The following is a 144,179-nucleotide window of genomic DNA, read 5'->3' as shown; positions in this document are numbered from 1 at the left end:
CAGTGAGTCCAGAGAGTGCACTGGCACCACTGGGGATGCATCGCAGTGAGTCCAGAGAGTGCACTGGCACCACTGGGGATGCAGTGCACTGAGTTCAGAGAGTGCACTGTCACCACTGGGGATGCCGTGCAGTGAGTCCAGAGAGTGCACTGACACCACTGGGGATGCAGTTCACTGAGTGCAGAGAATGCACTGGCACCACTGGGAATGCAGTGCAGTGTGTCCATAGAGTGCACTGGCACCACTGGGGATGCAGTGCAGTGAGTCCAGAGAGTGCACTGGCACCACTGGGGATGCAGTGCAGTGAGTGCAGAGAGTGCACTGGCACCACTGGGGATGCAGTGCAGTGAGTGCAGAGAGTGCACTTGCACCACTGGGGATGCAGTGCAGTGAGTGCAGAGAATGCGCTGGCACCACTGGGGATGCAGTGCAGTGAGTCCAGAGAGTGCGCTGCACCACTGGGGATGCAGTGCAGTGAGTCCAGAGAGTGCGCTGGCACCACTGGGGATGCAGTGCAGTGAGTCCAGAGAGTGCGCTGGCACCACTGGGGGTGCAGTGCAGTGAGTCCAGAGAGTGCACTGGCACCACTGGGGATGCATCGCAGTGAGTCCAGAGAGTGCACTGGCACCACCGGGGATGCCGTGCAGTGAGTCCAGAGAGTGCACTGGCACCAGCGGGATGCCGTGCAGTTACTGCAGAGAGTGCACTGGCACCACTGGGGATGCAGTGCAGTGAGTCCAGAGAGTGCACTGGCACCACTGGGGATGCAGTGCAGTGAGTCCAGAGAGTGCACTGGCACCACCGGGAATGCAGTTCAGTGAGTCCTGAGAGTTAACTGTTACCACCGGGGATGCAGTTCAGTGAGTCCAGAGAGTGCACTGGCACCACCGGGGATGCCGTGCAGTGAGTCCAGAGAGTGCACTGGCACCACCGGGGATGCCGTGTAGTGAGTGCAGAGAGTGCACTGGCACCACTGGGGATGCAGTGCAGTGAGTGTAGAGAGTGAACTGGCACCGCTGGGGATGCAGTGCAGTGAGTGCAGAGAGTGCACTGGCACCACTGGGGATGCAGTGCAGTGAGTCCATAGAGTGCACTGGCACCACTGGGGATGCAGTGCAGTGAGTCCAGAGAGTGCACTGGCACCACTGGGGATGCAGTGCAGTGAGTGCAGAGAGTGCGCTGGCACCACTGGGGATGCAGTGCAGTGAGTCCAGAGAGTGCGCTGGCACCACTGGGGATGCAGTGCAGTGAGTCCAGAGAGTGCGCTGGCACCACTGGGGATGCAGTGCAGTGAGTGTAGAGAGTGCAATGGCACCGCCGGGGATGCAGTGCAGTGAGTCCAGAGAGTTCACTCGCACCACTGGGGATGCAGTGCAGTGAGTCCAGAGAGTGCACTGGCACCAGCGGGGATGCCGTGCAGTTACTGCAGAGAGTGCACTGGCACCAGCGGGGATGCCGTGCAGTTACTGCAGAGAGTGCACTGGCACCACCGGGGATGCAGTGCAGTGAGTGCAGAGAGTGCACTGGCACTACTGGTGATGCAGTGCAGTGAGTCCAGAGAGTGCACTGGCACCACTGGGGATGCAGTGCAGTGAGTCCAGAGAGTGCACTGGCACCACAGGGGATGCAGTGCAGTGAGTCCAGAGAGTGCACTGGCACCACTGGGGATGCAGTGCAGTGAGTTCAGAGAGTGCACTGGCACCACTGGGGATGCAGTGCAGTGAGTCCAGAGAGTGCACTGGCAGCACATAGGATGCAGTGCAGTGAGTGCAGAGAGTGCACTGGCACCACTGGGAATGCAGTGCAGTGAGTCCAGAGAGTGCACTGGCAGCACATAGGATGCAGTGCAGTGAGTCCAGAGAGTGCACTGGCACCACTGGGGATTTACTGCAGTGAGTCCAGAGAGTGCACTGGCACCACTGGGGATACACTGCAGTGAGTCCAGAGAGTGCACTGGCTTCACTGGGGATGCAGTGCAGTGAGTCCAGAGAGTGCACTGGCACCACTGGGGATGCAGTGCAGTGACTCCAGAGAGTGCACTGGCAGCACTGGGGATGCACTGCAGTGAGTGCAGAGAGTGAGCTGGCACCACTGGCGATGCAGTGCAGTGACTCCAGAGAGTGCACTGGCACCACTGGGGATGCAGTGCAGTGAGTCCAGAGAGTGCACTGATACCCCTGGGGATGCAGTGCAGTGAGTTCAGAGAGTGCACTGGCACCACTGGGGATGCAGTGCAGTGAGTCTAGAGAGTGCACTGGCACCACATAGGATGCAGTGCAGTGAGTGCAGAGAGTGCACTGGCACCACTGGGAATGCAGTGCAGTGAGTCCAGAGAGTGCACTGGCACCACTGGGGATGCCGTGCAGTGAGTCCAGAGAGTGCAATAGCACCACCGGGGATGCCGTGCAGTGAGTGCAGAGAGTGCATTGGCACCACCGGGGATGCAGTGCAGTGAGTGCAGAGAGTGCAATGGCACCACTGGGGATGCAGTGCAGTGAGTCCAGAGAGTGCTCTGGCACCAGTGGGGATGCACTGCAGTGAGTCCAGAGAGTGCACTGGCACCACTGGGGATGCAGTGCAGTGACTCCAGAGAGTGCACTGGCACCACTGGGGATGCAGTGCAGTGAGTCCAGATAGTGCACTGGCACCACGGGGGATGCACTGCAGTGAGTCCAGAGAGTGCACTGGCACCACTGGGGTTGCAGTGCAGTGAGTGCAGAGAGTGCACTGGCACCACTGGGGATTAACTGCAGTGAGTCCAGAGAGTGCACTGGCACCACTGGGGATACACTGCAGTGAGTCCAGAGAGTGCACTGGCACCACTGGGGATGCAGTGCAGTGAGTGTAGAGAGTGCACTGGCACCACTGGGGATGCAGTGCAGTGACTCCAGAGCGTGCACTGGCACCACTGGGGATGCACTGCAGTGAGTGCAGAGAGTGCACTGGCACCACTGGGGATGCAGTGCAGTGAGTCCAGATAGTGCACTGGCACCACTGGGGATGCAGCGCAGTTAGTGCAGAGAGTGCACTGGCACCACTGGGGATGCCGTGCAGTGAGTCCAGAGAGTGCACTGGCACCACTGGGGATGCAGTGCAGTGAGTCCAGAGAGTGCACTGGCACCACCTGGAATGCAGTGCAGTGAGTCCAGAGAGTTCACTGTTACCACCGGGGATGCAGTGCAGTGAGTCCAGAGAGTGCACTGGCACCACCGGTAATGACGTGCAGTGAGTCCAGAGAGTGCACTGGCACCACCGGGGATGCCGTGCAGTGAGTGCAGAGAGTGCACTGGCACCACCGGGGATGCAGTGCAGTGAGTGCAGAGAGTGCACTGGCACCACTGGGGATGCAGTGCAGTGAGTCAAGAGAGTGCACTGGCACCACTGGGGATGCCGTGCAGTGGGTGCAGAGAGTGCACTGGCACCACTGGGGATGCAGTGCAGTGAGTCCAGAGAGTGCACTGGCACCACGGGGGATGCCGTGCAGTGAGTCCAGAGAGTGCGCTGGCACCACTGGCGATTCATCGCAGTGGGTGCAGAGAGTGCACTGGCACCACTGGGGATGCAGTGCACTGAGTTCAGAGAGTGCACTGGCACCACCGGGGATGCCGTGCAGTGAGTGCAGAGAGTGCACTGGCACGATTGGGGATTCCGTGCAGTTAGTGCAGAGAGTGCACTGGCACCACCGGGGATGCAGTGCAGTGAGTGCAGAGAGTGCACTGGCACCACTGGGGATGCAGTGCAGTGAGTGCAGAGAGTGCACTGGCACCACTGGGGATGCAGTGCAGTGAGTCCAGAGAGTGCACTGGCACCACTGGGGATGCAGTGCAGTGAGTCCAGAGAGTGCACTGGCACCACTGGGGATTTACTGCAGTGAGTCCAGAGAGTGCACTGCCACCACTGGGGATACACTGCAGTGAGTCCAGAGAGTGCACTGGCTTCACTGGGGATGCAGTGCAGTGAGTCCAGAGAGTGCACTGGCACCACTGGGGATGCAGTGCAGTGAGTGCAGAGAGTGCACTGGCACCACTGGGGATGCAGTGCAGTGACTCCACAGAGTGCACTGGCACCACTGGGGATGCAGTGCAGTGAGTCCAGATAGTGCACTGGCACCACTGGGGATGCAGTGCAGTGAGTGCAGAGAGTGCACTGGCACCACTGGGGATGCCGTGCAGTGAGTCCAGAGAGTGCACTGGAACCACTGGGAATGCAGTGCAGTGAGTCCTGAGAGTGCGCTGGCACCACTGGGGATGCAGTGCAGTGAGTCCAGAGAGTGCACTGGCACCACTGGGGATGCAGTGCAGTGAGTCCAGAGAGTGCGCTGGCACCACTGGGGATGCAGTACAGTGAGTCCGGAGAGTGCATGGCACCACTGGGGATGCAGTGCAGTGAGTCCAGAGAGTGCACTGGCACCACTGGGGATGCAGTACAGTGAGTCCAGAGAGTGCACTGATACCCCTGGGGATGCAGTGCAGTGAGTTCAGAGAGTGCACTGGCACCATTGGGGATGCAGTGCAGTGAGTCCAGAGAGTGCACTGGCAGCACATAGGATGCAGTGCAGTGAGTGCAGAGAGTGCACTGGCACCACTGGGAATGCAGTGCAGTGAGTCCAGAGAGTGCAATAGCACCACCGGGGATGCCGTGCAGTGAGTGCAGAGAGTGCATTGGCACCACCGGGGATGCACTGCAGTGAGTGCAGAGAGTGCAATGGCACCACTGGGGATGCAGTGCAGTGAGTTCAGAGAGTGCTCTGGCACCACTGGGGATGCACTGCAGTGAGTGCAGGGAGTGCGCTGGCACCACTGGGGATGCAGTGCAGTGAGTCCGGAGAGTGCACTGGCACCACTGTAGATGCACACTGGTGAGTCCAGAGAGTGCACTGGCACCACTGGGGATGCATCGCAGTGAGTCCAGAGAGTGCACTGGCACAACTGGGGATGCAGTGCACTGAGTGCAGAGAGTGTGCTGGCACCACTGGGGATGCACCCAGGTGAGTCCAGAGAGGGCACTGGCACCACTGGGGATGCACACCGGTGAGTCCAGAGAGTGCACTGGCACCACTGGGGATGCACTGCAGTGAGTCTAGAGAGTGCACTGGCACCACTGGGGATGCAGTGCAGTGAGTCCAGAGAGTGCACTGGCACCACTGGGGATGCACTGTAGTGATTCCAGAGGGTGCACTGGCACGACTGGGGATGCAGCGCAGTGAGTCCAGAGAGTGCACTGGCACCACTGGGGATGCAGTGCAGTGAGTCCAGAGAGTGCACTGGCACCACTGGCAATACAGCGCAGTGAGTCCAGAGAGTGCACTGGCACCACTGGGGATGCAGTGCAGTGAGTCCAGAGAGTGCACTGGCACCACTGGGTATGCAGTGCAGTGAGTTCAGAGAGTGCAGTGGCACCACTGGGGATGCACTGCAGTGACTCCAGAGAGTGCACTGGCACCACTGGTGATGCCGTGCAGTGAGTCCAGAGAGTGCACTTGCACCACTGGGGATGCAGCGCAGTGAGTCCAGAGAGTGCACTGGCACCACTCGGGATACAGTGCAGTGAATCCAGAGAGTGCACTCATACCACTGGGGATGCAGTGCAGTGAGTCCAGAGAGTGCGCTGGAGCTACTGGGGATGCAGTGCAGTGAGTCCAGAGAGTGCGCTGGCACCACTGGGGATGCAGTGCAGTGAGTCCAGAGAGTGCGCTGGCACCACTGGAGATGCAGTGCAGTGAGTCCAGAGAGTGCGCTGGCACCACTGGGGATGCAGTGCAGTGAGTCCGGAGAGTGCACTGGCACCACCGGGAATGCAGTGCAGTGAGTCCGGAGAGTGCACTGGCACCACCGGGAATGCAGTGCAGTGAGTCCAGAGAGGTCACTGTTACCACCGGAGATGCAGTTCAGTGAGTCCAGAGAGTGCACTGGCACCACTGGGGATGCCGTGCAGTGAGTCCAGAGAGTGCACTGGCACCACCGGGAATGCCGTGCAGTCAGTACAGAGAGTGCAGTGGCACCACCGGGAATGCCGTGCAGTGAGTGCAGAGAGTGCACTGGCACCACCGGGGATGCCGTGCAGTGAGTGCAGAGAGTGCACTGGCACCACCGGGGATGCAGTGCAGTGAGTGCAGAGAGTGCACTGGCACCACTGGGGATGCAGTGCAGTGAGTCCAGAGAGTGCACTTGCACCTCTGGGGATGCAGTGCAGTGGGTGCAGAGAGTGCACTGGCACCACTGGGGATGCAGTGCAGTGAGTGCAGAGAGTGCGCTGGCACCACTGGGGATGCACTGCCGTGAGTCCAGAGAGTGCACTGATACCCCTGGGGATGCAGTGCAGTGAGTTCAGAGAGTGCACTGGCACCACTGGGGATGCAGTGCAGTGAGTCCAGAGAGTGCGCTGGCACCACTGGGGATGCAGTGCAGTGAGTCCAGAGAGTGCGCTGCCACCACTGGGGATGCAGTGCAGTGAGTCCAGAGAGTGCACTGGCACCACTGGGGATGCAGTGCAGTGAGTCCAGAGAGTGCACTGATACCCCTGGGGATGCAGTGCAGTGAGTTCAGAGAGTGCACTGGCACCACTGGGGATGCAGTGCAGTGAGTCCAGAGAGTGCACTGGCAGCACATAGGATGCAGTGCAGTGAGTGCAGAGAGTGCACTGGCACCACTGGGGATGCAGTGCAGTGAGTGCAGAGAGTGCACTGGCACCACTGGGGATGCCGTGCAGTGAGTCCAGAGAGTGCACTGGCACCACTGGGGATTTACTGCAGTGAATCCAGAGAGTGCACTGGCACCACTGGGGATACACTGCAGTGAGTCCAGAGAGTGCACTGGCTTCACTGGGGATGCAGTGCAGTGAGTCCAGAGAGTGCGCTGTCACCACTGGGGATGCAGTGCAGTGACTCCAGAGAGTGCACTGGCACCACTGGGGATGCACTGCAGTGAGTGCAGAGAGTGCGCTGGCACCACTGGGGATGCAGTGCAGTGAGTCCGGAGAGTGCACTGGCACCACCGGGAATGCAGTGCAGTGAGTCCGGAGAGTGCACTGGCACCACCGGGAATGCAGTGCAGTGAGTCCAGAGAGGTCACTGTTACCACCGGAGATGCAGTTCAGTGAGTCCAGAGAGTGCACTGGCACCACTGGGGATGCCGTGCAGTGAGTCCAGAGAGTGCACTGGCACCACCGGGAATGCCGTGCAGTCAGTACAGAGAGTGCAGTGGCACCACCGGGAATGCCGTGCAGTGAGTGCAGAGAGTGCACTGGCACCACCGGGGATGCCGTGCAGTGAGTGCAGAGAGTGCACTGGCACCACCGGGGATGCAGTGCAGTGAGTGCAGAGAGTGCACTGGCACCACTGGGGATGCAGTGCAGTGAGTCCAGAGAGTGCACTTGCACCTCTGGGGATGCAGTGCAGTGGGTGCAGAGAGTGCACTGGCACCACTGGGGATGCAGTGCAGTGACTCCAGAGAGTGCACTTGCACCTCTGGGGATGCAGTGCAGTGGGTGCAGAGAGTGCACTGGCACCACTGGGGATGCAGTGCAGTGAGTGCAGAGAGTGCGCTGGCACCACTGGGGATGCAGTGCAGTGAGTGCAGAGTTTGCGCTGGCACCACTGGGGATGCAGTGCAGTGAGTCCAGAGAGTGCACTGGCACCACTGGGGATGCAGTGCAGTGAGTCCAGAGAGTGCACTGATACCCCTGGGGATGCAGTGCAGTGAGTTCAGAGAGTGCACTGGCACCACTGGGGATGCAGTGCAGTGAGTCCAGAGAGTGCGCTGGCACCACTGGGGATTCAGTGCAGTGAGTCCGGAGAGTGCAGTGGCACCACTGGGGATGCAGTTCAGTGAGTCCAGAGAGTGCACTGGCACCACTGGGGATGCAGTGCAGTGAGTCCAGAGAGTGCACTGATACCCCTGGGGATGCAGTGCAGTGAGTTCAGAGAGTGCACTGGCACCACTGGGGATGCAGTGCAGTGAGTCCAGAGAGTGCACTGGCAGCACATAGGATGCAGTGCAGTGAGTGCAGAGAGTGCACTGGCACCACTGGGGATGCAGTGCAGTGAGTCCAGAGAGTGCACTGGCACCACTGGGGATGCAGTGCAGTGAGTCCAGAGAGTGCACTGGCACCACTGGGGATTTACTGCAGTGAGTCCAGAGAGTGCACTGGCACCACTGGGGATACACTGCAGTGAGTCCAGAGAGTGCACTGGCTTCACTGCGGATGCAGTGCAGTGAGTCCAGAGAGTGCGCTGTTACCACTGGGGATGCAGTCCAGTGACTCCAGAGAGTGCACTGGCACCACTGGGGATGCAGTGCAGTGAGTCCAGATAGTGCACTGGCTCCACTGGGGATGCACTGCAGTGAGTCCAGAGACTTCACAGGCACCACTGGGGATGCCGTGCAGTGAGTCCAGAGAGTGCACTGGAACCACTGGGGATGCAGTGCAGTGAGTCCTGAGAGTGCGCTGGCACCACTGGTGATGCAGTGCAGTGAGTCCAGAGAGTGCGCTGCCACCACTGGGGATGCAGTGCAGTGAGTCCAGAGAGTGCGCTGGCACCACTGGGGATGCAGTGCAGTGAGTCCGGAGAGTGCAGTGGCACCACTGGGGATGCAGTGCAGTGAGTCCAGAGAGTGCACTGGCACCACTGGGGATGCAGTGCAGTGAGTCCAGAGAGTGCACTGGCAGCATATAGGATGCAGTGCAGTGAGTGCAGAGAGTGCACTGGCACCACTGGGAATGCAGTGCAGTGAGTCCAGAGAGTGCAATAGCACCACCGGGGATGCCGTGCAGTGAGTGCAGAGAGAGCATTGGCACCACCGGGGATGCAGTGCAGTGAGTCCAGAGAGTGCAATAGCACCACCGGGGATGCCGTGCAGTGAGTGCAGAGAGTGCATTGGCACCACCGGGGATGCCGTGCAGTGAGTGCAGAGAGTGCACTGGCACCACCGGGGATGCAGTGCAGTGAGTGCAGAGAGTGCACTGGCACCACTGGGGATGCAGTGCAGTGAGTCCAGAGAGTGCACTTGCACCTCTGGGGATGCAGTGCAGTGGGTGCAGAGAGTGCACTGGCACCACTGGGGATGCAGTGCAGTGACTCCAGACAGTGCACTTGCACCTCTGGGGATGCAGTGCAGTGGGTGCAGAGAGTGCACTGGCACCACTGGGGATGCAGTGCAGTGAGTGCAGAGAGTGCGCTGGCACCACTGGGGATGCAGTGCAGTGAGTGCAGAGTTTGCGCTGGCACCACTGGGGATGCAGTGCAGTGAGTCCAGAGAGTGCACTGGCACCACTGGGGATGCAGTGCAGTGAGTCCAGAGAGTGCACTGGCACCACTGGGGATGCACTGCCGTGAGTCCAGAGAGTGCACTGATACCCCTGGGGATGCAGTGCAGTGAGTTCAGAGAGTGCACTGGCACCACTGGGGATGCAGTGCAGTGAGTCCAGAGAGTGCGCTGGCACCACTGGGGATTCAGTGCAGTGAGTCCGGAGAGTGCAGTGGCACCACTGGGGATGCAGTTCAGTGAGTCCAGAGAGTGCACTGGCACCACTGGGGATGCAGTGCAGTGAGTCCAGAGAGTGCACTGATACCCCTGGGGATGCAGTGCAGTGAGTTCAGAGAGTGCACTGGCACCACTGGGGATGCAGTGCAGTGAGTCCAGAGAGTGCACTGGCAGCACATAGGATGCAGTGCAGTGAGTGCAGAGAGTGCACTGGCACCACTGGGGATGCAGTGCAGTGAGTCCAGAGAGTGCACTGGCACCACTGGGGATGCAGTGCAGTGAGTCCAGAGAGTGCACTGGCACCACTGGGGATTTACTGCAGTGAGTCCAGAGAGTGCACTGGCACCACTGGGGATACACTGCAGTGAGTCCAGAGAGTGCACTGGCTTCACTGCGGATGCAGTGCAGTGAGTCCAGAGAGTGCGCTGTTACCACTGGGGATGCAGTGCAGTGAGTCCAGAGAGTGCACTGGCACCACTGGGGATGCACTGCAGTGAGTGCAGAGAGTGCGCTGGCACCACTGGGGATGCAGTGCAGTGAGTCCAGATAGTGCACTGGCTCCACTGGGGATGCACTGCAGTGAGTCCAGAGACTTCACAGGCACCACTGGGGATGCCGTGCAGTGAGTCCAGAGAGTGCACTGGAACCACTGGGGATGCAGTGCAGTGAGTCCTGAGAGTGCGCTGGCACCACTGGTGATGCAGTGCAGTGAGTCCAGAGAGTGCGCTGCCACCACTGGGGATGCAGTGCAGTGAGTCCAGAGAGTGCGCTGGCACCACTGGGGATGCAGTGCAGTGAGTCCGGAGAGTGCAGTGGCACCACTGGGGATGCAGTGCAGTGAGTCCAGAGAGTGCACTGGCACCACTGGGGATGCAGTGCAGTGAGTCCAGAGAGTGCACTGGCAGCATATAGGATGCAGTGCAGTGAGTGCAGAGAGTGCACTGGCACCACTGGGAATGCAGTGCAGTGAGTCCAGAGAGTGCAATAGCACCACCGGGGATGCCGTGCAGTGAGTGCAGAGAGTGCATTGGCACCACCGGGGATGCAGTGCAGTGAGTGCAGAGAGTGCAATGGCACCACTGGAGATGCAGTGCAGTGAGTTCAGAGAGTGCTCTGGCACCACTGGGGATGCACTGCAGTGAGTCCAGAGAGTGCACTGGCACCACTGGGGATGCAGTGCAGTGACTCCAGAGAGTGCACTGGCACAACTGGGGATGCAGTGCAGTGAGTGCAGGGAATGCGCTGGCACCACTGGGGATGCAGTGCAGTGAGTCCAGAGAGTGCACTGGCACCACTGGGGATGCACACTGGTGAGTCCAGAGAGTGCACTGGCACCACTGGGGATGCATCGCAGTGAGTCCAGAGAGTGCACTGGCACAACTGGGGATGCAGTGCACTGAGTGCAGAGAGTGTGCTGGCACCACTGGGGATGCACCCAGGTGAGTCCAGAGAGTGCACTGGCACAACTGGGGATGCAGTGCAGTGAGTCCAGAGAGTGCGCTGGCACCACTGGGGATGCAGTGCAGTGAGTCCGGAGAGTGCAGTGGCACCACTGGGGATGCAGTGCAGTGAGTCCAGAGAGTGCACTGGCACCACTGGGGATGCAGTAGAGTGAGTCCAGAGAGTGCACTGATACCCCTGGGGATGCAGTGCAGTGAGTTCAGAGAGTGCACTGGCACCACTGGGGATGCAGTGCAGTGAGTCCAGAGAGTGCACTGGCAGCACATAGGATGCAGTGCAGTGAGTGCAGAGAGTGCACTGGCACCACTGGGAATGCAGTGCAGTGAGTCCAGAGAGTGCACTGGCACCACTGGGGATGCCGTGCAGTGAGTCCAGAGAGTGCAATAGCACCACCGGGGATGCCGTGCAGTGAGTGCAGAGAGTGCATTGGCACCACCGGGGATGCAGTGCAGTGAGTGCAGAGAGTGCAATGGCACCACTGGGGATGCAGTGCAGTGAGTTCAGAGAGTGCTCTGGCACCACTGGGGATGCACTGCAGTGAGTCCAGAGAGTGCACTGGCACCACTGGGGATGCAGTGCAGTGACTCCAGAGAGTGCACTGGCACAACTGGGGATGCAGTGCAGTGAGTGCAGGGAGTGCGCTGGCACCACTGGGGATGCACCCAGGTGAGTCCAGAGAGGGCACTGGCACCACTGGGGATGCACACCGGTGAGTCCAGAGAGTGCACTGGCACCACTGGGGATGCACTGCAGTGAGTCTAGAGAGTGCACTGGCACCACTGGGGATGCAGTGCAGTGAGTCCAGAGAGTGCACTGGCACCACTGGGGATGCACTGTAGTGATTCCAGAGGGTGCACTGGCACCACTGGGGATGCAGCGCAGTGAGTCCAGAGAGTGCACTGGCACCACTGGGGATGCAGTGCAGTGAGTCCAGATAGTGCACTGGCACCAGTGGGGATGCAGTGCACTGAGTACAGAGAGTGCACTGGCACCACTGGCAATACAGCGCAGTGAGTCCAGAGAGTGCACTGGCACCACTGGGGATGCAGTGCAGTGAGTCCAGAGAGTGCACTGGCACCACTGGGTATGCAGTGCAGTGAGTTCAGAGAGTGCAGTGGCACCACTGGGGATGCACTGCAGTGACTCTAGAGAGTGCACTGGCACCACTGGGGATGCCGTGCAGTGAGTCCAGAGAGTGCACTTGCACCACTGGGGATGCAGCGCAGTGAGTCCAGAGAGTGCACTGGCACCACTCGGGATACAGTGCAGTGAATCCAGAGATTGCAGTGGCACCACTGGGGATACAGTGCAGTGAGTCCAGAGAGTGCACTGGCACCACTGGGGATGCAGTGCAGTGAGTCCAGAGAATGCGCTGGACCTACTGGGGATGCAGTGCAGTGAGTCCAGAGAGTGCACTGGCACCACTGGGGATGCCGTGCAGTGAGTCCAGAGAGTGCACTGGCACCACCGGGAATGCCGTGCAGTCAGTCCAGAGAGTGCACTGGCACCACCGGGAATGCCGTGCAGTGAGTGCAGAGAGTGCACTGGCACCACTGGGGATGCCTGCAGTGAGTGCAGAGAGTGCACTGGCACAACTGGGATGCAGTGCAGTGAGTGCAGAGAGTGCACTGGCACCACTGGGGATGCAGTGCAGTGAGTCCAGAGAGTGCACTTGCACCACTGGGGATGCAGTGCAGTGGGTGCAGAGAGTGCACTGGCACCACTGGGGATGCAGTGCAGTGAGTGCAGAGTTTGCGCTGGCACCACTGGGGATGCAGTGCAGTGAGTCCAGAGAGTGCACTGGCACCACCGGGCATGCAGTGCAGTGAGTCCAGAGAGTGCGCTGGCACCACTGGGGATGCAGTGCAGTGAGTCCAGAGAGTGTGCTGCCACCACTGGGGATGCAGTGCAGTGAGTCCAGAGAGTGCACTGGCACCACTGGGGATGCAGTGCAGTGAGTGCAGAGAGTGCACTGGCACCACTGGGAATGCAGTGCAGTGAGTCCAGAGAGTGCACTGGCACCACTGGGGATGCATCGCAGTTAGTCCAGAGAGTGCACTGGCACAACTGGGGATGCAGTGCAGTGAGTGCAGAGAGTGTGCTGGCACCACTGGGGATGCACCCAGGTGAGTCCAGAGAGGGCACTGGCACCACTGGGGATGCAGTGCAGTGAGTCCAGAGAGTGCACTGGCACCACTGGGGATGCAGTGCACTGAGTCCGGAGAGTGCACTGGCACCACTGGGGATGCAGTGCAGTGAGTCCAGAGAGTGCACTGGCACCACTGGGGATGCAGTGCAGTGAGTCCAGAGAGTGCACTGATACCCCTGGGGATGCAGTGCAGTGAGTTCAGAGAGTGCACTGGCACCACTGGGGATGCAGTGCAGTGAGTCCAGAGAGTGCACTGGCACCACATAGGATGCCGTGCAGTGAGTGCAGAGAGTGCACTGGCACCACTGGGAATGCAGTGCAGTGAGTCCAGAGAGTGCACTGGCAGCACATAGGATGCAGTGCAGTGAGTGCAGAGAGTGCACTGGCACCACTGGGAATGCAGTGCAGTGAGTCCAGAGAGTGCAATAGCACCACCGGGGATGCCGTGCAGTGAGTGCAGAGAGTGCATTGGCACCACCGGGGATGCACTGCAGTGAGTGCAGAGAGTGCAATGGCACCACTGGGGATGCAGTGCAGTGAGTTCAGAGAGTGCTCTGGCACCACTGGGGATGCACTGCAGTGAGTGCAGGGAGTGCGCTGGCACCACTGGGGATGCAGTGCAGTGAGTCCGGAGAGTGCACTGGCACCACTGTAGATGCACACTGGTGAGTCCAGAGAGTGCACTGGCACCACTGGGGATGCATCGCAGTGAGTCCAGAGAGTGCACTGGCACAACTGGGGATGCAGTGCACTGAGTGCAGAGAGTGTGCTGGCACCACTGGGGATGCACCCAGGTGAGTCCAGAGAGGGCACTGGCACCACTGGGGATGCACACCGGTGAGTCCAGAGAGTGCACTGGCACCACTGGGGATGCACTGCAGTGAGTCTAGAGAGTGCACTGGCACCACTGGGGATGCAGTGCAGTGAGTCCAGAGAGTGCACTGGCACCACTGGGGATGCACTGTAGTGATTCCAGAGGGTGCACTGGCACGACTGGGGATGCAGCGCAGTGAGTCCAGAGAGTGCACTGGCACCACTGGGGATGCAGTGCAGTGAGTCCAGAGAGTGCACTGGCACCACTGGCAATACAGCGCAGTGAGTCCAGAGAGTGCACTGGCACCACTGGGGATGCAGTGCAGTGAGTCCAGAGAGTGCACTGGCACCACTGGGTATGCAGTGCAGTGAGTTCAGAGAGTGCAGTGGCACCACTGGGGATGCACTGCAGTGACTCCAGAGAGTGCACTGGCACCACTGGTGATGCCGTGCAGTGAGTCCAGAGAGTGCACTTGCACCACTGGGGATGCAGCGCAGTGAGTCCAGAGAGTGCACTGGCACCACTCGGGATACAGTGCAGTGAGTCCAGAGAGTGCGCTGGAGCTACTGGGGATGCAGTGCAGTGAGTCCAGAGAGTGCGCTGGCACCACTGGGGATGCAGTGCAGTGAGTCCAGAGAGTGCGCTGGCACCACTGGAGATGCAGTGCAGTGAGTCCAGAGAGTGCGCTGGCACCACTGGGGATGCAGTGCAGTGAGTCCGGAGAGTGCACTGGCACCACCGGGAATGCAGTGCAGTGAGTCCGGAGAGTGCACTGGCACCACCGGGAATGCAGTGCAGTGAGTCCAGAGAGGTCACTGTTACCACCGGAGATGCAGTTCAGTGAGTCCAGAGAGTGCACTGGCACCACTGGGGATGCCGTGCAGTGAGTCCAGAGAGTGCACTGGCACCACCGGGAATGCCGTGCAGTCAGTACAGAGAGTGCAGTGGCACCACCGGGAATGCCGTGCAGTGAGTGCAGAGAGTGCACTGGCACCACCGGGGATGCCGTGCAGTGAGTGCAGAGAGTGCACTGGCACCACCGGGGATGCAGTGCAGTGAGTGCAGAGAGTGCACTGGCACCACTGGGGATGCAGTGCAGTGAGTCCAGAGAGTGCACTTGCACCTCTGGGGATGCAGTGCAGTGGGTGCAGAGAGTGCACTGGCACCACTGGGGATGCAGTGCAGTGAGTGCAGAGAGTGCGCTGGCACCACTGGGGATGCACTGCCGTGAGTCCAGAGAGTGCACTGATACCCCTGGGGATGCAGTGCAGTGAGTTCAGAGAGTGCACTGGCACCACTGGGGATGCAGTGCAGTGAGTCCAGAGAGTGCGCTGGCACCACTGGGGATGCAGTGCAGTGAGTCCAGAGAGTGCGCTGCCACCACTGGGGATGCAGTGCAGTGAGTCCAGAGAGTGCACTGGCACCACTGGGGATGCAGTGCAGTGAGTCCAGAGAGTGCACTGATACCCCTGGGGATGCAGTGCAGTGAGTTCAGAGAGTGCACTGGCACCACTGGGGATGCAGTGCAGTGAGTCCAGAGAGTGCACTGGCAGCACATAGGATGCAGTGCAGTGAGTGCAGAGAGTGCACTGGCACCACTGGGGATGCAGTGCAGTGAGTGCAGAGAGTGCACTGGCACCACTGGGGATGCCGTGCAGTGAGTCCAGAGAGTGCACTGGCACCACTGGGGATTTACTGCAGTGAATCCAGAGAGTGCACTGGCACCACTGGGGATACACTGCAGTGAGTCCAGAGAGTGCACTGGCTTCACTGGGGATGCAGTGCAGTGAGTCCAGAGAGTGCGCTGTCACCACTGGGGATGCAGTGCAGTGACTCCAGAGAGTGCACTGGCACCACTGGGGATGCACTGCAGTGAGTGCAGAGAGTGCGCTGGCACCACTGGGGATGCAGTGCAGTGAGTCCGGAGAGTGCACTGGCACCACCGGGAATGCAGTGCAGTGAGTCCGGAGAGTGCACTGGCACCACCGGGAATGCAGTGCAGTGAGTCCAGAGAGGTCACTGTTACCACCGGAGATGCAGTTCAGTGAGTCCAGAGAGTGCACTGGCACCACTGGGGATGCCGTGCAGTGAGTCCAGAGAGTGCACTGGCACCACCGGGAATGCCGTGCAGTCAGTACAGAGAGTGCAGTGGCACCACCGGGAATGCCGTGCAGTGAGTGCAGAGAGTGCACTGGCACCACCGGGGATGCCGTGCAGTGAGTGCAGAGAGTGCACTGGCACCACCGGGGATGCAGTGCAGTGAGTGCAGAGAGTGCACTGGCACCACTGGGGATGCAGTGCAGTGAGTCCAGAGAGTGCACTTGCACCTCTGGGGATGCAGTGCAGTGGGTGCAGAGAGTGCACTGGCACCACTGGGGATGCAGTGCAGTGACTCCAGAGAGTGCACTTGCACCTCTGGGGATGCAGTGCAGTGGGTGCAGAGAGTGCACTGGCACCACTGGGGATGCAGTGCAGTGAGTGCAGAGAGTGCGCTGGCACCACTGGGGATGCAGTGCAGTGAGTGCAGAGTTTGCGCTGGCACCACTGGGGATGCAGTGCAGTGAGTCCAGAGAGTGCACTGGCACCACTGGGGATGCAGTGCAGTGAGTCCAGAGAGTGCACTGATACCCCTGGGGATGCAGTGCAGTGAGTTCAGAGAGTGCACTGGCACCACTGGGGATGCAGTGCAGTGAGTCCAGAGAGTGCGCTGGCACCACTGGGGATTCAGTGCAGTGAGTCCGGAGAGTGCAGTGGCACCACTGGGGATGCAGTTCAGTGAGTCCAGAGAGTGCACTGGCACCACTGGGGATGCAGTGCAGTGAGTCCAGAGAGTGCACTGATACCCCTGGGGATGCAGTGCAGTGAGTTCAGAGAGTGCACTGGCACCACTGGGGATGCAGTGCAGTGAGTCCAGAGAGTGCACTGGCAGCACATAGGATGCAGTGCAGTGAGTGCAGAGAGTGCACTGGCACCACTGGGGATGCAGTGCAGTGAGTCCAGAGAGTGCACTGGCACCACTGGGGATGCAGTGCAGTGAGTCCAGAGAGTGCACTGGCACCACTGGGGATTTACTGCAGTGAGTCCAGAGAGTGCACTGGCACCACTGGGGATACACTGCAGTGAGTCCAGAGAGTGCACTGGCTTCACTGCGGATGCAGTGCAGTGAGTCCAGAGAGTGCGCTGTTACCACTGGGGATGCAGTCCAGTGACTCCAGAGAGTGCACTGGCACCACTGGGGATGCAGTGCAGTGAGTCCAGATAGTGCACTGGCTCCACTGGGGATGCACTGCAGTGAGTCCAGAGACTTCACAGGCACCACTGGGGATGCCGTGCAGTGAGTCCAGAGAGTGCACTGGAACCACTGGGGATGCAGTGCAGTGAGTCCTGAGAGTGCGCTGGCACCACTGGTGATGCAGTGCAGTGAGTCCAGAGAGTGCGCTGCCACCACTGGGGATGCAGTGCAGTGAGTCCAGAGAGTGCGCTGGCACCACTGGGGATGCAGTGCAGTGAGTCCGGAGAGTGCAGTGGCACCACTGGGGATGCAGTGCAGTGAGTCCAGAGAGTGCACTGGCACCACTGGGGATGCAGTGCAGTGAGTCCAGAGAGTGCACTGGCAGCATATAGGATGCAGTGCAGTGAGTGCAGAGAGTGCACTGGCACCACTGGGAATGCAGTGCAGTGAGTCCAGAGAGTGCAATAGCACCACCGGGGATGCCGTGCAGTGAGTGCAGAGAGAGCATTGGCACCACCGGGGATGCAGTGCAGTGAGTCCAGAGAGTGCAATAGCACCACCGGGGATGCCGTGCAGTGAGTGCAGAGAGTGCATTGGCACCACCGGGGATGCCGTGCAGTGAGTGCAGAGAGTGCACTGGCACCACCGGGGATGCAGTGCAGTGAGTGCAGAGAGTGCACTGGCACCACTGGGGATGCAGTGCAGTGAGTCCAGAGAGTGCACTTGCACCTCTGGGGATGCAGTGCAGTGGGTGCAGAGAGTGCACTGGCACCACTGGGGATGCAGTGCAGTGACTCCAGACAGTGCACTTGCACCTCTGGGGATGCAGTGCAGTGGGTGCAGAGAGTGCACTGGCACCACTGGGGATGCAGTGCAGTGAGTGCAGAGAGTGCGCTGGCACCACTGGGGATGCAGTGCAGTGAGTGCAGAGTTTGCGCTGGCACCACTGGGGATGCAGTGCAGTGAGTCCAGAGAGTGCACTGGCACCACTGGGGATGCAGTGCAGTGAGTCCAGAGAGTGCACTGGCACCACTGGGGATGCACTGCCGTGAGTCCAGAGAGTGCACTGATACCCCTGGGGATGCAGTGCAGTGAGTTCAGAGAGTGCACTGGCACCACTGGGGATGCAGTGCAGTGAGTCCAGAGAGTGCGCTGGCACCACTGGGGATTCAGTGCAGTGAGTCCGGAGAGTGCAGTGGCACCACTGGGGATGCAGTTCAGTGAGTCCAGAGAGTGCACTGGCACCACTGGGGATGCAGTGCAGTGAGTCCAGAGAGTGCACTGATACCCCTGGGGATGCAGTGCAGTGAGTTCAGAGAGTGCACTGGCACCACTGGGGATGCAGTGCAGTGAGTCCAGAGAGTGCACTGGCAGCACATAGGATGCAGTGCAGTGAGTGCAGAGAGTGCACTGGCACCACTGGGGATGCAGTGCAGTGAGTCCAGAGAGTGCACTGGCACCACTGGGGATGCAGTGCAGTGAGTCCAGAGAGTGCACTGGCACCACTGGGGATTTACTGCAGTGAGTCCAGAGAGTGCACTGGCACCACTGGGGATACACTGCAGTGAGTCCAGAGAGTGCACTGGCTTCACTGCGGATGCAGTGCAGTGAGTCCAGAGAGTGCGCTGTTACCACTGGGGATGCAGTGCAGTGAGTCCAGAGAGTGCACTGGCACCACTGGGGATGCACTGCAGTGAGTGCAGAGAGTGCGCTGGCACCACTGGGGATGCAGTGCAGTGAGTCCAGATAGTGCACTGGCTCCACTGGGGATGCACTGCAGTGAGTCCAGAGACTTCACAGGCACCACTGGGGATGCCGTGCAGTGAGTCCAGAGAGTGCACTGGAACCACTGGGGATGCAGTGCAGTGAGTCCTGAGAGTGCGCTGGCACCACTGGTGATGCAGTGCAGTGAGTCCAGAGAGTGCGCTGCCACCACTGGGGATGCAGTGCAGTGAGTCCAGAGAGTGCGCTGGCACCACTGGGGATGCAGTGCAGTGAGTCCGGAGAGTGCAGTGGCACCACTGGGGATGCAGTGCAGTGAGTCCAGAGAGTGCACTGGCACCACTGGGGATGCAGTGCAGTGAGTCCAGAGAGTGCACTGGCAGCATATAGGATGCAGTGCAGTGAGTGCAGAGAGTGCACTGGCACCACTGGGAATGCAGTGCAGTGAGTCCAGAGAGTGCAATAGCACCACCGGGGATGCCGTGCAGTGAGTGCAGAGAGTGCATTGGCACCACCGGGGATGCAGTGCAGTGAGTGCAGAGAGTGCAATGGCACCACTGGAGATGCAGTGCAGTGAGTTCAGAGAGTGCTCTGGCACCACTGGGGATGCACTGCAGTGAGTCCAGAGAGTGCACTGGCACCACTGGGGATGCAGTGCAGTGACTCCAGAGAGTGCACTGGCACAACTGGGGATGCAGTGCAGTGAGTGCAGGGAATGCGCTGGCACCACTGGGGATGCAGTGCAGTGAGTCCAGAGAGTGCACTGGCACCACTGGGGATGCACACTGGTGAGTCCAGAGAGTGCACTGGCACCACTGGGGATGCATCGCAGTGAGTCCAGAGAGTGCACTGGCACAACTGGGGATGCAGTGCACTGAGTGCAGAGAGTGTGCTGGCACCACTGGGGATGCACCCAGGTGAGTCCAGAGAGTGCACTGGCACAACTGGGGATGCAGTGCAGTGAGTCCAGAGAGTGCGCTGGCACCACTGGGGATGCAGTGCAGTGAGTCCGGAGAGTGCAGTGGCACCACTGGGGATGCAGTGCAGTGAGTCCAGAGAGTGCACTGGCACCACTGGGGATGCAGTAGAGTGAGTCCAGAGAGTGCACTGATACCCCTGGGGATGCAGTGCAGTGAGTTCAGAGAGTGCACTGGCACCACTGGGGATGCAGTGCAGTGAGTCCAGAGAGTGCACTGGCAGCACATAGGATGCAGTGCAGTGAGTGCAGAGAGTGCACTGGCACCACTGGGAATGCAGTGCAGTGAGTCCAGAGAGTGCACTGGCACCACTGGGGATGCCGTGCAGTGAGTCCAGAGAGTGCAATAGCACCACCGGGGATGCCGTGCAGTGAGTGCAGAGAGTGCATTGGCACCACCGGGGATGCAGTGCAGTGAGTGCAGAGAGTGCAATGGCACCACTGGGGATGCAGTGCAGTGAGTTCAGAGAGTGCTCTGGCACCACTGGGGATGCACTGCAGTGAGTCCAGAGAGTGCACTGGCACCACTGGGGATGCAGTGCAGTGACTCCAGAGAGTGCACTGGCACAACTGGGGATGCAGTGCAGTGAGTGCAGGGAGTGCGCTGGCACCACTGGGGATGCACCCAGGTGAGTCCAGAGAGGGCACTGGCACCACTGGGGATGCACACCGGTGAGTCCAGAGAGTGCACTGGCACCACTGGGGATGCACTGCAGTGAGTCTAGAGAGTGCACTGGCACCACTGGGGATGCAGTGCAGTGAGTCCAGAGAGTGCACTGGCACCACTGGGGATGCACTGTAGTGATTCCAGAGGGTGCACTGGCACCACTGGGGATGCAGCGCAGTGAGTCCAGAGAGTGCACTGGCACCACTGGGGATGCAGTGCAGTGAGTCCAGATAGTGCACTGGCACCAGTGGGGATGCAGTGCACTGAGTACAGAGAGTGCACTGGCACCACTGGCAATACAGCGCAGTGAGTCCAGAGAGTGCACTGGCACCACTGGGGATGCAGTGCAGTGAGTCCAGAGAGTGCACTGGCACCACTGGGTATGCAGTGCAGTGAGTTCAGAGAGTGCAGTGGCACCACTGGGGATGCACTGCAGTGACTCTAGAGAGTGCACTGGCACCACTGGGGATGCCGTGCAGTGAGTCCAGAGAGTGCACTTGCACCACTGGGGATGCAGCGCAGTGAGTCCAGAGAGTGCACTGGCACCACTCGGGATACAGTGCAGTGAATCCAGAGATTGCAGTGGCACCACTGGGGATACAGTGCAGTGAGTCCAGAGAGTGCACTGGCACCACTGGGGATGCAGTGCAGTGAGTCCAGAGAATGCGCTGGACCTACTGGGGATGCAGTGCAGTGAGTCCAGAGAGTGCACTGGCACCACTGGGGATGCCGTGCAGTGAGTCCAGAGAGTGCACTGGCACCACCGGGAATGCCGTGCAGTCAGTCCAGAGAGTGCACTGGCACCACCGGGAATGCCGTGCAGTGAGTGCAGAGAGTGCACTGGCACCACTGGGGATGCCTGCAGTGAGTGCAGAGAGTGCACTGGCACAACTGGGATGCAGTGCAGTGAGTGCAGAGAGTGCACTGGCACCACTGGGGATGCAGTGCAGTGAGTCCAGAGAGTGCACTTGCACCACTGGGGATGCAGTGCAGTGGGTGCAGAGAGTGCACTGGCACCACTGGGGATGCAGTGCAGTGAGTGCAGAGTTTGCGCTGGCACCACTGGGGATGCAGTGCAGTGAGTCCAGAGAGTGCACTGGCACCACCGGGCATGCAGTGCAGTGAGTCCAGAGAGTGCGCTGGCACCACTGGGGATGCAGTGCAGTGAGTCCAGAGAGTGTGCTGCCACCACTGGGGATGCAGTGCAGTGAGTCCAGAGAGTGCACTGGCACCACTGGGGATGCAGTGCAGTGAGTGCAGAGAGTGCACTGGCACCACTGGGAATGCAGTGCAGTGAGTCCAGAGAGTGCACTGGCACCACTGGGGATGCATCGCAGTTAGTCCAGAGAGTGCACTGGCACAACTGGGGATGCAGTGCAGTGAGTGCAGAGAGTGTGCTGGCACCACTGGGGATGCACCCAGGTGAGTCCAGAGAGGGCACTGGCACCACTGGGGATGCAGTGCAGTGAGTCCAGAGAGTGCACTGGCACCACTGGGGATGCAGTGCACTGAGTCCGGAGAGTGCACTGGCACCACTGGGGATGCAGTGCAGTGAGTCCAGAGAGTGCACTGGCACCACTGGGGATGCAGTGCAGTGAGTCCAGAGAGTGCACTGATACCCCTGGGGATGCAGTGCAGTGAGTTCAGAGAGTGCACTGGCACCACTGGGGATGCAGTGCAGTGAGTCCAGAGAGTGCACTGGCACCACATAGGATGCCGTGCAGTGAGTGCAGAGAGTGCACTGGCACCACTGGGAATGCAGTGCAGTCAGTCCAGAGAGTGCACTGGCACCACATAGGATGCAGTGCAGTGAGTGCAGAGAGTGCACTGGCACCACTGGGGATGCACTGCAGTGAGTTCAGAGAGTGCACTGGCACAACTGGGGATGCAGTGCAGTGAGTGCAGGGAGTGCGCTGGCACCACTGGGGATGCAGTGCAGTGAGTCCAGAGAGTGCACTGGCGCCACTGGGGATGCACACTGGTGAGTCCAGAGAGTGCACTGGCACCACTGGGGATGCATCGCAGTTAGTCCAGAGAGTGCACTGGCACAACTGGGGATGCAGTGCAGTGAGTGCAGAGAGTGTGCTGGCACCACTGGGGATGCACCCAGGTGAGTCCAGAGAGGGCACTGGCACCACTGGGGATGCACACCGGTGAGTCCAGAGAGTGCACTGGCACCACTGGGGATGCACTGCAGTGAGTCCAGAGAGTGCACTGGCTCCACTGGGGATGCAGTCCAGTGAGTCCAGAGAGTGCACTGGCACCACTGGGGATGCACTGTAGTGATTCCAGAGAGTGCACTGGCACGACTGGGGATGCAGCGCAGTGAGTCCAGAGAGTGCACTGGCACCACTGGGGATGCAGTGCAGTGAGTCCAGATAGTGCACTGGCACCACTGGGGATGCAGTGCACTGAGTGCCGAGAGTGCACTGGCACCCCTGGGGATGAAGTGCAGTGAGTTCAGAGAGTGCACTGGCACCACTGGGGATGCAGTGCAGTGAGTCCAGAGAGTGCACTGGCACCACTGTGTATGCAGTGCAGTGAGTTCAGAGAGTGCACTGGAACCACTGGGGATGCACTGCAGTGACTCCAGAGAGTGCACTGGCACCACTGGTGATGCCGTGCAGTGAGTCCAGAGAGTGCAGTGGCACCACTGGGGATGCAGCGCAGTGAGTCCAGAGAGTGCACTGGCACCACTGGGGATACAGTGTAGTGAATCCAGAGAGTGCAGTGGCACCACTGGGGATGCAGTGCAGTGAGTCCAGAGAGTGCACTGGCACCACTAGGGATGCACAGCAGTGAGTCCAGAGAGTGCACTGGCACCACTGGGGATGCGGTGCAGTGAGTCCAGAGAGTGCACTGGCCCTACTGCGGATGCAGTGCAGTGAGTGCAGAGAGTGCACTGGCACCTCTGGGGATACTGTGCAGTCAGTCCAGAGAGTGCCCTGGCACCAATGGGGATGCAGTGCAGTGAGTCCAGAGAGTGCACTGGTACCACTGGGGATGCAGTGCAGTGAGTGCAGAGAGTGCACTGGCACCACTGGGGATGCAGTGCAGTGAGTCCAGAGAGTGCAGTGGGACCACTCGGGATGCAGTGCAGTGAGTCCAGAGAGTCCACTGGCACCACCGGGGATGCCGTGCACTAAGTTCAGAGAGTGCACTGGCACCACTGTGGATGCACTGCGGTTAGTCCAGAGAGTGCACTGGTACCACTCGGGATGCACTGCAGTGAGTCCAGAGAGTGTACTGGCACCCCTGGGGATGCAGTGCAGTGAGTTCGGAGAGTGCACTGGCACCACTGGGGATGCAGTGCAGTGAGTCCAGAGAGTGCACTGGCACCACTGGGGATGCAGTGCAGTGAGTCCAGAGAGTGCGCTGGACCTACTGGGGTTGCAGTGCAGTGAGTCCGGAGAGTGCACTGGCACCACTGGGGATGCACACTGGTGAGTCCAGAGAGTGCACTGGCACCACTGGGGATGCATCGCAGTGAGTCCAGAGAGTGCACTGGCACAACTGGGGATGCAGTGCACTGAGTGCAGAGAGTGTGCTGGCACCACTGGGGATGCACCCAGGTGAGTCCAGAGAGGGCACTGGCACCACTGGGGATGCACACCGGTGAGTCCAGAGAGTGCACTGGCACCACTGGGGATGCACTGCAGTGAGTCTAGAGAGTGCACTGGCACCACTGGGGATGCAGTGCAGTGAGTCCAGAGAGTGCACTGGCACCACTGGGGATGCACTGTAGTGATTCCAGAGGGTGCACTGGCACCACTGGGGATGCAGCGCAGTGAGTCCAGAGAGTGCACTGGCACCACTGGGGATGCAGTGCAGTGAGTCCAGATAGTGCACTGGCACCACTGGGGATGCAGTGCACTGAGTACAGAGAGTGCACTGGCACCACTGGCAATACAGCGCAGTGAGTCCAGAGAGTGCACTGGCACCACTGGGGATGCAGTGCAGTGAGTCCAGAGAGTGCACTGGCACCACTGGGTATGCAGTGCAGTGAGTTCAGAGAGTGCAGTGGCACCACTGGGGATGCACTGCAGTGACTCCAGAGAGTGCACTGGCACCACTGGGGATGCTGTGCAGTGAGTCCAGAGAGTGCACTTGCACCACTGGGGATGCAGCGCAGTAAGTCCAGAGAGTGCACTGGCACCACTCGGGATACAGTGCAGTGAATCCAGAGAGTGCAGTGGCACCACTGGGGATACAGTGCAGTGAGTCCAGAGAGTGCACTGGCACCACTGGGGATGCAGTGCAGTGAGTCCAGAGAATGCGCTGGACCTACTGGGGATGCAGTGCAGTGAGTCCAGAGAGTGCGCTGGCACCACTGGGGATGCAGTGCAGTGAGTCCAGAGAGTGCGCTGGCACCACTGGGGATGCAGTGCAGTGAGTCCAGAGAGTGCGCTGGCACCACTGGGGATGCAGTGCAGTGAGTCCGGAGAGTGCACTGGCACACACCGGGAATGCAGTGCAGTGAGTCCAGAGAGTTCACTGTTACCACCGGGGATGCAGTTCAGTGAGTCCAGAGAGTGCACTGGCACCACTGGGGATGCCGTGCAGTGAGTCCAGAGAGTGCACTGGCACCACCGGGAATGCCGTGCAGTCAGTCCAGAGAGTGCACTGGCACCACCGGGAATGCCGTGCAGTGAGTGCAGAGAGTGCACTGGCACCACCGGGGATGCCGTGCAGTGAGTGCAGAGAGTGCACTGGCACCACCGGGGATGCAGTGCAGTGAGTGCAGAGAGTGCACTGGCACCACTGGGGATGCAGTGCAGTGAGTCCAGAGAGTGCACTTGCACCACTGGGGATGCAGTGCAGTGGGTGCAGAGAGTGCACTGGCACCACTGGGGATGCAGTGCAGTGAGTGCAGAGTTTGCGCTGGCACCACTGGGGATGCAGTGCAGTGAGTCCAGAGAGTGCACTGGCACCACCGGGCATGCAGTGCAGTGAGTCCAGAGAGTGCGCTGGCACCACTGGGGATGCAGTGCAGTGAGTCCAGAGAGTGTGCTGCCACCACTGGGAATGCAGTGCAGTGAGTCCAGAGAGTGCACTGGCACCACATAGGATGCAGTGCAGTGAGTGCAGAGAGTGCACTGGCACCACTGGGAATGCAGTGCAGTGAGTCCAGAGAGTGCACTGGCACCACTGGGGATGCCGTGCAGTGAGTCCAGAGAGTGCAATAGCACCACCGGGGATGCCGTGCAGTGAGTGCAGAGAGTGCATTGGCACCACCGGGGATGCAGTGCAGTGAGTGCAGAGAGTGCAATGGCACCACTGGGAATGCAGTGCAGTGAGTTCAGGGAGTGCTCTGGCACCAGTGGGGATGCACTGCAGTGAGTCCAGAGAGTGCGCTGGCACCACTGGGGATGCAGTGCAGTGAGTCCAGAGAGTGCACTGGCACAACTGGGGAATGCAGTGCAGTGAGTGCAGGGAGTGCGCTGGCACCACTGGGGATGCAGTGCAGTGAGTCCAGAGAGTGCACTGGCACCACTGGGGATGCACACTGGTGAGTCCAGAGAGTGCACTGGCACCACTGGGGATGCATCGCAGTTAGTCCAGAGAGTGCACTGGCACAACTGGGGATGCAGTGCAGTGAGTGCAGAGAGTGTGCTGGCACCACTGGGGATGCACCCAGGTGAGTCCAGAGAGGGCACTGGCACCACTGGGGATGCACACCGGTGAGTCCAGAGAGTGCACTGGCACCACTGGGAATGCAGTGCAGTGAGTCCGGAGAGTGCAGTGGCACCACTGGGGATGCAGTGCAGTGAGTCCAGAGAGTGCACTGGCACCACTGGGGATGCAGTGCAGTGAGTCCAGAGAGTGCACTGATACCCCTGGGGATGCAGTGCAGTGAGTTCAGAGAGTGCACTGGCACCACTGGGGATGCAGTGCAGTGAGTCCAGAGAGTGCACTGGCACCACTGGGGATGCAGTGCAGTGAGTGCAGAGAGTGCACTGGCACCACTGGGGATGCACTGCAGTGAGTCCAGAGAGTGCACTGGCACCACTGGGGATGCAGTGCAGTGAGTCCAGAGAGTGCACTGGCACCACTGGGGATGCAGTGCAGTGAGTCCAGAGAGTGCACTGGCACAACTGGGGATGCAGTGCAGTGAGTGCAGGGAGTGCGCTGGCACCACTGGGGATGCAGTGCAGTGAGTCCAGAGAGTGCACTGGCACCACTGGGGATGCACACTGGTGAGTCCAGAGAGTGCACTGGCACCACTGGGGATGCATCGCAGTTAGTCCAGAGAGTGCACTGGCACAACTGGGGATGCAGTGCAGTGAGTGCAGAGAGTGTGCTGGCACCACTGGGGATGCACCCAGGTGAGTCCAGAGAGGGCACTGGCACCACTGGGGATGCACACCGGTGAGTCCAGAGAGTGCACTGGCACCACTGGGGATGCACTGCAGTGAGTCCAGAGAGTGCACTGGCTCCACTGGGGATGCAGTGCAGTGAGTCCAGAGAGTGCACTGGCACCACTGGGGATGCACTGTAGTGATTCCAGAGAGTGCACTGGCACGACTGGGGATGCAGCGCAGTGAGTCCAGAGAGTGCACTGGCACCACTGGGGATGCAGTGCAGTGAGTCCAGATAGTGCACTGGCACCACTGGGGATGCAGTGCAGTGAGTCCAGATAGTGCACTGGCACCACTGGGGATGCAGTGCACTGAGTGCCGAGAGTGCACTGGCACCCCTGGGGATGCAGTGCAGTGAGTTCAGAGAGTGCACTGGCACCACTGGGGATGCAGTGCAGTGAGTCCAGAGAGTGCACTGGCACCACTGTGTATGCAGTGCAGTGAGTTCAGAGAGTGCACTGGCACCACTGGGGATGCACTGCAGTGACTCCAGAGAGTGCACTGGCACCACTGGTGATGCCGTGTAGTGAGTCCAGAGAGTGCACTTACACCACTGGGGATGCAGCGCAGTGAGTCCAGAGAGTGCACTGGCACCACTGGGGATACAGTGCAGTGAATCCAGAGAGTGCACTGGCACCACTAGGGATGCACAGCAGTGAGTCCAGAGAGTGCACTGGCACCACTGGGGATGCGGTGCAGTGAGTCCAGAGAGTGCACTGGCCCTACTGCGGATGCAGTGCAGTGAGTGCAGAGAGTGCACTGGCACCTCTGGGGATACTGTGCAGTCAGTCCAGAGAGTGCCCTGGCACCACTGGGGATGCAGTGCAGTGAGTCCAGAGAGTGCACTGGTACCACTGGGGATGCAGTGCAGTGAGTGCAGAGAGTGCACTGGCACCACTGGGGATGCAGTGCAGTGAGTCCAGAGAGTGCAGTGGGACCACTCGGGATGCAGTGCAGTGAGTCCAGAGAGTCCACTGGCACCACCGGGGATGCCGTGCACTAAGTTCAGAGAGTGCACTGGCACCACTGGGGATGCAGTGCAGTGAGTGCAGGGAGTGCGCTGGCACCACTGGGGATGCAGTGCAGTGAGTCCAGAGAGTGCACTGGCACCACTGGGGATGCACACTGGTGAGTCCAGAGAGTGCACTGGCACCACTGGGGATGCATCGCAGTTAGTCCAGAGAGTGCACTGGCACAACTGGGGATGCAGTGCAGTGAGTGCAGAGAGTGTGCTGGCACCACTGGGGATGCACCCAGGTGAGTCCAGAGAGGGCACTGGCACCACTGGGGATGCACACCGGTGAGTCCAGAGAGTGCACTGGCACCACTGGGGATGCACTGCAGTGAGTCCAGAGAGTGCACTGGCACCACTGGGGATGCCGTGCAGTCAGTCCAGAGAGTGCACTGGCACCATTGGGATTGCCGTGCAGTGAGTGCAGAGAGTGCACTGGCACCACCGGGGATGCCGTGCAGTGAGTGCTGAGAGTGCATTGGCACCACCGGGGATGCAGTGCAGTGAGTGCAGAGAGTGCGCTGGCACCACTGGGGATACAGTGCAGTGAGTCCAGAGAGTGCGCTGACACCAATGGGGATGCAGTGCAGTGAGTCCGGAGAGTGCGCTCGCACCACTGGAGATGCACTGCAGTGAGTCCAGAGAGTGCGCTGGCACCACTGGGGATGCCGTGCAGTGAGTGCAGAGAGTGCACTGGCACCACCGGGGATGCCGTGCAGTGAGTGCAGAGAGTGCACTGGCACCACTGGGGATGCAGTGCAGTGAGTCCAGAGAGTGCACTGGCACCACTGGGCATGCAGTGCAGTGGGTGCAGAGAGTGCACTGGCACCACTGGGGATGCAGTGCAGTGAGTGCAGAGAGTGCACTGGCACCACTGGGGATGCAGTGCAGTGAGTGCAGAGTTTGCGCTGGCACCACTGGGGATGCAGTGCAGTGAGTCCAGAGAGTGCACTGGCACCACCGGGGATGCAGTGCAGTGAGTCCAGAGAGTGCACTGGCACCACTGGGGATGCAGTGCAGTGAGTCCAGAGAGTGCGCTGCCACCACTGGGGATGCAGTGCAGTGAGTCCAGAGAGTGCGCTGGCACCACTGGGGATGCAGTGCAGTGAGTCCGGAGATTGCAGTGGCACCACTGGGGATGCAGTGCAGTGAGTCCAGAGAGTGCACTGGCACCAGTGGGGATGCAGTGCAGTGAGTCCAGAGAGTGCACTGATACCCCTGGGCATGCAGTGCAGTGAGTTCAGAGAGTGCACTGGCAGCACATAGCATGCAGTGCAGTGAGTGCAGAGAGTGCACTGGCACCACTGGGAATGCAGTGCAGTGAGTCCAGAGAGTGCACTGGCACCACTGGGGATGCCGTGCAGTGAGTCCAGAGAGTGCAATAGCACCACTGGGGATGCCGTGCAGTGAGTGCAGAGAGTGCAATGGCACCACTGGGGATGCAGTGCAGTGAGTTCAGAGAGTGCTCTGGCACCACTGGGGATGCACTGCAGTGAGTCCAGAGAGTGCACTGGCACCACTGGGGATGCAGTGCAGTGAGTCCAGAGAGTGCACTGGCACAACTGGGGATGCAGTGCAGTGAGTGCAGGTAGTGCGCTGGCACCACTGGGGATGCAGTGCAGTGAGTCCAGAGAGTGCACTGGCACCACTGGGGATGGACACTGGTGAGTCCAGAGAGTGCACTGGCACCACTGGGGATGCATCGCAGTGAGTCCAGAGAGTGCACTGGCACAACTGGGGATGCAGTGCAGTGAGTGCAGAGAGTGTGCTGGCACCACTGCGGATGCACCCAGGTGAGTCCAGAGAGGGCACTGGCACCACTGGGGATGCACACCGGTGAGTCCAGAGAGTGCACTGGCACCACTGGGGATGCAGTGCAGTGGGTGCAGAGAGTGCACTGGCACCACTGGGGATGCAGTGCAGTGAGTGCAGAGAGTGCGCTGGCACCACTGGGGATGCAGTGCAGTGAGTGCAGAGTTTGCGCTGGCACCACTGGGGATGCAGTGCAGTGAGTCCAGAGAGTGCACTGGCACCACCGGGGATGCAGTGCAGTGAGTCCAGAGAGTGCGCTGGCACCACTGGGGATGCAGTGCAGTGAGTCCAGAGAGTGCGCTGCCACCACTGGGGATGCAGTGCAGTGAGTCCAGAGAGTGCGCTGCCACCACTGGGGATGCAGTGCAGTGAGTCCGGAGAGTGCAGTAGCACCACTGGGAATGCAGTGCAGTGAGTCCAGAGAGTGCACTGGCACCAGTGGGGATGCAGTGCAGTGAGTCCAGAGAGTGCACTGATACCCCTGGGCATGCAGTGCAGTGAGTTCAGAGAGTGCACTGGCACCACTGGGGATGCAGTGCAGTGAGTCCAGAGAGTGCACTGGCACCACATAGGATGCAGTGCAGTGAGTGCAGAGAGTGCACTGGCACCACTGGGAATGCAGTACAGTGAGTCCAGAGAGTGCACTGGCACCACTGGGGATGCCGTGCAGTGAGTCCAGAGAGTGCAATAGCACCACCGGGGATGCCGTGCAGTGAGTGCAGAGAGTGCATTGGCACCACCGGGGATGCAGTGCAGTGAGTGCAGAGAGTGCAATGGCACCACTGGGGATGCAGTGCAGTGAGTCCGGAGAGTGCGCTCGCACCACTGGAGATGCACTGCAGTGAGTCCAGAGAGTGCGCTGGCACCACTGGGGATGCCGTGCAGTGAGTGCAGAGAGTGCACTGGCACCACCGGGGATGCCGTGCAGTGAGTGCAGAGAGTGCACTGGCACCACTGGGGATGCAGTGCAGTGAGTCCAGAGAGTGCACTGGCACCACTGGGCATGCAGTGCAGTGGGTGCAGAGAGTGCACTGGCACCACTGGGGATGCAGTGCAGTGAGTCCAGAGAGTGCACTGGCACCACTGGGGATGCAGTGCAGTGAGTGCAGAGTTTGCGCTGGCACCACTGGGGATGCAGTGCAGTGAGTCCAGAGAGTGCACTGGCACCACCGGGGATGCAGTGCAGTGAGTCCAGAGAGTGCACTGGCACCACTGGGGATGCAGTGCAGTGAGTCCAGAGAGTGCGCTGCCACCACTGGGGATGCAGTGCAGTGAGTCCAGAGAGTGCGCTGGCACCACTGGGGATGCAGTGCAGTGAGTCCGGAGATTGCAGTGGCACCACTGGGGATGCAGTGCAGTGAGTCCAGAGAGTGCACTGGCACCAGTGGGGATGCAGTGCAGTGAGTCCAGAGAGTGCACTGATACCCCTGGGCATGCAGTGCAGTGAGTTCAGAGAGTGCACTGGCAGCACATAGCATGCAGTGCAGTGAGTGCAGAGAGTGCACTGGCACCACTGGGAATGCAGTGCAGTGAGTCCAGAGAGTGCACTGGCACCACTGGGGATGCCGTGCAGTGAGTCCAGAGAGTGCAATAGCACCACTGGGGATGCCGTGCAGTGAGTGCAGAGAGTGCAATGGCACCACTGGGGATGCAGTGCAGTGAGTTCAGAGAATGCTCTGGCACCACTGGGGATGCACTGCAGTGAGTCCAGAGAGTGCACTGGCACCACTGGGGATGCACTGCAGTGAGTCCAGAGAGTGCACTGGCACAACTGGGGATGCAGTGCAGTGAGTGCAGGTAGTGCGCTGGCACCACTGGGGATGCAGTGCAGTGAGTCCAGAGAGTGCACTGGCACCACTGGGGATGGACACTGGTGAGTCCAGAGAGTGCACTGGCACCACTGGGGATGCATCGCAGTGAGTCCAGAGAGTGCACTGGCACAACTGGGGATGCAGTGCAGTGAGTGCAGAGAGTGTGCTGGCACCACTGCGGATGCACCCAGGTGAGTCCAGAGAGGGCACTGGCACCACTGGGGATGCACACCGGTGAGTCCAGAGAGTGCACTGGCACCACTGGGGATGCAGTGCAGTGGGTGCAGAGAGTGCACTGGCACCACTTGGGATGCAGTGCAGTGAGTGCAGAGAGTGCGCTGGCACCACTGGGGATGCAGTGCAGTGAGTGCAGAGTTTGCGCTGGCACCACTGGGGATGCAGTGCAGTGAGTCCAGAGAGTGCACTGGCACCACCGGGGATGCAGTGCAGTGAGTCCAGAGAGTGCGCTGGCACCACTGGGGATGCAGTGCAGTGTGTCCAGAGAGTGCGCTGCCACCACTGGGGATGCAGTGCAGTGAGTCCAGAGAGTGCGCTGCCACCACTGGGGATGCAGTGCAGTGAGTCCGGAGAGTGCAGTAGCACCACTGGGAATGCAGTGCAGTGAGTCCAGAGAGTGCACTGGCACCAGTGGGGATGCAGTGCAGTGAGTCCAGAGAGTGCACTGATACCCCTGGGCATGCAGTGCAGTGAGTTCAGAGAGTGCACTGGCACCACTGGGGATGCAGTGCAGTGAGTCCAGAGAGTGCACTGGCACCACATAGGATGCAGTGCAGTGAGTGCAGAGAGTGCACTGGCACCACTGGGAATGCAGTGCAGTGAGTCCAGAGAGTGCACTGGCACCACTGGGGATGCCGTGCAGTGAGTCCAGAGAGTGCAATAGCACCACCGGGGATGCCGTGCAGTGAGTGCAGAGAGTGCATTGGCACCACCGGGGATGCAGTGCAGTGAGTGCAGAGAGTGCAATGGCACCACTGGGGATGCAGTGCAGTGAGTTCAGGGAGTGCTCTGGCACCACTGGGGATGCACTGCAGTGAGTCCAGAGAGTGCACTGGCACAACTGGGAATGCAGTGCAGTGAGTGCAGGTAGTGCGCTGGCACCACTGGGGATGCAGTGCAGTGAGTCCAGAGAGTGCACTGGCACCACTGGGGATGCACACTGGTGAGTCCAGAGAGTGCACTGGCACCACTGGGGATGCATCGTAGTGAGTCCAGAGAGTGCACTGGCACAACTGGGGATGCAGTGCAGTGAGTGCAGAGAGTGTGCTGGCACCACTGGGGATGCACCCAGGTGAGTCCAGAGAGGGCACTGGCACCACTGGGGATGCACACCGGTGAGTCCAGAGAGTGCACTGGCACCACTGGGGATGCAGTGCAGTGAGTCCAGAGAGTGCACTGGCACCACTGGGGATGCAAAGCGGTTAGTCCAGAGAGTGCACTGGTACCACTGGGGATGCACTATAGTGACTCCAGAGAGTGCACTGGCACCCCTGGGGATGCAGTGCAGTGAGTCCAGAGAGTGCACTGGCACCACTGGGGATGCAGTGCAGTGAGCCCAGAGAGTGCACTGGCACCACTGGGGATGCACTGCAGTGAGTCCAGAGAGTGCACTGGCACAATTGGGGATGCACTATAGTGACTCCAGAGAGTGCACTGGCACCACTGGGGATGCAGTGCAGTGACTCCAGAGAGTGTACTCTCTGGCATCACTGCACTGCATCCCCAGTGATGCCAGTGCACTCTCTGGACTCACTGCACTGCATCCCCAGTGGTGCCAGCGCACTCTCTGGACTCACTGCACTGCATCCCCAGTGGTACAGAGTACCACTGGGGATGTACCCAGAGTACACTCTCTGGAGTCACTGCTCGGCATCCCCGGTGGTGCCAGTGCACTCTCTGGAGTCACTGCAGTGCATCCCCAGTGGTGCCAGTGCACTCTCTGGACTCACTGCACTGCATCCCCAGTGGTGCCTGTGCACTCTCTGGACTCACTGCACTGCATCCCCAGTGGTGCCAGTGCACTCTCTGGACTCACTGCACTGCATCCACAGTGGTGCCAGTGCACTCTCTGGACTCACTGCACTGCATCCCCAGTGGTGCCAGTGCACTCTCTAGAGTCACTGCACAGCATTCCCAGTGGTGCTAGTGCACTCTCTGGAGTCACTGCACTGCATCCCCAGTGGTGCCAGTGCACGCTCTGGACTCACTGCAGTGCATCCCCAGTGGTGCCAGTGCACTCTCTGGAGTCACTGCAGTGCATCCCCAGTGGTGCCAGTGCACTCTCTGGACTCAGCGGGGGTGCATCCCCAGTGGTGCGAGTGCACTCTCTAGAGTCACTGCACTGCATTCCCAGTGGTGCCAGTGCACTCTCTGGAGTCACTGCACTGCATCCCCAGTGGGGCCAGTGCACGCTCTGGACTCACTGCACTGCATCCCCAGTGGTGCCAGTGCACTCTCTGGACTCACTGCACTGCATCCCCAGTGGTGCCAGTGCACTCTCTGGACTCACTGCACTGCATCCCCAGTGGTGCCAGTGCACTCTCTGGAGTCACTAAAGTGTATCCCAAGTGGTACCAGTGCTCTCTCTGGACTCACTGCACTGCATCCCAAGTGGTGCCATTGCACTCTCTAGACTCACTACAGTGCATCCCCAGTGGTGCCAGTGCATTCTCTGGACTCACTGCACTGCATCCCCAGTGGTGCCAGTGCACTCTCTGGACTCACCGGTGTGCATCTCCAGTGGTTCCAGTGCACTCTCTGGACTCACTACAGTGAATCCCCAGTGGTGCCAGTGCACTCTCTGGAATCACTGAACTGCATCCCCAGTGGTGCCATTGCACTCTCTAGAGTCACTACAGTGCATCCCCAGTGGTGCCAGCGCACTCTCTGGACTCACTGCACTGCATCCCCAGTGGTACCAGTGCACTCTCTGGAGTCACTACAGTGCATCCCCAGTGGTGCCAGTGCACTCTCTGGACTCACCGGGGTGCACCCCCAATGGTGCCAGTGCACTCTCTGGACTCACTGCACTGCATTCCCAGTGGTGCCATTGCACTCTCTGGACTCACCGGGGTGCATCCCCAGTGGTGCCAGTGCACTCTCTGGACTCACTGCACTGCATCCCCAGTGGTGCCAGTGCACTCTCTGGACTCACTGTGCTGCATCTCCAGTGGAGCCAGTGCACTCTCTGGACTCACTGCCCTGCATCCCCAGTGGTGCCAGTGCACTCTCTGGACTCACTGCATTGCATCCACAGTGGTGCCAGTGCACTCTCTGGACTCACTGCACTGCATCCCCAGTGGTGCCAGTGTACTCTCTGGACTCACTACACTGCATCCCCTGTGGTACCAGTGCACTCTCTGGACTCACTGCACTGCATCCCCAGTGGTGCCAGTGCACTCTCTGGACTCAGCGCGGTGCATCCCCAGTGGTGCGAGTGCACTCTCTGGACTCACTGCACTGCATTCCCAGTGGTGCCAGTGCACTCTCTGGACTCACTGCACTGCATCCCCAGTGGGGCCAGTGCACGCTCTGGACTCACTGCACTGCATCCCCAGTGGTGCCAGTGCACTCTCTGGACTCACTGCACTGCATCCCCAGTGGTGCCAGTGCACTCTCTGGACTCACTGCACTGCATCCCCAGTGGTGCCAGCGCACTCTCTGGACTCACTGCACAGCATCCCCAGTGGTGCCAGCGCACTCTCTGGACTCACTGCACTGCATCCCAAGTGGTGCCATTGCACTCTCTAGACTCACTGCAGTGCTTCCCCAGTGGTGCCAGGGCACTGTCTGGACTCACTGCACTAAATCCCCAGTGGTGCCAGTGCACTCTCTGCACTCACTGCCCTGCATCCCCAGTGGTGCCAGTGCACGCTCTGGACTCACTGCACTGCATCTCCAGTGGTGCCAGTGCACTCTCTGGACTCACCTGGGTGCATCCCTAGTGGCGCCAGTGCACTCTCTGGACTCACAGTACTGCATCCCCAGTGGTGCAAGTGCACTCTCTGGACTCACTGCACTGCATCCCCTGTGGTGCCAGTGCACTCTCTGGACTCACAGCATTGCATCCCCAGTGGTGCCAGTGAACTCTCTGGACTCACTGCACTGCATTCCCAGTGGTGCCAGTGCACTCTCTGGACACACTGCAGTGCATCCCCAGTGGTGCCAGTGCACGCTCTGGACTCACTGCACTGCATCCCCAGTGGTGCCAGTGTACTCTCTGGACTCACTGCACTGCATCCCCAGTGGTGCCAGTGCACTCTCTGGACTCACTGCAGTGCATCCCCAGTGGTGCCAGTGCACTCTCTGGACTCACTGCACTGCATCCCTAGTGGTGCCAGAGCCCTCTCTGGACTCACTGCACTGCATCCCCAGTGGTGCCAGTGCACGCTCTGGACTCACTGCAGTGCATCCCCAGTGGTGCCAGTGCACTCTCTGGACTCACTGCAGTAAATCCCCAGTGGTGCCAGTGCACTCTCTGCACTCACTGCACTGCATACCCAGTGGTGCCAGTGCACTCTCTGGACTCACTGCACTGCATCCCCTGTGGTGCCAGTGCACTCTCTGGAGTCACTACAGTGAATCCCCAGTGGTGCCAGTGCACTCTCTGGAATCACTGAACTGCATCCCCAGTGGTGCCATTGCACTCTCTAGAGTCACTACAGTGCATCCCCAGTGGTGCCAGTGCACTCGCTGGACTCACTGCACTGCACCCCAAGTGGTGCCCGTGCACTCTCTGGACTCACTGCACTACATTCCAGGTGGTGCCAGTGCACTCTCTGGACTCACTGCACTGCATCCCCAGTGGTGCCAGTGCACTCTCTGGACTCACCGGGGTGCATCCCCAATGGCGCCAGTGCACTCTCTGGACTCACTGCACTGCATTCCCAGTGGTGCCATTGCACTCTCTGGACTCACCGGGGTGCATCCCCAGTGGTGCCAGTGCACTCTCTGGACTCACTGCACTGCATCCCCAGTGGTGCCAGTGCACTCTCTGGACTCACTGTGCTGCATCTCCAGTGGAGCCAGTGCACTCTCTGGACTCACTGCACTGCATCCCCAGTGGTGCCAGTGCACTCTCTGGACTCACTGCAGTGCATCCCCAGTGGTGCCAGTGCACTCTCTGGACTCACTGCAGTGCATCCCCAGTGGTGCCAGTGCACTCTCTGGACTCACTGCAGTGCATCCCCAGTGGTGCCAGTGTACTCTCTGGACTCACTGCAGTGCATCCCCAGTGGTGCCAGTGCACTCTCTGCACTCACTGCACTGCATCCCTAGTGGTGCCAGTGCACTCTCTGGACTAACTACACTGCATCCCCAATGGTGCCAGTGCACTCTCTGGACTCACTGCAGTGCATCCCCAGTGGTGCCAGTGCACTCTCTGGACTCAGCGGGGTGCATCCCCAGTGGTGCCAGTGCACTCTCTAGAGTCACTGCACTGCATTCCCAGTGGTGCCAGTGCACTCTCTGGACTCACTGCACTGCATCCCCAGTGGTGCCAGTGCACTCTCTGGACTCACTGCACTGCATCCCCAGTGGTGCCAGTGCACTCTCTGGACTCAATGCACTGCATCCCCAGTGGTGCCAGTGCACTCTCTGGACTCACTGCACTAAAACACCAGTGGTGCCAGTGCACTCTCTGGACTCAGTGCACTGCATCCCCAGTGGTGCCAGTGCACTCTCTGGACTCACTGCAGTGCCTCCCCACTGGTGCCAGTGCACTCTCTGGACTCACTGCACTGCATCCCCAGTGGTGCCAGTGCACTCTCTGGACTCACCGGTGTGCATCTCCAGTGGTGCCAGTGCACTCTCTGGACTCACCTGGGTGCATCCCCAGTGGCGCCAGTGCACTCTCTGGACTCACTGCACTGCATCCCCAGTGGTGCCAGTGCACTCTCTGGACTCCCTGCAGTGCATCCCCTGTGGTGCCAGTGCACTCTCTGGACTCACAGCATTGCATCTCCAGTGGTGCCAGTGAACTCTCTAGACTCACTGCAGTGCATCCCCAGTGGTGCCAGTGTACTCTCTGGACTCACTGCACTGCATCCCCAGTGGTGCCAGTGCACTCTCTGGACTCACTGCAGTGCATCCCCAGTGGTGCCAGTGCACTCTCTGCACTCACTGCACTGCATCCCTAGTGGTGCCAGTGCACTCTCTGGACTCACTGCACTGCATCCCCAGTGGTGCCAGTGCACGCTCTGGACTCACTGCACTGCATCCCCAGTGGTGCCAGTGCACGCTCTGGACTCACTGCAGTGCATCCCCAGTGAGGCCAGGGCACTCTCTGGACTCACTGCAGTAAATCCCCAGTGGTGCCAGTGCACTCTCTGCACTCACTGCACTGCATACCCAGTGGTGCCAGTGCACTCTCTGGACTCACTGCACTGCATCCCCTGTGGTGCCAGTGCACTCTCTGGAGTCACTGCACTGAATCCCCAGTGGTGCCAGTGCACTCTCTGGAATCACTGAACTGCATCCCCAGTGGTGCCAGTGCACTCTCTGGACTCAATGCACTGCATCCCCAGTGGTGCCAGTGCACTCTCTGGACTCACTGCACTGCATCCCCAGTGGTACCAGTGCACTCTCTGGAGTCACTACAGTGCATCCCCAGTGGTGCCAGTGCACTCGCTGGACTCACTGCACTGCACCCCAAGTGGTGCCAGTGCACTCTCTGGACTCACTGCACTGCATTCCCAGTGGTGCCAGTGCACTCTCTGGACTCACTGCACTGCATCCCCAGTGGTGCCAGTGCACTCTCTGGACTCACTGCAGTGCATCCCCAGTGGTGCCAGTGCACGCTCTGGACTCACTGCACTGCATCTCCTGTGGTGCCAGTGCACTCTCTGGACTAATTGCAATGCATCCCCAGTTGTGCCAGTGCACTCTCTGGACTCACTGCAGTGCATCCCCAGTGGTGCCAGTGTACTCTCTGGACTCACTGCACTGCATCCCCAGTGGTGCCAGTGCACTCTCTGGACTCACTGCAGTGCATCCCCAGTGGTGCCAGTGCACTCTCTGGACTCACCGGGGTGCATCCCCAATGGTGCCAGTGCACTCTCTGGACTCACTGCACTGCATCCCCAGTGGTGCCAGTGCACGCTCTGGACTCACTGCAGTGCATCCCCAGTGGTGCCAGTGCACTCTCTGGACTCACTGCAGTAAATCCCCAGTGGCGCCAGTGCACTCTCTGCACTCACTGCACTGCATACCCACTGGTGCCAGTGCACTCTCTGGACTCACTGCACTGCATCCCCTGTGGTGCCAGTGCACTCTCTGGAGTCACTACATTGAATCCCCAGTGGTGCCAGTGCACTCTCTGGAATCACTGAACTGCATCCCCAGTGGTGCCATTGCACTCTCTAGAGTCACTACAGTGCATCCACAGTGGTGCCAGTGCACTCTCTGGACTCACTGCACTGCATCCCCAGTGGTACCAGTGCACTCTCTGGAGTCACTACAGTGCATCCCCAGTGGTGCCAGTGCACTCGCTGGACTCACTGCACTGCACCCCAAGTGGTGCCAGTGCACTCTCTGGACTCACTGCACTGCATTCCAGGTGGTGCCAGTGCACGCTCTGGACTCACTGCACTGCATCCCCAGTGGTGCCAGTGCACTCTCTGGACTCACAGGGGTGCATCCCCAATGGTGTCAGTGCACTCTCTGGACTCACTGCACTGCATTCCCAGTGGTGCCATTGCACTCTCTGGACTCACCGGGGTGCATCCCCAGTGGTGCCATTGCACTCTCTGGACTCACTGCACTGCATCCCCAGTGGTGCCAGTGCACTCTCTGGACTCACTGTGCTGCATCTCCAGTTTAGCCAGTGCACTCTCTGGAGTCACTGCAGTGCATCCCCAGTGGTGCCAGTGCACTCTATGGACTCACTGCAGTGCATCCCCAGTGGTGCCAGTGCACTCTGGACTCACTGCACTGCATCCCCAGTGGTGCCAGTGTACTCTCTGGACTCACTACACTGCATCCCCAGTGGTGCCAGTGCACTCTCTGGACTCACTGCAGTGCATCCCCAGTGGTGCCAGTGTACTCTCTGGACTCACTACACTGCATCTCCTGTGGTGCCAGTGCACTCTCTGGACTCACTGTAGTGCATCCCCAGTGGTGCCAGTGCATACTCTGGACTCAGCGGGGTGCATCCCCAGTGGTGCGAGTGCACTCTCTAGAGTCACTGCACTGCATTCCCAGTGGTGCCAGTGCACTCTCTGGACTCACTGCAGTGCATCCCCAGTGGTGCCAGTGCACGCTCTGGACTCACTGCACTGCATCCCCAGTGGTGCCAGTGCACTCTCTGGACTCACTGCACTGCATCCCCAGTGGTGCCAGTGCACTCTCTGGACTCAATGCACTGCATCCCCAGTGGTGCCAGTGCACTCTCTGGAGTCACTACAGTGTATCCCCAGTGGTGCCAGTGCACTCTCTGGACTCACTGCACTGCATCTCAACTGGTGCCATTGCACTCTCTAGACTCACTGCAGTGCTTCCCCAGTGGTGCCAGGTCACTGTCTGGACTCACTGCACTAAATCCCCAGTGGTGCCAGTGCACTCTCTCCACTCACTGCCCTGCATCCCCAGTGGTGCCAGTGCACTCTCTGGACTCACTGCACTGCATCTCCAGTGGTGCCAGTGTACTATCTGGACTCACCGGTGTGTATCTCCAGTGGTGCCAGTGCACTCTCTGGACTCACCTGGGTGCATCCCCAGTGGCGCCAGTGCACTCTCTGCACTCACTGCACTGCATCCCCAGTGGTGCCAGTGCACTCTCTGGACTCACTGCAGTGCATCCCCTGTGGTGCCAGTGCACTCTCTGGACTCACAGCATTGCATCCTCAGTGGTGCCAGTGAACTCTCTGGACTCACTGCACTGCATCCCCAGTGGTGCCAGTGCACTCTCTGGACTCACTGCACTGCATCCCCAGTGGTGCCAGTGCACTCTCTGGACTCACTGCAGTGCATCCCCAGTGGTGCCAGTGCACGCTCTGGACTCACTGCACTGCATCCCCAGTGGTGCCAGTGCACTCTCTGGACTAATTGCAATGCATCCCCAGTTGTGCCAGTGCACTCTCTGGACTCACTGCACTGCATCCCCAGTGGTGCCAGTGTACTCTCTGGACTCACTGCACTGCATCCCCAGTGGTGCCAGTGCACTCTCTGGACTCACTGCAGTGCATCCCTAGTGGTGCCAATACACTCTCTGGACTCACTGCACTGCATCCCCAGTGGTGCCACTGCACGCTCTGGACTCACTGCAGTGCATCCCCAGTGGTGCCAGTGCACTCTCTGGACTCACAGCATTGCATCCCCTGTGGTGCCAGTGCACTCTCTGCACTCACTGCACTGCATACCCAGTGGTGCCAGTGCACTCTCTGGACTCACTGCACTGCATCCCCAGTGGTGCCAGTGCACTCTCTGGACTCACCGGGGTGCATCCCCAATGGTGCCAGTGCACTCTCTGGACTCACTGCACTGCATTCCCAGTGGTGCCATTGCACTCTCTGGACTCACCGGGGTGCATCCCCAGTGGTGCCAGTGCACTCTCTGGACTCACTGCACTGCATCCCCAGTGGTGCCAGTGCACTCTCTGGACTCACTGTGCTGCAAATCCAGTGGAGCCAGTGCACTCTCTGGAGTCACTGCAGTGCATCCCCAGTGGTGCCAGTGCACTCTCTGGACTCACTGCAGTGCATCCCCAGTGGTGCCAGTGCACTCTCTGGACTCACTGCACTGCATCCCCAGTGGTGCCAGTGTACTCTCTGGACTCACTACACTGCATCCCCAGTGGTGCCAGTGCACTCTCTGGACTCACTGCAGTGTATCCCCAGTGGTGCCAGTGTACTCTCTGGACTCACTACACTGCATCCCCTGTGGTGCCAGTGCACTCTCTGGAGTCACTGCAGTGCATCCCCAGTGGTGCCAGTGCACTCTCTGGACTCAGCGGGGTGCATCCCCAGTGGGGCCAGTGCACTCTCTAGAGTCACTGCACTACATTCCCAGTGGTGCCAGTGCAGTCTCTGGAGTCACTGCACTGCATCCCCAGTGGGGCCAGTGCACGCTCTGGACTCACTGCACTGCATCCCCAGTGGTGCCAGTGCACTCTCTGGACTCAATGCACTGCATCCCCAGTGGTGCCAGTGCACTCTCTGGAGTCACTACAGTGTATCCCCAGTGGTGCCAGTGCACTCTCTGGACTCACTGCACTGCATCCCAAGTGGTGCCATTGCACTCTCTGGACTCACTGCAGTGCTTCCCCAGTGGTGCCAGGTCACTGTCTGGACTCACTGCAGTAAATCCCCAGTGGTGCCAGTGCACTCTCTGCACTCACTGCCCTGCATCCCCAGTGGTGCCAGTGCACTCTCTGGACTCACTGCACTGCATCTCCAGTGGTGCCAGTGCACTCTCTGGACTCACCGGTGTGCATCTCCAGTGGTGCCAGTGCACTCTCTGGACTCACCTGGGTGCATCCCCAGTGGCGCCAGTGCACTCTGTGCACTCACTGCACTGCATCCCCAGTGGTGCCAGTGCACTCTCTGGACTCACTGCAGTGCATCCCCTGTGGTGCCAGTGCACTCTCTGGACTCACAGCATTGCATCCCCTGTGGTGCCAGTGCACTCTCTGCACTCACTGCACTGCATCCCCAGTGGTGCCAGTGCACTCTCTGGACTCACTGCAGTGCATCCCCAGTGGTGCCAGTGCACGCTCTGGACTCACTGCACTGCATCCCCAGTGGTGCCAGTGCACTCTCTGTACTCACTGCAGTGCATCCCCTGTGGTGCCAGTGCACTCTCTGGACTCACAGCAGTGCATCCCCAGTGGTGCCAGTGCACTCTCTGGACTCACTGCACTGCATCCCCAGTGGTGCCAGTGCACTATCTGGACTCACCGGTGTGCATCTCCAGTGGTGCCAGTGCACTCTCTGGACTCACCTGGGTGCATCCCCAGTGGCGCCAGTGCACTCTCTGGACTCACTGCACTGCATCCCCAGTGGTGCCAGTGCACTCTCTGGACTCACTGCAGTGCATCCCCTGTGGTGCCAGTGCACTCTCTGGACTCACTAGAGTGCATCCCCAGTGGTGCCAGTGCACTCTCTGGACTCACTGCACTGCATCCCCAGTGGTGCCAGTGCACTCTCTGGACTCACTGCAGTGCATCCCCAGTGGTGCCAGTGCACTCTCTGGACTCACGGGGGTGCATCCCCAATGGTGCCAGTGCACTCTCTGGACTCACAGCAGTGCATCCCCAGTGGTGCCAGTGCACTCTCTGGACTCACAGCAGTGCATCCCCAGTGGTGCCAGTGCACTCTCTGGACTCACTGCAGTGCATTCCCAGTGGTGCCATTTCACTCTCTGGACTCACCGGGGTGCATCCCCAGTGGTGCCAGTGCACTCTCTGGACTCACTACACTGCATCCCCTGTGGTGCCAGTGCACTCTCTGGACTCACTGCAGTGCATCCCCAGTGGTGCCAGTGCACTCTCTGGACTCAGCGGGGTGCATCCCCAGTGGTGCGAGTGCACTCTCTAGAGTCACTGCACTGCATTCCCAGTGGTGCCAGTGCACTCTCTGGAGTCACTGCACTGCATCCCCAGTGGGGCCAGTGCACGCTCTGGACTCACTGCACTGCATCCCCAGTGGTGCCAGTGCACTCTCTGGACGCACTGCAGTGCATCCCCTGTGGTGCCAGTGCACTCTCTGGACTCACAGCAGTGCATCCCCAGTGGTGCCAGTGCACTCTCTGGACTCACTGCACTGCATCCCCAGTGGTGCCAGTGCACTATCTGGACTCACCGTTGTGCATCTCCAGTGGTGCCAGTGCACTCTCTGGACTCACCTGGGTGCATCCCCAGTGGTGCCAGTGTACTCTCTGGACTCACTGCAGTGCATCCCCAGTGGTGCCAGTGCACTCTCTGGACTCACTGCAGTGCATCCCCAGTGGTGCCAGTGCACTCTCTGGACTCACTGCACTGCATCCCTAGTGGTGCCAGTGCACTCTCTGGACTCACTGCAGTGCATCCCCAGTGGTGCCAGGGCACTCTCTGCACTCACTGCACTGCATCCCCAGTGGTGCCAGGTGCACTCTCTGGACTCACTGCAGTGCATCCCCAGTGGTGCCAGTGCACTCTCTGGACTCAGCGGGGTGCATCCCCAGTGGTGCCAGTGCACTCTATGGACTCACTGCAGTGCACCCCAGTGGTGCCAGTGCACTCTCTGGACTCACTGCACTGCATCCCCAGTGGTGCCAGTGCACTCTCTGGACTCACTGCACTGCATCCCCAGTGGTGCCAGTGCACTCTATGGACTCACTGCACTGCATCCCCAGTGGTGCCAGTGCACTCTCTGGACTCACTGCAGTGCATCCCCAGTGGTGCCAGTGCACTCTCTGGACTCACTGCACTGCATCCCCAGTGGTGCCAGTGCACTCTCTGGACTCACTGCACTGCATCCCCAGTGGTGCCAGTGCACTCTCTGGACTCACTGCAGTGTATCCCCAGTGGTGCCAGTGCACTCTCTGGACTCACTGCACTGCATCCCCAGTGGTGCCAGTGCACTCTCTGGACTCACTGCAGTGCATCCCCAGTGGTGCCAGTGCACTCTCTGCACTCACTGCACTGCATCCCCAGTGGTGCCAGTGCACTCTCTGCACTCACTGCAGTGCATCCCCGGTGGTGCCAGTGCACTCTCTGGACTCACTGCAGTGCATCCCCAGTGGTGCCAGTGCACTCTCCGGACTCACTGCACTGCATCCCCAGTGGTGCCAGTGCACTCTCTGCACTCACTGCACTGCATCCCCAGTGGTGCCAGTGCACTCTCTGGACTCACTGCACTGCATCCCCGGTGGTAACAGTGAACTCTCTGGACTCACGGAACTGCATTCCCGGTGGTGCCAGTGCACTCTCTGCACTCACTGCACTGCATCCCCAGTGGTGCCAGTGCACTCTCTGGACTCACTGCACTGCATCCCCAGTGGTGCCAGTGCACTCTCTGGACTCACTGCAGTGCATCCCCAGTGGTGCCAGTGCACTCTCTGCACTCACTGCAGTGCATCCCCAGTGGTGCCAGTGTACTCTCTGTACTCACTACACTGCATCCCCTGTGGTGCCAGTGCACTCTCTGGACTCACTGCACTGCATCCCCAGTGGTGCCAGTGCACTCTCTGGACTCACTGCACTGCATCCCCAGTGGTGCCAGTGCACTCTCTGGACTCACTGCAGTGCATCCCCAGTGGTGCCAGCGCATTGTCTGCACTAACTGCACTGCATCCCCAGTGGTGCCAGTGCACTCTCTGGACTCACTGCACTGCATCCCCAGTGGTGCCAGTGCACTCTCTGGACTCACTGCACTGCATCCCCAGTGGTGCCAGTGTACTCTCTGGACTCACTGCACTGCATCCCCAGTGGTGCCAGTGCACTCTCTGGACTCACTGCACTGCATCCCCAGTGGTGCCAGTGCACTCTCTGGACTCACTGCACTGCATCCCCAGTGGTGCCAGTGTACTCTCTGGACTCACTACACTGCATCCCCAGTGGTGCCAGTGCACTCTCTGGACTCACTGCAGTGCATCCCCAGTGGTGCCAGTGTACTCTCTGGACTCACTACACTGCATCCCCAGTGGTGCCAGTGCACTCTCTGGACTCACTGCAGTGCATCCCCAGTGGTGCCAGTGCACTCTCTGGACTCAGCGGGGTGCATCCCCAGTGGTGCGAGTGCACTCTCTAGAGTCACTGCACTGCATTCCCAGTGGTGCCAGTGCACTCTCTGGAGTCACTGCACTGCATCCCCAGTGGGGCCAGTGCACGCTCTGGACTCACTGCACTGCATCCCCAGTGGTGCCAGTGCACTCTCTGGACTCACTGCACTGCATCCCCAGTGGTGCCAGTGCACTCTCTGGACTCAATGCACTGCATCCCCAGTGGTGCCAGTGCACTCTCTGGACTCAATGCACTGCATCCCCAGTGGTGCCAGTGCACTCTCTGGACTCACTGCACTGCATCCCAAGTGGTGCCATTGCACTCTCTAGACTCACTACAGTGCATCCCCAGTGGTGCCAGTGCATTCTCTGGACTCACTGCACTGCATCCCCAGTGGTGCCAGTGCACTCTCTGGAGTCACTGCACTGCATCCCCAGTGGTGCCAGTGCACTCTCTGGACTCACTGCACTGCATCCCCATTGGTGCCAGGGTACTCTCTGGACTCACTGCAGTAAATCCCCAGTGGTGCCAGTGCACTCTCTGCACTCACTGCACTGCATCCCCAGTGGTTGCCAGTGCACTCTCTGGACTCACTGCACTGCATCTCCAGTGGTGCCAGTGCACTATCTGGACTCACCGGTGTGCATCTCCAGTGGTGCCAGTGCACTCTCTGGACTCACCTGGGTGCATCCCCAGTGGCGCCAGTGCACTCTCTGGACTCACTGCACTGCATCCCCAGTGGTGCCAGTGCACTCTCTGGACTCACTGCAGTGCATCCCCAGTGGTGCCAGTGCACTCTCTGGACTCACTGCACTGCATCCCCAGTGGTGCCAGTGCACTCTCTGGACTCACTGCAGTGCATCCCCTGTGGTGCCAGTGCACTCTCTGGACTCACAGCAGTGCATCCCCAGTGGTGCCAGTGCACTCTCTGGACTCACTGCACTGCATCCCCAGTGGTGCCAGTGCACTCTCTGGACTCACTGCAGTGCATCCCCAGTGGTGCCAGTGCACTCTCTGGACTCACCGGGGTGCATCCCCAATGGTGCCAGTGCACTCTCTGGACTCACTGCACTGCATTCCCAGTGGTGCCATTGCACTCTCTGGACTCACCGGGGTGCATCCCCAGTGGTGCCAGTGTACTCTCTGGACTCACTGCACTGCATCCCCAGTGGTGCCAGTGCACTCTATGGACTCACTGCAGTGCATCCCCAGTGGTGCCAGTGCACTCTCTAGACTCACTGCACTGCATCCCCAGTGGTGCCAGTGCACTCTCTGGACTCACTGCACTGCATCCCCAGTGGTGCCAGTGCACTCTCTGGACTCACTGCACTGCATCCCCAGTGGTACCAGTGCACTCTCTGCACTCACTGCACTGCATCCCCAGTGGTGCCAGTGCACTCTCTGCACTCACTGCAGTGCATCCCCGGTGGTGCCAGTGCACTCTCTGGACTCACTGCACTGCATCCCCAGTGGTGCCAGTGCACTCTCTGGACTCACTGCACTGCATCCCCAGTGGTGCCAGTGCACTCTATGGACTCACTGCAGTGCATCCCCAGTGGTGCCAGTGCACTCTCTGGACTCACTGCACTGCATCCCCAGTGGTGCCAGTGCACTCTCTGGACTCACTGCACTGCATCCCCAGTGGTGCCAGTGCACTCTCTGGACTCACTGCACTGCATCCCCAGTGGTGCCAGTGCACTCTCTGCACTCACTGCACTGCATCCCCAGTGGTGCCAGTGCACTCTCTGCACTCACTGCAGTGCATCCCCGGTGGTGCCAGTGCACTCTCTGGACTCACTGCAGTGCATCCCCAGTGGTGCCAGTGCACTCTCTGGACTCACTGCACTGCATCCCCAGTGGTGCCAGTGCACTCTCTGCACTCACTGCACTGCATCCCCAGTGGTGCCAGTGCACTCTCTGGACTCACTGCAGTGCATCCCCAGTGGTGCCAGTGCACTCTCTGGACTCACTGCACTGCATCCCCAGTGGTGCCAGTGCACTCTCTGCACTCACTGCACTGCATCCCCAGTGGTGCCAGTGCACTCTCTGGACTCACTGCACTGCATCCCCAGTGGTGCCAGTGCACTCTCTGGACTCACTGCACTGCATCCCCAGTGGTGCCAGTGCACTCTCTGGTGTCACTGCACTGCATGCCCAGTGGTGCCAGTGCACTCTCTGGACTCACTGCACTGCATCCCCAGTGGTGCCAGTGCACTCTCTGGACTCACTGCACTGCATCCCCAGTGGTGCCAGTGCACTCTCTGGACTCACTGCACTGCATGACCGAGGACCCACCCCGGTGACCCCTGGCAAGCCCCCGGGTGCCCCCGAGTACCCACCCCGCTGACCCCCGGCAAGCCCCCGGGCGCATCAGAGGACCCACACCGGTGACCCCAAGAAAGCCCCCGGGCGCCCCCGATGACCCAACCCGGTGAACCCCGGCACGGCCCCGGGAGCCTCCGTGGACCCACCCCGGTGATCCCCGGCAAGCGCCCGGGCGCCTCCGTGGACCCACCCCGGTGAACCCCGGCAAGCCCCCGGGCGCTCCTGAGGATTCACCCCGCTGACCCCAGGCGGGACCCCGGGCGCCTCCGAGGACCGACCCCGGTGACCCCCGGCAAGCCCCCGGGCGTCCCCGAGGACCCACCCCGGGTGACCCCCAGCAAGCCCCCGGGCGCCTCCGAGGGCCTACCCCGGTGACCCCGGCAAGCCCCCGGGTGCCCCCGAGGACCCACCCCGGTGACACACGGCAATCCCCCTGCGCCCCTCCAGGACCCACCCGGTAACCCCCGGCAAGCCCCCGGAAGCCCCCGAGGACCCACCCCGGTGACCCCTGGTGGGACCCCGGGCGCCCACAAAGACCCACCCCGGTGAGCCCCGGCAACCCCCGGGCGCCTCCGAGGACCCACCCCGTTGACCCCCGGCAGGACCCCTGGAGCCCCAGAGGACCAAACCCGGTGACCCCCGGCAGGACCCCGGGCACCCACAAAGACCCACCCCGGTGAGCCCCGGCAACCCCAGGGCGCCTCCGAGAACCCACCTTGGTGACCCCCGGCAATTCCCCGTGCGCCTCCGAGGACCCACCCCGTTGACTCCCGGCGGGACCCCGAGCACCCCAGACGACCCACCCTGCTGACCCCCGGCAAGCCCCTGGGCACCTCCGAGGACCCACCTCAGTGACCCCTGGCGGGACCCCGGGCGCCCCCCAGGACCCAACCGGGTGACCCCCGGCAAGGCCCCCGGCGCCTCCGAGGATCCAGCCCGGTGACCCCCGGCGGGACCCTGGGCGCCTCCGAGGACCCACCCCGGTGACCCCCGGCAAGCCCCCGGGCACCCCCGAGGACCCACCCCGGAGACCCCAGGCAAGCCTCCTGGGGCCCCCGAGGACCCACCCTGCTGACCCCATGCAAGCCGCCGGGCGCCTCCGAGCACCCACCCTGGTGACCCCCGGCGAGACCCCAGGTGATGCCCAGGACCCACCGAGGTGACCCCCGGCAAGACCCCGGGCGCCCACGAGGACCCACCCCGGTGATCTCCGTCAAGCCCCCGGGCGCCCCAGAGGACCCACCTCAGTGACCCCCGGAAAGTGCCCGGGCACCCCCGAGGACCCACCCTGGTGACCCCCGGCAAGACCCCAGGCGCCCCCGAGGACCCACCCCGGTGACCCACAGCAAGCAACCGGGCGCCCCCGAGGACGCAGCACAGTGACCCCCGGCGGGACCCCGGGCGCCCCTGAGGACCCAGCCCGGTGACCCCCAGCCGGACCCCGGGTGCCGCCCAGTACCGACCCCGGTGACCCCCGGCAAGCCCCCGGGCGCCCCCTTGGACCCACCTAGGTGACCCCCGGCAAGACCCCTGGCGCCTTCGAGGATCCACCCCGATGACTCCCGGCAAGCCCGCAGGCGCCCCCGAGGACCCACCCCGGTGACCCCCGGCAAGCCCCTGGGCACCTACAAGGACCCACCCCGGTTACCCCCGGCAAGCCCCCGGGCGCCCCCGAGGACCCACTTCGGTGACCCCCGGCATGCCCCCGGGCGCCCCCGAGGACCCACCCCGGTGACCCCCAGCAAGCCCCCGGGAGCCTCCAAGGACCCACCCCGGTGACCCCCTGGGGGACCCCAGGCGCCTCTGAGTACCCACCCCGCTGACCCCTGGCAAGCCCCCGGGCGGCTCTGAAGACCCACCCCAGTGACCCCCAGCTAGCAACCGGGCGCCCCTGAGGACCCAGCCCGGTGACCCCCGGCGTGACCCCTGCTGCCCCCCAGGACAAACCCCGGTGACCCCCGGCAAGCCCCCGGCCGCCCCCGAGGACCCACCCCTGTGACCCCCGGCAAGCCCCCGGGCGCTCCCGAGGACCCACCCCAGTGACCTTCGGCAATCCCCCTGGCGCCTACGAGGACCCACCCCGGTGACCGCCAGCAAGACCCCTGGTGCCCCCGGGGACCCACCCCGATGACTCCCGGCAAGCCCCCGGGCGCCCCCGAGGACCCACCCCAGTGACCCCCGGCAATTTCCCGCGGGCGCCTCCGAGGACCAACCCCGGTGACCCCCGGCAAGCCCCCGGGCGCCCCCGAGGACCCACCCCGGTGACCCCCGGCAAGCCCCTGGGCACCTACAAGGACCCACCCCGGTTACCCCCGGCAAGCCCCCGGGCGCCCCCGAGGACCCACTTCGGTGACCCCCGGCATGCCCCCGGACGCCCCCGAGGACCCACCCCGGTGACCCCCGGCAAGCCCCCGGGTGCCCCCGAGGACCCACCCCGGTGACCCGCTGCGGGAACCCGGGCGCCCCCAGGGCCCACCCCGGTAACCCCTGGCAAGCCCGCGGGTGCCCCCGAGGACCCACCCCGGTGACCCCCAGCAAGCCCACGGGCGCCCCCGTGGACCCACCCCGGTGACCCCCGGCAAGCCCCCGGGCGCCTCCAAGGACCCACCCCGGTGACTCCCGGCGGGACCCTGGGCGCCCCCGAGGACACACCCCGGTGACCGCCGGCAAGCCGCCTGGCGCCCCCGAGGACCCAACCCGGTGAACCCCAGCGGGTCCCCAGGTGCCCCCGAGGACCCACCCTGGTGACCCCCGGCGGGACCCCGTGTGCCCCCGAGGACCCACCACGGTGACCCCCAGCATGACCCCCGGCGCCCCCGAGGACCCACCCCGGTGACCCCCAGATAGCCCCCAGGTGCCCCGGAGGACCCACCCCTGCGACCCCTGGCAAGCCCCCGGCTGCCCCAGAGGACCCACTCCGGTGACACCGGGCAGAACCCAGGCACCCCCAAGGACCCACCCCGGTGACCCCTGGTGGGACCCCGGGCGCCCCCGAGGACCCACCCCGGTGATACCTGGCAAGCCCCCGGCGCCCCCGAGGACCCATACCGGTGACACCCGGCAAGCCCACGGGCGCCTCCGATGACCCACCCCAGTGACCCCCGGCAAGCCCCCGGGTGCCCCCGAGGACCCACCCCAATGACCCCCGGCGGGACCCCGGGCGCCTCTGAGGACCCACCCCGGTGAACCCCAGCGGGTCCCCAGGTGCCCCCGAGGACCCACCCTGGTGACCCCCGGCGGGACCCCGTGTGCCCCCGAGGACCCACCACGGTGACCCCCGGCGGGACCCTGTGTGCCCCCGAGGACCCACCACGGTGACCCCCAGCATGACCCCCGGCACCCCCGAGGACCCACCCCGGTGACCCCCAGATAGCCCCCAGGTGCCCCGGAGGACCCACCCCTGCGACCCCTGGCAAGCCCCCGGCTGCCCCAGAGGACCCACTCCGGTGACACCGGGCAGAACCCAGGCACCCCCAAGGACCCACCCCGGTGACCCCTGGTGGGACCCCGGGCGCCCCCGAGGACCCACCCCGGTGACCCCCGGCAAGCCCCCGGGCGCCCCCGAGAACCAACCCCGTTGAACCCCTGCGGGACCGCGGGCGCCCCCAAGGACCCACCCCCGTGACCCCCGGCAAGCCCCGGGCGCCCCCGAGGACCCACCCCGGTAACCCCCTTCAAGGCCCCGGGCGCCCCCGAGGACCCACTCCAATGACCCCTGGCGGGCCACCCGGCACCCAAGTGGACCCACCCTGCTGACCCCCCGCGGGCCCCAGAGGACCCAACCCGGTGGTTCGCGGCAGGCCAACGGGCGCCCCGGAAGACCCACCCTGGAGACCCCCAGCGGGCCCCAGGGCCCCCTATAGGACCCACCTAGGTGACCCCTGGCAGGTCCCGGGGGCCCCGGAGAACCCACCCCGGTGACCCCCAGCAGGCCCCCGGGTACCCTAGACGACCCTCCAGGGTGCCCCCGGCAGGCCCTCCGGTGCCCCACAGGACCCAGCCTGGTGATCCCCAGTGGGCCCCAGGGCGCGCCAGAGGACCCACTCCTGTGACCCCTGGTGTGCCCTCGGACGCCCCAAACGACCCACTGCTGTGACCCCCAGTGGGCCTCCGGACACCCCAGAGGACCCACCCCTGTGACCCCCGGCAGGCACCCTGGGGCCCAGGAGGATCCAACCTGGTGACCCCTGGCGGGCCCCCAGGTGCCCAGGAGGACCCAGCCCAGTGAACCCTGGCGGGCCCCAGAGGACCCACCCTGGTGACCGCCCGGGCGACCCGGAGGACCCACCCCGGAGACCCCCGGTGACTGCCCGGGCGACCCGGAGGACCCACCCCGGAGACCCCTGGCAGGCCCCTGGGCGGACCGGAGGAACCACCCCTGTGATGCCCAGCGGACCCCCCGAGGTGCCCCAGAGGACCCACCCCAGTGCACCCCAGCAGGCCCCCGGGTCCCCCTGAGGACCCCCCCTGCTGCACCCCGGCAGGCCGCCCCCAGGCACCCCATCAGGCCCCCCCGGGCACCCCGGAGGACCCCCCCCGCTGCACCCCAGCAGGCCCCCAGGGGCCTATTAGGACCCACCCCTGTGACCCCTGGCAGGCCCCCTGGGGCCCAGGAGGACCCACCCCGGTGACCCCCGGCAGGCCCCCAGCTGCCCCGGAGGACCCACCCTGGTGACCCCCAGCGGGCACCCTGGGGCCCAGGAGGATCCAACCCGGTGACCCCCAACGGGCCCCCGGGTGCCCAGGAGGACCCAGCCCGGTGACAGCCCGGGCACCCCGGAGGATCCACCCCGGAGACCCCCAGCAGGCCCCTGGGCGGACCAGAGGAACCACCCCTGTGAAGCCCGGCAGACCCCCGGGCGCCCCGGATGACCCACCCCAGTGCACCCCGGCAGGCCCCCGGGTCCCCCTGAGGACCCCCCCCGCTGCACCCCAGCAGGCCCACCCTGGGTGCCCCAGAGGAATTCCCCCGCTGCACCCCGGCGGGCCCCTGGGGGCCTAGCAGGACCCATCCTGGTGACCCGCGGAGGACCCACCCCATGACCCACGGCGGGTCCTCTGGGGCCCAGGAGGATCCAGCCCGGTGACCCCCGGCGGGCCCCCAAGGACCCACCCTGGTGACCCCTCGGGCACCCCAGAGGACCCAACCCGGTGGCACCCAGCAGGACCCCGCCCACCGAACCCAGCAGGCTCCCAGGGGCCCTGACCGACACCGCCCAGCCACCCCTGGGGGACCAGATCTGGTTACTGAGGACTGCCCACTGCAATTTGGTGCAGCAAATTGCTTGCGAAATCCCCCTTTCCCCCATTGTTTTTATTTGCAACTCACTTACCCATGCCTCTAGTATTGGCATAGATTTTCCATCCTTTTTTCTCCTGTCCTCTCTATGGTCACAGTAGTCAAACCACAGGATGGCACGGGCTATGTACCCTCTCTGTCGTCTTCCTTGCACAGAAGGACACTTACCCCTCATACCTCTGACACTTGTTTGTACAGGTGGGGAGGAAGATAAATTCTCTAAGTTGGTGGACCTCTCCTGAAAGTTTTTCCACAGCCGAGACGCAGGCCTGTAGGGAAGAGGAGAGGCTTCCTTCGTACTGCCAGGGCTGTTTAGCCAATTCATCCACTGCGGGTTCCTCATGGTCTTTCCAGTGAAGGTGCCCCCTACTCTAGATGCCTGCCCATATCCTCCCACTCTCCCTGCCACTCCTAACTATCCTGCCTTGGGACAGATCTCTGGATGACACTCTTCAGTATTTGTTTAACCTTAGACAAAACCTGAAGTGTATTCAGGAGACATAACGAGAAGAACATGCTGGTCTGAACATCGCAAGGATAGTCGAAGTTTTGGAAAGCTACCATAACACTCCTGGAGGAGAAGAAAGGGAGAGTGGACAAGTGGGAAAAAACACTGTCCCCTGACCCTACCTCAGAAACTATTAACAATTACACCTTTCACACTTTCTCTTCAGGGAGCCAACCTACAGAGGGGTCAGGGGGAAATGTCCAACAATAGTTTCTTTCTTTGAAGTTATCTCCTTGAAACTATAACTTCTGGTAATCTAAAGGCTTTTGACTTGCATATTGTGGAAACAGCATTTCTTTTATGAACAGAACATTCTCACAATTTCCACTTAGTGAAAGTAATGATAATGCCACCACTATCTATCCAAATCTGTTCCTACTTACCAGAAGATATCATTTGAGTTCACATTAAGGCATCTTTTTCACACAGTCTGTTGTTCAATCTTAACAAATACTTAAGAACTTTCTTCAAAGTCAGGCTTACCTGTAAGCACTTGAGCTTCTGAGTTTGTTTGTTTTTAATTATTATTTTATTTTATTTTTAAGGGTTGGAAAGGGAGCTTAGAATCCACATAAGTAATTTCACTGAAAACAGGCAAGGTGAAGGAAGTACTTAAACTCCTCAACATTAAACAACCGTAGAACCCAGGAACACTTACCTGCCAGCTTCTGAACTTGAGTCACTTCCAAACTACTTCACAGTGAAGTCATACCACCAGGGTTTTACTGTACTGAGAAGGCACCACCAACATAGCTAGCTCCTAGAGTCACTAAAACTATTTCACAGGGATGGTAGAAAACATGAAGAAAAAGCAGCCTCCTGAGGAACACTGAGTCCATTTCACCACAGTAGGAAAGCACCCTAGATAACCCGAGCCTCTAGCTCTCCTGGGTAGGTAATTCCCTACAAGTCCTCATGCTTCCTATAGAGCAAAGGTCAAATGATCCACACCTGGCAGATTTCACTTAACAAGGGTAGAGCCAAGAGACCTTGTGGAATAGGCTCATCTACCTGGCTTCAGTCTTTTAAGGTCAATCGCTCCTTATCACTAATAGAAATAGCCTGAGATGGGGCTTAGTGGTTAGAGTTGACCTAATGAATTAACTACAAAAGGTGCACAAGGGTCCTATTTCTGTTAGTCATTCTGTGAGGAAAACTAGTACAGAGCCTGTTAAAATCAATCAATCAATCAATCAATTTATAAATAAATAGAAGAAATAAAAGAAAAAAGAAAATGACCTTAAAGGCAAAATTGTTATCATAGATTTTCATCTCTCTAGTCATGGCAGATAAAGAATGCAGCAACCAGAATTACTTCTCTTGACATTAATGTTATTTAAATTTGCTTTTCTGAGATCTCTTCTTTATCAAGGACTTTTCAAAATCTAGCCCCGTGACCTCTGACTACGCTATTTACTTTGGCTGCGTATAAACTCTCACGTATAAATGCCAGGATCCGGATCCTCACTCACTATTAAGGTCAAGGACTGGGTTGAAGGTTTGGGCTTTAATTTGGTTACATGCCTACATCGCTGTTTCCTGGCAGGTCATGGCAAGAAGATTGGCTGGCTTGGGGAGCTTATGTACACATGGCTTTTAGGCTGCAGCCAAAGTGTTCCGCTAGATCTGGAAGTTTGAAGAGGGTTGCAGACTCCAAGCTCAGATACAACCACATATTAGCCTGGCACAACTGATTATTGTGTTCCTTGCACTAGCTGTTCCTTCACCTCCTCTTCAGAGACAAGGATGCGTCTCTTTCATGCTTCCTCGTTAGTAAACAAACCAGGAGAGATTAAAGCCTCTTTCTTCAAGTCATTAAGATACTGGGCTCCAATGATGGTGAAGGGCCTAGAGGGGAAGACGTATGAGGAGCGGCTGAGGTCACTTGGCCTGTTCAGCCAGGAAAAAAGGAGGCTGAGGGGAGACCTCATCACAGTCTACAGCTTCCTCACGAGGGGGAGTGGAGGGGCAGGCGCTGATCTATTCTCTTTAGTCACCAGTGATAGGACCCGTGGGAATGGTGTCAAGCTGAGGCAGGGGAGGTTTAGGCTACACATCAGGAAGAGGTTCTTCACTGAGAGGGTGGCTGCCCACTGGAACAGGCTCCCCAGGGAAGGAGTCACTGCACCAAGCCTGCCAGAGTTTAAGAAGCGTTTGCACTGTGCACTTAGTCACATGGTCTGAATTTTGGGGTAGACCTGTGTGGTGCCAGGAGTTGGACTCGATGATCCTTACGGGACCATTCCAAATCAGGCTATTCTATGATTCTATACCCGCCTTTGGTTTCAGCGAGAATTCAGGCCCTCACAACTGAAGTTTCTTCTGGATGGTGTTTCTTCTGAATAGGATAATTTCATTTCCCTTTTGAAGACTTACAAGGATGTAGTAACAAAAGCAAAGGCCTAAAACAGTACCTGAGGCATAGGCTACTTTTCAGCCTGCAGCAGACTATAGGTATATTATCATTTCAGACAACTATGATCTATGTAATGTGAAGTGTTCCGGCATGCTTACGATCTGCCAAAGGCCAGAAAAGGGGACCTTCATTTTAAGACTGTATGGAAAAGAAAACAAAAACAACAACAACAGAGAAGGAACTTTTCCTTCACGTCAATTTTATTATTATTTTGCAACTCCTTCAGGTGTCCACAAGGAATTCTGCCCCTCTCCCTGCCTCCAAAAAAAAAAATATATATATAAAAATTAGAAATTGTGGCATAGAGGTATAATTTCAGTTCACACCAGAGGACATTCTTCTCACTGAAGCACAGCTAGGCCCCACAAAGTGCCAAAAAGCCTGCCAAAAAGTAATGTATTTACAAGTTAGTTTTACATGTTGGCATTATTTACTTGTCTGGTCTTGCATTCAGGGCTTGATCTATCTGGGGGGGGAACATGGAATGCCGTGCAAGGTTCTTTGGTTGTATGACTGACAACATGACTTGAAAATTTTGAACTCTTTGTATAGAAGCAAAATACAGAAGAGTACACTATCCCCAAGGGAAACATAGAAACTACCTGTTGCTTCTTAGGAGAAAGTTAAAACGTGTAAGCATCTGTTAAGGTGTAAGAAAGAGTGTCATCAGCTGTTTGAGCACAAGTCTTACATATACATGAAGATTTTCCTCTCCAATTTCCAACTTGGAGTGCAACATTTTTCATCATACTCTTAGATCAGGATTCTGATTCTAACACTGGTTCCTAGTGCAAATTTCCAGAGAAGAGAGAAGCAAACCAGTCCTGACTGCTTTGAATGAGATGGAGATAGCAACCAAATGTAAATGAAGAAAATAAACCTGTAGGAATGTTTTCAAATAATTGTCATTGTCCAAAAGCTTTGAATCCTTGAAAGTTAATTAATGTAAACTCAGGTTGCATCACTGGATTTGAAGTAGTAGGATAGACTTGCATCATTGCAGAGCCTCAGTCACAGTTTAAATTGGCACTGCCTCTAACTTCACAAGAATGAAAGAGAAAAGCACATCTTTCTACCTTGTCAGCTGCTGGCAGACCTAGAGAAAGAAAAAACAAAAGTTGTTAAAATTAAAAAGTAAGGTCTTTTTAGGACATTTCACCAAATATGTAATATTGAGTAGTAACCAGACAACAAATGGAAGGGAAGATGAGACAGTAGAAGGTACTCGCATGGCCTTAATTTACATGGCAATTGACAACAACCTCAACCTGCAATGATTTATAAGTGCCTTACACCATTCACCCTTGAGACAGAAAAAATGGGATTCCCATATTATGTAAGGGGAGTGCAATCCCTCTCAAAATACGAGAGTCTGGGCTACGCGACTGAGTACCGAAAATCTTAAGGCTAGGCAGCACCAAAGTCAACTGAGAAGGGAGAATGAGTCTCCCTGCATGTTCACGTAACAGAAAGGAAACTCAGATTTTAGCCCTAAGCAACTATTTTTAGAGACAGGCTGGGAAGTGGTTCTTTCCAAGCCAGGGACCATTTCAGCATCCTCAATGCTAGAGAAACAGTTGACAGCTCTGTCGAATCTTGTTCCTGGCAAAAAAAAATCTGGGTACCAGAGCTGGGGACCAGACCTTGGGACCGAGCACTGCCCACTGGAAGATGGAGCACCAAGTTTCTCAGAGAACCTCTTTTTCCCATTTTATTTTCCCTTGCATCTCACATACCCATACCTCTAGCGTCCTGGTAGATTTTCCATCCCTTTTTCTGAAGTCCTCTCCATGGTCATGTAGGTAAAACCACAGGGTGGCACTGCGTGTGTACCCACTCTATCATCTTCCTTGCACAGAAGGACACTTACCCCTGATAGCTGAGACACTGGTTTGTACAGGTGGGGAGGAAGATCAATTCTCTTTAAGTTGGTGTGAGACAGGGGGTTAGGAATTAGAGGGTAATTGATTAAGAATGAATATGTAGGCAACACTTATTGCTTAATATGGGCTACGTTTGCCATGTACTGTGCTTGTGCTGCACTTAGGCCTCAAGATAACAGGAGGCCCGGGACCCCAAGAACCAGATCAAACCAACCTTATGGTTCGGACTGTGATCAAGGGCTTAGACAGCATGCACAATGAGACGAGGTGAAAAGTTCAGCTCTGATGAAGATGTCTTACTTCAACCCAACAACCACCCGGATGACCACCAGAGAGCACTACGCAAGCGCAGAAGGACTGATAAGATAATTAGCACACAAAGTTGGGCTAGGCAGAGCTAGAAAATGAATATGCATAGATGTGTTGCAAGACCTAACGCATATGTAATATTTTAGAGAATAAAAGAGAACGCAAGTGAGCAAATTGTTGCATATGCTTTTGGGAGCTATCCTGCATGCACCCAGCACCAAAATAAACCACATACCTACTTTATAACTCATTTGCTTTTGAGTTGTAGAGTTCTTCCACGAATCAGTTTGGCAAGCCAGGCAGGCGTCTCTCTGCTTGCCCACAGGAGTGGCCGCGCCACGGATGTCCTAGCGCACACCAGGCAGAGTTCCCTGAAGGAACTCCGCTCCTCGGCCGCTCACTGCAGGGGCAGACAATGACCTGCTGGACTGCAGAGAAATGATATGTGTTTCATTTAGAGAAGGGGCCCCATATTGGGCAGCTGGTAAATTGCACAGACATCTGGCGTACAGCATAGACCCAGAGGGGAGGAAGGTACCCTACAGGCTGACTGATGGAGTGGTCAAGGGGGATTTGCTGACCGATAGAGCGACCGCTAGCGATCCTGGGAGCAGATCGAGCAAATCTGAGGTTACCGCTGCATCCCAGTTTTGGGAGCCAGGACAGACCTGCTAATGACTGTATAAGAAGCAGGGGAGGGGTAAGCGGGCTTCTCACAATTGCGATAAGGTTACCTGGATAATATTTGCAGCTGCTGGAGGGATACTAACTGGAGTAGTAATAATTGCATTTCTTATTTTTAAATGTGCTGGTATTTTCTGTTGAAAGCATTTGTGTGAGTGTATGTGTTTGAGACAAAGTATCGTTGTGGAGTGAGTCACTCCACCAAGAACACAGTCAGAAACAATACTTATTTGATTGGTTATTGTTATCCTTGTAGTATGAATGAAAAGTGCTAGGGGCCTCTTTGTGTGATTGCATGATTGTGCTGTGAGTGAGATGCAGCACTGCTGCGAAGCGAGTGCAGAGTTCCGATCCGCGGTTCCGTATTCTCCGCGAGGGGAACGGCCGGAGATGAACAAAGCACGTGACAGGTTGAATGAATATTTTGTGAGGGAGCAAGACTGGGGAGAACCATAGGGATTTGTAGGAAATAACTTGCGTGGAAACTTAAGAAAAGGGTAACAAAAGCCAAAATAAAAGACTAATAGAAGTTGTAAAATGGGAAATACTCAAGGAGGTATTTTGAAAAAGAGTTCATTAGGCTGCGTACTTGCTCATTGGAAAGACATTGTTGGGACTGGAGGTACAGAAAGTAAGAAGACCCTTATCAAATATTGTTCTCAATGGTGGCCACTATTTAAGTTAGAGGATGGGGTTAAGTGGCCCCTCAACGGGACAATAGACCATAATACCCTTTTACAATTAGCGCTGTTCTTAAGAAGGGAAGGAAAACAGGATGAAATATTGTATACTGATATGTTGTTTCTGCATCTTGGAGGGAAAAGGTATGGAATTAAGTTGGCCCCGGACTGAGCCTTTGGTGTTGGCATTAGAAAAGCATAGGCTGGAGAAAGATAAAAGAAGTGTTAGAAGGGTTGTTGAAGGTGTTAAAGGTGGGTGTGGCATGTAGTATTTGACAGAGCTGTTTGAAGTTGAATGAGCAGTGAAAGAGGATGTTGGAATGTTAGTAGTTCCAGGGTTGAGGTAGAGACCTCAAAATCACGAGTGTGAGCCCTCTGGGGCAGAGGGATCATGATGAGCTTGAGAGAGTTGTTATGGAAACTGAAAAGCAGCTAACTCTTAAAACAAACCTGAGTTCATGTGTGAGCTCTGATTGCCAACGGGACCACTCAGGGAACTGTAGATGATTGCATTCCCTTGATCTACCCCCACTGAGACCCTAATCACCCTGGAAATTATGGCAATTGGCTACCCACTTTCTAGGGCAATCGGCCCCTGTTATCAGAAAGAACTTGTCTTAGGTTGCAGGATAAACTTACAACAGTCAGAGCAGGAATGACGGGGACCTGGGGCATCTACACTAACAGGTCCACTGGTTGAAATAAAGCTAGGGAATGAAGAAAGGCTTGAATTTTTTCTTGGTTATGGGAGCTTGTTTCTCTGTGTTAATTCAAAAATTGATTTTGGAAAAGCGCTGAGTCTGTAAATGTAATAGAAGCAACTGGCCAAAAGGAAAAGGTGTTTTTTGCAATGCTTGAAATTTAAATTGCGAAAAATTATTGGAATTCATCAATTTTTATACTTACCTAACTTGCCAAGGTCCTTTTTAGGAAGGGACTTGCTGGAAAAATTGAATGCAATTGGATGCAATTTCTTTTGAACAAGGAAAAATGGAAATAACCTTTTGACAAAATTAGGAAACAGTTTGGTTCATGGTACTAGATTATAAAAAATGCCTTTTTCTGCCTGCCCATGGCAACTGAAAGCCAAAAACTCTTTGCCTTTGAATGGGAAAATCCTAGTAGAGGATGAAATACTCAGCTTACTTGGACTGTGTTACCACAGGGATTCAAGAACAGGCTCACCATATTCAGGAAACAACTAGCCTGTGATCTTGAAGCTTGAAAGACCCCTTCAGGAAAAGGGGACACTGTTGCAATACACAAGTGATAGCTACTGAAGAAGAAAAGGGATGTGTATAATGGCCTTACTAGAGTTTTTCGGCACTAATTCTGTGAACCCAGCCTCTTTCCTTAGTCATGATTGCATCAAGACCATGGACATGGTGTACTCCAGCTGACCAGACTTAAAGGATACACCCCTAGAAGATGTGGAGGATTGGTATATAGATGGGAGCAGTTCGTCCGTCAGGGATTTCGCCTCACAGGATATACGGTAACAAACATCAGCCCAAAAGGTGGAATTCATTGCCTTGATAAGAGGTTTTTAGCTGGCAAACATTTGGACAGATTTCAAATATGCCTTTGGTGTGGTGCATACACACGGGGCAATTTGGAAGGAGAGAGGACTTTTAGCTTCCTCAATTAAACATGCAGAAGAGGCTGATAGCAGTTATTAGGGAAGAAGGAAACAGGAGGCCCAGACAGGAACAGCCCTGGCTACGCAAGGATCAATGTGCCCTATGTAAGAAATTTGGGCATTGGAAAAACAAATGCCCGGAACGGAAAAAGAAATGGAAAAGGGAACCAGGGAAGGGAGGTGGTGGTCGCACGTGCAAAAGAGGACTGAAGAGGACCAGGGGAATCTACCCCAGCAGATCCGCTGGTTATAAAAATGAAGCTGGGGAAGGAGGGAAAAGAGGTGGAACTTATGGTGGACGTGGGGGCAACATATTCAGTTTTAAATAAAGCATTAGTATCAGTGGGGAATGATTACGTTGTAATGAAAGGGGCAACTGGCCAATCTGAAATAGCATATTTCTGCAAACCATTGAAATATAAATATTGGAAACAGTGGGGCATTCACAAGTTCCTATACATGCCTAACTCCCCGGAGTCACTCCTAGGGAGAAATTTATTGGAAAAATTACACACAACCATTTCATTTAAAAACGGGGAGATTACTCTGGAGGTAAATGTTCAAAGATATGTGGAAGTGTTGAGTTTGATATTGACAGCTATTGAGACCAAAGAGGGAATCAGTGAGGAAATCCTAAGTCAAGTGTTTCCTGAAGTATGGGCTTCTAATGTACCAGCTAACAACACAATGTATCACAAGTTACTACCTACACCTATTGGGATGAACCTCACGTTAGTGAGGCTTTTATTTAAACACCAAGACCTGATCAAAATTTTAAAAGGCATTCAGGAAATGTAGAAAAGACATTAATTACTGTCCATCATGACGCCAAGGAGATAAGTAAGGTTCTACAAAGCGTGAAATAAGACACTAGTCATCACTGGTGGGATACACTTTTCGGGTGGTCACCAATGGCAAATGGCATTCTCAATACATTGTGTCACCCGATCATAGTCATATTGATCTTAGTTGGTATAAGTCTTGTATTGTCTGTAATTATACTAATCTGGAACTGGAGAATGTTATACCGGAGAGCCACACTGACTTCTTTGTCGTGCATCCATGGTATGGCATTGAGTGATCAGTACCAAGCTGGGAATCTTTGCCGCAAGTAAAAGAATTTACTAATCTTCTAGAAAAGGGGAGACTGAAGCCAGGGATAGAAGAATAGGGGCTTGCATAATCACATTAATGATTTCTAAATAAAACAATCATTATTATTAAAGCCAGGAATGGAAGAATGGGGGCTTGCTTAAACGCATTAAAAATAGATGTCGCTGAGTGTCTTTGCTTACTACTGTGCAAATTAACTGAAACAAGGAGTCTCAGGTCCCCTCACAGAGGATGTTTCCTGACAAAAATGGGGAACCTGTCTCAAAGACCAGCTGAGACCGACCTTGTGTCTATGTAACATTTCCTTTTAAGGTTTGAGCATGAGCTCTACCAGGTTTTAAATCTGAAGACATGGATCTGTCACCACAGAAGCAATATATTTAATCTACTAAGTATAAATAAGGATCATACTTTGCCTCCTCTGTAGGTTTTAAAACACACAGTCATGCTTGAATGAATGTATTCTTAGATATTCTACATATTTACAGTAGTTTAATTAATCATACAGACATGTTATGTTGTTTAGGGGAATTTTCAATAAATTTTAATTTCCAACCAAACGCAGTCTGACGAGAATTGGGAGTAACATGAACTAATCATCTGAAAGCCAAGATATGCATAATTCACTGTTTTCTAAGAAAATGACAAGATATAAAAACCAGTAGTCTGAGTACGTGAACGTTGAGGTAAAGGACTGATAAAATAAACATACACAAATATAATTTATCTTTTTAACTAAGCAAAAGTCTGCAAACTGCCATGAGAGCAAACAAGGAGAAGCATTTGCTATTTATGAAAGTTGCAGAAAGATGCAGCTCAAGATTCGAATAAACCGTTTAGATTGGTGCTCCCTTCCTCCAGATTTAAACCATGACCACATCACCTATTTTAAACCATTTTGATTTCTACCAATTACCCCAGTTCCCACGTATTTGGAAAGTTTTTGAATCAGTGCAGTAGTTAAATGCTTTCTGGGGCAGAAGAGAAGGCTTGGTAAAGAGAAACATGTCTAGTGTCATTATTAAGTCAACCAAAGCAAAAGAGTCCAGGATAAGACTGGGGTGTGGTACTCAAAGAAAATGTTTGTGAGTGTCCAAGTTTAGCATAAGAGAATAGGCAGGCCTGGAAACCCAGGGGAATTAGATGCATCTGTTGTAGGCAGCCCCAGCAAAATGTTACTGGTTCACTAGCCTGGAGCATGATTCCCCCCTTCCCTCTTGACAACCATGTACAATATCAGCTTTTTCTTTTTTTCTTTCTTTTTTTCTTTTTTTCTTTTTTTTTGCCATCGTCAGGCAGAGGCTGGGTGAGAATATTTTGTGTCTAGACTAATAAATGTTTGTACGGATTTTGCAAGACTGGTTTATGGGAACAGAATCCAGATTTTGCAAGACTGGTTTATGGGAACAGAATCCACCTTTTGTTTTCTGCTGGAAAGAAATAAAAAAGGAGCATTAAAAGAAAATGAGCACCATCACAGAATCACAGAATCACAGAATTGTAGGGGTTGGAAGGGATCTCGAAAGCTCATCAGGTCCAACCCCCCTGCCAAAGCAGGTTCCTTAGAGCAGGCTGCCCAGGTAGGCGTCCAGACGGGCCTTGAATATCTCCAGAGAAGCAGACCCCACAACCTCCCTGGGCAGCCTGTTCCAGTGCTCCATCACTTTCATGCATTTGTTTTAAATTGCATATTACAGTACTGCTATTTTATGTGCAAGCAATCCATAATTTGGAAGAAAAATGCTTTTACAATTCAGAGCTATCCCTGAGCAGGTAAGGTCCTCTTGGAGATGGAAGGAGGAGTCTGAAATTATTGTTCTTCTGTTTGTATCCACCAGTGGGAAAGGCAACACACAACTAGAAACCACTGTGCTTTGAGACAGCACGAATCATTAAGAAAAAAGATCACACACACACACACACACCCCTTATTTAAACATTAGATATTAAAACTGAATCTAGGACAAAGGTAAACAAAACAGACTCCTTTGTTCCCATGCAGTTAGTGGGTGAAATAACATATCAAAGGGACTACATCAATCTTACAAGTTCCCCTACCGAAATTAAAAAGATACTTCTATTTTGCAAAACACTGCCTGTTCAGATCCCAATCGCAAGCATCAACTGAATCACTGGAAATTACCAGGATATGCAAGGACCCAAAACTATATTTTCTTTTTCATATTTGTTTAGGAGGGCAGGATATCTCAAAATGAAATGGCTGACTGAGCTTTTTATTTCATTGCTCTGGGTGGAAATGACTGAATCTTTCCACACAGAATAGCACAGAGAAGCGGCTCTGGTGCGCAGCAGTCGGCAGCCCCAAGCCTCCAGCAACCTCTCACACTCAGCCTGCTTCTCAGGAGTCAGCTCCATGAAGCTTCCAGCCTTCAACCTTCCCTGGTAAGGAGAACCCTGCTCAGAACAGCTTGTATAACACACAGATACCAACTGCATCAGAATTAGGTCCAGAAATGGGATATTTACTCTTCTAAGTGAGAATGCATCCTCAAATTTTGCCCCTCAAATCAGCTAATGCTGCATGGACCTGGCCTGAAGTGCAATGAAAGTATTGATTGCTCTTTGGTCAGTAAGTGTGTGTGACCCCAGGGTACAGCCACTGCATTTGCACTGTCATCAGCCACACAAATATTATTAGAATGGAAAGCTTTAAAGCAAACGATTCTGAAGTAAAATATCAGTGTATGCAGTAATAGAAAACTTCTCCCTCTCTAAATATGTACACAGAGATTTAAATTCTATATTTCTAAGAATATGCACACGTGTCTATTTCTTCAGTATGTGTGCAAAGAGTAAATTTATTTGACTTTATTACTCTTTTTCTCAACTCTTCCCTCCTTCCTCCAAAAGGAAACAAGCAACCAATATTAGCAAGGCCTTCTTTTTCCTCTGCTGGAATCCAAGAACTAGAGAATTAAGAAAAGCTACTTGTCAAGAATCAGACTGAAAAAGAATGTTTGTGGACTGTAAGATAAAACACCCAAAGTTGTAATCATCTTTTAACCAAAAAAAAACCTTCCCTCAATCATAAATTATTCCTGGTAGTGAAATAAAAAAAATTAGTTCTCTGCTCAGCAGCAGCCTCCTCCACCAAATTGAAGTAAAACCTGTTAAGAAGTCAAATTTGTAAAATGTTCGTCAGATACAAGGAGTAGAGTTGTGTGGGTTTGCATCATACTTAAACAGATACCCACAGCACCAACAGGTGCTTTCCATAGGCACCAATTCCTCAAAGAGTTCCACACACAAAGAACTGCTGACCTTGCATGAAGCTGCAGGCAGGGTGAGCCTTCGTCAGTCCTCATCCTCACACCAAGGAGTATGTGGGACAGGGAGCCATAATATTCAACACCACAAACCAGGCTGGCGGTAGCACAGTGCTGAATGCTCCAAAAATTCCACCCCAGCTACAAATGTGTTTCATCTTGCTGGGAATCCTGCTGAGAAGCAGAACCCCCTGAATTTTCAGGCGTGCTTTACTCGGCTCCCTTTGCAACTGCTGCCAAGTGCCCAGCTACTCCTGACACAACCCTGCTTTGTTCAACACCCTCGACTCCAACAGATGCTGCTGATGGCACCTGACCTCTATATACATATGAAGAAAAAGCAGTATTTTCCTGTTTTGAAAGTATTCTGAAGATTAACTAGGAAGTGTGACCTTCTGAAGAAGCACACAGCTGTAACTGAGTAACTACCTGTAACTGTAACCACCAGCCCCTCTACACCCCACATACTAGTGGCTCTTCTTGCCCGACTCCTTCCTAGTTGTCTCCCCTTTACTCTTTTTAGGACATACAACATTCCTAGATCTCATTTTGTCCCAGTGACCAAAAGGGAGCCTGACACTCATGCACCGGTCCTTTGGGAGGGTTTTAAATGCAATGGCATGTTGACATACGAAGCATGTCTTTCCCTTAGAACACAGGGAGGAACAAAATCCCATTAGGACCACATTCTCCTTAGGCTAATATACCTCAATTTTTAGGAAAGCCAAGCTTAGACACCTCCACCAAAATGGACTGGAACCACACAAACACACATTTACCTCTATCAAGTTCTTAGCACCTTTCTAAGGTAAGACAATATTAAAATACTGAGACTCCCAACCTAGAAACAAGGAATCAAGCCTTAAAACCTATACAAAATGTGTGCCTAAGTCACAGTACTCATTATAATCTGGCAGCTAGTTCTGGTCCACCATGTGGCTTGTGAAATGCTTTGAAGACATAGGGCACTGAACATGTGCAACTTTTACCAGAACCATGACGAAGTTCAAGAGCTCCCTTCTGTCCTCCTGCCCGGTAGGGGGAATTTGGTGCTCACACTGCTCTCAGAACAATGCTGGCATCGCCAAAGAGTGAGGGCTGGTGCTGTGCGTGCCTCATTACACAGCTCTGTCTGCCCACTGTTTAAACGAATCTACCAACCTCCAAGGCTCACTCAAGCAATGACTTCAAGCTGTGGGTCCCCCTGGCCACACGTGAAATTCCTTCAACCAAGACCAGTGGGATAGGAAGGTGAGCAGCAGCCTGCAAAATGCCACTGGGGAAGGCCAAGTTGCACAACGTGAACATACAACACCAAGTGACTTCCTTGAACAGCTCCAAAACACAATTTGAAGCCTGTTCTGTGGAAGTAGAACACACAGAGCTCTTCTGGACCTGTTAGGTGCAGGCAGAGGTCAAAGTTCCAAAGGGTGTTTGCATTGTTAAGTTCTCCATGATCTATCTCCAAGATCATTTAAGGTCTGCAACTAGTAGCGACATATTCAGAGTTCTTTCTTGTTTTTTTCCTCCATGCTCTCCCACCTAGCCATATCTGCTCCTCTTTTACTGCTCAGCAGTTTTCCCAGTTTCTGTGCCAGAGCATGATACTGCCCTTCCTGTATTTTCAACAAGACAATAAATGCTCCACTCCACATTCCTGTTCTTGCTCCCTTTCAATCATGCTCTTTGTCACCAAATTCTACCAAACGTTAACAATCACTGTGATCTCAAAGCCCTTAAGGATAGGCAAGTGGTACACAACTTCCCACAAACGACGACAGCAAACTTGTGCTCAGTCTGGGCTGACTTCCAAAGCTGGTTAGAAAGGATCCACTGGCAGCAGAGATCCTGCTTTATGCAACACATTTCAGCTCACTGAACTCTGAAGGGTACGAGAAAGAGGCGAGTGGACCTTGTGCAGTTCCTTCCAGCTCCCTGACAGAAAGACAAGAGAACTGGAAACGAACCATCAGCTAAAGGGATGCAAGGCGCAGAATTATGAAATGCCATCTGGCTGGTACAGGATAAGGAAATGTAGCATTTTTGGTGGCTCCCACTTCCACAGAAAAAGAAACAACTGTTTACGCAGCAAAGTGGTTGGAGTATTTCGGGAGGTCCTGAACTAACCCCCCCCCCAAAAAAAAAAAAAAAGACAAGACAAAAGCCCTAACATGATGAATTGCAATAAAGATGAAAATCAGAATTAATAATGCTAATAACAATAAAGACGTTGAAAATTTAAGTAATCCTTGTATAGACTGAAGGAGGAAGTGCCTTTAATGCCTGATTTGACAATATCAGAAAGTTAATTAATAACACCACAAAACTGGATTCCTATGAGCATACGTTCGGCAAAGGTGATACAACTGACCTGTAGTGGGACAGATACATGACGAACACTAAGATTGATATTGCTACCTGTTTGAGAAATACCGAGTAAACAAACAAAAGAGGGGAAATGGTACTATATTGAAAATTGCTTCACTTGTTTACAAGTCACTGACAACTCAGAGGCAAACCAGCCTGGGCATTTATGCGACCTCATGTCTAAAGTGCAAGATGGAGAGGGAATACCAACCATTAATTCACAGAAGGGAACAGCGTGCCCAGGCCCTCGTGCACTCAGCTAAGAGTGTTCAGAATGTCCCCTCCCTTCATGACCCCCAAATTGTTATCATATAGGACTTTTATTAAACAGACACCAAAGAGATAATTCTGTCAATTTTGCAACAGGCTCAGGATTTCTAAAAATTAGAGCAGCTAATTTCATAATGTAAAAATACTGCATTTGACACAGGGGAATTCTCAGCTAGACTTCAGCCTTGACATACAAAGAGAAAGTGACCACAGAAATAAAGATTAGCCACAAGTGAATATGCCTTGATTATATTTATTACATGCAAATAGAAATAGAAAAACAGTTTATACTGACTTGATGCTTTAGAAGTTAGTTTCATAAAGATGGAAAAAATTCTCAACTCAAACTTGAAGAAAGCATCAGACTTAAAAATCAGCCATAGATCTTTGAAGAAAGACTGTTATGTATTCAAAAGTCACATCCAAACAAAAAGGCCATCTATGTTAATGGTAACTAGATGAAAAAACTTAGCCAAAATTGAATCCTGTCCCTCAGACTTTGTAAGTGACTGGGAGAAAAATAGCTCAAGCATGGTAATAAGCCTAAGTGAAATGCCACGAACTGCTAAGGGAAGCAAAAGACACAAGGAAACGGCCTTTTCGGTCCATTAGGAACAAAACAAATCCTAACAACAGTACAAAGTCCATCATTTGACAGAAATTCTTCAGTAGGGAGAAATTTACAAAAGGCAGAACAGTTCAAAAGCCAGCTCTAACAGTCTCCAGCGACACATGGACATGCAGCGATAAACAGTGTCTTTTCCAATAACAACCAGCAGAGAGAAATGACAACAATTAAGGCTAGCCACCAGAACACTGGATGCAGCTGAAGCACGCACAGGTCACCAAGGGCTTTGCAAGACAGGAGAGAACCCAGAAGAGTCATAAGAAGCATTAAAAGAGTAGGAAAGCACGCCTCACAAAGAGAGTGCGTGCCCTACCTCAAATGCATGCCCTACCTCAACCTGTTATGTCCTGAACTTGTCTTTGTTAAACAATCACAGTGCACAGGTACATTACCAAAATGCAAAGGGCTTCTCAACCGAGCAAAGCTATGAGAACTTAGTATGAAGTACAAAATTTTCTAGTTGTAATGTAGTGAGCTGTGGCTGCACAGTTAAAGATGCATTTAGGATACAAGGTTTTCAACATCATCTTCAAGTGGATAAGAAGAAACATATTTCTGCCTCGGTGATTTTTTTCCTCTCCTTTGCCTGGAGACACAACGAAAGTTTCCTGTTGTCCACTGAACACAGACATCTCTTCAGAGTAGCTTTTCAAAGACAGTGCTAACACAGCTCTTTGTTCCTTTCTGTACATCTACTGAAATGCGGAAGATTAGGTGCCAGGTGTAGGTCAATCTTGGAAAAAGCTGTCATCCTTAACACACTGACGGAAACATCAGCATTGAGTTGTACCTGGCTCTTGATTTGCCAGCGTTTGCCTAGAAATCTCCGTGTTTTATACGGCATAGATAGATCTTGCAACAATTTAGAAAAGGAGCTAATACACTGGTTCATGTTCATACTGGTGCCTCAGTGATGGAAGATGCTTATTAGACTGGCCTAGAAACCTGAAGTGATGTGCTCAGGTGTGCTAGCTAGGGTTCCAAAAACTCAGCCCTGCAGAATGCAGTCACGGGAGAAAGATGACAATGGAGTTCTAACAGATGAGGAAAGAAGCTAGGAAGCACAAATGGATATTTTTATGCTCTTTTGAGCACCTCAAAAGTTATTTCCAGTTGTCTTGTCTGTGATTCCACAACTTCGTGTTTATTAGAGAAAGGATTTTTCAAAAAGTGGTCTTAGAGAACAAGATAAGCAAACCAAATGTGCAATACCAATAAGAATGTCCAGCATACAGCTAGATAAAAACATCATACAATGGGTGAACAATTGGCTGACAGGTAGGGCTCAAAGAGTTATGGTAAATGGGGCTACATCAGGCTGGTGGCCAGTAACCAGTGGGGTCTCCCAGGGCTCCATTTTATGGCCAGTTCTTTTCAATGTTTTTATAAACGATTTGGATGTAGGACTAGAAGGTGTTTTGAGCAAATTTGCTGATGATCCTAAACTGGGAGAGGCTGTTGACTCTGTTGAGGGTGGAAAGGCCTTGCAGAGAGGCCTTTGCCAGCTTCAAAAGAGCTTTCAAAACTAACCATTTTCTTGTGGATAACTTAAGCTTAATATCCTTTGCAAAAAGATATTCCAGCAAAACCTTTCACATGAACTTAGGGTTTCGTAAAAAAAAAAAAAAAAAACAACTTTAAATACAATTGTTCAGAGGAACAGTCAAGCTTGACATTATACATCCCACAATTAAAATCGTTAGTTTTTCTGCCATCTCTATACCTTGCTAAATATGTTTATTATGAGCTGTGAGAAACAAAGTTGTGTTTTTGCAGTAGAGAATTACTTTTCTGTATTCCAAGGTAGTTGTGTAGTCATAATAAGGAGAAATGCTAAGTAGCTAAGTGGACAGTAGAAGGCCTCACTGTTCCAAAATAAGGTAGAAGCTTGAGAAAAACAGGATGAGTGGTGTGAGAACAGTAAAACAAAGGTCACAAGTTCTCAAAACATTAGAAAGGAGAAATTAAAGGGTTGAAAAAAAGAGAAATTGTACATATATGGTATAGAGGAGCATCGAGTAGCTTGTGAAACTGTAGTACTCAGCCAATGAGGAAACATGGGAGATAATCAGGCATCGGGTAACAGGGAATAAAAGGTTATGATTTGTTTACTAAAATGCGCTCCTGATTGACAGGGCGCCTGCCATTGCAATCGCGAATAAAATAGCTTCACAGAAGATCCTGTCTGAAGAAAATTATTTGAGATTTTTCTCACAGAGCTCTGTCCAAAAAAGAGCAAGACTCCTTATATCAAAGCTTAGAACCCTCCTTATTGCTGTTGACCTTCGTCATATTGCTGCTCCTAGCAATCTAGCATCCATCCAGCGGAGATGCAACAAGACCTAAACCTTAAGGAGAGCCAGCATGGTCTATCACAGTGATTTTTGAAGTTTTTCCTCTGGGAGGCTTAAGAAAGAAATCAGAATAGAAAGCCTTTCAATTTATTGTTTTATCTTATGATATCTTATGTTTTATCTTTATGATCGTTGCCTAAGCTTAATAAAACCTTACTGCCTCTTAGGATTTTCCACATGCATTTATTTGCAAACCGTGCTCCCCGAGCTGAAATGCAATGCAAGGAGTTGCCAGCTGACCGGAGCACATCGGTCGGCTCTGACTGCCTCGGTTTGAGCTCTGGCCAAAGGCACGCGGGGACTGGGACGGTTCAGACGATGCACAGGGTGGGCTGCTTGGGCAGCCCTGCACACGCAGCCCAGTTCTGGAAGGAAGCCCCCAGATAAAACGCCATTCCCTGACACAAATGGAGTGCAACTCCAGTCCACAAAGTACGAGGGGAATGGAGAAAGAAACCAGCTACGACATCATTCTGGAAAACGGCCCCGAGCTTATCTGAGGAAAGCTAAACTCCAGACTGAAAGAAGAACAAACACTTAAGAGAATGCCAGTATTGACGGTAGGGGGAAAAAAAGTGTAATAAGTCAGGAAATCTTTGTACATATAGATATGCATTTGTTTGTTGACATCTCTGCAACAAGCACAGTACCGTGGACTTGTGTTATTCTTTATCAGCTCATCTTTAATCTTCACCTTGTCTCAAACAAGGGCACAGCCAAAGCAGGAACAATGGACACTGCTAACTCTGACCATCCTCCACTCCTGCAAAGGCGTCCCAATTCAGTGAGACAGCAGACACTGAGAAGCACTACGTTAACTGCAGCAAGCTGCCAGCAGAGCAGGAGAACTAGCTTGTATCAACCATACAAGGCTGAAAAAACACAATCAATAAGTAAAATTCAGTAGAAGCAAGTGGCTAAACCAGAACGACAAGGAAACTGGAGGAAGGAATTTTGTGAAGTATTTTGTATTTTGAAAGTTACTTTCCTCCTACTATGGGAAGCGATCAACAATTGCTTCTAAAAGGATAGCTCTTAGGTGTCTCTAAGCAAGTAAGCAGATGTGTAAGTGTCAATCCAAAGAGATAACTGGGTTTAGGCTGGGAGCTCTGGTGCTGAGTCCCTACACAGATGACTCAGGAAGGCTCAGCACAGAAAAGGTTTAAAGAAAAGCAAGTGTTACTTGCTTAAGGTTTAGTGTTATAGTTAGTGTTACGTTTAGGGTTGATTGGAAAGAGAGAAGGCGCAGAGTCCTGCTGTGTGTGGGGTTGCGTAAAGGCTCCCCAAGGGAGTTCAGGTGTACGCAAAGGCTTCCGTTGGGAGCACTTTTTAATGAAAGAACCTTGCAACATACTTTTTTTAGGGTCATAATTGGCAGATTAACACTGCACCAGAGCAGAAAGGCCAGAGCACCAGCTGCTGTGCCACGGCTCGAGCAGGGAGCCTGCCCTGAGCCAGACAGACCTTGATGCCATGCAGCAGGTATCTCCTGGTACCATGTCACCCCCCTATCATTTCCAAGAGACAAAGAAAGGAGACTGTCGCTTCCTCCTGAAAGATAGATGCCTCCAGATTGTAGCCACTCGACAGCTCCACTGAAATTCATCAGTTCTGACTTGAAATGAAAGCTGTAATAAATCTCCCTGTTGAATAGGAGATCAAAGGCAGATCATTAGAGCTCTTGGATTACCCTGTCAGAGTGCACTTCCATCAGCTGCTACGCTGCCAGGTCCCCTGTGTCCAGAATGGCCCTTTCAATGGTGGTGTTTTGACTCTAAAGAAAAGGACAATTTCCCTCTGAAGAGGCCTGGGCTGTGACCTTGTCCTCTGCCCACCTCTCCCCGGCCTGCTTTCAGGGAGCTTGCTCTGCACAGCTCATGGCCACGTCCCTGGCAGCCCCAGCACTGTGGCCCTGGTGAATGTCACTGCACGGTGCGGATGTGAAATTGCTCCCACGGGGCAGAGGAGCTCACTGCTGGCCTAGCCCTGAGGGCCACCCATTCCCCACATCGTGAGAACCTTCCATGTATTTGTCACAGGCAAGAAAAGTCTTCCCCAGGTTCTGCGGATGATCAGTTGCCCTCCTTTTATCAAAGATAGAGTTCATACAGACCCTGGCAATGCTTAGTGGGACCAAGTGTCTATATTAGCCCTGGCTCTGGAGATGCATATAAGGATATCATGCTGATTTCCACTCTGACCAAGGTGAGTCTTAGTGAAGGGTTTGCTGACTTGTGCCCACTAGAGATCAGGAGCAATCCCTATCTAACCCTCTTCAAACATTTGCTGGTAGCAGCCTGTGATAGGGCCGCAGTTTTCATGGGCAGGACAAGGAAAGTTGCCCCTCTTTCCTAAACCTGTGTGAGCTAACCCCTTCTCTCTGGGGTCCCCTGGCCTTCCTCCTCTCATTTCAACCTCAGTAGTGGTCTCCGTGGTGCCACATCCAAGCTGGCATTTGCTTGTAGGTGCAGGGGAAAATCATGTAGCAGGAGCAAAAGGCAAGTGGAGCGCTGGCAGTGACGTCCTATCAGACATACAACTGCTTGTCCATTCTTCCTGGCTCCTCGGTCCTGCCAGGAATTATACTCTCCCAGCCTAATGCTGATTTGGTGAGACAGTTGTTCCTGAGCCAGCTGGAGGGATGCTGGTCAACCCACCTCCCAGCACCAGGGAAGTACTGCGCCCATCTGTTTCTCCTAGCCTGTCACTGTTTGCATAGCCCCAGCAGGCCAACGTGCAATGGACGTGGCATGAGGGACACCCCTTGTGCTTGCCCCAGCCCAGGGAAGTCACGTCTCCATCATCAGGCAGCTGCTTGGAAGGAGGTGTTGAAAAAGCACCTGGCTCTGCAGGTGGCTGGAGTCTACCCACCAGGAGCACTCAGAACTTACCAAAAGGAAAGGGAAAAAAAATACAGTCTAGTCAGATGCACAGCAAAGGGACTGTGATCCCCAAGAAGCCACCAGTGAGTCCTTGGTGTGATGCTCAGATTTGAGGGGATCCCTGTGCACATACGTATGCTCCTGTGTGTACCACAACATGATAAAATCCAGTGACATTTCCAGAGCTGCAGCTCAACAGCTAGAGATGCAATTTGAAAGATCATGTACATTGTTTAATTTCTCTAATGGTGCAAGGTGAGTTGGTCTTTTCCAATGCCCAGGGTGGCACTGATGGATTTTCACCACAACCGGCTGACAAAAGACCAGCTGAAGCTCCTCGCCGCCACAGGTTGGACCCACAGCTTGGCTCCAAGCGTAGGTGTTGCAGAGCTGGGCCAGGCTCACAGAGGGGTGGGGTTTATCTCCCTGCAAAACGCATTGCAGGAGACAGAGAGAATTATATTCCTGGGGAGAGATTTTTATGCTGCTATGGGAACTCAGACCAGGTTTGCTGAGCTTAGCTCTGACTTGAGGGACCATAATAAGTCCATTAGCCTCAGAGGAGTTATCCCAAGCACACAACTCTATCTATGGTACCTAATCTTACAGCGGACTAAAAACTGAGAAGATGTAGTGAGTGAGTGGAAGTGAGTGAGAGGACGTGGCTGTGATGTGAAAATACACACTGAAGGGGGAAGCAGGCTCATGGGGGACTTGTTTCACCATTTGAAACGCGTGCAGCTGCCTTTCTGTCCAGGATGTGGCACCCTGCAATATCACTTTAAAGGGTGTCCAGAGACAGGGTAGATGTGACGGGAATGTCACATCACAGGGAGAGTCCCACAGATTAGGTGTCCTGTGATGTGGGGTACCCCAAGCTTTGGGACAGCCACAACTCTAGGTTTCTTCAGAATACAGTATGCCCCCCAACATGGGATGTCTGGCATCTGCAAGTGTTGATAGAGGATGCCCTCAGTAGTCTCACTGAGGCTTGCCTTTATTAGGCTCCAGACCAGCTGCAGAGAAGGGCCAGCAGCTGGAAGGGGCAGGATAGAAAGCAACAAAAAGGGACCCAGTGCTGGAGTTGTGTTATCCCGAAAGGGATACAGGCAAAAGAAAGCCTAGACACACAGCAGGGCTAACACTTTGGTTTCCTCAGCCTGTAAGGAAGTCCTACCTGTCCTCACCCTCCTGTACTGCTGAAGCAGACCTAAGCCAATAACAAAGTTCCTGGCATCCTACAACCCACCACCGCACTGGTTGCCATCAGCTGCATAGCAATGCTGTTCGCTGCTAAAAAGGGAAAACTCTCTCCTACCACTGAGAAATGGATGAGTAAGAATGGCTTATTTATTTGGACTTTCAATAAAACCTTGACAGCATCCTGCACTGGGGGATATGAAATCCTACAAGCCACATGGTTATGCACAAGGACACCAGAACTTGTGTGTTTAATAGGTCTACTGAAATGTGGCAGATAGGAGTATCTGGGTTAGTTGATGAGAGAGGCTGTGAGGAGCTGCAGTGGGATTTCACTGCTAACAGAAACCCATTTCACTGCAAGGGAAACATGGTGTTGATAAATGGAAGTTCATGCATGCTACAGGTTATCATCTGACCTACTCCTGTGTATTACCGAACTCGCTATGCTCTGTAACCGTGCTCAAAGAAGCCCTTTTGGCATTAGGGAAAGGAAAATAAATGCTATCAGTCCCCTCTGAGCCACAGGAACCCTGCATCTATCTAATTGCATTTCATAATGGATTCAGCAAACCATTAATTATCAGATTATATTTTAGGAAACTGCAGATAAAAAAGGCTTTATGAAATTTATGCTTAAAGGGACCGGTGTGCTGCAACGAATTTGTCACATCATCCTGGCACCAAAGAGGCAAGCTTTACTTCAGGTATCCGAATGCATTTTACAAAGCAATGTCCTGTGTGCCACGGGGAACAGCTATCGACAGTCACTCAGACAGAAATACCTTCGTTAGCAACAAGCCCTTGGTAACTGTATTAAACACCCAAGCAACAAGGGGCCCTGGCTTACAGGCACAGCTCCTTCTTCCTTGGATGTGGCAGCTTTGTCATCTCCTCCCTGAATTAGAGAAAGGGTGGAAGGTCTCAGGGCTGTTGTCTGCTCAGAAAGAGGATGTGGTTGCCCAGCCCGTGCTATGACCCTTCTTTGTAATGCACAGTCACCTCCAAAGTGTGGATGAGATTAGACCTGCACTGCGCCAGGTATTACCTAAATGGCTGCAGAGCCATTTAACCCAATTCCCAAAGAAGACTCCACTCAAGTAGAAAAGCCCAATCAGCATCTCTGCACTAGGGTACTTTTCCAGCTGGCTCAGTGGTAGCAAGATAGTAAAGGGAAGAGAAACAGACAAAACAAAGCAGCCCTTCCTCACCCTGCAGAGTAACTGGCATCTGTGAGAATATCACTGATTCAGCCATAAAAAACTCCCTTTTTTCTACCCTAAATTCTCAGGACAGCTTTTTCTCTCGTTTCACAAGCCTACCCTATCTCAACTTCATTCTAGGCTGCGCTACTCTCCTCCTTTCCACCCTGCTCAGGGCAGTGGAGGACCACACATGAAGAAAACCCATTTCCCATCTTCCTTCCTGCTGCTTTATTTGTCATGAGCTGGGAGGGATGGCTGGTCCCACTCACCCAAGCCAGCAGCTGCTGACTGCAGGGACAGTGAGACTTCCCAGGTCCTTACGAAAGTCTACAAACCTCTTCTGTCCTTGGCCACGCTGTGCTTGCTACGTGCCATTCAGACCTGCTTTTCCACAGAAACCATGAATCTCCCAGCTAGAGCACCATTACTAGGTATGGCTCCTGAACTAGTCCAGTGTATACCAGGTGCCACACATGGGCACCCACTGCTCACTCTCCTCTCGTTTCTTCACAAATCAGAGTGACTTTGTCATCAAACAAGTCCTCCATAGTCACTGGCACCAGCTCCAAGCCAGCTTGGCTCACTTGGGATTCGGGCAATGTCACAAAGACTTGGGAGCCAGCAACCTGGGATTCATCAAAAGAGATGATGCGTTCTGCTGCTCCTTCCTCTGATGTCTGAATCACCTGTATAGAAGACAAAATGGAGTGAGACACTTAAAGCATCACTTTCTTTGCAATCGCTTTGCTACACACATCTTTCCTTCTTTCCTGGCCTTGTTCCAGCAATAACATTTAGCTTCACACCAGAGGACTGCAATTACAATAGGCGTGAGACTAATGGTAAACTCTAAGCCACACACACTAATGATGCAAAAGAGAAAACAGAAGAACAATTTAGATAACTCTCTCCACAAAATTGCTATAATTTAGCTCCATAAGCAGTCATAGACAATAAACACACTATGATTACACACTAGAGGAATGCCAGCCCAGGGGATCTTACACACTAGGCTCCCTCATCCAAGGAGCTATTCTCCACTGATGGCTGAGGTCTTAAGAAAAAGAGTCTGGGTTCAGGCCTAGCATTTGGCCTCCAAGAAAACAGCTATCATCTCACGGGGTATGTCATCTAGCTTTTAATAGCCTCTGAGTAACCAGGCACCTCTGCACACACTGTCAGTCCCTCTCCCTCAGCTCCCAAAAAACAGTTTACAAATGTGAGTTGCAGTCTGTGAAGAAGGAAGCACGGAGGTAAAGAAAGGGACACTGATGACTGGCATCCAGCTAGGCTGGAGTCTTTGCCCTTCCCCACACAGACTGCAAGTGCTAGAGCATCTGCATCAAGCTCCTTGCCTTCAGCACAGAGCACTCAAACCCTAAAGCACTCTGGGCTTAGGGGCTTATGTACTGGTTCCTTCTAAAAAGGTGGAGTCAGGGAGCAAAAGTGGTGACAGGAATCACAGAATGGATTTGGGGAAGAACAAGAGGGTTGGAAGGAGTGTATGGATGAATCCGGGGGCTGCAGCACAGAGCAGTCCTTACCTGCACAATCTGGGCTGTGGCAGCTTGGGCCTCTGTGAAGACCACCTTGGGATGCTCAACACTGTAGTGCTCCTCCAGCTCACCCTGGGAGGTGAAGAGTTCCCCACAGAGTCCACAGGCAAAGGTGTTCTCTGTCTGCTTGAAGTGCTCACTGGTGACACGGTGCTGCAGGGCCCCTGGGAAGCAGGAGGCAGCTGAGCAGTACAAGTAGCGAACCCTGGTGGCTCTGAGCTTGGGGTGCAATGGTCAGGGTCAGCCCAAGAGCACAGGGAGCTGCAAATGGCCAGGATGTGCAGGACTGAAACCTAGCTGGGACTCACTGCACGGTGTGTACCAGTGTCCCTTCTCCCTAATACCCCACTGTCTAACACTCTAGACAGGTTGTGGCCCCTTGTTGATCAGGCGTGCAACTTTCCTGTTTCAACTTTCCTGTTTCAACCATTACCAACTCATTACCTGCCCCAGGGGCTCTCTTCTCTTTGATAGAGCTATGTAGCTCTGTATAGGTCTTCTCCTTCCTTGCTGTCCAGGTTGCTGTTGGCTGCCCTCTCCAATCTCTCTCAATTTCTTTCTCTTCCCCTGCTATACCACGCACAGGTCTGAGGACCCACCTTTCATAGCACTGTTTGTCGGTTCACTCTGCATTTGCTGCCTCACTTCACTTTTCCACTTGCCAGAAGGCCCTTTATGTGGTCTCCCCAAGTCCAGGCAGGTCCTTCTCTGTTCTTTCTGGTGCAAGTCTCCCTTTTTTCCAGTCTCCTCCTAGTTCTATCCTCCACATACTCTGGTGCTCAGGGTTCAGTTCCTTGTTCCTCTGTGCTGATGTCTCTTCACCTGCACTTAGCTCTCTTCTCTGCTGTAACGTGCAAACCCAGATCCCCCCCCTTGACTACAGTGCTTTCAGAAGCTTAACAAAAGTGTGCCAACCTCACCAAAACCAGTGCTTTTCCAGTGCATCCATATCTTCTGTTTCCTCACACTCAAGAGTCTGACATTCTTACCATGTCCATCTTCACTCCACTGCTCGTGGCTTATACATCACTCACCGATAGGAGCAGTCACTGCTGTGTACAGTACAAAGCACTGTTGGACACTCCTGGGCCACAAGATATTGTGTTACTTTTGCTGTTACTCACATTGAGTGCCTGCACTTCACGTGGACCTGCAGGAGAGCCAGCGTAGGGAAGAGTTCCTTGCACATCTCACACTCATGGAGCTTCAGATCTGCAAACAAGACCATGAAGAGAAAAGTGTGCACCCAATGTCTTCTACAAGAGTGCTTCTGGAGAAGAGTTTTGTTAATACTTTAGCAACACCACATCCACATATAGACACAGGGGGAATCTTTGGAGATAATGCTGGAAAAGGAGAGGCCAAGATCAAGTGAACTGCGAGAGGCTGAGATGAGACTAGTCCCCTGACATGGGATATAAAGAATTTACTGTACTTTGCAAGTAAATGGAATGCACAAACTTATCCTGTAAAAGTCTCCCAGAAGTCACCACATGTTTTTGCTGGCTAACAGACTGTTACCAGTGTGCTCTGCTTTGATGTGCTTTCGGTGAGCAGCAGTGCTGGCGAAGGTTTTGTCACAGGAGCTGAGCTGCAGTGAGGAGAACTTGGAGGATCGGTGATTCTGAGCTGCAAAGACATCAGGGTGGTGGGTCCGGTTGTGATACCATAAACCTGACAACTGCTGCAATGATAAGGATCAAATCATGGTTACAATCCAAAGCTGCTCCGGGGGTATTGTGACAGCAAGAAACTGTGCACAGAAAGCAGCAGCAAGAGTGGGATGGTGCTCAACAATTACAAGACACCAGCCAGACCTGCGCATCCTCCCATTGGACAGCAGCTAACACCACATTTCTGCTTCTTCATCATCCCTGAAGAGGTGAATACTGCTGAATATCTCAATATTTCGCTCACTGCATGTCCCCTTTTGACTTAAATTTCTGGTCCCTTGTAGCAATTTGCTCCCACACACACTCCCACTGAGGTATGCCACTTGGCACATGAGTATTTTTATTCCTGTAGTTCTTGGCTGCTAGAAATTGAGGTGAATAGGATTCATAAGGGTCTGGACAGGCAGGTACACAGCCCTCTGCAGTCATGGCCCATCTGCCTCCACGGATCTGCTTTTTCCCTATGGTATCTGTCTCCTCTGTGCAATTTATCCCTCTATTGACCACAGACTACTGCCCTGCTGCGCTCGGTGCATGTGGCCAGGGGAGATGTCCTGGCACCACAGCAGGCAACAACAATTTCCAGCACGTGAGACCAAACCCTTGCTGTACCAGCTCACCTGGTAGGCTTTATTACAGATCTCACAGCTAAATGGCTTTCCTCCGGCATGGGTCACCATGTGGCGCTCCAGAAGGGATGGGGCACTGAACACTTTAGCACAGGTGGGGCAAGGATGGTACTCTCGGGAGTGGACTTTGTGGACATGTTTGCGGTGCTCCTGCAGGGTAGCAAAGCTCATCCGGCACTTTTTGCAGTCATAGGGATCTTCTATGTCTGGTGCCCAGGGATACAACAAAAATACCGGAGACAAAGCAAGGAAAAAAGAAATTGAGAGGAGAATTCACAGAGGGAGGAAAGAGAAGGAAGAGTAGTGCTTGTTACTTCTTAAGTGAAAAATAATACCTAGGTTTCAGCCTACGTGTCGCTACTGCCACTCGCTTACAGGTTCCCATGGTAGATTCATGGTGGCCTGTGGTCTGTTGGAAGCCACCCCAACATTTCCTTTGGAATAATCCTACCTACAGCATCAAACCACTAAATGGTCTTGCTTTTCTTGGAAGGAAATCCCACCAAGAGACACCCAGCCAGCCTGTGGACACTAATAACACCCACACAAGTGGCAGGGACAGGTCTGCCAAGACCCCGCAGAAGCTGTGCCTCACAGGTTGGGCTGCCCAAGCCAGGGAGATGGCCAGTCACACTCACTGTGAAAGGTCCGGAGGTGGATGGAGAGCCCATTGGCTTGGCGAAAGCCTTTCCCACACTCCCGGCAGACATACGGCTTGTCCCCTGTGTGGGTCCGGACGTGGCGTGAGAGCTCAATGGACTGGGCGAACACGGCGTCACAGTACTGGCACGCGTACATCTTTCCTGCGGGGACACCCAAGGTGAAAATCTGTGCCTAACGGGGGACAGGACCTCTGCCAGGACAATGTCTAATTTCAGGGGAGAGGAAAAAGACCGTAGACTGCACAGGCTTTCCTGGGGTAGCCAGATCAACTCAATATCAAATCAAAAAGGTCCTAGAGGCCCTGGAGAAAACCACACCTGCACAGGGAATATTAAATTACTAGAGACCTCAAGTATCTGGAGGTATTACACACTGGCATGTCTCATGTTCAAAATGAATTGCCCAACTGCATCACATCCATGCAACACTGTAATGCCTGGGCATATTTATTACAAGTGATGCATCCTTTGCACCCATGAGCTGAAAGAGGCATGCCTGAGCCCTGTCTGTGGAAGGGGCTGTGTACCAGGGCAGGAGAAGCACTGACATGAAACACTATGTGAAATTCAGTCAGAGGGACAAATGGGAAAGAGCAGGTGAACCAGACAGAGGCAGCCACATCAGCTGTTTAGATCTGAAGGGACAGAGCAGTAGTAAAACAAGGAAAGCAGAGAAAGAGGGAAATCCCCTTAACAGAGGGCAAGCTTCTGACTGGGTGGCTAGTAGGAGAACCTGGGAGAGGGGGATGGAGCAGTAGCAGAGCTGGGAATGAGCAGGGACACCGGCCAAAAACATGCAGGTGAAGGAGCTAGGAGAACAGCCTGCGGCCCAGGGCTCTCCCAAAAGATGGAGAAAGAGGCCAGCAGCCAGAAGACAGATGGAGAAGCAGGGCAGAAAGGGGTAGATGGAGCATGCTGAGCCTCATGCCCCTGGGGACAGGCTCCTATGGGGAAGGCTCACCCTCAGAGTGCTTCTTCTTGGTATGGTAGGCAAGGGCTGAGGCCTGCATAAAGGTCATCAGGCAGTGCTTGCACATGAAGGGCCGGTCCCCTGTGTGCAGCCGCAGGTGGTTCTTCAGCGTGGAGTTGGCTGCGAACTTGGCCCCGCACTCCTCACAGGAGAATGGCTTCTCATCAAAATGCTCCGTCAGCTTGTGGTACTGCATCCCTGGGGACATGGGCAGGACAGCAGGGCAGCACCAGTGCCCAGCACAGGAACCCGGTGACCGCTTCTGACAGCCAGGCACCTCCCGCAGCTTCATCCCAGCCCACCTGGGCACCACAAGCTGGCCACAATGAGTGCAAAGAGACTTAACTCCTCTTATTGGTCCTGCTGTGCCAGCCACAGAATTGGAACAGCTCAGTTATTTTTGGAGGCTTTTAAATTTGCCAGTATCCCCATTTTTCCTTGATGAGCCAAGTGGAAAACCAATTAGGGAAGAACTAATCAGAAAGTAGTTGTGCTCAGTGGGAAAGGAGAAACAAGCAGAGCTGCATTTCCCACACGTGGCACTCACAGAGCTGCAGGGTGGAGGAGATTTCAGACTATCACTTTATTATATTGTTCAGGCTTCTTCACAGTGTGTGCACAGGGCCCCAGAATAAACCCCCCCCTTTTCCCACCCTGTTATCACCAACCCTACCTGATGCATGAGCAAACTCTCGGCCACAGATGTCACATGCCACAGGGAGCCGCCTTGTCTTCTTCTTGGCTATCCCCACTGCTCCACGGACCTCCAGCTGATGTTTCTCCAGCTCCTTCTTTGTGGATTTGACTTCAGTGCACTCCTTACACTGGATTTGCTTTCCTCTGGCCACCCGACAACGTTTCATGTGCACCTTTAGGCGGCAGTAGAAGTGGAAGCTCTTATCACAAGCTTTGCAGATAAAACTCTTCTTGGAAGAAGCTTTCTCTTGTGGTTCCTTCGGTTCCTTGGTCCCAGCACCTCCTGCCCTGTCCTCTTCTTTGTCCAGAGCTTCAACTTGGGACTCACTGTTCACCTTCCATTTCCTGATCCCAGGTGCCTCTCCACTTCCTTCCGTCAAAAGCCCTGTGTACAAAACCACTCCTGTTTCAGTGGTGACCAGCAGGACTGAACACCAGCCCCCTGGTTCCCCATCTCCTGAATTCTCCCATGCAGGGAGTCACCCCTACGCAGTAGGAATGGGCATGAATCAGTGGACACACTGAGACACCACAATGGTGGCACATGGCTCTGCCCAAAAGCAGTCGTGGCAATGCATGGTACAAGGCATGAAGGAGCAGTCCTTTAACTTTTCCACCCACACATACTAGGGGCTGGATTAGGTGACAAGAGCAACATTCAGATTTTCCAAAGAGCTTGCTCCTCACCTGGTGAGAACGGGAAAAATTGTTGCTTCTAAGAGTCTGCCTCTTGCTCAAACATGTGAAGTTATGGCTGTACTTAAATGTTTGAAGATCTGAATATCTGATGATACTGCCTCACTAACTCTGCCACTGAGAGTGGATATACAGCCATTAATTACAAGAAACCTCAGGAACACTTCCCAAACACAAACTCTTTGAAAGAAAACACGATCTTGCTACAACCTTTTTGAATCTTCTGGTTAGGGCCCTGAGGTATTTTAAATCACTCATTACACTCACTTCTTACAAACTCTAATGCTTTTCTGAGTCCCTGTAACACCATCATCTCAAAAAGCAAAAGCTAGAAAACTCACCTATGATCTCAGTCTACAGAAAAGACCCAAAAGGAATACACATATGGAAGAAATCAAAATACAAACAGATATTTGGCTTCTTTGTTATAATGAGCACCATGCGATTGTGTGGCCACGGAAACCAATGCAGACTTCTTTTGCCAATGCACAGGAAATTCACCCTGTATTTGAAAAACTTCATTTCTGCCTTCCTCACTACGGGAAGAGCTCAGAAAAGTTCTCCCTGCATGGTGATATCACCCCAAATTTCCAACCAACTAGAAACCAGTTGACATAATTCCAATGCTCACTGATTCAGAAATCTGAAGATGCCAAACGGTGACCCACTAACCCCTGAATATATCAAGGGAGAAAAACAGACTAAGATTGTTTTCCAGTTTGCCCTCCTCTGTCAAAACAGCACTATGCACCCTTCACCTCCAATGTCTCTTCCAACATTCCTGTGACCAACACTGTCAGTTTTTCTGATCTAAGCAAATAAGAATCTTTAAACCTCCCAGAAATGTTGAATGTTGAAAAGAGATGAATGTACATGAAGATACGAGCTTTAAGGAAACCAGAACTGGATGTGTCTAGAAGTGCTACGGCAGCAGGAGTGCAACCTGTGTCAGACTGAGGCAAACAAGAGTTTTGCCACAGACTCCAGTGGGCTACAAGCCAGCCCCTGGCCTGGCCCTCCTGCTCTTGTGCCAGTGATGCATTGTTCAGGATTACAAGGGACGTCAGCATGGTAAAGCTGTATGAAGCACCTCACAACAAGTGACTTCAGGGTCACACCAATCTCCAAGACACCCTCTTACCTTTTAGGGTACGTGACCTTATAGGAATGTAGCGTCCCAGAACCAAAATTGCCTTGGCCATGCCCCTGGCAGACCCTCTGGGGAGCTCACAGATCCTGAGGGTCTGTGTACATCAGCAATGCCTGAGACAGGAACTGCTGACTGTGCAGTCCTCTGGGACTCTGACACTTCATAGAATCATAGAATCATAGAATCATAGAATATCCTGAGTTGGAAGGGACCCTTAAGGATCATCAAGTCCAACTCTTGATACCGCACAGGTCTACCCAAAAGTTCAGACCATGTGACTAAGTGCACAGTCCAATCTCAAATTCAGACAGGCTCGGTGCAGTGACCACTTCCCTGGGGAGCCTGTTCCAGTGTGCAACCACCCTCTCTGTGAAGAACCCCCTCCTGATGTCGAGCCTAAATTTCCCCTGCCTCAGCTTAACCCCGTTCCCGCGGGTCCTGTCACTGGTGTTAATGGAGAAAAGGTCTCCTGCCTCTCGACACCCCCTTACGAGGAAGTTGTAGACTGTGATGAGGTCTCCCCTCAGCCTCCTCTTCTCCAGGCTGAACAGGCCCAGTGACCTCAGCCGTTCCTCGTACGTCTTCCCCTCCAGGCCTTTCACCATCTTCGTAGCCCTTCTCTGGACACTCTCCAACAGTTTCATGTCCTTTTTATACTGTGGTGCCCAGAACTGCACACAGTACTCGAGGTGAGGCCGCACCAGCGCAGAGTAGAGCGGGACAATCACCTCCCTTGACCTACTAGCGATGCCGTGCTTGATGCACCCCAGGACACGGTTGGCCCTCCTGGCCGCCAGGGCACACTGCTGGCTCATATTCAACTTGCTGTCAACCACGACCCCCAGATCCCTCTCTTCTAGGCTGCTCTCTAGCGTCTCATCGCCCAGTCTGTACGTGCAGCCAGGGTTTCCCCGTCCCAGGTGCAGGACCCGGCACTTGCTCTTATTGAACTTCATGCGGTTGGTGATCGCCCAGCTCTCCAACCTATCCAGATCCCTCTGCAAGGCCTTTCCACCCTCATTCGAGTCCACAACTCCTCCAAGTTTGGTGTCATCAGCAAACTTGCTCAAAATACCTTCTATTCCTACATCCAGATCGTTTATAAAAATATTGAAAAGTACCGGCCCTAAAATGGAGCCTTGAGGGACACCACTGGTGACCGCCCGCCAGCCTGACGCAGCCCCATTTACCATAACCCTTTGGGCCCTGCCCGTTAGCCAATTGCTCACCCATCGTATGATGTTTTTATTTAGCTGTATGGTGGACATTTTGTCCAGTAGGATCCTATGGGAAACCGTGTCAAAAGCCTTGCTGAAGTCCAAAAAAATCACATCAGCTGGTTTCCCTTGGTCCATCATACGGGTGATCTTATCATAAAAGGAAATCAGGTTAGTTAGGCAGGACCTGCCCTTCACAAACCCATGCTGGCTGGGACCAATGACTGCTTTGTCCCCCAGGTGAGCCTCAATAAGTTCGAGAACCATCTTCTCCATGATTTTACCAGGCACTGACGTGAGACTGACAGGCCTGTAATTGCTAGGGTCTTCTTTCTGACCCTTCCTGTAAATCGGCACAACATTTGCCAGCTTCCAGTCTACCGGGACCTCTCCAAATTCCCAGGATCGTTGAAAAATAATTGAGAGAGGTTCCGCGATGACGTCCGCCAGCTCTTTCAGCACCCGGGGATGAATCCCATCCGGACCCATGGACTTGTAGGGATCCAGGTGGTAGCAAATCCCGCACACGTTCAGGGTCGGTTGGGAGTTTGTCATCCCCACCGTCCCAGTCCTCTAGCTCAGGGCACCCTGGGTCCCGAAGCCCATCATCGGCATTGAAGACAGAGGCGAAGAAGGCGTTAAGCGTCTCTGCTTTGCCTATGTCATTGTCTGTGAGGAGACCTTCCCTATCAAGGAGCGGCCCTATGTATTCTTTAGTTCTCCTTTTTCTATTCACATATCTGAAAAAGCCCTTTTTATTTTCTCTCACAGACACAGCCAGCTTCAACTCAAGGTGTGCTTTGGCCACACGAATTTTCTGCCTACAAACACGAACGGCATCCCTGTATTCTTTCCATGACACCTGGCCCTCCTTCCAGTAGCGAAACACTCTCTGTTTCCGCCTAATCTCCATTAGAATGTTCCTGGTCAGCCACGCCGGCCTCCTGCCCCGCCTGCCTGACTTGCGATATTTAGGAATTGCTTGATCTTGTGCCTCTAGGAGGCATCGTTTAAAGAATGACCAGCACTGGTGGACATCGAGGCCTTCAAGAGCAGTTTCCCAGGGGACCTTGCTGACTAGTTCCCTGAGCAGCCTGAAGTCCGCTTTCCCCATATCTAGGGATGAGGTTTTGGTGGCACTTTTCTTTCTGTCACCGTAAATTTTGAACTCAACCACTTCATGGTCGCTTTGACCAAGGCGGCCACCAATCATCACTTTTCTCTTTGTGCTCTCTGGTGGCAAAGACATTCAGCATTGGAAGAAAAATCCTGCTGTTAATTATGGCATATTTCACAGTGAGTTCTCTTTCTCTTTCATAAGTGGTCTGCTGAGTTTGTCATTCTGGTGGCTGACTGGAGTACATGACTCCAGAAGCAAAGACCCTCTTGATGTATGACCATTCTGTCTCCCACTTCTTAGCTTAAGCTGGAAGAAAAACCCACCTACATTTTGCATGTGCCAGGGAGCACATGAAGGTTATTCAAATGTTTGCTGACATGCATGGAGCCATGGACAAAACTTATACAGGAGAGCATGGAATTTTACTTGCAGACCCTCCAATTTAACAATTGCAATGGCTGACTCGGGCCTAAGTTAAATGCCAACTGTCTTTTTTAAACACAGCATTATGCAGACAAAAACCCTTTTGTCTGGAGTTCTTGACACATCTGAGATTTGAAAATTACGCATATTTTTAAAAACAAAATCTCCCAAGAAGTGACTCTACAGAGACCTGGAAAGCAGCTATCTAGTGAAGAGATTGCTAGTGAAGAGATTGTGGAGTTGGCTGGAACAGACAAACCTTGTCCTTTTAAGCACCAGCTGCCAACAGTAAAAGCAACCCAGCTACAGAAGAGACCTGAGGAAAAAACAATAGACTTCGTATTGTACCTCCACCAGAGGAGCCAACCTATTACTTTGATGATGCTGAGTGCGGCATCAAAGGATGAAGCTTCCTCCACAGGAAGTCCTGGTGCTTGTCAAGTGGTTCAGCTCACCTACATTAGGTATCAGAAATATCTTTTCTTTCTCTCTGTGATAGAGATGTAAGAAAACCCATAGCCATCAAATGGAAATGCAAACTGCATGTGTCTCCATGGGGCACATACGTTCTTCAGAAATGTGAGATTTCCCCCGTTTTTAGTGGAAGCTCACATCTCTCAAACATGAGGTTCTCAGTTGTCATTCACATTTCATGCTACAAGCCACATGGCTATCGATCCGTAACTGCAATCTGCAACATTCAGGGCTGGTAAGCTGTGATACCAGAGTTAAGGAGACTAGTGTAAAAACTAAGATAAGGAAGTTCATTGTAAAGATCCATAGAATGTCAAAGAAAGACTGGTAACTGGCAACTCTTCTCTGATTGATTCATACAAAAACATTTTTGCCAAATAAATAGCATTTTTCCAGGGCTCTTATTTTTCATGTTGCTTCTTGCTTGATTTTGTCTCAACCTCTCCTTGGCTTGAAGCCCTGCAAAGACACTTAGTAACAGCAGTCTGCTCTCTTTAATGTCAGGGCCAGGGAAGCAGGCATTTGCCGGAGCGATTCAGCTGACTCCCCTCTGCAAGGTATCAAACAGCCAAGGTGGTCTGCATGCTCAAAGACCTGTGCAATTTTTGTTGGCTTACATCCTCTAGAACATTAGGAAGAAATTCTTCACTCAGAAAGTGGTGAGGCACTGCACAGGTTTCCCAGAGAGGCTGTGGATGCCCCATCCCTGGAGTTGTTCAAGACCAGGTTGGACGAGGCCCTGGGCAACTTGATCTAGGGGTGATATCCCTGCCCATGACAGGGGGTTTGGAACTGGATGATCTTTAAGGTCCCTTCCAACCCAAGCCTTTCTATGATTTTATGATCTCATGATTAGATAGGGACAAGAGAAGTTAAGCAGGTGACCAGAGCTTCAGTGGGGAACAGGGAAGGAATGGCAGGTAAGAAGGAATCAGCTTAACTCCAGAAATTTTCATCAGAGCCATGACCAGGCAAGAAAGCCAACTGGATTGGCAGCATCTCTTCTGGCATTGTAAGAGGGAACCTAAATCTGAACTGAGCATGAATAATGGATCTACAGTATAGGACGTCTCTCGGGAGACCATTAAGGCTAAGGAAGTCAATACGTAGGAGGAAGTTGAGGAAGAGGAGCAGAGCGTGCAACCTTCTGAGCCCTATGGCTGGAGCAGTAAGCCCAGTCCTTGATTTCTTCTATGCATGCACTGCTCTGAGCCACCCAATCCCATCTACCACCCTAATAACCTTTCCCTATTGCTCAAGAATGAGACAAGCTAATGAATGGCTACTCTCTCTCTACCCCCTCCTGGCACAGAGGGAATATTTCCTTTGTTTGTTACTGACAAACATGAAACAATGGCAAGTGTCAAAGCCAGGAGGCTTATGTTCATTCATAAAGACCAATCGTGGCTCTGACTTAAACTTTCAAACCAACCAATTACACTTCTTACCCCTAAAAAAAAGACAAGACTTTTATTAAAGACATTTACTCTAGCTAGCAAGCAGTCTGTGAGTGTTCCCAGACTGCACCGTAAGCTATGCAGCTCTAACATCACAAGTAAACAGGGATGGACTGAGCTGAACTGCTGTCTGTGCTTGGATAAAAAACACATCATGTACATCCATCAGACTATGCAGCCCCAAAAATCTGTACCTGGATGAACTGGGAAACATGATGCCATAAAAATGTGTGAGAAAACAGAATAAGCAAGTCACATTTGCATTCGAGAGAATGCAAACCTGCAGTTACTTTTCTAGCTCTCTTATCTTTTCCATTTAAGCACCAAATCCTGTTAAGCATTCTTCCTTCAAATGACGGATGCAGAGGCACAATTCAGCTCAGCCGGAAAGTATCCCACAGCTCAGGGCAGGGTCTCACACATGGTTATTGCTATGCATTTGTTTCTGGAGTTCAGGAAATTACCTTTGCCAAACTGGTACAGTATGTAACATTTCCCTACTGCTGTGGGACTCTCCTAGGGGATCATTTGCTTCACAAAGTGTATATATAGCAAAAACAAATTAAGGCATGGCGAGACAATTAACTCAGAAAATAGTCTGGGGCTACAAACTGCACCATCACTGTCATCCTTTCACAAGATAAGTGCACTCAGATGTGAGCTTTTCACAATCAGCCTGTGAAGTATCCAGACATATACAAAGTCAACAGATTATAATGCAAGTCCAAATTCATATAGATTCAACAGTATGCAACAAGAAGAATCAAAGAAATCCCACAGGTATGGATAAAAATTCTGAGAAATAGCCTAACATAGATACAAACAATGTAAATGAGTTGCTTAAATGTCTCCAGAGCAAAGGCTAGCATGGAGAATTGCAAGCACACTTAAAGAATACCAGTATGGGGTCAGTTAGTCTCCACAGCTCTCAGAAGCAGACACATTTGTCTGATGCACTTTAGCAGCTGGAGAAATTTGCACTCCAAGGCGTTTATCCAGAGATCACCCCTGGGAATTCTCCTGCAAGTACAACCCCAACATTAGAGAGCAGTTCTGTGAAACAATCTCAGACCACCAGGATACTGAGGTCCTCTACAACTCAAACTGCCCCAAAACTCCCAGTACTGTTTGTAAACGACCACAGAAGGACGAAAGCCTGTGCATTTCTTACCCACATGCCCTAGCTCCTGCATCACTGGCTGCAGGTCTGGGAAAGACTCATGGACATTGCACAGCAGCTGACAGATCTTGATGGCCAGGACAGACTTCTCCTGTGCTGTACTGAGAGCTGCTTTCAAGGCCTCTGAACTTTCCTTCTGAGCAGAAACACTCAGTAGCTACAGAAGTAAGAAGAAAACATCACATGGCAGAAATTTTGGGCTGTCAAGGGATGGGATGGTCTGGGAGTGAGGGCATGTTCACTTTTTCTGTTTCACCTTTTCTGCTGTGAACCTGCTCTGAGAAACCAGAAAAAAAAATCTTCCCAAGCAAGTCTTCGCCCTTCCACTGATATATGTGCATGAACTGAAAGAATTTCAGGATTAAACCAAGTTACAATAAATTCATTCTCAGACTTTCTGATTTAGTATTAGCTTACTTAAAACAACCTCTCCATGGAAACAGAGGTTCCTCAATGCCTTACAGAATTACAGATTTACTCAACTTGTAAATCTGTCTTTCATACACAACTTACCCTGGGCTTTTCTCTCCCTTCCCAATCCAAATCTTCTTCAGCCAGCCACTGCAAGGAGAGCTAAAGAGAGAATCTGTGTATGCCATTATGCACCTTACACTTCCAGATCTCCAACAGCAGCTAAACAGGGCAGGAATGAGCAATCACGGGTTGCTTTATGGAGAAAGCTCTCAGCTACTTACTAATGAATAGAGACCATTTATTTTGTCAAAGGGCAAACAGGCAAGGTACAATGGTGATACAGAATCACAGCATCCTCAGTACATTTTCTAGGAGTGTTTCATTAACATATTAGATAAAGCCCTCAGACAACTGACTCAAAGGGAAACCCTTTCAATCCACTGGCAGGTCTGCCTTCTCTAAGACTTCAACACCCATCCTGAACAGAAGCGATTTTTCTGTGTCTGCATATCCACATTTTTACCAACTGAAGAGCTCACTGGCAATTTATTTCACCTAGAACCTCCTGCAGATTTATATAAAACACGCAGTATGCTCTCACTTCAGCAGAGGGATGCCTCCAACTTTGAATGCCTTGCCTAAGTAATGTCCCCTGATTTCAGTGCATGCTAGGGCAGATTCTGAGCCCCAGATTGTGCTGGCTCCAAAGGCAGCTGGGGTACACACTGCATCATCCCCTCATACCTCTTTCACTGCTTCTGTGAGTCCTGCTTCCCCTGGTGCCAAGCCCTCCAAGTCCGCTCTCTGCCTAATGGCCTCCGAGATCAATTTGCTGTGCCGCAGGATGATCTCAATGGCTGTGCTTTCACTGGTGGCCACTGAAGAGGAAAATAAAAAATAAAGGTATTTACAATTACAAAACCCAAGGAGAACCTAAAGGCCTAAGCTTTTCTTAGCTAAAGGTGAGCTGTTAACAGCAAGAGTCCCTTCTTCACAGGGCAAGAAACACTCCAGACAAATTTTGGTTGAGCTAATTGCAGCACAGACATCCGGCATCAAACCCAGCAGAAATCTAGTAGACCTCACTTCTCAGTGTTTGTCCAACTTTGGGTGAAAAGATCAGGTTTTCCAAAGCACATTACTAATAAGACGCTAACAATCTCAAAAAGCAGGCATGATTGTCCCAAGATGCAGAATTTCCTCCCTCCCCTAATTCTATTCATCCCATTTTGACTTTTTGCAGAGAAACAGGCATTTCTAGGCACTATTTGCCTCATCCAAGGACACAACATAACAAGCAGTCACATGCATCATGCCCCAGAAGTGCTGATTTCTCTTCACTGTGCACAGAGGGGATGAAGGAGAAGAGTTCATGTGGAGGCAGCTACCCCACAGATGTGTGCCCATGAGCAGGTGAACCCTATCTCCATGTAGCAACCCAGAGGGATGGCAGGTACAGCCTCCCTCCCATTCACCCCAGGCCCATTAACATGAGTGTTCCTTACACTCGCATGAGTTTTTGGCAGCTATTTGGGAGGAAAAGCACAGGTTGTGTTTTCAAGCACAAAAATGCAATTACAGATTCCCACAGCTGGCAGGAAAATTCAGAGCCACAGGTCAAGGCTCTGGGGAGGACAGAGGGAGAGGCTGCACCCAGACCTCCAATTCAACCTATGTTTTCAGGCTGATGGGCCTTCAGCTGGTTTTTAGCACAGAATGGCTCTCAAGAGGTTTGGTCACTACAAAACCTTATGGTCCTTGTAACACACAAAGCTGAAAGCAAAGCAATCACATTTTTGGAAGTGCTTTTCCAGTCTCTAACCATTTGACTGTTTCACAAAAGACATTAGTCTTCCAGAGACATGCTGGAACAAAAGTATTTCCAGATGCCAAAGAAGGGAGTGTGAAAGCGTCTGTGAAACCTGCAGCTGCTGAGAGGAAGAGGAGTTAGAAAGGACCTTTTGCCAGCAGTGGGAGATGCCCAAGAAGAGCATGGAGGAGACCGAGGCCTTTACCTGACTGGAAAAAAAAATTCTGTGCCTGGTTCTTTCTGGATCTCCTCCATGAGCACGTTCAGCAGGAACTTGGCCTCTCGCACAGCCAGTAGCAGCTGCTAAACTGCAGACACCGACAGAGACTGCTCCTCAAGTGCCACGGACACAAGCGGGACAAAACCACCTGAGCCGGTCTCATGCTTCACAATCAGTTCCATCACCTTTGAAAGGCCAGCAGTCAGGTGCTACTGAGGGACCCTGTCCATCTGCCCAGCACCACACCAGTCAAGACCATGGTTTTCCCCAGACCCAGCGTTCCCTTCCTCCTGCCCTGGCAGAGACCTGGCTCGCAATACAACTCAAGTGATGACTGCTTCAAAGCCCAGCCATTTGCCAGAACACATCAGATATTTCCTTGTCTCACTCTGAACCTGAGCATCTTTCCTCAAGTCCCCAAATGAGCCATTCTTCCTTGCTGATCGTCTTCAAGCCCATTACCTGCTTTGCTCCCATTATGAAATGCTAAGGAAACTTTAAACTGAGTCCTGCTGAGGACTGCACCAAACCCAGCCATGACAGCTTGTGAATCAAGTCCTCATGACATCTTGCTCCCAGACAGGGACAAAAGCTCAGTGTCTGCTTACACATGCACGCAGGAGACTGCTTACCTCTCTCTCAGCAGGAGCTAGGCTCTGTGCAGCAGAGATCCCCTGCAGCAGTGTCTGAGGGTCTGCAAGGAGCTCCACCAAGCTTTCTTGGTATCGTCTCAACAGTTTGGCTCCATAATCCTCCAGGCTCCATTTGACTGAATGCAAGTGAACAAATAAGAACAGCTCAACGGCAGCATTTTCCCCAAAGGGCTTCAGAGCTAAAGGGGAACTGAAGACACCAAGGCAGCCAGTTCTCGCTACGTCACTAAAGTAGCCTTACTTTCAGGACCCTTGGTATCACCTTCATGAAGAGGATAAACATGACAAAAGTTATCAACACCAGCCTGTATCATTCAGCTGCTGCAAGCTGAAGCACACAGAGAGGCTCCTCAGAGGAGGTGGCTACAAGAACGCTGCAGACCAAGCCTGGGATGTCTCACTAGCAAGCTTTGTACTGGGAACACTAAGCCAGCCAAGGCAGTTTGCTGGCAGAGCCCTGGAAATGAAACAGGGTGTTGCACTAGTCAGCCATGTCACAGCAATACCACAGGTACTCCAGACTTTTGAGTCAGGTGCTATCACTCATTCAAAACTTCTCCAAATCAAACAAAGACAATGCAGAATATCCTGTGCACACACCTACAGAAACAGATACTTGGCACCCTAAAGAGAAACAAATTGTCTTCCAAGTCCTGGTCTCAGGAGAGAGAAGAAAGAGAGAAGAGAAGAGAGAAGAAAGTCTTTAGTTTTCAAGTAGAGTAGGTAAATGTGTGGTCTTGTATCTGAAGACAACACCTCAAGATGTTTTTCAATCTCTTCCGATGCCCTGGCAGCAAGGAGATGTCATTACTAACTCTTAATTGTGGTTTCATCTAAAGAGGTTTTAAAGTGAGAATCTTTGATCCACTCAGCCATGATCAATTACTCACAAGGCACTATTTGGGAGGAAAGTTGTGAAAAACAGCTTGGTGAAAAGAAAATACAGTCCTTGGGTCCAAGGAGACACACAGTGTCAGGTAGGAAGAGAAAGCTCTCCAAGGTGGTGAAGGAGGCAGTGGAGACTGTGGAATAATCAAGGGATGATTTTGAGCTAGTACGAATAACTCCTTGGAAAAAGACTTACTGAAGACAATCTTGGTGAAGCTAAGGGAAACTCATTAAGCACATTAGTGCTGTAAGGTTTAGGTATGACTTGTATATGCCCCATATGGATCAGGGAGTGGTTTACAAATAAAAATATTTTTCCCCTTATCCTATCAAAAGGTTTCTGATTTTATTACAAAGACCTGAGTTGTCACGAATGCATTCTCAGCTCCACCGTCATACCGAGGTGAGCTCCATAACCAGAGCGTATTCTCCACTGGTCCTGTCTCTTAGCACAAGATTACAGGACAGGCAAGGGCTACCATTAGCAGCTCAAATCGTTCCCTCCCTCTTCATTTTCATGATAAGAAACATCTGTGCTTCTGTTTGTTCAAGCTGCAATTTGAGGAGATTCAACTCTATGTAATTAAGCAATGCCCCTCCTTGGAATGGGTATTACCACTAGATAATTAACCACGTTGGGAGTCTGGTGTTTCAAGAAAGCAATTGTGCTTAACAAATGATGAAGCAAACTGCCTGTCAGGAATGTTTGCTACAGAAGAAGTTATCAGCATTATGAGTGCAGTGTTGCTTTCTATTAAACAATCATTTGTATTTCACTTCATACTAATCTAGCTTTTAATTTTCAAGTGACTTCAGAGCCAGGGAAATTTGCCACTCTATCTGAATTGCTCAGACTTGTGCCCAAACCCACCCCAACTTGAAAGGCTGAGGACTCCAAGTCCCGGCACCACCGGCAGGCAACAAAAAAAAACAAACCAAAACAACAAAAAAAACACCAGAAATAAGAAGGGGACTAGCTGTCCATGATAAAGATGTCTAATGGGGACACTAAGTGTGGGACACCCATAAGCACACTGCTCCAGCCAGGAGACTACAAGTTAATAATCATGATCTGCAGAAACACTACCTGGATCTAGGGTAGGACCAAAGCCCAACTAAGTTTCCCTGGCACTGAGCAGATTAAAGCCTCAGAACCGCATCATCACTTTTAACGTTAATGGAAATTACAGGGCAAGAGGCTAATTGAGCAAAAATTACTCATCTCTCTAGTAGTTCCCACAGGAGGGCAAAATGGTGATAAGATAACCCTCAGAAATCATGTTCATATGTCAAAAGATAAGATCTGGAAAAAGTCCACGATCTCTGTCAACCACAAAGAAATTCAAAAAGACAGCAGCCGGGTAGGTCATTGCCTACATTCAGTGTCAAGACATCTGTCAGTATGAGGAAGTTTTAGATACCCGCTTTCAAAGCCAGCCAACATCTGTACCATGAGTTAATGCTGCCAATGGACCAGATTTTGGCAAAGATGCTTTCCCTTGCGAAGAGTTTATTATGTGAAAATTGTTTTGTTTATTATGGAGAAACACGCTTCTGCATTTAAGTAACTCAAACAAAAAAGTAACTTGACACTAGCAGGAAGAGTTCTCCTGTTTTCCAGATACGATAGCCTAGTTTCAGTGTCAAACTCAAGGAAGGACAGCAACAGGCTTCTGCCCAACATTGCTCATTTCACTGCAAAGCAGCAGGCTTCTTTCTGGCATAGTCCTCTTAGCCCAGTGTTCCAAATCTGAATTTTGTCTGAATAAAATGGCCATCCCATTCCCTGATAAGAAATTAAGATTATAAGAGCACAGTCAAGTCCATACAAGCAACCAGACTTCCTGGCAATTCCCTCAACCAAGACCCCATATACCTGAATGTAGTGCACCCATCATACCTTTGTCAGAGACATTTGAAGCTACCACCAAGTTGTCCAGCAGAAGGTGGAGACCAGGGAATGATGCCTTCACAGCCCCCAGAAGTTTGAACAAACTTTCAGCTTTCAGGGTTTTCTCTTCTTCCACCTTCTTGAAGAGATTGTGGATGGCTGCCCTCTGAGAGCTGCCTTCACAGCAATCCAAAACTGCCTGTGACAAAGAAACAGACAAGATACTGCGAGTGCTTCCTACAAACTCTTAGACCTGAATAGCTCTAATGAAACAGGGACAGTATCACAGTGCTAAGTATAGCAACAAATCCATATTCACTGCTTCTCTTAATTTGAAGAACTGGGAGATGTTACAGGATGCTAGTTACAGGAGCATTTAAACACATCCCGAAATATCAGAACACAAACCAGCAGCGTGCCTACGTAGTCCAATGGAATGGCATCCTGCCTCAGAAATGGCATGGCCAGGAGGACTAGAGAAGTGGCTGGTGGCGCTTAGGGATGTGGCTCAGTGTTAGGCTGATGGTTGGAGTTGATCTTAAGGGTCTCTTCCAACCTAAATGAGTCTATGACTCTAAGTAATTATCCGCTTGTACGTGGCACTGGTGAGACTGCTTCTTGAATACTGCATTCAGTTTTGGGCCCTTCTCTACAAGGGCATCAAGTTGCTCCAGAGTGTGCAGAGAAGAGCAACAAAGCTCATGAAGGGACTAGAGAACAAGAGATAAGAGGGGTGGCTGAGGGCACCAGGTCCATGCTGCGCAAAGGGAAATCACACTGTGAGGCTACCCCATCGCTTGGCAAGCCACGTGGAAAGACAGTGCCTTGCAGACACATATATACACCCCTCACCCACAAAGCTTTCCTTCTCATGGATTTGTTACCCGCTTCTCTGAAGTGGTCAGGAATCCCTCTTCTGCTGCCTCCAGGAACTCTGTGATAGGGCTCAGCTGTGTCACGCTTTGGATCAGCTCCTCCCTGCATCCCAGCAAACGAGCAGTCAGCATCTTTCCCTCTTTCACACTCTCTGGAGGAAAAAGGATTCAGAAGTACAAGAGAAGAAACAAGTCAGTCTGAAGGGACTGACAGGCTCCTGAAGCGAGTGAGATTTTGTGTAAAATCTAAGTGAATAGCAAAGCTCATCCCAAGCACAAGCAGCAGAGAAAAATCACTTTACAATTCTCTTTAAACTCTGTGAAAGGAAAACGTCTCATTTATCTAACAGAGCATAAAGCCACAAAGCAAGCTGGAGGTTAACACCAGGTTTGCAAAGCCACTACTTTGTGTCAGACTCCACTAAGAAAGGAGCTTTCAGTCCTGAGGTTCAGCTGTGCTCTGGCCCACGCTGGCTTTGCAGCCATCGATCCAACCCTCCAGGCAACAATGGGGAGAGCCCTGCGCTGCCCGCAACCCGCTGCTGTGGAACAGAAACACTCCAGGATCTTGGCCAGCACGCAATAAGCCTCCTGTATCTGAGTAAGGATACAAGGATCGAACAAATGCTGGAGCACTGCAGCCTGCCAGAGGGATGTGACCAGGTTTCTGAAGGTGCTTTGCCTGTATGGTTACCCACCCACTTTGCCAGAACCGTGCCCAGTTCTCTACCTGTTTGCTGCAGGGCTTCTCCACTGTCCTGTTCCTTCTCCAGCAGGGCTGCTCTCAGCTTGGGATTCACATCTTGAAACAGCTTCAGTAAGGACACAAGGGTCTGTGCATCCAGGGTCTCAGCATCCTTCACTTCGCCCAACAGCTTTGTGAACACCGACTGTTCCCCTACCTCTGCCAGACAGGCAACCAGAGCCTACAAGAGAACAGGCAAGCACAGGGAAGGTTTAACAACACAGCCAACTGCCTGATACAAGCAAAAAGCAGAAGAATCCTTGGGTTTTGTTGAGGGGAGGAAAAAAATAAACAAAATACAGAAACCCATATACACATGCACACCAACAGAGGTTGAGCTCACTCAGGCCCTGCCTGCATTGAATTCAGCCCCAGTAGCTGTCTGGGCTGTGGCCACCAGCCCCAGGAAGGAGGGCAACAAGCCCTGCCTGCCAGCTCTTCTCCTTGCAGTGAGCTCTGCTGATGGGAGCTGGTGAATGGTCCCGTTCCAGCACCAAACACACCTCTTCGGACCAGGGCTCTCCCAACAGCAAAATGCCAATAACTAACTGACCTAATAAGACATATTGTAAACACTTATTTAAGAAGCCCAAGACTAGAGCAGGGAATACAAGATTTCAGTGCAGAGCAAGGAGAGCACTTGCATAGAAAGCAGAGAGCATTTTAGGTGGGACTTTTAGGAATTCCCATTCCGAAATCACAATGGAGTCGCATCTCCTAGCTTTGGGCGCAAGCTTTGGAGATTAGGCACAGAAGTGCTGTCTGTAGTGGGCTCTCAGCACACCTGGTTATCAAGCTCAGAGCTCCAAAATCCAATCCAGTGACCCAAAATAGGAACCAGATGCAAACGTGCCTGTGCAGTTATGGAAATAAATGAAAAGAAAAAAGCTGGAACTCTTGATCCCATTTCCCTGGAGCCCTTTAATGCTGTAAATATTGCCCCTAAAGACACACGCTCCCCAGCTCTCCACAAGGGATGCCAGCCTTTCAGAGCAGGCATTCTTTATTACAGACTCCAGGGATGTTATAAAAGTACCTTTGAAGTGGAGAGCTCAGCCCAGCTCCTGAGATAATGGCCATTTTCTGCTGTCATTGTCATTTTTATTTCTACAGAAAGACTGAATGTAACTGCTTGAGGCCACACCATGGAGATGGTGGACTTGCTTTTCCTAGCAGGTGTAAATGCTCATATTTTAGGGTAGCATGACAGCGCAATAACCTATTGCAAGGAGTGTCCACAGAGGGGGAGCTGCAGGAGTCCCAGTTCTTACCCACTAACGGCATTTCTCCTGCCAAACAGAGAGACGTGGACGTGAAGGGCTCTGTTGTGAAGGAAAAAAAGAGATGCAGCAGATGTGCCGAAGAACAAGCTTAAAGGTATTTTTTTAATCCAAGCATCAATTTTTAATAAGACTTGATAACCAGATCATGTTTGTTCTCAAGGTTTGCATGTCTGGCCCCTACCTGATGAGACTGATCCAGCAAAATATCTCAAATCTTACCTTCCTAAAGGTGCTCAGCACCTTCTCAAATACATGTTTTTAATATGTATGAAATGTAACTTGCATTGCTCTAATTTTTATTTATTTTTTTTTAATTAAAATCAGCACAGCATTACTACCCAGAGATCCACTTAACCTCCCTTCCACAGTGCATGGTTTTCGTTAATGGAAATGAGTTCAGAAACTGAAAGGCTCTGCTATTTATAATCTATTTCTGGAAGACCTTTCCTCAGACACATTGCTCAGTGGGAGCAACAGCCTTTTAGCACTGTTTTGAAAGAGTGCACAGTGCATTTTAGACTGACTTTGAAGCAAAAGCAGCTCCCAAAGAACCTGGAAGAACTGGAGAAATAGTGATATTAAGCTGGAATCCCAGCTTCCATTCAGTGGTAAGGTGCCCACATGTTATAGCCTCATCTATTAGGCTTTCACTGCATGGGACACTTTGCAAAACCCTTCATGGCTAAATCAGCACAAAGCAGCATGCAGTCAGCTTCCAGACTGGGACAAGAGACAGCCTGGGGCAGTTTCCCTGGGGGCAGGGAAACCAAGTCACTAAGAACTGACTTCAGCTTGAGTTGTACCACCAAATGGCATCAAAGTCCACTGAGAAATTCAGCCGTGACTGCAGGTGTCAGTTGTGGTGCCCGCAACGCCCCAGCTGCTCACAGTCCTACCAGTACCTCAATGATCACACACCATGAGAACGTCCCTCCAGCTCATCTTAAACCTCCTCAATTCCACGGCAGCCCCGGGGTAAGAAACACCATAGGAGATAGGTCCCCTATCTCCACATTATCTTCCACATTTGGGGGATTTCTTTCCTAATGCCTTCAGTTCCTATGCTGCTACATCCCCTCATCCCACTGCAGGATCTCTTACTCTTCCCCATTGCTCCTTCATGCTCCAAATTCTTTTGCTTCTTCTAACACTCCCTAGAGCTTTGGCCACGAAGACGCCCAAGGCTGCTCATGCCATGCCACAACCTGCTTTTGAAATGGACAAAAGTGTTGTGCCCTCCCAGCCAGGCACCAACTCCCCTCCTCACAGCAAACAAAAATTCATAGGAAGATAGCTGGACAGGATTGTGAGAGTAAGGGTTTTTGGGTGGGGACAGAGATGCCTGAGGAGGGGCTGGAGGCCAGCCCTACAGGGCATGAGCCTGAGGCAAGAGCTGAGCTAACTAAATTCATGTGCGGTCCTGGGCAGTGTCCTGAGGGGCATTCAGCAGCTCCAGCTGCTGACTGACCTGGAGAACACGTAAACCAGGTGGGCAAATAGTGCATATCCCATGCCGGGAGTGCAAAGGCCCATAAGTGAGCCTGCAGATTTCACGCAGGGATGTGGGGAGAGAGGCAGAGCAGCAGGCAGTGCAACCACAAATCCAGCTGGCCACTAATCCACAGCCTTGCCTTTTCCCTGTAGGTGGATTTTCACATCTCATCCATGCTTCTGCTCCCACTGTGAAACATGCCTCAGGTGCAAGAGCTCTCTGCAAAGAGCCATGAAGCAATGACAAAGTTCCTGCAGCTTTGCCACCAGGAAAACAGACAAACTTGGAAGCTCACACTCCTAATCAGGATGCGGAAAATAACAGCAAACCTTTTTGGGCCGCATCCAGAAATTCCTGCAACTGCAAATGAAGGACAGCAATAATTGGACAGGCCCATATGCAGTGGAAGTGATCCACAAGCACAGTGACATTTATTCTGAACTAGAGAATCAACGGTCCCCCACTTCATCTGAAACCAGTAGTAGAGGGAACAAATGAGCTGTGCAATAATTTGAATTGAGTTTCTCTAAGAGAGCACAGGAAGATAAGACTTGACACCAGCAAAGCCCTTCTACGCTTTCCCAGATTACTGCAGTTTCAGTCTTGTTCTCATTTTCAAGCAGGTTTTGTCCAGGCCAGAATCAAATTAGATAGGAATAGTTTATGTGAGTTATACAGAGAGACTTCAAAACAAAAACAACCCCCCACAAAAACACATCATCTTAAATAGAAAACCAACATATAACGGTACATCTGCATTTTTCAGCCCAGGGAGCAGAAGGTAGCAACAAACTTAGAGAAAAGTAAGAATTCTGACAAAACCAAGCCTCGCCGGCAAAAAAATCTTGCAACTTAAACTTCTGCTGGATGTACCTGGAAATAAGGCAGCCACACTGAAAGGAAGCACAGCACAACCCCATAGAACATAGGGCTACTGGCCCGCTGCAGGAAACAAGGCACCCATTCACAGACGAGCTCACGAGCAAAGGAACAGAAACAGAGGGAGATGTCTAAAGCAAACTCTCACTGAAACCTAAGGAGCTTAAAGCCAGAGCAGCCTTGGCTCTAAAAGCAGCTGGCAAAACCCCCACCAACACTCCCAAGCCCCAGTGCTGTGCATCAGAAACCCAATAATGCTTGCCTGTAGAGACAATATACCCACAAAGGACTCGTGAGCAGGAGGACATGCACAAGGGATCAGAACTCTCCTCTGCAGCATGGCAAGCACTCCCCACCAGACCGCATTGCATGAAGAAAAGGCAGCTCCTCTCATGGCGTGGTTGCATCTACAGCCATCTCACTGGCTTCCAGATTGACTTTACTTGCCCTGAGGCACCCAAGAGACTTCGAGCAAATAACTGGTAAAATAATACAAAAAGGAAACAAACAAAAAAAAAGAGGGAAAAAAACCAATGACTTTCTACCACTGACAATTTCAGCCCTAATTACACATCCCGAGCTGGGCTCTTCTGAGCTGAACTTACACTTTAAGCATGAAATATACCACTGTATGGTGGCCCCAAAGAAAACACAGGGCCCTTAGGGGAAAAAGCAACACCCTCTGCTGAAAACAGAGCCCAGACCAGTGCCAGTGCCAACAGCTCCTGCTTATTCCAGCAGGAGCTCAGAGAGGAACGGAATAGGCTGAACTGAGAGTTTTCACCTAAGCCCTTACTTACGCTGAGCTGCATCCCCCCTCCCCACTGCCTTTGGGGCTGACACTTTTCATGCTTGTTGCAGCTGAGAAGTGATTTTTCTGTAAGGCTTAAAGAAAATCCATTTCTCTTTTATTCAGCATTTATTTACAGCTACAGAAAAATTGTCCAGGTGCCATTCTGCAGTCAGATACCCAGACTGTCTCTGAGCTCCACAGCTTCCCATTTGGGCCCTACAGCAACAACTCATTTGGGAGCAAAACGGGCAGGGCATATGGCATATAAGGGCCCACCAACCTCATCTGCCAGGCCTGAAGAAACTCAAAACATTATAGTTTCTGTTGCTTTGCAGTAAATGGGGCTTCCTAGGCCATTACAGAAGCAAGGCAATGTACTTGCCTACCTGCAGCACAGGGTGTTAGCAGGTGAGAGGGACACGCTGGCACAGGCTGCCCTCTGGCAGCGCCTGTCCATGTCCCCTGAGCACAGCACCCTCCCAGAGGTGCTGCTCCAGTCGAGCCTCAATTACCAATGTGTGGAATGGGTAAAACCTTAAACCTGACATCATTTTCTAATCCAGAAGATGAACCAACACACAAAAATGTAATCTTTCTGCAGGCATGCAGAGAGCAATGCACTCAAAGGTGCTCGTCAGCCTGGCCAGGCTTGCAACTGCAACCATGAATTAGGACCCCCATCTCCCTCCTGAAGCTCCAGCATTTTTAAACTGAACATCAAAGGGGTCAGCCACTAAGGGAACATAGGCTTCCCTCCCACGAACATTCAAAGGGTCATCAGAAAAAAAATCTATATTCACTGACTCAAGAGAATTCTCCTACCTGCTGTCATACTTTTTTTTTTCTTCTAGGAAAGATGTTGACTTTGGTTTTCAAAAGCAGAAAGCTGTCTTGGCCAAAACATCCCTTGTCACACTGGCAGACTGGTACCACTGGGCCCAGGTGACTGAAACCCAGACAGCTTCCCTCCCAGTGAGCTTGCAAGACCTACAGATCTCTGCCCTCTAATCCGGGGAACATGAGTTCTTGACTTTGAAAGTCAGGCTAACCACAGAGTCACCAAAAAGTTGGTAACAAAACTACCATGCTCTTATTTCTTTATATACAGAAAAGCTATAGAGGGCAATTCATGCAGCCAGGCAGCCTGGCCTGAAAACAGCTTCATCAGAAGCAGCCCAGATGAGCAGAGCAAACACATGACAGCCATGGCTCTTCCCCAGACACTGCACTCAAGCAGTGCCCCCATGTCCCCCCTGCATGGCCACTACACAAATACAGGAACTTCAGTAGTGCCACTGCAGATGTAACCTGCTGTTAGCTGGGGGTTGGTCTATTCTCCCACGTGCCTGGTGACAGGACGAGGGGCAATGGGCTAAAGTTGCGCCAGGGGAGGTTTAGGTTGGATATTAGGAAGAACTTCTTTACTGAAAGGGTTGTTAGGCATTGGAATGGGCTGCCCAGGGAAGTGGTTCAGTCACCATCCCTGGAGGTCTTTAAAAGACATTTAGACGTTGAGCTTAGTGATAAGGTTTAGTGGAGGACTTGTTAGAGTTAGGTCAGAGGTTGGACTAGAGGTCTCTTCCAACCTAGATGATTCTGTGATTCTTTGGTGGCTTTGAGCTACTGTGATGGCTGGCATCTGTTGTTCAGAGCCCAGAGTACCCTTCAGTGTTAACCAATCACTAGACTCAACTATCTTCCAACACCAACCTAAGCATCATTCATCTGCAATGACTGCTTTTAAAGTGGCACACCACCGGGAGAAGCGTCATGGGACATCAGACCAACATGCCACACATCCGTCACCACCTGTGACACTGCTGGTGAACGGCCTGCAAAGCAGAGCAGAGCAGATGCTCCACAGCGAGCCTCCACCATGGGCTCAGGAAGTCTGTTTTGGGATCTCGTGTGTCAGTCATGGCCATGTTGATACAGCTCCCAAAGCAAATACCACAAACAGAAGGAGTGTCAGAGCTCTCCTACCACACACTGAAGATGTCTTCAGGCAGGACATATACTTCCTTACCTACACGCATGAGAAGCTTGCTCTTACAGATGCTTCTCAAGGGTGTCGTTCGGGTGAGCACAATTTGCCCTTCAAACAACAAAGCACCAAAGCCCCAGATTCCCCATGAAAAGATTTCTTGGGCAGGGCCAAAACTATTCTAGCCCTCAGCAAGGTGGAGAAGAAAAGACTTGTATTATTTTTCCAACAAACACACCTACCTCCCTTTGAGAGGCATCAATTTCTCTGCACTCTTCTAGTCTTCTCAGAACAGTGTGGGCATCAGAAAGGGCCTCAGAGAAAACACTTTCATATCGAAGAAAGAAATCCAGTTTACAGCTTTTGCTCTCTGCTGCTGTGTGAGAGAAACATGATGAGTTATTTGCTAATTGAAGGGATTCACAAAAAGCATGATGTGATTGAAAAGCATCAGTTTGTAACCAACACATTGGCTGTAATATGAACACTGTGACTCACAAATCCCTTCTGAAGATATCATGCAGCCTGGAGGAAAAACTAACAGTTTATTTAACACTAGTTATAGATGGAACATTTATTTTAAATCCAGTGCAGCGCAGCCTCTGTTTTCCTCCCATGCTGAACACAACTTTAAAAGATAAGGTAGTATTAGCAGGCAACTCTGTTCACTTACTGTTACAAAGATTGTGTTATCAACCCCATGTTCTGCACTAACACAGATCCCACTGTACATCAGATGCAATCACATGCACGGATAGAAAAGTTTTGCTTGCTACAGCTCTGGTAAAGCGCTAAGAGAGAAACAGTCACAAAGGCCTAAGGAACTGTGCCAAAGGAAGAAAGTCCCTACAGAACAGGGGTACACACCAGTGCTGCTACCAACCCAGGGCAAACTAGAATGAAGAAATGCAGAGAAAAAGATCCCCCATACCAAGAAAGGGTAATGCAACCATGTTGTAAATCACTACAAGGCAATCCTGTGCCCAGACCTGTAAAGTCTCACCTAAATCACTCATTCTTCCTTTCTTCTCCAGAGGCTCAGCAGGCTCCTCTTCTGCACAGCCACACTGCTCTGTGCAGGCAGGCTGGTCAGGATGAGAGCCTGAATCTGCCCTGAGAGATCCAGAGCTGCTCAGCACTGTGTCCTGTGGAACCCAGGTGTGATTCACAGTAAGCTCTTGGTCAGGAAGAGAAACACCTCCTTCCATTTCTGCTTCTAAAGGGCCAGGAGAAGGGGACACTCTCTGAGGGTGCTGGGTATCTGTTTTTTCTTCGGCAGGAGGTTTTTCAGACTGGGGCAGGTTATCAGCTTCAGCGCTGTTTCCAGATGACTCTGCTGGCTGGCTGGAGACCTCTCTCACTATCTGATCCTGAGTTGAGGAGCTGAGGAGGTCTCTAAGGAGGTTTTTGCAACTAACAGCCACATCAAACATCTGCAGACTGTCCGACACAGAGATGACTTTGGTGAAGTTGTGTTTCCCCATCGGGAGTTTGCCAGTGTACATCATCTCCAGCAACAGCGCAAACTCCTCTGGTGTCACCACAGAAGCATCAATGGAGACGGTGTCTGTGCTATCCAACAAGGATTTAAAAAGCACACTGGCAGCAGCCAAAACAACCTTGTGTGCTCTAAAATGAACAGTCCCAATGAAGATGGTGCAATCGCAGAACTGCTGCTCCTTGCAGAGTGTGTACAGCTGCTGCAGCAACTGCTTGCTGTAACTGGGAAGCTCCATGGCTCCAGGATCTAGTGGCTTCCCCTTGCCTTGGTGTCCACACTGCTTTCACAAGGTCCAGCTAAAGAAAAAAAGAATCCTACTAGCAAAAGGAAGTAAAAATCATTTTTTCAGTTTACAGCCCCTAGTAGTTTATTATACTGCAGTTTAGTGGTTACAGCAAAAAGAGGTTCCATTCTTAACTGAGACGCCCCAAATTCAGCAGCTTACCCAACTAAAGCTGCAGAATCCAGACACTGTTCAAACAAATATTTCAGAAGGAGCTTAAGTGTGAAAATTAAGTGCCAGGAGTTCCAAAAAGGAGAAAAACTCCCAGACATGACTCCTACCACAGAGCTCTAAGATGTGTGAGCGCTCTTCAGATCAGGCACTGCAGTGCCACACACTGTCTGCACCCAAGAACTAAAGGAACCAATGCAGGAAGACCTGCTCAGACTATCTATCAAATGCAGAGGAGAATGCGAAGTGTCAGTTTTGACCTACAAAGCACTAAGCAGTTTGGGAGCAGTTAAGTTTCTCCCCACATCACTGCTAAAATCAGCAGGAGCAACTGAGCAGTGAAGACAGATGACTGCTTGTAGCCTGGGTCTGTCAGCACCTCCCTTCTTAGCACACCACAGTCCTAACACATTGACTTACAAGGGACATGACGTGGTCCACATCTTCCCCCCAGGCTTCAATTTCTAGGAGGACAAGCAGACAGGGAAGACTGGGATCACAGAACCATAGACTATCCAGAGTCACAACTCAGAATCATCCCACAAAGATCATTGAGTCTAACTCCTGGGTCTGCACAGGACCACCCAAAAATCAAACTATGTCTGGGACCATTGTCCAAACGTTTCTACAACTCCGTCAGGCTCGGTGCCATGACCACTGCCCTGGGGAGCCTATTCCAGTGCCCAACCACCTTCTCGGTGAAGAACCTTTTCCTAACACCCAGCCTGACCCTCCCCTGTCCCAGCTCCATGCCATTCCCTCAGGTCTTGTCACTGACCCCAGAGAGCAGAGCTCAGCGCCTGCCCCTCCGCTCCCCTCGTGAGGGAGCTGCAGGCCACCATGAGGCCTCCCCTTGGCCTGCTCTGCTCTGGGCTGAACAAACCCAGGGACCTCAGCCACTCCTCATACATGTCCTAGTCTAGACGCTTCACCATCTTTGTAGCCTCCTGTGGACACTCTTTAGTATTTTATTGTACTTTTTATACTGTGGTGCCCACAACCATACACAGTACGGGTGTGTCCCACAGCAGCACAGAGCAGAGTGGGACAGTCACTCCTCTCAAGCAGACGGCAGGCATCTGACCTCTCAGCTGCCACGCAATGATTAATTCTTGGACAGAGAGAGCCATCAATGGCCGAGTCCCCCAGAAGACAAGTGTTTAAAACATCGGGAGGCCCCCAAAATAGGTTATCCCCATATTATATCCTGCTTCTTTCTGAGCTGTAAGGCTTCTGCTATCCAGATTCAACAGATCAAAAAGCTTTACATGACACTAGGTTCACCAAAAGTGATTTGAAATTTAGGACTGAACACTTCAGCAATTAGATGTTACAACGATAGGTGACCGCCCCTCCCTTGTAGATATGAGGCTGTCACAATACTCTCAATCCTTTAGAAAGCCATTCTCAGCAGCACTGCAAGAATGTTATTGCCACCTCAGCTTTTGCAAAAGGATCCTGTATGCAGCTTGCTGCCCTAATTAATGGCTGTTACAAGGAGCTGACCAACACGCCTGCTGGTCTTAATAAAATAATGGCCAAACCTACTTTCTGCATTGATTAGTAAGATCTCTTACCTACCTGGCCAGAGAGATACCATGATCAGGCAGGTGGCTTTCCCAGGACAAGGCTCAGCCCCTGCACTCCGGCTGGGCTGCCCCTGAGATTTCCCCAAATGCGGGAAACCCGACTGCATAATTTGTGGTAGTGTGGGACTGCATTTGTGCTCTCTTTTTATCAGAGGGCAGAAGCACCTCTCCTCTGAAGAAAGGCTGAGAGAGCTGGGGCTGTTCAGCCTGGAGAAGAGAAGGCTCAGAGGTGATCTTATTGCAGCTTTTCAGTACTTAAAAGGGGCTTATAAACAAGATAGAGAGCAACATTTGCTCAGTCAGACAATGACAGGACAAGGGGAAATGGTTTTAAACTAAGAGAGGGGAGATTTAGATCAGAGGTTAGGAGGAAATTCTTCACTCAGAGGGTGGTGAGGCACTGGAAGAGGTTGCCCAGAGAAGCTGTGGATGCCTGTCCTGGTTCCAGTTAGGACAGAGTTAATTTTTCCTCATAGTAGCTGGTAGGGTGCTATGTTTTGGATTAGGATGAGAAGAGCGCTGATAACATGCTGATGTTTTAATTGTTGCAGAGCAGTGTTTACACCAGGCCAAGGACTTTTTGGCTTCTCGCTCTGTCCTGCCAGCGAGCAGGCTCGGGGTGCAGCAGGAGCTGGGAGGGGACAGACCCAGGACAGCTGACCCAAACTGGCCAAAGGGGTATTCCATACCATCTGACGTCATGCTAAACAATATATAGGGGTGGCTGGCCGGGGTGGGGGGCCGGCTGCTCGGGGATAGGCTGGGCATCGGTCAGCGGGTGGTGAGCAATTGCATTGTGCATCACTTGTTTCTTACACATTATTATTATTAATACTATTATCATTATCACTATTATTATTATTATTGTTATTATTATATTCCTGTCTTAATAAACTGTCTTTATCTCAACTCACCGGCTTCACTTTCCCGTTTCTCTCCCCCATCCCAGAGAGGGAGGGGGGAGGGTGAGCGAACGGCTGTGTGGTGTTTAGCTGCCAGCCGGGTTAAACCACAACAACGCCCCATCCCTGGAGGTGCTCAGGACCAGGTTGGACGAGGCTCTGGGCAACCTGATCTAGTGGGTGGCATCCCTGCCTAGGGCAGGGGGGTGGAACTGGATGATCTTTAAGGTTCCTTCCAACCTGAGCCATTCTGTGATTCTAAGATTCTATGATCTCAGTGGCCAGCTTGAGGATGTATTCCATGTCTGTAATTTTTCTTTGACATACACTTGGAACAGGCTTTTTTTAACTTAAAAAAAAAAAAAAGATTGCTGCAATGCCGAGATATTAAGTAATACCATAACACCACTTTTTAAACATATAAACCCACAGCCTTGTGCTCCCTCTGCTGACCAGACTTGGCTACCAACTCAGCTCAGCACACACTACAATGCAACACACACACAAAGCCTACGACTTCCAATGCAAAAGTACGCAAGAAAGCAAATCATATGCAAGCAGTAAAAAAACTAGAACAAAGCTGCCAGGAAAAAAAAAAGAGTCAAGTGAACAGAAAGAGATCAGTAAATGCAAGAATCCAACTCCTCTGTGATTTCTGACACATATGATCACTAGAGTCTCATAGGAGCAGCCCCATTAATCCTCCTGTTCCCTGCACTCTTGGCTTTCTGCTCCAAGCAACTAAAACCCAAAGTGGGTCACTGAAGCAAGCCCAGGTGTCAGCCCAGGGAAGTTCCTCACAGCCATGAGACAAGCTTACCCCATCGTTGCCTGTTCTGCACTTATTCAAAGGCTCTTTCCAAAGGATTCGTCTAAACCAGTAAACACAGCAGAACAGAAAGATGAGATCTGTTCTCTCCCATCCCTTGGCCCTGCAGTCCCTTGGGTAGGACAGCAGCCTCCAAGCAAGGGGCAATTCTTTGTTTTCAGCTCTGAGCCAACAGAGGAATTAAAGACAGTGACAGCCTTAAATCAGAATCTAAATACTTTTTGTGTTTACCAGTTTCCTGTCTTCTTGTTACGAAGATGATGACCTTAGAAGAAGGGTTATTAGGAAGCCAGAAAATTATATACCGCAATTCAATTTTCTTACCTCTCCCACCAAAAGTAATTCTGTCTTTGAAGAGTTGAAAGAGGCTGAGAGGTCATTACCATTCCCTGGGGTGCTCCGAAGGACCAAAGCAGGCAGAACTCCCAGAGGATAATGTAAAATCCTGTATAAGGAACGCAAGCACACCCATTTGTTTTTCAATCTATTTTATTTCAGTTCAGAGCATCAGTGCAGACAGATAAGAGGAAAACAAGCAACACTTTGACTAAATTCAGTGCTCCCTGATCTCTAAAGGCAGCAGAATATACATCACAAAAACAAGCAACATTTTGGCTGTCTGCACTGATACTTTAAATGGAAATACAATAGATTGAAAAACAAATAGGTGTGCTACAGTTCTTATCAGAAAGTTTTCCATTACCCTTCAAAGCAAGGGCTGTTGCCATTCATTCCTGGAATAGGGCTACTCCAATGAGAGAAGGAAATCACAAAGGGGAAGAGCATCACAAACCCAAAGCAATGGTCAAAGTTACCAAAAGGCAGAATTATGCTGCCTTACGTTATCTTTGGGTCAATATATCAGGTTGCCTTCCTTTCCACCAGAGGAAATTACTCGAGACTCACCTGTAAGCCTGTCTCTCTTTGGGCAGAAGGGTTTTACTGACCAGGACCCACCACAGCACATTTAATTTCCATAACACATCTAACCCAACCTGCGAACAGGCTGCTTCTGACCCTGCAGCCCTGCTCCTCCCTTCCACCCATCTCCTCTGCAACAGTTCTACTGAACTGGTGATCACAAGAGAAACTGGAACAGGCCACTGATTTCTTGACCCACGGCAAACTTATTTATTTGTCCCTTGATGAGTTGGTCTTCCAATGTATCATCTCAATGAACAGACTTAATTAGCGGTCATAGATCTCCAATGAAAAGGATATGAATCTGCTGTTGTAAAAGCCAAAGATAATTTCCTTTCTTACCTGCCTTTAAAAACTTTTGGGGAACGTTCACAGCTTCTGTTCAAGAAGGGATAACAACTCCACGAACCAGTACGCGCATATGATGAGAAACAGCTTTGCAGGAGGGCAGTAGTATACAGCTCACAAGTAGAGCTGAAATTCTGGTGGACACATCCTTGCTTCTAAGTATTTGTAATGATAGACAAGAGCCTTGAGATATTTGTCACGGCAGCAATGTAATCAACGTTTCGCCTTCAACGGAATGGACACGCAATTTTAAGTGACAGGAAAAGCGATCATTCAAATCTGGTGATACACAGAATAGCTACGTTAATCTTGACTTAACGCAACACTCCTGCATAGAATCCATCACCTAGCCAGGACCACAGCGGTGCAGTAAAGGGCAGCCCGTAGGCTCTCTTCAGCCTGCTTGGGTTGCCTACGAACGTCCCACAGCCTCAGAGGGGCCTCCGTGAAGCAGAGCACGGGCATTCCTTTGCCCCCATCCCCCACGAGCAGGGGCCTGGGACCAAACTGCCCCACACAGGGCAGACCCCGGCCTCAGCTGGGCCCCCCACGCTGAGGTGGGGGAGACGGGACAGCGAGGCCCGGACGGCTGGGAGCGCTGCAGATGGCAACGCCCCCCGCCCCGCTTAGCGGGGCAGCGTCCCGCCAACCCCGGCTCCCCCGCGGAGCCGCCGGGGCCGGGCCCCTCGCCCCGCCGTCGCCATGGTTACCTTTACTGGGCGCTGCTCGGCGGACACGGCGCACACCCGCGGCATCCGCGGGAACAATAAAGCTCCAACCCCAGCCGCCCCGCCCCGCGCCGTCCCACCCCTCCCTCCGCGGCGGTGGGCCGCCATCTTGAGGCGGCCGCGGGCCGGCTCCCGCCGCACGTGACGGAGGAGCGGGGAGGCGGGGCGAGAGGCGGCCGTGGGCCGCCTGCCTTCCACCTTGAGGCGGGGAGACCTGTGCCGCTGTGGGCCCCGCAGAGGGAAGGGCATTGAGTGCTCTGCCCGCAGGCCCTGCAGGGGGAGGGAGGCGCAGGGCCGTATAGTCCTGGCAGTGGGTCCAGGTCCTCGTGCTCTGCCCTCAGCCCTTTGCCCAGTTGCCAACCCTTTGCTTCACAGCACACAGCTGGTGTGGTTTGTGCCTGCTCCGTCCCAGTGACCATCTCAGCTCCCCTAGTCCTGCACCTCTCCTGAGGGCAGTGCCACCAGGCAGGATCCAGCACCGCAGGCAGGGAACTCACCGGCTCACCAGACCTGCAGAGGCTGAGCCAGAGGGGTTGCATGTGGTCCCAGTTGTGACTCCACAGGTGTCCGGCTGACCCAAGGAAACGCAAGGGACAAAGGAGTCACTGCAAGCCACGGTGCTTCTCAAGGCCATGCATGTCCCCAGTGTACGTGTGCTATACACTGGCCTACATACAGCAGGATGTGGGGTGGGACCACACTGTCCTCACTGGGCGCATGGGCTCCAAACCTACTCTTGGGTCAGATGAGACCTTAATTTGTATTTGTGTGGAGCTGCACTGGCATACCAAGGGTGCCCTTTGTTCCTCTCAAAGAGCCTGGCCTTGGTTTGTTTATGTTCCCTGTCTATCAGTAACCTGACCCAGCTCATAGCTCAAACAGGGCCTCAGGGTGCATTTAGCTTGAGCAAGCTCTGAGAGCTTCCAGATGGCCCCAGTAAGCAGGATGGAGGAGAGGGCTGGGTTACCTGTCAGCGTTGCACCATGGGGCTGTGCCTAAGCTGAGCAGCCTGTGAGAGGCACTCAAATATGCAGTTGCTGAGCCTGGTGCACCGAGAGGCAGGTGTCTGCTCTTCCAAGTGGCCTTTGTGCTGCCAGGTGGGAGCTGGCTTTGCAGGTGACTCCTTCCCAAAGCCTCCCTGTGTGAGGGCAGTACCGTTCATTTATTCTTGAGCCCTTGGCAACCAGGACAGAGATTTTCTGTATGTCTGTTATCTGTGCCTCCTGCTATTAGACTAGTGTCCATGCACTTGGAAAGGAGCAGTATAATGAAGACAGCAGCAAAGGTCAGGATAACTGAGGTGTCGGGTGAGGCAGGCAACTCCCAACGTGCACATGCACACTCCTTGGTTTGCAGGCCAGAAGCAAAGTTTGCAATAATTAAGTATAACCTGCTATAGGTCTGCCCTGAACTGGTTCTTAACTTCAACTAAAGCAAAGCCTTCAGGAAAGAAATGGGACCCCGCCAGAGCAGTGCTGTCAGATCTTCTTGTGGACAAGGAATGGGCCAATGCGTTACCTTAAACAGCAGAAGGCCACAGAGTGGCCCCGCTGGCCTCACTAAAGCACAGCTGCTCACTGATCACACCCTGCCTGCACAGGAGACCCACCAGCCAGCAAAGATGTAATCCCTTTCCTGTGTGTGACACCGTGGTTTCTTAATCAACTGACACATAGTACCGACTTGCACACCTGAAAACTGCTGGTTCTTCTGCACACAGCTCTAACAGTGCTCTCAGAAAGTTTTGTCTGATGTGTCATTGTGGAAGCAAAAGAGCTTGGCCACACTTTGCATGAAAAAAAAAATGAGGAGGGGAATGAAATGAAAATGAAAAGAGGGGGGAGGGGAATCGTCAAACAGTGCAGGGAGTAACAAGTTTAGGTATTGAATAATATTGAAACAGTACTGAACAATACCCGAACAAGTTCTGGAAGCGGGCTGTGTGCTGCCATCTATTGATGGATTGAGGGGAAGACCTAATGAGCCAATATTTGCATAAGCAAGTGTTAATTTTTGGATAAATGCATGGGGCAGGGGGATAATAGCCTTGGCTATGTAGCTTTGACACCAGGCTATGTGTTACCTGGTAAAGAGCAGCAGGCAGGCAGGGACAGGGGTTGTGGGCCCTGTCTACTGTCAAGCTGTCTCTGCAGGGATGCAAATGAAATTCTGGTGCTGGCATGTGGTCAGGCAGATCATCTTGGAAACAAATGGATATTAATTAGAAACCCATAATGATATGATGAGACCTGCTCGGTTCTGGGGCCTCTGCATACCGCCAGGGAAATGCTTTTGGCTGGGATCCTCAGCCATGAATGGCATGGCCAGCTATTCTGGCCATTAGAATACAGATGGCATCACTACAGCAGGTTTCAAGGTCACTTCTGGAGGATTCAAAAAAGGCAGGCTTGGCTGTTTTCTTGCAGTGCTACAAAGAGAGATTCCTGCTCAGACTGCAGACCTTTGCCAGTCTCATGCAACAAATTGTTTTGTTAGAGATGTCAATTCCAGCTCTGCCAGTAGCATGATGAAAAAAAAAAAAAAGACTTCGTATTTATAAACTGAAGAGATATCTGTGAAAAAGCACTGAACCTAGGTCTGCTTATTTTTATCCACAGACCAGTGGTGATCAGAGCAAGTTGATGCTGATGTGCTCAGAGGTCCCTAGTAGCTCTCGCTCTGTGGCTGCTGACCTGAAGATGATAAAGCTGTGTCAGATCAAAAACGTGCTCCCCGCCTGCTGCAGTGAGGGGCTGGCACTTGCCAGGCACCATCCATGAGACAAAGGGTAGCAGGCACTGCCCAGCACACTGGGCATCACAACATCACTGCCTCCATCTGAGGCCATGATGAACCAGAGAAGAGTAAGAGCTGTGCATTGTAGGTAGGTGTGTTCTCTGGAACAGCAAAACCTTTCAGGCAAAGTCTGTGATGACACAGAAGAGCCCTGATATTGCTGATACCATGAGAACTGGCACTAACCATAGGTCTGGTGAGGGATAGGTTTTTGGCTTTTTGTCTGTGAGCCTGTCTGTATAGCGTCTGCTTTGTGCTCCAGTACTTCCAGAGAACATCTTGAGCAGGCGTGGGTGGCAGGGAGCAGTGCCACAGGATAGCAGTTTTTCACCAAGAATACAGAGAGGAGAAAGCTCAACACCCGTCACTGCCCATATCAAGGCACTGCAGCAACAGATGACAAAGGGATGGCTCTTTGGTGAAACCAGCTCTGGATCCTCTGGAGCTGAAATTCATGTTTGCTTGGTAGTATCTGATTCAAGGTGGACTGACAGGATGATGGCAGCCTGCTGAGAGAGCAGCTACAGTCTCCTGCCTTGGAGATGATACATGGTGTATGGAGACAACAGCTGTAGCATGATGGAAGAGAACAGCAAGTATCTCTGAAGCCAGACAGGGTTTTCACAAGGGATGAAGGAAGATGGTCCGAGGGGACAGTCCCGTGATACTCAGGCTGCAGGTACAAAAGCCAGCTAGAAGTTCTCTTCCCCATCTGCCTGTTTCTGTCCCCTCTGCTGCTTGAGTCAACTGGTCTGGGGGCTATGCATTGCAAATCAAACTGATGTCATAACCCAGACTAAGAATAACCTCCCCAAATGAGAAAAAGGTGAGGAAACAGGAGACAGCAGTGTCCCAATGTACCTGTGTCAGTTCCCATCACAGTAACACCCTGTTGTCTCTTGTCCAGCAAGTAGTGCTGAGTGGAGAGGTACCACAGGAGTTTTACTTTCCCAAAGTGTAGGGGCATAGGATAAAGCTCCACCAGGTGCCTTGCAAGGGAGCCTTCATGGAAGACCTGAGCAGGGTGATGTGTTTTTAAGTTCACCATCCAGCCAGGGATCACTTAAGCGTCACAGGACAGTGGTTCCAACTCCTCCTGGCTACCTGGGAGCAGGCAGAGGTTCCACAGATCTGAACGGGTGTATCTTTTGTTCCCTGAAAGCCCCACTTGCTAAGGCACAGTTCACTGGAGTAGCACAACCCAGGAAGGGGTGCACTGCCTCACCTTGCTGTGCCAAATCTGTCTCCACACAGCTTGGAAGGCCAATGGCAGGGAGACATAGGGTGAAACAACCTCCCCACCAAAGCAGGGGATCTGTTGCTAAAACTCAGCCCTCTCCTCTCCAGCAGTCATGTCTTCCAGAGGGACAGATCCAGGATATGAGGCTCGGTGGGATTTCTCCATGGCCACATCCAAACCATGCTTTTTTCACAACTTTTGACGTGCACCTTTTTCAGGCAGCACAGCCCACAGATCTGATTTGGCCTCTCAGGTCTCTTAGAGCATCTCTTGGTGACAACCGGGCTGTCACATCGTGCAATTCTCCCCACACAGGGAAACAACAGTGAGACAGAGATGCAGCCATTTCGGCTTAGCTTAGGCAGGGACAGCAGTGAGAACAGGCTTCTGTGACATGAGTGCAAGCTCAACACCGTGCAACCGCATCTTTCCCCTCCTAGCTCATACATAATCTCTCCTGTGCAGTGCAGCCTGGATGGCAGCAAGCTTTACCCCTTGCTTGTGGCTTCTCCTTTGAGCGCTTGAGGGCACTGTTGGAATTTGGAAAGAGGCAGATCTCAGGGGCGAAAGATTTGTTTCCTGTCATACCCTGCAGAGGCACATCAGCTTGCAAGGACTGTGGCTTCCACTGGAAACCTTGCTGTTCAGAGGGGTATATAACTTTGGCATGAGTGTACCGTCTCAGGCAAAAACTGATTCTTCAGAAAATATGAAGTAATTAAGACTTCTTCAATCTTCTTTTTTCTGTAAGCATTTCTCCCTTCCATCTTTTTAACCCTAGAGCTTCCCCTGAGGGTCAGATTTTAGGGAAAGGAGTGGGTTGTACAGTCAGTTCTTGGGAGGAAGCAGACCTTAAAAGGCAGCAAGTTTGATCACATGGAAATATGCTTCACCTGCATATACACTGTATGTTTCCTAAGTGCCGTTCATGCAAGGACTTGCAGCCTGTCCGTGTGCAAGCACAGATCTGCTTCTGCTATCAGCCTCCAAGGGAGCCAGCAGAGCAGGCTGTGCACCAGGGTCAATGCTACGACGGCTCCAAAGGACTGCACACAGCACTCTGCTGAGAAGCTATGCCAGAATAATTATTTACATGTGCTGGCATAAAGTAATTACTAATGGAGCGGAACAACATGCACAACCCCTCCAAGCTGTCCCGGAGGAGACACTGGGAGGTACTGAGCAAAGTGCACTCTCCGTGTACCAAATTCCACATTTCCTCCCACCTCAGTCCTTCCCCCTCCTCCCACAGGACCAGCTGTTTCATGGCAGAGGAGTCTCAGTCACCTCTTTTGGCTCCATCCTCTTGCTTTTGCCAGCACAATCCGAGGTTGTACTCAGAGGCTGTAAGTTGCCTTGTTATTCCAGGTAAATCACACACAAAACTCAGTCTGATTAGGTCTTTTGGGGAAGACAACATTCATGTTAAGAAGCTGGAACTGTAATTTGATTTTTTATTATTTCTCTTCTGTGTTTCTCCAGCCAAATTGAATTTTCACTTAAGAAGTGGACCACGAGCACAACTATGTCCACCTAGATTGATTTCCTAACGCCTGCTTGTAGTTTCTTGTCCACCAGCTTCCCAGGCTTTGGGCTTCACTGTAATCTATGGCAATGATTTATAAGGGGGATAATCTCCTTGGCATTTGCCATTCCTGCTCCCTTCTGTGTTGTATGTGGGGGAAGATGTCTTGCATCCAGGAGGCTGGACTGCACCCACTATGCTGAGTGTGATGGCCCACTGTCTGAGCAGAACATGCCAAGAACATAACCAAGAACATGCCATCAGACTTTGCAAAAAGCATCTTCAGCTTCTCCACCAGATCTCTGACCGGAATCATCTCTAGAAAGTCCAGTTCCCAGGCTTTGTGGAAGATCACATACCTGTGATCTGTTACTAAATGTGATCAGGTTTCTTCCTGTCTTTTCACAGACAGGTCAGAGTTTCAGGAGGCTGCAGAGATTTCTTTCAGGATGGGGCACAGCCCTTATCTTTAGCTGGGCATCAGTATTCAGCCCTGGTGCCACTCCAGGCATGACTTCATTCTCAACTCAGCATGCCTAGGCATCTGTCCATGATGTGAGCTCTTTAGTCCTATAGTATAGTATTAGTGCCTGGCCTCCTTTAATCAAAATCCCACCCTAAATGTAGCCCAGAACTCACCCCTCACATACTGGTAGGAGTTGCTGTTATCTGTCACACTGATTATTTGTCATCTCACCAACATTGCAGTACAAATTACTGTCTCATCTCCAGTTCCTCCTTCTGTTGGGATCTTTGTAGCATCTCTTGAGCCTCTCCTTCTGGTCTTGCTGGCACTCTAACAAGCTACAGATTTATCTGCATGCGCAGCACAAGGTATGCCCAGATCAACTTACTTGTATTTGGGATCTCAGAGGTGATCTCCAAAGCCCCTCAGTAGGGGCTTCTTCAGGCATCGCTCAGTGTATGCACTGTGGTGAGCTGGTGCATTCAGTGCCTTCCAAAGGACACAGTCAGCAGCTCCTTCTCTATCTAAGCACAATTTCCTTCATATCTGTGGATGCTCTGCTAGCAAAGGCTATGGCTCAGCAGAATCCTTTCTGCTTTGTCTGCAAGCCACAGACTGCACTGGACCCTGGGCACTGGGCACAGAGCAGTTCCTCCCTCCAGCATTGATGGCCAGAGGCCACACATTTTTCTATCCATTCTATTCCCTTCTGTCTACTGCACAGCAATCAGCCACTGTGTCTCAAACACCAGCAGCTACCACTTGTCAATCATTTCTCATAACTGTTAGTCTTGTGACATTTCCTTTTTGTTAGAGCTCCTTCTCTTGGCATCACCCCTACACATTCCTCTTTATTACCTCTGCAGGCCCATGCTGATGCAGACTTCTCTGCTCCAGAATCAAGTATCTATTTCTTCTCCTGTGTCTTGGCTTTAAGTAAAAAACAATATCTCTATACTCTTTTTTTTTTCTTTTTCTTTTTCTTTTTTTTTTTTTTTCTGGTGACAGCACCCATCAACACCTCTCTCAGCTGTTCTAGTGCTTCACGCACCATTCCTGGGCTGAGAAGTCTGTTCTTCCAGAAATCATATCCCCATTTAGATAATAAAGGGGTTTTCTTTCATTTTCATGTCTTTACTCCTGGTGGCCAGCCCTGCACACAGCCTGTTTTACCTTCCGTACATGTACATGAGTTTGTCTGTGATCCAGCATCCTCGGTGGTCTGGGTCCCTCCAGTTGTCCATTTGCTCTGTTTCTAGGTGCTGATTTGTTTTCCTATTAATCTCCCTCCCTCCCTGCAACTCTCCCTAGACCGACTGCAGCCAACATGTTTCATGTATCACACGCTGCATAATAACACAAGGGAAGGGGACTCCATGCCTGTAACCCAGTTCTCTGTAAGGGCTATTTCCAGAGGTGGCAGGTGCTGGCAGGGCTCCAGCCATGTGCTCGCATGCTGACTTAGCTGCTCTTCCTCCAAAGTGCCCTCCGTGGCACATGTCCCTCCGCACGTCCCAACCCAGTTGTTGCATGGACCATGTTCCTGCTAGGGCAGAGACTCCTGCCAGTCCCTTTTTCGGCCCTCATCACACACAGGCTGCTGCATGCCAGTGCCTGGTGCTGACTGGCAGAGGAAAGCGTGCTCAGCTTTCCCACCACCATATTTTGCTTTGTTTGGTGGAGAAGCAGAGCATGGAGACTCACACAATCTTCTGCTGGTTCCAAAGGCAGAGGTAGTGCCACGGTTTGGCTCATGGTCTTCTTTCCAACTGGCAGGGATGAACTGCAGAAAGAAGGGTTTGGTGTTCTCTATTGCTTAGCCACACAGGTAAATCTGTGCTGTGCACACCTGCCTGAGAAGAGTCCCATTTCCAGGCCTCACAGAGGAGGGTTTTTTCTGCAGTGCCCCAAACACTTCAAAAGGGTCATTTCTCATGGACTGGGATCTGTCCCCTGGGATCAGTGAAGGCCCAGTAGGAGAGATCCTGCTGGCTGGCATCTAACAAGGTGGGACCTATCCCTAGCTGATGCAGGCAGAGCAACCAGCAGCCCACATGCTATCCCTTTGGTATCCTAGTCCAAATGCCTGGCAGGACACTTGGGGAAGTGGTGTTGCATAGCAGTTTCTTTTATCAGGGAAAATCAGTTTACGGACTTGCTGGTAATCATCTCTCTATCATCGTGCCACAGCTGCTTGTCCCTGCCATGTGCTGACGCGGTTACTTGTGCTAAAGATTGGGCTCTGGCAATAACTTGGAGGGTAAATATAACCCAGACCTCTACTCCCATCTGCTCTCTACAGCAACCCACAGTAAGGTGGATGGGAATGGTGGAGGGATGGCAAGGTGTGAGAGGAAAGAGAGAAATTATTACAGTCATGTTTGTCACCCGAGAAAACATGCTGTGTGACTCTGTGGTGAGAGAGGCAGGGGGACTGCCAGTCTGGCTAGCAGGGAATGACAGATGTCCTCATCAGGGCTCAGCAATTACTCTGCTTGCCAGCTAATTTGTGGATTGGAAGATTGCAGCCCAGCAAATGCAGTTCATACTGGCCCCAAATGGTTATATCTCTGCAGTTTTCCTTATTGGATCAAACTTTAGTCATTTCCATGAATGCTGAGGCACCAAACACGAGCCTCTTCTCTGTGTGGGCAGGGCATGCTCCTGAAAAGAGGGAAGTTGATCTGACTCTGTCTGGACATGGGAAAGTGGGGATGGCTTCTGTTCAGCGGGGGTGCCCCATACTCCCTGTCTGCTGTCACAGAGGAGCCCACAGCCCTTACTGACACAGGAAATGACCCCCCAGCTTACCACTAACCAGTGCTAGTTGGCATCTTCAACATGACTGGGTCAGCTCTGGCACTGAATTTCCTTAAGAATTTGTTACGTTTTCATGTCAGGAAAATTCATCCATCATGTGAGCTGCCCAGCAGCCTCCCTACACAGCCCAGCCATCCTCCTCCAGCCACCCCAGCCCCATTTAGCTCCCCTGGGGCACAGCTAACCTGACTGACACTATTAATGCTCAAAGACCCGGCTGGGGCTGCAGCAACCCTGCCTGACAGCCCAGTTCCCCTATAAATCACCAGGTCACGGAAGTCACAGCATTTATAAATATTGATCTTGTCTTTGGGGAAGCTAACCATTTTGGAGAGGGAGGCTTTTCTAAATAGTATTAAAAAGAGATGTCAGAGTTATTTTTGGCTCTGTCAACAGTGTGGGTCTGTGTGGCTGCCCTGCATGCAGGGCTGAGTACACCAGCCTAGTACTGCTGCCTGCTCCTGCTCCTCTCTCTCTTGGCACTTCAGCAGGGGCTTGGTGTCTTGGAGGTATTTATTCTGGGGTCTCTCTGGGCAGGGCAGACCTGGAAAAGGTCCATCTGCCAGACAGATCTTTGCAAGAGAAGTGGTTTAGCCCTCTGACTGAATGAGCCCTTTCCCCACACTCTGGGAACAGGCTGTACAGTGCCACCCACCCATTCTCTCTGGGACTGGCTCTGGGCAGCAGGATGCTGCACAGCTGTATGCAATGTTCTGTCCTGGTGCATGGCATCTGTAGCTACAGTCACCCTCCACAAAAACTACCACCATGTCCGCCTTGCACTTCCTCAGACTGTACCTCCCAGGCATCTGTGCCATCTCGAAAATGGAGGGGAGAAGCAAAAATAAGATGCCAAGAGGTTTCCAGAGCTTTGCAAAGCTCTAGAAGGTTTGTGGGTGGCTTGTGTGACCGAGATAGCATTTCTACTCCAGCCCATGAATCGCTAAGGGCTGCTTTTGGGAGTTGTTTCAGTTAAGCTGCAAAGGAATGGCACGTGCTGGGACACGGGACACTGCTCTTGTGTGTGGAGTGTCACTGGGTAGAATATCTGGATGGAAACCAGAAACCTTTATCTAGCCTGATCAGAATCACAGAATCCTCTGATAAGGGACACACAAGGATCATTGAGTCCAACTCCTTGTTCCACACAGGACCACCCAAAAATTAGACCCTATGTTTAGGACCATTGTCCAAACACTTCTAGAACTCCGTCAGGCTCGGTGCCATGACCACTGCCCTGGGGAGCCTATTCCAGTGCCCAACCACCTTCTCGGTGAAGAACCTTTTCCTAACACCCAGCCTGACCCTCCCCTGTCCCAGCTCCATGCCATTCCCTCGGGTCCTGTCACTGTCCCCAGAGAGCAGAGCTCAGCACCTGCCCCTCTGCCCCCCTCATGACGGAGCTGCAGGCCACCATGAGGCCTCCCCTTGGCCTGCTCTGCTCTGGGCTGAACAAACCCAGGGACCTCAGCCACCCCTCATATATCTCCCTGTCTAGACCCTTCACCATCTTTGTAGCCTCCTGTGGGTGCTCTCTAATAGTTTTATGTCCTTCTTATACTGTGGTGCCCAAAACTGCACACAGTGCTCGAGGTGAGGCTGCACCAGCACAGAGCAGGACAATCGACCAGTTAGCAATGCCATGCCTGATGCACCCCCAGGTACAGTTGACCCTTTTGGCTGCCAGGGCACACTGCTGACTCAGATTCAACTTGGATGGACCAGAACACACACATCCCTTTCTGTGGCACTACTTTCCAGCCTCTCATCCCCAAGTCTGTACATATAATCAGGGTTGCCCCTTCTCAGGTGCAGAATCTGGCACTTGCTCTTGTTAAACTCCACACTGCTGGTGATTGCCTATCCCTCTAGTCTGTCAAGATCTCTCTGCAAAGCCTCTCCACACTTGAGGGAGTCAACAGCTTCTCCTAATTTAGTATCATCTGCAAATTTACTTAGTAGACATTAAGAGCCCTGCATCCAGGTCATTGATAAAACCATTGAAGAGAACTAGCCCCAAAATGGAACCCTGGGGATCGCCACTAGTGACTGGCTGCCAGTCAGATGTAAGAAATGCCATATCATCTTTGGACAGAAATGTTCATCCATTGCATCACACAAGTCAGGAGGCAGCTATCTGTGCTGCCAGCTCTCCACTGCCATTCATTGCAGTGGCCCAACATAATTCCCCAACAGAGAACCCTACCACCTAGTGCAAAGCAGCTAGGTAAGATCCAGCCTGCCCGCCCTGCACAGCACAGTGTGTCTGCTGCCAGTGGGAGGACCATGAAGTGCATGGCATATATCACCACAACCCCCCGGTGCTGCTGTAGCATGGGCTGGGCTGGGCTGAGGAGACCCCATTCCTGTGTCCACTAGGGACATCTAAAAGGCCAGTGCTGCTGTCCCTGACCCAGGGCAGGTCCTCTTCTTGGACCCAAAGGGAAGAGCTGGTTCTTGCACCTTGCAGCCAGCACAGGGCCCTGTGGGAGGACCATCGTGCTGGAGGGCTGTGCATCTCTCTGGACTAGTGTGTCCAACTTGGCCAGGGCTGCAGAAGAGACACGGAGAGACACAAGGATTAGCATGAGATGGTGTGAGATGCGCTTTGGAGCACAAGGCACACTGGAAATCATGAGGCAAGATAAGCCGCTCTTACTAGTCAGCCAGAGCAGGCTCTGGACTAGCACACGCTCATTCTGGTCTCACCTTTCCTAGTGAGCCCTGCAACTCACAGCTGCATCTCTTCCCAAGGACGGAGGCAAATTGCTCCATGTGTCCTCACGTGCCCTGTTGCTGAAGTGGAAAGCAGAAAAGCCCATCTGCAGCACTGGGCAGTGCTAGCCACACAGACTGTCAGGTATGCACATGGCCAGCTACTTGGATGGCTGCAGGGCTGGAGCCCTGGGAAGAGGCCACGCGGCTGCAGATCAATACACTCACACAGAGCTCTGTCCTGCACAACCTCTTTCTGGATTTCCTGGGTACAGGTGGCTGGAGTTGGCCTCCTGAACTCCCCTGCCATGCCCCAGTGAGCAGGTAGTAAGTACAGGTGATAGCTATGCACCAGGACACTGTTCTGCACATGCTACAGCCAAAGCACGAACCCCTTTGTCATTTCTCAGCTGCAATGCTGACTCTCACTAAAGCCGTTGCTCTCCTGCTGCAGGGCTGAGAGCCTTCCTACCGCAGGGACAGGATCCCTGTGGGTGGGTGGGATCTAAGGGTTAGCAAAATGGAGTAACTTGGGGCAATGGAAATTTAGCCTTTGAGTGAGTCAGAGGCATGAGTCAGCGGGTCCCAAAGCACAGACCACAGTGTCCAGCCTTCCTGAGCCAACGTACAGGGAGAGGCCAGCGTCCCACTTGCACTGCACAGAGTCTGTGGGGAGAAAGCCAAGCTGCTGAGCCAAGGGCAGGCCTGCATCTGCCCACGTGGGACACAAGTCTCAGCAGCAGAGCAGGGCAGAAGGGTTCCACCACCCTCTGCTTCCAGGGATCTGTGGACATGGCAAAGGGAGGAGAGGCCTTTCCCTATTCCTCTTCATAAATCACGAACCTGATTGGAACACCTCCTCCCCCAGTAGGAGAGAGCCCCCGACTCCATGCTTGTCTGCAATGGTTCACCAGGCAGAAGAGAGAAGCGCCTGGCCAGGTGAGGCCCTTCACTGCAGCCCCTGTGCCATGGTCCTTCTCTGCTGCCTGCACACTTTTTTTTTCTTTCTTTTTTTTTTTTCTTTTTTCTTTTTTCAAACAGCAGGCACATGGATGCTGGTGCAGCCCTGTGGCTGACTGACTGTCCTCCTGCCACGGGGATTCTCACTGGGGAGCTGCCACAGTGGGTACCAGGCTCAGTACCCAAGTGCAATCTCTGCCTGATCTCTCTGAGGATGGGGCTGAGAAGGAGCAGATACGGAGTGGACATGAAATAGGGGAGATGCTCAGCTGGATGCTCTGCTCAAGGTGAACTTAACCTGTTCAGTTGTGCATGACATTTATGGTTTTAGAGAAAGTGAAGCAAATGAAACATGATGGAGAGTTAGTTTTCATCCATTCATTCACCAATAAGTATTTCAGGACACCAGAAAATGTACAGAGAACCTAAAAACATCATTGGCCTTCTGTATCCCAAAGGCCTTCTGTTGTCCTAATGGACCATCACAACCACACAAACTGCATGCTGGTACACCAGAGTTCTATCATTAAACCCTGCCTCTGGGAAAACAGCTTCTTTTGACATAGCTTAACCTTTACAGGGAACCTTAAGAGACTCCTAAGCACAGCTGTGCTTCTGCAGAGTGAGGACTTGGTTCTCCAGACAGTTCTGGAGGCAGAGTGAAACAAATTGACTATTTTCTAAGTGCTCCAGCACCACATGCAGTCCAGTGTTAAATAAATGCATGTTTATGGTAAGCCACCAGGGACTTTGGCCTGTGAGATTATGGACCTCAGTCTGTGGTTGTCTTCATGATTTTGCTGCTCCTAAGCCTTGAGGTTAAACCACAACAGAGCTCTTCTTTTTTCTTTTTTTTTTTTTTTTTTCCCAGTGCTGAAGCAGTTCCTTGGATTTTCTTTAGCTGTAGTTCACTCATGTCTTCAAATACAAGTACAGGTTTTTGGAGCAAGTGTAATATCCTATAAGGAAACTATAATTCCAGAAAGACTAAAGACAGCATCAGGAACAAGACGTTTGATATTTGTAGGATATATTTCCTAGTGGCTGAGTGTTCACTCTGCACAATTACAGCCCTTAGAAAAGACCCTCCAGATCTCCAGAACTAAACAGAGACTAGAAATAAATCTGGAGCCTTTAACATTCTTACAGGAACGGCAATTCAATTAAAAATTAAAATGAGCAAGGGTTTGGAGCAGTCTTATGAAGAGGCACTAAAAAGTTTGGGATTCATTTTGGAAAGGAGGAAGCTGGAAGGAATGTGTTTGAAATTTACAAAATCCCCAAGGTGGTGAATCAGGTGAACATGGAATCAAATCCCAAGGACAAGAACTAGGGTCTTGGTGGAACTGGTATGAAATCACTTTGAAATTGAGAAAAGGAAAAATTTATTCGCGTAGTGAGTAAAACTTTAGGTATTTGCTGCCACAAGGGGCTGTGGAGGGAGATACTGTCAGCATGCTCAAAAAGGGATTAGGCCAGTTAATGAATGGGAATATTTGAGGAAATGGGCAGGGGCATGCCCTCTACTGTCACTTTCCTGTGATTAGACTGTGGATGCTAGATTCGAGACTGTGGATGTTAAAGTATGAGGTGTTTGGACTGTAGAAGACTTACCGAAAAAAAGTATCTCCTACTATCCCTGCTGGACACAGGCTAAGATGGGCTGTAGCTCTGACCCAGTGAGGCATCCCTTATATTCCTATTCCCTCTTCTGTTCCAACGTTCTCCTTTTAGGTTCTTCATGATTTCTCCACCAGTCAGCACTCATCTAACTGGGCATCTCAGCCACGAAGCTGAGGGATGTGCCCATGAGGGCAACCTCTGCTCTCACTGTGGCGAGGGCAAGCTCTTACAGACAGGGAGAAATACATGGGGGAGCATGTGCTGTGCCCATGTCCAGGCCTTGAGGCCATCCACATCCAACTACATTTCAAAACACAACTGATAGAGGACAAACGCTGCGATTGCTCAGTGAGACAAAGGAGTTGATGAATTTCAGTCTCTCCTGAATTCTTCCCAGGCTGATCTCAGTTCCTGTCAGTGGCTTCCTTATTTAGGAGGTTTGGTCAAGCAACTGGGACAAATAATATTTAACTTCAAACTATTTTTGGAGTTCTTTGCTCATTTATTGTTCATTTGTTATGATGCCCAACTGGGCTGCTTAGATGGACGCTGAATAGCAACCAGCAAATGGCACAGGTGCATGTTTTTGCTGGATGAGTCTGTTCAGTTGCATATGTGCTATAATCTTCCAGTATAACTGGGAAGAGTGAACTTCTAGGCAAGGTGTATTTGTGGAGGGAGGCAGAGATGAGTTGCCCATTGACACCTAGAGCTCTGGGATCATGGAGTCATAGAAACACAGAATGGCTCAGGTTGGAAGGAACCTTAAGAATCACCTAGTTCCACCCCCCTGCCCTAGGCAGGGATGCCACCCACTAGATCAGGTTGCCCAGAGCCTCGTCCAACCTGGTCCTGAGCATCTCCAGGGATGGGGCATCCACAGCTTCTCTGGGCAACCTGTTCCAGTGCCTCACCACCCTCTGAGTGAAGAATTTCCTCCTAACCTCTGATCTAAATCTCCCCTCTTTTAGTTTAAAACCATTCCTCCTTGTCCTGTCATTATCTGATTGAGCAAAACGTTGCTCTCCATCTTTTTTATAAGCCTCCCTTAAGTACTGAATCCCTTCTGCTGGTCCTTGAGCAGACACTGTCAGAAGTTCAAGCTTGTATTTTCCTCATTTTATGTTTTCTTTTAGGAACTCTTTTTCTAGTTTTGCTCTGAAAAACTTAACCTTTTGCTTTATCAGAACAGTTTTCTTTCTTTTCTTTTCCTTTCTTTCTTTTCCTTTCTTTTCCTTTCTTTTCCTTTCTTTCCTTTCCTTTCCTTTCTTTCCTTTCTTTTCTTTCCTTTCCTTTCCTTTCCTTTCCTTTCCTTTCCTTTCCTTTCCTTTCCTTTCCTTTCCTTTCTTTCCTTTCCTTTCCCTTTCCTTTCTTCCTTTCCTTTCCTTTCCTTTCTTTTCTTTTCTTTTCTTTTCTTTTCTTTTCTTTTCTTTTCTTTTCTTTTCTTTTCTTTTCTTTTCGTTTCGTTTCGTTTCGTTTCGTTTCGTTTCGTTTCGTTTCGTTTCGTTTCGTTTCGTTTCGTTTCGTTTCGTTTCGTTTCGTTTCGTTCCGTTCCGTTCCGTTCCGTTCCGTTCCGTTCCGTTCCTTTTTCCGTTCCGCTTTCCTTTCCCCTTTCCTTTCCCCTTTCCTTTCCCCTTTCCTTTCCCCTTTCCTTTCCTTTCCTTTCCTTTCCTTTCCTTTCCTTTCCTTTCCTTTCCTTTTTCCTTTCCTTTCCTTTCCTTTCCTTTCCTTTCCTTTCCTTTCCTTTCCTTTCCTTTCCTTTCCTTTCCTTCCTTCCCTTTCCCTTCCCTTCCCTTCCCTTCCCTTCCCTTCCCTTCCCTTCCCTTCCCTCCCTTTCCCTTCCCTTCCCTTCCCTTCCTCCCTTCCCTTCCCTTCCCTTCCCTTCCTTCCTTCCCTTCCCTTCCCTTCCCTTCCCTTCCCTTCCCCTTCCCTTCCCTTCCCTTCCCTTCCCTTCCCTTCCCTTCCCTTCCCTTCCCTTCCCTTTCCCTTCCCCCTTCCCTCTCCCTCCCCTTCCCTCCCTTCCCTTCCCTTTCCTTCCCTTCCCTTCCCTTCCCTTCCCTCCCTTCCCTTCCCTTCCCTTCCCTTCCCTTCCCTTCCCTTCCCTTCCCTTCCCTTCCCTTCCCTTCCCTTCCCTTCCCTTCCTTCCCTTCCCTTCCCCTTCCCTTCCCTTCCTCCTTCCCTTCTCTCCCTTCCCTTCCCTTCCCTTCCCTTCCCTTCCCTTCCTTCCTTCCCTTCCCTTCCCTTCCCTTCCCTTCCCTTCCCTTCCCTTCCCTTCCCTTCCCTTCCCTTCCCCTTCCCTTCCCTTCCCTTCCCTTCCCTTCCTTCCCTTCCCTTCCCTTCCCTTCCCTTCCCTTCCTTCCCTTCCCTTCCCTTCCCTCCCTTCCCTTCCCTTCCCTTCCCTTCCCTTCTCTTCTCTTCTCTTCTCTTCTCTTCTCTTCTCTTCTCTTCTCTTCCCTTCTCTTCTCTTCTCTCTCTTCTCTTCTCTTCTCTTCTCTTCTCTTCTCTTCTCTTCTCTTCTCTTCTCTTCTCTTCTCTTCTCTTCCTCTTCTCTTCTCTTCTCTTCTCTGTTGCTGTTGTAGGACTAGGTTAAGGTCTGGGTTATAGAGGAACTGCAGAAACTTAAACACACAGGGACAAGGTAACAATCCACGAGTTCATGAAACCTTGCAGGGAATATCACCGTCGTCAGGCTGAGCTGAGCAGTGCTACAGCCAGTTCATGACAGAGAAGCTGTAAGCTGTGCTGAATGTGGGCAGGAGCAACTGAACTGCAACAAACCAGGCATAGGCATCCCTATTTTGGGAATTTTCTGTAGGTGACTTCCTAGGAATTTTCTGCTCATGAAAATACTTTTCAAAGTACATTTTCAAAGTATTGGTGTGTGCAAAAACGTATTCTTTGATATTTGCCAGATACAGAACAAGCTCCCAGCAGCATTGCATTGAGCCAAAAGAAGAAAGAATCAACCTAAATGAATGTACCAGAAAAGGGAGCTTCAAATAGCAGAAGTTTTGCAGCCTCAGGTAGGACTTTACACAGAGCAAGCATTGTTTTGTGCTTGTCTGCCTTTGCCAAAGTCTCTAGAAGCCAAGCCCAGCCTTACCACCATGTCAGCATGTGCTGATGATGGAGTATCTCTCTCTTGCCACCACTGGTCATTTCAGGTTTTCTCAGTCGAAAATTAACATTTTTAACTTTTATGTCAGCGAAACCATTCCTGAATGTAAAAATCCTTCAGTCTCCTTGGGAAGCTCACCGGCAGAGACAGTATGAGCACCTTCTTCTCATCCTTTGGCAAGCCAGGATCCATCCACAGAAGCCTAGAAGAGATCCTGAAATTGCAGCAGGGGGAACAGAGGACACCACCAGGCAAACAGGGACGTTTTCCTACACTTGGGATGTGACAATTGGGGCATAAAATGCAGTCACACAAATACTTTGCTCCCTTGTTCCTGTCCGTTAGGAAAACTAAGAACAATGAAATTGAGCTGATGTGATGCCTTTGGCAGGTGAGAATTTCCATTCCATTCTCCACCAAGACCAACAGCTTTCGTTTCAGTTCACACATTCACAGATTGGCCAGTCTACTTTTCAAGGCTGTATGGGATGGAGAATTTATGACGTCTCTAGGCTCCTTGTTCCAATGGTCAGCTATTCCCACTGTTAAAAATAGTTACTTTATCTCTAGCCCGACAACCACCAGCTTTGCTTTCCGATCCCTGGATCTTTTTCTGTCATTGTCTGCCCTCTTAAAGAGCCCTGTGCACTCAAAGTATTCCCCCACATCAGTTCTCACAGACCATGATTAAATCACCTCTTAAAACTAGATAAACTAAACAGATCGTGCTCCATTAGTATCTCACTCTCACTAAGAATGATTTCTAGCTCTGGGATAATTTTCTACTTTTTCCTGAGTCTTTTCCAAAATTTCAGGGTCACTCTCAAGCATAAGCACCAGACCTGAATGTGACATTTTGGTGATGATGTCACTAAAATCACATGCAGGAGTAATGCCACCTCCATGATATTTCCTGCTTCTGCAGACGAGGATCATATTTGGCCTTGCAGCAATAGTGGGAGTTTCTGTTCTCTGTGTTTCAGTCGAAGCCCTAAGCCCTTTCCAGAGTTGCTGCTTTCCCTTGTCTATCATCCCACAGGCAGCCTGCACATCTGGTGTTAGGTAACCATTAAATGTTGACTGGAGCATCACTATTTTACTGTATTCCATAGCCTATGTACCTCTCTTTCCTCTAGCTTTCTTCCTATACCGCCAAGTATCCATCTGTGGCTTTCTTCAGGTAAGATTTTTCGCATTGCAGGCAACCACTCTGTGCTGTCATTAATCCCATAAACGAGCTTTCCCCATGAAGTTCTTGTGCTCACCACTTACCAGTCGCTTCCAACCAGGAAAGAAAATCTTTGCTTTGAACGGTGCAGACCAGGTAATCCATTCCAGTTAATTTCTGTAATGTTAGGTCAGCTATTTCTAAAATGAGAACTTTTTAAGAAGCATCACAGTCAGTCCAAGGTTTGCACTGTGGGAAAGGTATCATGAGGTTGATAGAGACAATACATCACACTCAGAAAAGGCATCTGAAACACTGAAAGGACAAGCAGTTTGAGGTATCCACCTTTCTTCTCCAGCTGCAGAGAATTCCAGACGGCTCCTAAACTAGACACTAAGGTGAGGTGAAGCCAAATGACATAAAGTCCCATTTTTCAAATAGCTAAAGGGAGTTGATGAAATGCAGAATTCATATTCCCCCATTTTTTTGCTCCAGCATTCATGCATGTGCCTCCTAGTAGAGTTCAGGATCCTTACCCACACCTGGGACATATGGAAGCTTGGACACCAGCACCCTTGTGCATGCCATGCTCCACATGGTGAGTGTGGCTCTAATGAACACTGCCCTTCTTTCTCTGCAGCAGAAGGTGGGTGCACTATGCACTAGCTGTACATCTCATGGGGATACTTCTCCTTATTCATTCTAGCCATCAAAACCCCTATTTAATAAAGTATTTAAGAAGTTATGGTGCCCCTTAATAAAGCACTTAGAAATATATTGAAAGTTAAGATGTGGAGTTCAGCTAAGTACTTTGTTATGGGAAGAACATGGAAAAAATTTGATCATACCTGACCATCACTGAATGGCCAGTGTCAAACTCAAGCCCTCTGAAATCAGAGGTAATCCAGGAAATTTCAGCAGGAGCTGCATGGTCACCACAGCCACCTGCGCGAGCCCATTCGTCGTCTACCTGCGTGTCACTATTGGCTCTGCACAGGGCAGGGAGAGAGGCACCTGAAGATGTATGAACCTTTATGTATCCCGTCAGTATGCTCTGTCTGAGCTTTGAACAACTTAGAGCAGGCTGTGACCCTCTGTGGGACAGCCCTGGACAGGCTGGGAGAGTGGGAAGTGAGGATGCTGAGAGGATTTCTGGAGGAACAGTTTAAAAGGGGGATTTGAAAGAAGGGGAGGCTGAATTCAGCTAAAAAGCAGGAATATTGCTTCTAGGAATTAAGAATAACAGGACAGAGATTTATCAGCCCTTCCAAGCCATCACTAACACTCATGTCATAGGCTTGGAGGTCCCCACTCCATGGTAAATCCAGATTTTCACAGCAGGAGAGAGGAGGCCAGAGGAGGGCCCCAGCAGGGACTCTCTCAGAGCAGACCGTGGTGTCCATGTGGGTATAGCTGGCAGGCTGCATACCCCAAGGTGTCTTGGGCCATGACAGTGGATCGGAGGAGCTGAGAAAGGCTTTGTTTTTGGAGGAACAGCATTACACAGAGGGTTCCCTTTGGGGTAAGGTGAATCTCTGGATATGTCCTGGCCCCATCTCAGCAGAGCTGCACTCTGCTGCAAGGACAAGCTTTTCCTGAGTGACTGGGAAGCCGTGCTCAGCCCCTTGTGCTTGTTCTGCTGCACCAAAGCACCCTGTGTCACCCTGCTGCCACACCCGCTGGTCCCGCTGTCCCTCTGCAGGAAACCAGCAGCCCCCAAGAAAAGGCAATAAAATGGCTCTGGAGCAGCTGCATCTCACATGGCAAAAGCTGGTGGAGAGGTTCTTCTAGATATTCTGTCCTGCTTTGGTACCTGTATTTCCCCCACTCCTTTACAGGCACCAGTTTCTGAGGCAGCGAAGCCCTGCGACTCTGCAGCCCCCACACCTACACAAGCTGGCCAGAGGAAGGCCTGGCAAGAGGACTAGGAAATACTGTCACTTCAGCTGAGGTCACACTGCAGCCCATCTTTTACCCAGAGACCTCAAATGAAGAAACTGAAAATCAACACTGGAACAAACTCACATGTTATTCTCCAGCCTGTCATTACCCTGAGTCAGACAGAGACAAGCAAAGAGCCTCTACGCAGGCTAGATTGTAATCGGAGTGATGGAAAAGACCATTAGGTCATCTGGGCCATCTGCCCCCGCCAATACACGCCTATTCTCTGCTTCATGTTATCTAGTGCTTAGCTTGGAGTGAGTCAAGTGATGCAGCTTCCAGTTTCCCACGGGAGAGTTTTCCTAATAAAACTAATAGCCGAGATGGAAATGTTTCCTGATATTCTGCCTAAATATGATGTTGCTCACATACATCCCATTACTCCTGCTGATCCTCCCACGGGGCTCTCTGAAAGCATGTCTCTCCTTGGTATTCATACCCATCACATTCCTGCTGACAGTTACTGTTATATTTTCCCTGGGTTGCCTTCTAGACAAGCTACACTTTACAGTATTGTGGTGATGAGTCCAGACCCAAGGCGGCAAATAGCTTTCTTCATCCTTCGAACCTTTGGACTCCCCCTCAGAAATCAGTTTTCCTGGAAATTCTGCTCAGGGGAATATTCTGGGGAGGTTTTCTTGCAAAATTAAGCCTGGAACTTGGAGAGAGAGGCCCTTGAATGAAGAGCCTGTTTCCCGCCTTCTGAATTTTCTCATAATGATTTTTTTTCTTTTGTTCTGATCTAGTTTCCCTTCTTTAAAATGTCATATCTGTTTTCACTGGGGATTGCTGTCCCTTTTCTACACTAAAGCTTGAAGTCCTAGAAGAACATGTGATGCCACTTTGGGAAAAGATTCAGGTGCCAGGTGGCCTTTGCTTGTAAAAGAGACTTTGGTGTTTACTAACGAGGTGAAAGACAGGTGGGGGGAGAGAGAGAGAGAGAGAGGAAGGGTTAAGATATAAGGAGGAAGGGACAAGATATATAGATTGATGTCCCGAGGAGCAAGGGAAGTAGCCATGACTTGGAAGCTTTCTAAAGATCTCAGTTATAAGGCCTGGCTTCTTTCCCTTTCTGAGAATAAGAAGCTTATTAAAAGAAGTGGTTCTTAGGGTTGTGCAACTCCCCTGGTAGAGCAGCTCTGCAGCATCAGAATCCCCTCAGCCCCTAGCAAGCCAATCCTGTGTGTGTAAGATGTGTTCCTTGCTGGACCTTGCTGTTGCTTAGCCTCCTACAGGTAAGCCAAGCACCCACAGCTCCTTGGGGCTCCCTCTGCAGAGCGAGGTGCTTGGCTTCACCCTGAAAGCATGGCTGGGGTGTGTGTGGGTGCTAAGCTCATCCTAGGAAACACAAAATGAGCTGCTCCCTGAATGAGTCAGGGGGACTCAGGGTGTGCAGAACTGCAGGATTTATCCCGAAACTGAGACCTGACTATCAAAGCACTTCTTACCGTAGCTTTTAAATCTCTGACCTCTGCTTGTAAAAGCCCTGCCATCCTCAATGCCAGCAGCTCAGGGATGCTGTAGTCCCCAGGGGAAGGAGTGTCTTGCACAGAGCAGAATGAACCGCAATCCAAGATGGTGCCTCTGCGTAGGTCAGATAAACAGAGCTGGGCCTGCAACAGGAAATTAATTTAAATTTACAAGAAATAATTTTTGCCTTGGTCGAATAAGAAGGGAGATCCTCCTTCTGTTCTTCATTAAGCAACAAAGGGTGAAACCAACAGCAAATTGTGTGCAAACCACCCAACTGTGGCCCTGAACTCCTGAAACATCTTTATTCACTTAATCTGGGATTCAGGAAATTCTCGTCCAAGCCAGTTTTATTGGGTGGTTTGAATTGAGCTCTCAGCCTCCCAATCAGTAACAGATGAACAATTTTGCATAACATTTTTTCTTGTGGATTTTTGGCTCTGCTCCGTTCTTCCTAGCGGCTGAGCTGATGAAGCAGGCCTGTTGTTCATCCTTTCTGAGAAGCCTGCCTTGCTGTGATTCTGGGAATGGCCACGGGCTGCCCCAGGCTGCTGGAGGGAGATGCTCGGAGGCCTGAGCAAGGCAAGTTCCATCTTTCTCCATTCACCTCCACTGACTGCTCTTCTTCTCCCCATCTTCTCTTGTCCTCTCTCACCATCTCCCTCTTGACTCCTTCCTCCAGGGCTGGCATCAGATATGGAACCCATAAAGACCGATCAAAACCAGATCACAGGTGCTGAATTGTGGACAGTAGATACTGATAAACTGCAACACAGCCTGACTGATACATGCCGACATCTGGTGATAAAACATGAGGGGACAGGCCCCAGCCTGCTCTCTTGCATGTAGTATGGAAAGAAATGTGGCTGGAGCTGTGTGAGGAGAAAGAAAGGATGCTTTACAGGCTGGCCTGTCCTTCAGCGCCTCTCCAGACAGGTCACTGCTGCACTTATTTTCATCATTCACTTCTGAGCATGGCACTTGTGACTGGGAGCTGAGTGCAGGAGGATTTCTGTACCACCGGGATACCTCTGGCACCAGCACCCACGTTGGCCCAGTGGGTGTGTGGATCATTGTAGGCATGCAAGGGTGCCCCTGGCTGTGGGACGTGCTGGGCCTGGAAACCTTCCATGCACCATATGTGGACTCGTGGGCCACAATAGGTGTGTGCGTGTGTGTGAGCGTGCACACTAACCCCACAGCCAGGATGGTTCCTATCCGCAGGCCTCCACAGCTCTACTGGGAACCCATGGCATCTGGGCCGCTGGGGAAAAGCAAAATGAGAAGGGCAAGACCCTGGGAAAAAAAAAAAAAAAAAGAAAGAGGTAAATCATCTGAAGAAATTCCAGCCCTCTGGCAAGGGGCTGTGTGTGCTCACATATGTTCACCCATGTCTGTGCACGTGTGCGTTACTTGTCAGCATCTATCTACCTCCACCCTTGCCTCCTTGGCTGCCCCGAGCTGCCAGGACTCAGTTGAAGGCCAGCCAGGAAATGAAATAGGTGCTATGCAGCTCAGCGCAGCCCTCCGTAGCCCCGCAGTCTGGAGGCCCTGGCTGCCCTTCGTGGGTGGGCTCCCTCACCTGCCCTTAGCCCCAGATGTTCCTGCCGACCCTGCTTGGCAGCAGATTTTGCCATATGATGTTGCCGCCTGATATTTTGGCACTGCCAGTTCCCAGAATAACCTGGGCCATGGCTGGGGAAAACACTTGCCCTACTGATGTGTTTGCTCAGACGCTTCAGCCCAGGCTTTTATTATTACAATGCCTCCAAGATCTGGGGCTTAGAGGGGGATTTGCTGCCATGTGCCTGACAAAAAGGGTGACCTCAGCGACACCGGAGAGTGGAGAGTGTGTAAAACCTTTCTGGGCTCTGTGTAGGAGTGCTGCTTCCCTTCTTGGCTGCTTTCAGCTCCATCTGCTTTCTTCACACACGGGTCTCCCTGTTAGTCCCTCCAGGGTGTTGAAAAGACCAGGCAGGAGAGAAGTATTCACACAAATGTATAACATTATTTGCAGAGGTCCCAGATCGACATGTCCTGAATTTTAAGCACGCGAGTGATTTCCATCACTCTGCAGGGTCTCCAGCATCTCTTCTCCATCCCTTGGGGAGCTGGGCAAAGAGCAACCAGTGAATCACCACATCTGCATCAAGTGCTTACCCAGCATGCTACATCTCCAGGGGTGAAGGAGCTCCTTGCCCCATGGAGCTGTCAGGTCACCTACAGGAACTCTACCCTGACTCTTTTCTAGTCAGGTTTCTGCTGTGCAACTTGGTGGTCACCACAATGTGTTGCAGAGCTGGAGCTGAGTCAAATCAACATGTCAGAGATCATATTAGACATTCCCTCACTCACCCCAGTGAAGTATTGGCCATCTTTTCGGCCTCATGGAGCAAAGTAGGTTGCAAACCCAATGGGAAAGGCAGGAAAAACAGTCATTAATAACTGTACTTAATTACAACTTAATTTCTTGAAAAATGTGTTTGAAAGCAGCTGGCAACAAGTTAAACTATGTGGAAAGTTTGAAGAATAGCAGACCAGATATTAATTAGTCAACAGCCTCCAGAAAAAGTCAGGCTCTGGAAATATTTAAAGTTCCCATAATGAAATGAAATTTAATTCCAATGCTGAATGAAAACTTCATTGTAGATCCCCAGAAAATAAACTTCTTCCCCACAGGCTGCACTGCACCTGCTTGAGGGAGACTTGCTCTCCACACACCACAAAATCTCTGTGGGGTTTCCCAAGCCATCTCTTCTAGTAACTTCATTTTGGTTGGAAATTCCATACTAGCAACTTCCTTTCCATCAAGGAGTAAGTATTGTTAGCATGAGACCTCTAATATTAACCTCTCTTAATTGCTGATAGGCCTCTGTAATGCAGCATGACCTCTCTAGAAGTCTAGTGCCACCAGTTAAAGCTGATCCCAAAGCCTGACTTGTGCATAGAGAGTCCCTTGTGAAGGCTGGGAGCACGTCCTGGGCATACAAGTGATTCAGCAGACAGAAAAGTCCCAAGAATGAAATCAGTGAGTCTTCAGATAATTAGAAGCATCTACCAGTAACAGATGACACTCACCCAAGAGGCATTGGAAAGAAAGCCATTATCGTGAGACATTTTCTATGCCCCTGATGTTGAAGGATTTCCTTGTGTCTACCGAGCTTGTCTTTCCAATCCTGTCCTTATCCTGGCCTTCTTCAAGACTCCCTTTGGCAGATAAACTGCAGGAAAACCTGTGCAGAGGAAGGTGTGGGTGCCTTGGAATTGTCATGACATTTGTAGTCAGAAGGAGCACACATGCTGAAAAGTGGAAGAATTCTTTGTGGGAAAAGAACTGGCCCATGCTACAGATTGCCTGGTCTGACTGAACTATCACAGACACCATTGCCTTTCTGCATAATGGTACCACTGTTCAGGTTGTGTGACGTTGCCCTGAAAGCATGAATTCCAGGTCTTCATGGGAAGAAGAGCATTCCTGGTCCTACAGCATGGAAGCTACATGCTCCTACGGCACCCGCATGCTAATATGGCACCTGGGGGTTGTGGTTGATAGCAAGCTGAATATGAGCCAGCAGTGTGCCCTGGCAGCCAGGAGGGCCAACCATACCCTGGAGTGCATCAAGCATGGCATTGCCAGTCGGTCAAGGGAAGGGATTGTCCTGCTCTGCTCTGCGCTGGTGTGGCCTCACCTCAAGTACTGTGTGCAGTTCTGGGCAGCACGGTATAAAAAGGATGTGAAGCTGTTGGAGAGTGTCCAGAGAAGGGCTACGAAGACGGTGAAGGGCTTAGAGGGGAAGACGTATGAGAAGCAGCTGAGGTCACTTGGCCTGTTCAGCCTGGAAAAGAGGAGGCTGAGGGGAGGCCTCATCGCGGCCTACAGCTTCCTCACGAGGGGGAGTGGAGGGGCAGGCGCCGATCTATTCTGTTTAGTGACCAGTGATAGGACCCGCGGGAATGGTGTCAGGGGAGGTTCAGGTTGGATATCAGGAAGAGGTTCTTCACTGAGAGGGTGGTTGCCCACTGGAACAGGCTTCCCAGGGACATGGTCACAGCACTGAGCCTGTCAGAGTTTAAGAAGCGTTTGGACTGTGCTCTCAGTCATATGGTCTGAATTTCGGGGCAGACCTGTGTGGTGCCAGGAGTTGGACTCGATGATCCTTGTGGGTCCCTTCCAACTCGGGATATTCTACGATTCTCTGTAACTGCCCATTTCTTACCTGTTCTGGCCATTGTTGCTCTCCGCTGCACTGTACTAAATTACACGTCCATCTCCTTGGGAAGTGGGAGTGGGACAGGATGGAAGCTCACTGGTGGATGTTTTGTTGGCAGAAAGCAGCATCACTGAGTGTGCAACGTGCAGATTTTTACTGAATGCAGGCTGGTATCTGTCTGTGCTCTGCCCATTTTCCTGCTGGCTCACCTGCCCACCCAGCTCTCACAACCACAAGTCCCAGCCCTGCTCCTCAGCCACTTCCAGAGCAGCTGGCAGGAAACAGTGGCTTCCAGGTTTGCAGGAAGTTATGAATAGTTTGGTTTCAGAAATAGCAAACTGTTTGGACTGCAGGTGTTTCCAAAACAAAACATCTCAGTAGTTTTCCTCCTGTGAAAGATTTCAAGAGGTCTGTATGTCAGCCCAATTCAGAACAAATCATTTTCCTAAGATTTCCTACAAACTGTTTTCAGGGTGAGCACTTCTGACATGTGATGGCTAAGAACTGCCAGTGCTGAAAAGTTGTCAAAACTCTGGGAGCACATGTCAATCACCAAAACATTGCTCTGTTCTTCTCTTCCCTTCTTGGTAGTTCTCCTGCAATGCAAATGGGAGAGGGAGGCAGCTACACTGTGGGAGACCAAGTCAAACATCCCATCATTAATAAGGAGATAGGAAGCTGCAAAACAAAATTGCCATTTCCCTCCCACAAATGGCTTTTTTTTTTTCCAGTAGAACTTGTGATGTATTCTTTTGTAATCCCAACATTGGACTGTTCTTCTGGAAGTGTGAAAGGTGTTTCTCTCTTCTTGCTGCCATTTGAAGATGCCTAGTCCATCTCCACAGGATCTGTATGAGGTTACCAGAGAGGCCAGGCTGCCACTGCAAATCCAGTCCTGAGGGCTGTAACGGGCAAGCAGAAAGGATAATTTTATCCGTAGTTCATTTTGGAGGAAGTTCCATTCCACATCATCTCAGCCATCCTCTGGCATCTAGAAGAGAGCACAGCAGCTCCTGCTTCTAAGGGATCAGAGAGGTGGTCAGTGTGCTTGAAATTCCTGCTTCCAAGACGACTGTCACCTTGTGCCAGACAGAGTGTGATTTGCTTATTAATACATTTTGTGGGACACATCTCAAGAAAAGTGAGGTGGAAATGTGAGAAAGAGAGAAAAAAATGTCTGAAGGGGTTGACTCTCATGTGTTTCCCTTGGAGACACCAGCAGATGGAGGAGACCAACAGTTGTTTGGAAATCACTTTTCTGTCTGCTCCTGGGCTGATCGGGGTATGGAAGCAGAAATAGGTAAAGCAAGCTAAGCACAGGAACATGTGGGTTCCTGGACAGAGTGACAAAGTATCCTGCCCCGAATCATCAGCTATTCTCGTGTGCCCATCCCTCACACAAGGGCTGAACAGCCAGCTGCAGTGTCCATGAATCAACAGTGGAGCATTTTGTGACTTGAGTTTGTGTGAGCTATCCCCAGGAGCCAGGCTGCCTGGCTAGGGTGAGTCACCTTCCTGCCCTAGGGGCCTGCTCTGCAGGGTGACAAATGACAAAGATGCTCTGCAGTAACAGCTCCTGAGAGCTTTTATTGTTAGCCAGCTGGATTGAGGCTTACTCCTTAGTACAAAAATACGAATCAATGGGAAACACTGCAAGCAGCCAGCAAGGAGCTTTACAAGACCCCAACCTTTCAGTCTGCAGAAAGACATCACTAATCTCAGCTGATAGCAGGCAGAAAAGACTCTTGGCTCCATCTTCTGTAGTGGGAAGTGAATCCCATCTCTAGGAAAGGAGGTAATCTCTAGGCTATGTCAACAATCCTAGCTTTGACATAAGCTAGGATAGTCGCAGTGCTGCTCTAACCTGTGGGTTGCTACCCTGCCCCCCACCCCCCACCCCAAAAAAAAAAAAAGCCAGCATGCCATGTCTTCAACTCTTTTGCCCAGGAACCTATGCAGGGCATCTGTGGGGCTGCCAAGCATCTTCTTCACCATGACTCTGAAACCTTTTTTCCTCAGCAAGTGTTGTCAAAGCTGGCAGTTTAGTGGAGTTGGGTGAGGAGTAAGTCAAGGGGCTGGAAGATTTTCCTTTGAAAATTGATTCATGATTTCTGTTTATCAGTAGATGGGAGTGTTTGGAGGAGCTAAGTCATCATGAAAACATTAACAAATCCCAGACGTTTTGTGGATTTCACCACAAATTATCACAGAATCACAGAATCATCTAGGTTGGAAGAGACCTCCAAGATCATCTAGTCCAACCTCTGACCTAACTCTAACAAGTCCTCCACTAAACCTTATCACTAAGCTCTACATCTAAACGTCTTTTAAAGACCTCCAGGGATGGTGACTGAACCACTTCCCTGGGCAGCCCATTCCAACGCCTAACAACCCTTTCAGTAAAGAAGTTCTTCCTAATATCTAACCTAAACCTCCCCTGGCGCAACTTTAGCCCATTGCCCCTCGTCCTGTCACCAGGCACGTAGGAGAACAGACCAACCCCCACCTCGCTACAGCCTCCCTTAAGGTACCTATAGAGAGCGATAAGGTTGCCCCTGAGCCTCCTCTTCTCCAGGCTGAACAATCGCAGCTCCCTCAGCCGCTCATCACAAGACTTGTTCTCCAGATCCCTCACCAGCTTTGTTGCCCTTCTCTGGGCACTCTCGAGCACCTCGATGTCCTTCTTGTAGCGAGGGGCCCAAAACTGAACACAGCACTCAAGGTGCAGCCTCACCAGAGCCAAGTACAGGGGGACAATCACTTCCCTAGTCCTGCTGGCCACACTGTTTCTTATACAGGCCAGGATGCTGTTGGCCTTCTTGGCCAGCTGAGCACGCTGCTGGCTCATATTCAGCCGACTATCAACCAGTACTCCCAGGTCCTTCTCTGCCAGGCAGCTTTCCAACCACTCATCTCCCAGCCTGTAGCTCTGCTTGGGGTTGTTACGCCCCAGGTGCAGGACCCGGCACTTGGCCTTGTTGAACTTCATACAGTTGGCCTCAGCCCATCGGTCCAGCCTATCCAGATCCTCCTGCAGAGCCTTCCTGCCCTCGAGCAGATCGACACACGCACCTAACTTGGTGTCATCTGCAAACTTACTGAGGGTACACTCGATCCCCTCATCCAGATCATCGATAAAGATATTAAAGAGAACTGGCCCTAGTACTGAGCCCTGGGGGACGCCACTAGTGACCAGCCTCCAACTGATGTGACTCCATTCACCACAACTCTTTGGGCCTGGCTAACTAACCAGTTTCTAACCCAATGAAGCATATGCCAGTCCAAGCCACGAGCAGCCAGTTTCTTGAGGAGAATGCCGTGGGAAACGGTGTCAAAAGCCTTACTGAAATCAAGGTAGACCACATCCACAGCTTTTCCCTCATCCACCAAGCGCGTAACTTTGTCATAGAAGGAGATCAGATTCTTTAAGCAGGACCTGCCTTTCATAAACCCATGCTGACTGGGCCTGATTGCCTGGTTGCCCTGCAAGTGCCACGTGATGACACTCAAGATAATCTGCTCCATGAGCTTCCCTGGCACTGAGGTCAAACTAACAGGCCTATAGTTTCCTGGGTCTACCCTCCGGCCCTTCTTGTAGATGGGCGTCACATATGCTAGCCGTCAGTCAGCTGGGACCTCCCCTGATAGCCAGGACTGCTGGTAAATGATGGAAAGCAGCTTGGCCAGTTCTTCTGCCAGTTCTCTCAGTACCCTTTTTCTGTCCAACACAGCTAACCCACATGTTCTTCAACATTTTTGAGCTACAGTTTATTAATCCACCATTTCCAGCAATCGTGTGGAGATGGCAATGGCCAGAAAGAGGAGACATGCCATTAGAGAACTATCAGATAAACAGGAGATGGGCAAGTGTTTGGAAGCTAAATGATTCCTCACGGCTACATCACCTTGCCCAGCAGTCAAACAAATACAGAAGCATGGGGAAGAAGAAAGAGGAGACTGTGCCAGCTGTTCTTGGGAAGACAGAGACTCTTGTGGAAGGCCATTTCAGCTCTACATGTGCAGAATAACATTACTGAACCCATTCTGGTACCCAGTACTTTGTGCCTGTCATCCTGTCAGGGCTGCTGCCTCAGAGCTTGGTTGGAAAGGAGGAATAATGCTGGGATTGCCTATCACCAATAGTAGACACCAGACTAAATGGCGTGCAAAAGGACAAGGTTTTATGTTCCCCATGGCTGAGTGTGTGCCAGCCACAATCCTCACATGACTGCCCAGCAGCAGGGTGTATGGGAAGGAGAAAAGCTCTCAAAAGTCATGTTTTGTTGCCAGAAGCTAACCTGATTGGAGCAAAGAACTGGAGTACGCCAGGCTTCCTTTGAGAGACCTGGCTGTGGGCATCTACAGAGATGTGTAGTAGAAACATTAAGTCTGAACGAACATGAATGGGTTTCAAAGATCCAGAATAAATGTCAAAACAGGTAACAGGCATCAATGGTACTCAGTTCAGCAGATAATTCAGGTTTGTTTGCTTGTTTGTTTTAATAAAATCACCTTTTTCTCCTAAACTGTCTCTCACAGCTTCACACACAGTTCAACTGAAGTTGTATCTCTGTCTTAGGTCATATCAGCACAAAGCAATTTCTGGCCAGATTCAGAAAAACCACAGGCTTGACAGGCCAGGTGTCTCCATCCACAAATGTTAATAAAGAATAATAATAGAAGGCAAAAGGTCTGTTTCTGTAGAGTAAGCTAGTGTCTGGATTTTTCTGGATGTGCAGGGAGGTCTGCAGAGACACCCACACACCTGGGGACATCTGGAGATACATTTGCATGTAATGGAGGAAAGTTCCAGCTTGTTATTCCAAACAAGAGCAGAAGCCCATCCCTTTTCATAGCAGGTTGGTCTGATCCCTCAGAGAAGCTGAAAACCCTGGTTAAATTAATGTTTTGGGATCTAACTGTGTACATCAAACAAGGCCATGGCTCCTGATGTTCAGAGAATGATTGTCTCCATGCTTGCCATTCACAGGTCTCTCTGTATGGTTCATGACATCTGATTCAGATTTTCCCTGTTGTTATAGTCAATGCATATAGCAGCAGCTATAGCTAACACTGCCTAAGATTTTCCATTATACAGTCCTGTGGAATGGCTCATGGCTGCCTTCAGCCTTCAGTTTTGGAGCTGACATTTCGGGGGTTTGGGCTAGAAGTGAATTTTTTTGGAAACCAAAGAAGTCCCATTGTTAATAAAAGCTTATGATATTTTAATTTCTAACAGCTCCTATATCTCACCAGTCTGGGTAGACAGTGAAACGTGGCAGGGAGAAATGAACTGCCCCCTCCATGAAAACCCTTCATGACTGGACAAGTTGGTTCCCTATCTCCTGAAGCCAGATGGGACTACACATGCAGGCCATTCTGCTTGTCCTCTACTGGGACCATTGCAATGTCATGCTGATTCCAGCTAGGAAGGCAATGTACATCACTGGATTAAAGACCAAAAAGTAGTAAATCACCTAATTCAACCTCCTAGGTATCTCAAGCCTTTGATGTTTGCCCTGATTTTTCTATGTTAAGGCTAATAATTTGGATAAAGCATTTCTTCTAGATAGCAGTGCCACTTGATTGCATCAGCATTGCTTTGTTAAAGAAAAGATTCACTTCTCTGTTCGGTAGGGATTTTATGATGCTGCCAACAGGGTTATTAGTATCTTACCCATTTGTTGATGTATTTTTTAACACAGAATAATTTCTGTGACTGTCTTAAGAATCAGCTTCCCACGAGGCAGTGTGGGAACCTGCAGGCACAAGGAAGTGCCAAAACTGACAGGAGATGGGATGACCTGGGCAAGCCCATCCAAAGCAGGGCAATGCCAGACTGTGGGGAACAGGGTGAAATGCACGGCATCCTGACACCTCCGGAAAGGAGCAGTATGTCTGTGAGAGAAATTGAAACAATTGTGTTCCCTCAGCCACAGTTCAGGGATATCCTTCCTGGTCCATCTCATCACTCTGGGGCAGGAATGGTGGGTTTTCAGAGCAACCTGAGATCAATGCTTGCAGGACACTGGGCAAGCTGAAGGCCGCGTGGTGTGGAGACAGGGCAGGATTTGGGAGATGGGGGGAAACAGAGAGGCATGCAGACCAGGGAGGCAGGCATTGCTGTTTATCCTTTCTTCTGTTACAAAGATAACAGTGACCTTGGTGCCTCTGAAAGGCAGCACAGAGGGAACTCATCCCCACACAGGGCACAGCTGGTATGTGCAGTCCACTACACAAAACTGCCTAACCCAAAACTCGATGGCAATCAGAGAAATAATTGATCTGCAGCCCTGCTTTTATCATTGTCTCTACTGACAAGGAGCAGGTGAAAACACTTCCCTGTAGAGAAGAGAGAACAGAAACAATTCTTTCAAAGATGGGTCTTTTAAACACTGAACTGGGACCAGGGATTGTCAATCAGTGTGAAGGGCAATGCCCTTCAGTGGCAGCCCTCATGCAACCATGTTCTTGAATTGAATTTCAGAGGGACTGGATGTTCCTCTGCAGAACCACCATATCTTGAGGAGAGTAATCACATTGAAACCAAGTAAGAAATGTTGGCCAAGGGATAAAATATCCTGATCCAGGGTTTAAACTGGCTCTCTGGGGTTAGTGGGAAAGCAGCTTGCTTGCAGTTGTGACGTGTTTTCTTTAGCTTTCCTCTCACTGACCACTCTCACAGCTTCGGGTGGGGGGGGGGGGGAGTGTGGCTGACACAGTATTTCTGCCTCACCACCCCATCCCAGAACCTGGATGAACCC

At 52.3% G+C, this 144,179-nt stretch overlaps 1 protein-coding gene across 1 annotated transcript; it reads right to left on the bottom strand.

Annotated features, from left to right (window-relative positions):
• Positions 1 to 75,568: 75,568 nt before the first annotated feature.
• Positions 75,569 to 111,338, bottom strand: LOC310883116 (zinc finger and BTB domain-containing protein 40-like). Its single transcript, XM_083802957.1, is given in 17 exon segments — positions 75,569 to 76,946; positions 77,805 to 77,980; position 78,941; positions 78,943 to 79,028; positions 79,338 to 79,500; positions 80,110 to 80,324; positions 80,757 to 80,921; positions 81,742 to 81,948; positions 82,424 to 82,831; positions 90,155 to 90,320; positions 91,322 to 91,455; positions 96,049 to 96,238; positions 96,924 to 97,066; positions 97,645 to 97,840; positions 104,333 to 104,466; positions 105,094 to 105,887; positions 110,629 to 111,338. Coding segments are annotated over 16 exon segments (3,315 nt in total). The 5' UTR covers positions 105,827 to 105,887; positions 110,629 to 111,338; the 3' UTR covers positions 75,569 to 76,748.
• Positions 111,339 to 144,179: the final 32,841 nt, after the last annotated feature.

Source organism: Anser anser (assembly GCF_964211835.1).
Source record: "Anser anser genome assembly, chromosome: 17".
Lineage (NCBI taxonomy): Eukaryota > Metazoa > Chordata > Aves > Anseriformes > Anatidae > Anser > Anser anser.
Note: the sequence above shows the minus strand (reverse complement) of the source record. Positions and strands in the feature narration are given on the sequence as shown.